The 111,707-nt window shown below is 48.0% G+C and overlaps 4 protein-coding genes across 9 annotated transcripts; all 4 read left to right on the top strand.

The window, feature by feature from the left end:
* The first annotated feature begins 8,669 nt into the window (after window positions 1-8,669).
* On the top strand, window positions 8,670-27,468 carry ZFAND1 (zinc finger AN1-type containing 1). 6 transcript variants are annotated; one of them, XM_081111644.1, is made up of 9 exons: window positions 8,670-8,757; window positions 11,296-11,338; window positions 12,623-12,662; window positions 15,167-15,294; window positions 15,382-15,473; window positions 16,477-16,598; window positions 26,187-26,342; window positions 26,439-26,656; window positions 27,002-27,468. In XM_081111644.1, exons 1-8 carry the CDS (start codon window positions 8,703-8,705, stop codon window positions 26,607-26,609), a joined length of 807 nt encoding a protein of 268 aa, XP_080967770.1. In that variant the 5' UTR covers window positions 8,670-8,702; the 3' UTR covers window positions 26,610-26,656; window positions 27,002-27,468. The 6 variants fall into 6 exon arrangements, with proteins under 6 accessions (XP_080967770.1, XP_080967768.1, XP_080967769.1 ...); XM_081111642.1 differs by having other exon boundaries at window positions 26,436-26,656; XM_081111643.1 differs by having other exon boundaries at window positions 26,439-27,468.
* A 3,556-nt stretch (window positions 27,469-31,024) lies between these two features.
* On the top strand, window positions 31,025-32,365 carry SLC10A5 (solute carrier family 10 member 5; the record flags this gene model as incomplete). Its single annotated transcript, XM_081111607.1, has 1 exon — window positions 31,025-32,365. The coding sequence occupies one exon, from the start codon at window positions 31,025-31,027 to the stop codon at window positions 32,363-32,365; it is 1,341 nt and encodes a 446-aa protein (XP_080967733.1).
* Window positions 32,366-37,642: 5,277 nt separating this feature from the next.
* Window positions 37,643-52,828, top strand: IMPA1 (inositol monophosphatase 1). Its single transcript, XM_081111440.1, has 9 exons — window positions 37,643-37,702; window positions 40,219-40,333; window positions 41,231-41,364; window positions 42,910-43,014; window positions 44,618-44,663; window positions 47,082-47,190; window positions 48,462-48,570; window positions 50,521-50,672; window positions 51,449-52,828. The coding sequence occupies exons 2-9, from the start codon at window positions 40,271-40,273 to the stop codon at window positions 51,562-51,564; spliced, it is 834 nt and encodes a 277-aa protein (XP_080967566.1). The 5' UTR covers window positions 37,643-37,702; window positions 40,219-40,270; the 3' UTR covers window positions 51,565-52,828.
* A 50,154-nt stretch (window positions 52,829-102,982) lies between these two features.
* On the top strand, window positions 102,983-108,381 carry LOC308533672 (fatty acid-binding protein, adipocyte). The gene is made up of 4 exons (XM_081111757.1): window positions 102,983-103,238; window positions 106,433-106,605; window positions 107,196-107,297; window positions 107,703-108,381. Exons 1-4 carry the CDS (start codon window positions 103,166-103,168, stop codon window positions 107,751-107,753), a joined length of 399 nt encoding a protein of 132 aa, XP_080967883.1. The 5' UTR covers window positions 102,983-103,165; the 3' UTR covers window positions 107,754-108,381.
* Window positions 108,382-111,707: the final 3,326 nt, after the last annotated feature.

Here is a 111,707-nt window from a genome sequence, read left to right as displayed (position 1 = left end):
GCAGAATATTCACCAGTTTTCGCAGGGCGTGGTCTCCACCGACTGGTCAGTGCCAGGGCTGGGGGTCTTCAGTCACTGCAGCTGGTCCTGGTGTCGCCCACCTGGTTCTGCTGCCTTTCTGGGTCTGGAACTGAAACACAACTGAGGCTGAGATGTTATGTCTAGGAGGTGACCTGTAGCTGCGGTAAATTGCCGTCAGTGTGCTCAGCTGTGGGCCTGCTGCCCTGCTCCCCTTGTCCTGGCTCACTGGCCTGTGCCAATAGCAGTAACATCCTTTCTCCTGGGTGCGTGCGATACGCCCCACACCGTCCCAGATGTGAGAGAGTCACAGAGAAAAAAGAAAGACTAAAACCCATGCATTCTTTTTTATTTTTAATCTTCACCTGAGGATATGTTTTTATTGATTGTAGAGAAAGAGGAAGGGAGAGAGAGAGAAGCATTGATTGGTTGCCTTCTGTGCTCACCTGCCACCTTTCGATGTATGGGACAAAGCTCCAACCAACTGAGCCACCCGGCCAGGGCAACCCATGCATTTTTAGGGAGTCTACTTTCTAGGTGGTGGAAGACAGACAGTGAATTAAGGAAGTAATGTATTATATGTGTCATCTGGGGGGAGGGGGAATAAAGCATGGGGTGTTAGCGAATTTAACTCCTGTGCTGGGAGCGCGCGCTCCTCCTGCAGTGTCACTATTAGATGCTAGTAGTTCACTCTTTATGCGGGGAAAAAAAATTAAAAACCTTAATTCAAAATGCCTTGGCAATTTTAGCTTAGTTCCTAGGATATTGGTTGGCACTGAAAGGGTTAAATTTTAGACAACATGTACCAAAATCTTGAGTCTGAAGTCTTATGGTTCAAAGGAAGGCCAGGCCAGCTGGGCCTGGAGGCAGAGGAGAGCAGTGTGAGACTGTCTCCAAAGGCAGACGGAGTCCAGGGTCCACACGATGTGCTGATAAGGATCTTGTATTTTATCTGTAGAGCAAATGAAAATCAATCTGAAATTGAGACAAGTGGTTTAATCATTAATTTATAATTCAACGGAAAATGGAATCCGTTTTACTGGATTTAATTTTTAATACTTTCAGAAATGTATGTGGTATGCAAAACAAGATACATTTGAATTAGAAATCATTCCCTCCATTAATACATAACTTCAGTAGGAAAAAGATAATATTTGCATGCAAGCAAACCCTCCAAATATGTATCAGTGCTTAATCCAGCAATAAGGTATAGACTAGAGAATAAATTTTTAAATCAATGATGTAGAAGCTGAAAATAACACATTAATCTTCATTCAGTACTCATCCCAGAAATGTGATTTCATAAGGAGTTCTCAGCATCTGGTATATTTTTCATTTTCTAGTCTCAATTGATCTCAGCTAATAAGGAGGCTGTTGTGCAAAAGAATGGTCTTGTTCAGGGTGATTTACCGCAGTTAAGATGGCGAAGGAAATTGGGAATTTATAGATCCATTAAAAAGACCATCGTGTCAGGCTAATTGATACATTTTGGCCACCCCTTATAATCACACCCATTTTTAGGATGCCAAATGACTCTCTAGGGCAACCGAAGAATTGCCCCTTAAACACACTGCAGAATGATCGTCAAATAGTTACTCATTAAGCAGCTCAACAAGAACGTCCACATTCTTTTCATCAGCAGTTCTGTTTCTTAGAACCAAATATTCATCGTATATAGAATTGAATCACGATAATGAGTACAAAAGTAGTTATTGAAAAATCAGACTGAGGCCTAAAACCAGGACTACAGGCTTTATTAGAGGAGAAGCACTGGCCGGGCTGCCTCACAAGGGGAGAACAGCAACACGTGCAGGGGTGGGCACGCCTTTTGAGGGGCGGAATGGGAAGGGGTGGGGGGCTTAGTGTACTCGGCGCACACTGATTGGTGGCTTACTGCATTGTCCATATAGGACAAGGGCTTAGGGTATTTGGCAGGTATGGATTGGTGGTCCAATGTATAGTCCATATAAGGTACCTGGTTAGTCACTCAGGTATTTCTGGGCTGCTAGTTACATCATACCCCGCCCACTAGTTGGAGGAAGGGAGGATCTATCAGTTATTATGAAAAATAATAATTTTTTCAAAAATAAACAATGTGTTGCCCTGATCGGTAATGAAGATATACGGTGCCTGTGACTGAGTTTTGCCTGCATAGCTCTTCGTGGTGTTTCCTATCTCTGTCTATCCCTGACCAGACAAAAAGGGACAGAATCTAATGAACACAATAAAACGATGAATAAAATAGGACCAGAGGCATGGAAACATAGAATGGACTGGTGAATCTCAGCGGGAAGGGGCAGGAAGAGGTTAACCACAGGCTTTGCATGCATATATGCATTAACCCAAGGACACAGACAATAGGGTAGTGAAGGCCTGGGGCAGGGCAGGAACTAGGGGGTGGGGTAGGGGAGCAAGGGGTAAAAAGGAGGGACATCTGTAATACTCTCAACAATAAAGACTAAAAAATAAAAGAAAATTAAACTGGTTTAAAAAAGGGGACAGAATCTAAGGATTATCAGATTTGGCTGTAAAATGTTTTCTACACCAACCACTTAAAGGATATAAAGTGAGATGCAGCTTTACCGTAATATCACCTGTATTGGGCATAACCTACCCAAAGCTGATTCTTACACCATCCTTTCCCTCTAGAGCAGCGGTTCTCAACCTGTGGGTCGCGACCCCTTTGGCGGTTGAACGACCCTTTCACAGGGGTCGCCTAAGACCATCCTGCATATCAGATATCTACATTACGATTCATAACAGTAGCAACATTACAGTTATGAAGTAGCAATGAAAATAATTTTATGGTTGGGTCACAACATGAGGAACTGTATTCAAAGGTCCAGAAGGTTGAGAACCACTGCTCTAGAGTTTCATTATACCTGAATGCAATCCCATGCGATTTTGGGCTTAATTAAGGAACACACAATTTATCTCTCAGTTAATGATTATAGCTTTCATTTTGCCAGAGACCTAGGAGCCTTCCTCTCATACTCCACATCCAACCCATCAGCAAGCCCATGGCTCTCACTACTACAAAACCTGACCCCTGGCCGCCACTGCCAGTGCTAGCATCCTGCTCCCACCCTCTCTGCTCTGCTAGATATCACAGTCGACTTCCAGCCACTTCCCAGGATCACCTTGACCTTGCTGCTGTCTCTCTGCAGAGTGAGCTAGGGTCAACCCCCCCACCCCCCGACTTTTCAAGTCCCTTCATGAAGTGCTACCGAGCCCCACCCATCCTCACATTGTTAGGGGCAGAAGTAGAATATTGGAAACTCACTATAATTAAAATAAATATTAATCATCTGTTAACCATGATGGTTCTGTTCTGATTAGAGAAAGCACATTCTAACCTCGCTGTGAGTTGTACTTCCTGGGACCTGGGAGCTCACATCAGAATGCAGTCCATCCTCTCTCAGAGAACTGACTATCATTATGGAAAGATTTACAACCTCAGGGCCAAAGCAATCTAGTCCAGGAGGCGCCTGTTCTTTACAACCCCAACCGCTATTGCCTGTAATCTGGTCCCGGGTGCAGGAGGAGGAATCAAGCGTGTTCGTATGGCACGAGAAGCACTTGCTGCCTTCTAGTCTGGGCTAAAGGCATGCATTTACTGCGTGAGCCTGATCAAGAACTGGTGGCAACAGACCTCCAGCGGTCCTTGCCTGGTCTCCTCGCCCTTGGTCTGATCCACTCTGGGATGAGAGACATTGCTCTGCTTTGGTGGTTTTTTAAACGCAGGGCATTCGGAGGTTTGTGTGGCCGGACAGACAAGGAGCATGGCGTGAAGCTCTTGTCTGTGGGTTTTGCACGGCTGTAAACATTGTATATTGGGGTGTTATTTTCCTGGTGTAACTTTGCCTGTAAGCTCGCTTAAATTGTTCAATGATGGGTGCTGGCAGCCTGGTCCCAAAAGGTACTCCATGGGGATGGATCTTGGGAATTGGGCTACTTATGCTTATCCACCAATTGGGGGAAAAATGAAAGGAAAAGGGTGTTTTACTGCAATAGTGCTTGGCCTCACTCTTAAACATCCTCTTAACTGGGAACAAGAGGTTAGTGTTTGGGAACGCATGGTGTGAAGCTCTTGTCGCTGGGTTGTGCGCGCCTATAAATATCATATATAAGAGTGTCTAATGATTGTTTTTGTGTCTCTTTGTTGTTTGGTTTAATTGTTTAAAGATGGGGCATATCCCACTCTGCGGGGGGGTGGGGGGCAGGTTGCAGGGGGCCGCAGGGGGTGCAGGGGAGAGGGGCTGCTGCTTGTAGCAGGCTGACCCCATAGCATTGACTGCAGGAACTTCCCAGCAGCTGCCAAGAGTTCCTAATCTTGGGGAATCTCCCCGTTCTCCTTCTCAAGGCATCAGATGCCTGAAATGCTTGGCTAGTGAGAGTTTGGTCTGTCTGTAATGTAACTTTGGTTAAAAATGTTCTTTGCTTGCTTTCTTATCTTTTGGGGACTTAGTTTATGAACACAGGGAATCCTCTGTCTCTGCTCTTTGGACTTTGTGCCACTCAGAAACAAAGGTCATTTGCTGGGCTGGGTTAGTGTAAAGTAAGATTCTAAGGCTAAGGTCCCAGTCCCTCCTTTTAGGAGCACTCATTGATTTACTGTAGGGGGTGTTTTGTTTCTGTTTTTAAATAGGATATTTCTTCTTATATGCAAGATTTCATGTTGTTACAGTCTATTCAGAAAGAAGAGTATGAAAAATAAACCTTCTCATTCCCGCCCCCCTCACACAAGTTTTTCTCCTAGAAGGGCCTGAGCTGCAGAAGTGCCATGAGGCAGGGGCCACTCCCAAGTTGTAAAGAAAAAAAAAATAATAAAGTCCTTGGTAACTAAAACTTTGGAGTCCTGCTGTAGAAATTACTAAATATCTACGTATTTTTAAATAAATGGATACTGAAATATTAATCTGAGTTTGCCCACTTTTGACATTCTATTACAGAAGAACTAGAAAATATACTTGAACTCAGTGAATGTTTTATAATCAAAATATGTCTCTCAAACGTGTAATGTATTTGCCAATCTTAAAGAATGATAACTGCTTAATTTTTGGTGGTCACCTAAAAATTAAGGTTTCTAAGAGTTAAGAATCTAACCAATTGGAAAGAAATTATGTAGTTTTGGTAATAGAAAGCATGAGGCACGGAGATGCATTTGGAAGGAAAAAGAAACTGAGTTCTAAAGCTGGTTAGATCTGAATGGGTAAGAAGGTTTGTGAACATTGTAAGAAGCTTTGTGAATGTTATGGAAGGGTTGTGAAGATAAATTTTAAAAGGAAATTATAGGTAATCTGAATAATAAATTTAATTAGATAAATGAATCTAAACTAAGCTAATGCAGAATTTGTTTAGTCTTTTCTAGTCTATTAAAAGGAAAAAAAGTCTTTCCAGATTTTGCGCAGGAAGTAAAAGTTCTATAAATTATTGAAATTGACATATAGTTTGTTATATTAATCAAGTACTTAATTACTTATAAAAAGTGATCTTCTTAATTGTGGGAACTGAAGTTTTGCTAGCCTATGTTTGTGTTTAATACCATTTTGTTACTTTGACTGAATAAATAGTCTAATATTGTTTCATAATAACAATGATTATATATAATCTTTTGGTCAAAAAAGTTTGACAACCTTCCCAGGATTTGAATTTAAAGAAACTTTTTTTTGACATAGAGTTGGCTTTAGGCCATTAAATAGGCCCTGGAATACCTCGAGAATTTGTTTTCTCTCTTTATGAAGAAAATTTTCTCCTTAAGGTACATGGGAAACTTTGTCATTTATTAAATAAATAAATAATAACTATATTCTACTTATATGCACATTATTAAAATAGATTCTGATATGCTCTAATTGTTATTCTGGAATATTGTGTTTTGAAGAAAGGACAAGATTCCATGTAATTTGCATTTTAATAAAATCCATAACTGGGTACTTTTAAATTTCTTCTTCTTATTTAGAGGTATTCACTGTTTTGTTATAATGCATTTGGGAAAATGTTACATCTTCTGAGGGATCCATGGAAAGGACTCTGACATTTTCAGATCATCCCCTTCGACCTGGATGAAAATTATTAGAACGCTATAGAGTTCTATAGAAGTACTGGCAGGAAAAATCAGGAGAAACAAAAAATTGATTATGGGACTGAATGAACTAATAATAATTATATAGTTTTTGTACTTTTGTTGAAAGTATTGCTGATTTTTAATTTTTGTCTTTCAGACATAAGGAAATTTGTTTATTTTCTTAAAGCAATTTGGAAAATTATCTATTTTTCTCCCTACCCTACCCCTCCAGACTTTGGCAATTCTTAGTAAGTGAATCATGGCAATACTTTCTTTGTATGAGTTCAATAAGACCAGTTTCCAATTGTGGTTTTATTAACCAAGACCATGACCGGAATGTCATGTCTGAAAGAGACATGCCCTGACTCTGGATGTTACTAGAAAGCTTTAAGGAATGAAGACTGACTCTGAGGCCAATAAGAGCACCTTGGAGAAATAGCCTGGCACCGTGCTTGGTCAATGGTTCATGGCAGTCTTTCCAGGAAAGGAATGAAGGTTGCTTTCCTAAGAGATGGCAAGGAAAGAACCCCAAGACATTTTGGGAACCTCAAGAATGTGAGGAACTGGCCTAAGTCTACAGGTATTTCAGGAAAACCTAATGGCAATTAGATGGCTCAGCTTCTTTGCCCTGGGGAGCCAATTAAAGCTCAATCATGAGATTCCAGCAAAGCTCATTAAAAAAAAAAAAAAAGCCTATATGATCAGTTGCTATTCTTATTGTGTTCATGCAAACAATCAGGCCAAATTAAAACTAGACTTAATACAGAATATAAATTGGTCTTAATTTGGCTCCTTAATAAAAATGAGGGTGATTATAAGGGGAAAACTGTGTTTCGGTAGACTCTATAACATACAGTTGTGAATATTAAACTCAAAACTTTATTTTTTTTCACCTGTGAATTGAACTGGATCCTGAATTTACCTCTAGCTTTTACCCTAATAATACTAACATTTATAACAAAGTTTTTCTCCACTTGGTTAGAAGTCCTACTCGTACTCAGAGAATACCACTTCTAGACACCATTGCCACCTCCTTCTGTGCCCAGGCCTCATCGTCCCTCTGACAGAGAGCAAGGATCTCTTGGCTCCGAGAGAGAACCTCCATCCCTCCTCAGCCTGAAGCAGTTACAGAAGTGACACTGCACCCCTTTTCTCTGAGAGAATTCAGAGCCAAGCTCCTTGAGGGGGTGTGGTGGGCAGTTAGACAGACCTGAGTAGATCAAGGATGATGGGCCAACCAGAGGAGAAATGGACGGGACCCTGAGACGTGCTTCTCACCACTCAACTGCTCTGAAGCCTGCAATGGAGGGACCTATGCAGAGCGGACCTCTACATTTTGCTGAGTAGGAGTTGGGACACTTACTGCTAACATAGAGAACTAGTGACCCGGTGCACGGATTCGTGCACATTGAAAGGAAATTAATTAGAAGAAATATCATAATATCACTATTCGTCCTTTCTCTGTAATAGAATGTCAACCAAATACATGATCGACAATGACAGATCAAAACACACGCATGCAATTGGCGCCAGTGAGAGCTTTCTATGTATCGTGCATGCGCGAGTCAACATTTATTTTTAAGTTGCCAGTGCGTGTCATATGTACCGACTGGTCGGTTGTTTGGACGGTCAGATTTACATATGGTTGGTCACTTAGGCTTTTATATGTGGGATGCCCAAGGTCATGAAGGGGGCGCTGGCTACCTTTCCAGTCCCCATCATGAGTAGTTTGATTTGTCACTTATGTGCTCTGACTGGCGCCGGGCGTCACATCACTGGGTCACTGGGAATGGCATCCATTTGTGCCTCGCCCAGCCAACGGCTCCTTCCTCTGAACCTGTGAAGTGGCTCACCAGGCACGCGGACTCCCGCACCCCAAAGGCCCAAAGGAACCCCGTCTACAGTGCGTCTGGGCTCTCTAATGAGGGCCTTTACGGTTCCCTACGCACTCGGGAGCCAGAGACTTTTTTCTACCAGGATTTTTAAAAAGGCAAGAAAAAGGAAAAAAGAAACCTTTATTTATAAAAGAGCCTAATGTCTTCCTTACAAAGGGCATTTACTTTAAACTATATAATCAAGTAGCACTGGTGTAGGGGAAATGAGGAATCGCACAAGTCACTGGACTCTGGCAAATCCCTGTGCCAGGCACCGTGCTAGTCCCGTTCACTGATCACAACACAATCCTAGTGAGACCTTCCGCGGCGCCGGCGGCAGCGCGAACCCTCCAGCGCGGAAGCTGAGCGCTTCCTTACTGACCGTCGTGACGACTCCAGTCCAGGAAAAAGAGGGCAAACCCCAAACCCTCAAGACACCCTCAACGCAGCAGCTTCGCCGCTTCCGGCCCTGGCCCCGCCCTAGCTGCAGGCTCCGCCCTGGGTTCCCCACCTCCCCAGCAGGCGCCGCGCGCGCCGTGGACCCGCCCCTCCGGCCCTGGCCCCGCCCCAGCTGCAGGCTCCGCCCCTGGGTTCCCACCTCCCCAGCAGGCGCCGCGCGCGCCGTGGCCCCGCCCCTCCGGCCCTGGTCACGCCCCACCTGCAGGCTCCGCCCATGGGTTTCCCATGTTCCCAGCAGGCGCCGCGCGCGCCGTGGCCCCGCCCCGCCCCAGCGGCGGGGAGAGATGGCGGAGCTGGACGTGGGGCAGCACTGCCAGGTGGAGCACTGCCGGCAGCGAGGTGATGGCGGAGTCGGCCCAGCTCTGCCCCACGGACAGTGGCGGCGGGAGGGGGGCCTGGGCGGAGCTTCTCTGCGGGAGGGAAACGCGTAGCCTCCGTGGCATGGAGCCCGGGAGCTGCTGGAAACACCTGGCGTGCACCTGGGTGTTCAGGGGCGCTCGCCGGGAAGTCGCGCCCGGGGAGCACTGCAGCTCCGCTCTGGCCCTGGCACTGCGCCCCCGGGGCCGCCGCTTCTCTTCCCCTAACTTCAGTTTAAGCTGCTACTGTCGGCGAAGGCAGCGGGAGATCAGTGCTAACCTGGGCTCCGGGCCCCTCCCGAGAGAGCTCTAGGCGGAGGCGCTTGGCTTTACCAGCTCCTCGGGGGGTCTGACCCCCAGGCTGCTCCGCCGGGGGTGCTCTCCCAGCTCAGTCTCGCTGGGACTCCGATTGTCGCCAGGCAACCAACACCTACCAGGCAGTCGGGAACTAGGACAGCACCCAGACTCGTTAGCGGCATTTAGAGCATTAACAACAGTGTGAGCTCTGCCCCCTGAGCCAGAGACCCTGACCGCACAGCCCGTCCGGCAGCAGCGCGGGCAGTGCGGCCGGCGTTAGGGTGTCCCGTCCCCGGCAGGCGTTCCTGAAGCGGACAGCACAGCAGGCGCTGTCCCGGTACCGGGGTTTCACCCGTGCGCCATCGCCTGGGGCTCCCACTGCGGGAGGGTGGCAAGTAGGTTGCATCGCTCGTGGCGGCTCCAGGCACTGGTGCAGGTACCCGAGTCACTGTGGAGGGCTCCGAGGGTCGGCCGATTAGTGGGAGTGCCACCCCTGATTAGTGTGCCCCGGTGGGCCGTGGGCAGAGGACAGCTCCCGCCGGGTCCTTGCTGCTGATGCGCTCTGTGTCCCTCTGCTGCGCCGCCAGCCCCTCGCAGCCCCCTCGCGCGTCTTGCATGGGAAGCCTAGCCGGGCTTTGCGGGTGAGTCTGTATCGCTGCTGTGCCCGGCTCACCCTGTAAGTCCACCTCACCTGCCATGTGTGAGATGGTCGGCTTCCTTGACCACTCCCGGTGTCTTCTAAAGTGCAAACGTCTGAAACGAGGCCGAGGTCTAGCTCTTGGACTAGAGGACAGCAGTTACATTTGGAGTGTGCGGATCCTAAAACTTGTTAGCTTCCCGGTGGGTAGAAAGATGGTGTCCGGTACCAGGAAATTACCCTGATTTCACTCTTCCCCTGAGTCCTCTTGGTTTGTATCTAATGTTTATGTGGTCACTAAAAGTCTCAAAATAGCAAACAGGTACAGTTCTTCCAAGCTGAGAAAGACATCAGAATTTTCTGTTTCTGTCGCATTGGCAAATGTATGCGCACTTTCTTGGTAGGAAACACTCTGGAATCGTGCAGCCAGAACCACAGGGACTGTTCTCAGGGGAAGGAAGAACCAACCGGGTCCTCTCGGCCCACAGCAGAATTACCCAGGGTCTCTTCGGTTATAAGATCCTTTCTTTCTGCTTCAAGTTTAGATAGCCTGCAGGATGCGATCTTTGGGGGGAAATTGTAGCTTTCTCTAAAGGGCAGTATTTCCTGTTTTCACTTTGTAAAAGTGGCGTGATTAGATATAGCCAGCCTTACGTTAGCTGTGATTTAATATGCGGTACATTGAAAACATTCTAGAGAGTAACTGATTGTGTCGGTGGTTAATAGTTGTCACATCTGGGAATGGATACTCCCATGTGCTTTGCAAAAATTCTGTTCCTAATGTAGTTATTTGTCTATTTAGTTAGTTAGTTAATTAATACTAACTTAGTTGTTCCTCAACAGCAAGGAAAAACACAATTCAGGATGACATTTTGCAGTATCAATTCACCAATCTATTGAATTTCTGGACTTTCTTTAAAAATATCTCCACCTAGTCATCACAGTATTTTTCTCAAGAGCATATTCAAGACAAATTAATTGTTGTAATTATCTTAGGAATTATAGTTGCTTTCTAACTATTCATACCTTTTATGCATATCATTTGGTTTTTATAATTACCCTGTGAAGTAGATATAGCATATGGTATAGATATATATACACACACATATATATACAGACCTATATGCATACTTAATAATAGCTCTGGTTTTGTGTATATATACTATAAAATATATTTATATATAAAATCTCCAAAGCTCCACTGTTAAGTAACTTGCTTAGCATTGCTAAATTAGTAAATAGTGGAATCAGAATTGAAACCAGGTTTTTCACTTAAAATGCAGGAAATTTGCAAAATGCAGTCTTCGAAAACAACACCTACTAACTGGGAAACAAAAACAACATTTTTTTTTATTTAACATGCTACTCTAAGTAACATTTGTCTCCTGATAACCTAGTAACTTTCTCCCAGAGGACTTGAGGTTGTGATGGCTTTTGTTTACTTGCTACATTAGGATATTGGTCAAAAAAGGAAAGTTCTTGACCAATAGGAGAGGTGGCTCAGTACTTGCAGATTCTTTATGCTTAAAAAAACTGAATCAAAATCAAATACTGACCAGTACATATAACATTTTCCTTCAATTTTAGATTTTCTTCCATTTGTATGTGATGGTTGTTCAGGAATATTTTGGTAAGTTATTTGTTTGTACAGGATTTGAAAGTAACTTTGGTGTTTGTAATATGAGGTTTACTTCTGAACAGCAAAATGATGTAAAATAGCTCTTACTTTAGCCATTGATATTTAATGTTCATTATAGTAAAATGAACACTTGAAAAAAATAGGTTAGTCATAGGCTCTGATTACTTGTGCATATATTTAGCTAATCTTTAAATTTCATAGATGGCATTATCTGTGTGATTTTTCCTTTTTTAAAATATATATTTTTATTGATTTCAGAGAGGAAGGGAGAGGGAGAGAGAGAGAAATATCAATGATGAGAGAGAATCGTTGACTGGCTGCCTCCTGCACCCCCCACCCCTACCTCCCAAGGGATTGAGCCTAAACCCTGGCATGTGCCAGGACCAGAATCAAACTGGGACCTCCTGGTTTATACATCGACACTGGGCTGTGTGTGATTTTGTATGTAAAAGTTGTATTTGTGGCTTTTAATCACAAGGAGAGAACATGTCCACAATATAAAGAATATGGGAAAAATCCAGTTAATGATTATACTCTTTATTTTAATTAATAAAATGAAAGTAATGCATATTTTAAAATCAGAGCTTGAGCACATTTTTGACCTTTTATTATTGACTAGAGGCCCGGTGCACGAAAATTCGTGCATGGGGGAGGGGGGGGAGTCCCTCAGCCCGGCCTGTTTCCTCTCACAGTCCAGGAGCCCTTGGGGATTTCCTACTGAGAGCTTAGGCCCGTTCCCCACGGGGAGCCAGCCTAAGCCGCAGTCTGGCCTCCCTCTGCAGGAGGCGACTGGCCAATCAGGAAGGCACTGCCCCCATCACCCCCTCGCTGCTGCTGCCTCTGGCCTTCCTTTGCAGGAGACAACTGGGCCAATCACGGGAAGGCGATGCAGCTGCTGCTGCCACTGCCAGCCGCTGGGGCTGCCTGAGCCTCGGGCCCAGCCCTAGCAGCGGCAGACCCCCCTTCTCCACCCCGCCCCCCCCCCCATGTTTTGGTCTTTTCACACACTGGAAAGCACTCAGAGTAAAGGAGGTAATTTAGAGTGGTGAATTTTTTTTTTTCTCATATGGAAGTTGAACAATTGTGTTTGAGGCAATAGATGCTCTATTTTTACATGATAAGGTATTTCAGCTTATCTTTATTTGTAGAGTTCTTAATGTAGCATAAATGTAATTAATCTTAAGGATGCTAACAACTGAAATATCTCAGATTATGTTATCCTTACATTATTTGATTGCATTTAAATAAACGCTATTTTTTTTTTAATTATTTAAGCCTTGAGCACAGAAGCAGAGAATCGCACAGCTGTCCTGAGGTATGTTAATAGTTCTCCTCTGTAATAACTCACATTTGTATTTATGTACTTTTCTTCCAATTTTTAAAAATGTATTTTTATTGATTTCAGAGGGGAAGGGAAAGGGAGAGAGATAGAAACATCAAAGATGAGAGAGAATCATTGATTGGCTGCCTCCTGCATGTCCCCTACTGGGGATCGAGCCCTCAACCCTGGCATGTGCCCTGACCAGGGAATTGAACTGTGATCTCCTGGTTCATAGATCAACACTCAACCACTGAGCCATGCCAGCTGGGCTTTCTTCCAATTTTGAAGAGGTTTCAAACCAGCCAGTGTACAGCAGATTAAAATTTGGCATACTAAGCTAATTATGCAAATCATTGTTTCTGCCTTATTTATATTATTTTTCTCAGTTTGTTTTTTAAAAAATTGGTCTACTTGCTATTTTTACTTTTTTAGTCTCATAATTCTTAGTTCTTTACACTCCAGTTCTGTTTGGGTGGCCGCTTGCAGCTCTAGGCTCCCTGTTTGCAGATCTGAAACGGAATTGCCGCCCTCATGCGCCCCTGCCAGTTTCCTCCACTTGTTCGTTTGCACGGTGCCTGGTGTTAGGATTTGGTGACAATATATGGTTCTAACTCAGTCAGCCTTAGACCACCCGGAACAAACCTGTGGTCGCACAAAGTCCCATTCTAATTCTGACCACATGGAGAGCTTAAAAAGCGGCTGGCAGACAGAAACCAAAATGTCGTCTGTGTTACTGATAAAGGATAAGGAGGATGGTAAGGCTCAGCGAGGAGAGCCCAGTAGGTCTGCAGAGAACGCCAGCACTGGGCACACTGCCTGCCCGTCCCAGCCGTGCTGGACCCGCCAGGCCTCCTCCTTGGCTCCCAGGTTCAGTTCCAAGAGGAAAAAGAGAAAGCTGGGCCCACTGTCTCACATTTGACAGGCAGACAAGTGGCCCTGCCTCCCTCCAGTCCGGAGAGGCGGGAAGTTAAACTGGATTCTCTCCATTTGGAAGGAAGCGTTTGCCTCACACTTTGCAGGGGACACTTATTCCTGCCCACTGTTTGCCAAGCACGAGGATTTTACATCTGTTCTGTCAGTTATAGAAAATTCAGGTTAAATGGCTTCAAAGTCTGGCCCTGCGAAGTTTAGGTGATTTACTTGAGGGAACTAAAAATTAATGAACTTACTGGTATTGCGCAGGGTTAACTGGGAGGAAAATCTCATTTAGAGTCACAGAAACATGCTGATGTTTCTTATGCACCTTGTAAATCTGCCCCGTGCTTTCCTTTTTCTTATGATACCACTTGCTTTTCTTTTAATGTCTCTCACAGAATGTCTCTCAATTGGATCTCAATTAAATAGTGAAGAAAAATCACTTACCTTGAGACTGTAGGCAAGTTTGGAAAAATAGTTAAGTCAATTCCAACAAGATGCAACTATCATTTATATGGAGGAGTGTCTTTGATTGTGTATTTCAAGCAATTATTTCTCTAAATTCATTCAACTCTAGAAACGTACTTAATACACCCCCCCCCTTTTCGAAAGTTCACTTTAAGCCCCTTCACTTTTATGAAAGACCCACATTAGTACCTGTTTGTGCTAACCTAAAGAAACCCAAAAAGGATGTTCACTTTTACAAAAAAAGGGGAGGAGGGAAAATAGCATTTAACTCTTGTTTTGCAGTGAGCCATTCTCTACACAGGCAGCGCACCCCGAGCTGTGAGGGCGGCCTAGCAAGCTCCTTCCCCCGGAATCATGCTCAGCATCTCAGCATTAGGGCTCCCTAGCTTTGGACTGTGTCTGAGCATCTGGGAGACCCATTTTGGGGTCTGGGAACAGGGAAAAATTTTCCATGTAAATTAATGATAATTGCGCCATTTCGGTTTATGAAAAGTTTCATAGGTAGGAATGCTCAGCTACTTTCGGATAGTGGGAGACACCTGTAGTCAAAAGAGCCTGGTTGATCTGGATTTTTTTTTTAATTTTATAAAATCTCATCTTTTTCTGATGTAATATTTGCTGGAAATACAATACTAAACACACGATCACAAACAGTATATCATTATGAAAACTATCTTTAACCCTCTGTATCATGGATAAACATGATTTTAAGTGTTCATTTATATATACTTAACTACTTAAAATTGGTGTAGAAAATTGGTAGACTTGCCATTGAGGACTGATGTTGAGATGACTACCTGAGCATGTTAGTATGGGGGCATCTTTGTGTTGGACCGTTTACAAAGTAGAAGACTGAAATTGTAAAGAATAACTCAATAGTCACGGTAACTTGACTTAGAAGATAAATATACCACAGTAGGAAGATTATGAAAATGTAGAACAGTCAACACAATAATCATTTCTCACACAAATATTTACTATAATCTGTTTTGTGGGAGCATCGAAGTTGCTCTTATAAGTTTAAGCAGCAGTAAAATGAATGCTGCCTTCCAAAATAGATATGTTGACTTATTCTCCATGTGAAATACACCAATTTCTCCTTTTTACATTTTCAGGTGACTGTAGTCAAGGAGAGGCTGAAGTCAGATACACATGCGTCTTACCCATGTGCGTTCAAGGGCTGTGCTGAGAAAGAGCTTGTACCAGTGACCTGTCCTCACTGTGAGAAGAACTTTTGCCTGAGGTGATCACTCAGATCCCCCACACCCTGTGTATCTGCTTAACTTGTATACAAATACTTGAACTGGCGTCACTCTTCTGTTGCTCACAGACACCGTCACCAGTCAGATCATGAATGTGAAAAACTGGAACTCCCTAAGCCTCGCATGGCTGCCACTCAGAAACTTGTTAGAGACATTATTGGCAAGTACCAAGGAAACTGGTTTCATTGCTTTCTGTGTTGCTGTCTACCTATTAGTTCCAAAACTCCTGCTGCTTATGTCTGCTTCTCAGTATGGAAGGCATTGTTAACAGCCCCAGTGGGCTGAAACTTGCAATCTATTTTGATGATACTCTTGCAACAGTATTTCTCACAAAGCCAGATGTTTTCCTGCTTGGCCACTCAGATCAGTTGGTTAACCATCACAGCTAGAAATAGTTTCACGGAGCTAAAGTAGTGGTTTGTAGTCTCTAAAGACTAAACATTAAGCCTAGTCTGCTGTCCTAAGAATGCTGTTACAATCTGAGATACCAGGAAAGAATCATAATAATAAAAGCGTAACATGCTAATTAGACCGGACGTCCTTCCGGTCGACCTTCCGGATGAAGTCGTGTCTGCAAGGGAAGCCCGGGTCCCAGGTTCCTGCCGGTGGCCGGAGGGAAGCCTGGGTCCAGGGTGCCAGAGAGAAGCTGGTGCCGGCAGCCTGGAGAAGGAAGGCCTACTCGTGCACGAAATTCGTGCTTTGGGCCTCTAGTCTATCTATAAACTAGACCAGTCTCTGCCAACATGTTAGTTCAGCAGAATTTTCGTTCTTTGTAAGGACGCTACCTTTAATAAAATCTTCTATAAACAAATCTTGAAGTTCTCTGTGGAAGTGTTAGTGATTAGCGTAAATCAGCTTAAGTTAGAAAGAAGCACCATACTAAGGGTTTTGATGTGGAGATTGTCAATATTTTAAATATACCTACACAATACGTTGTCTCTGTAGAGCTCTGTTGTGTGTCGTTTTTGATGTTTCAGAGCCATAAAAAATTAATCACGGAGGATGGGCCGAGACCATCCTCCACCCCTGTGCCCACCGCAGCCTTGCAGCCCACAGTTCCTTTCAAGGTGCACGAATTTGTGCACTGGGCCCTAGTAGTTAATAAAAGTCTAGAAAATATAATGTAAACATTATGTGTTTATATGGTTATTTTTATTTCTTAGATTCCAAGACAGGAGAGACAGCGAATAAGCGACGGAAGGGTGCAAAAAATAGCGCAACAGCTGCCAAGGTGGCACTGATGAAATTAAAGATGCATGCTGATGGGGATAAGTCACTGCCCCAGGTTGGTCTTGGAGACTTTGAAAAACGAAATGTTTACATGTGGTTGAAACCCCTCTCTACTCCTCCCTCCCACCTAGTGACAACTAACCTGAACCTGATGTGTATCTTTCCTAGTGTTACAAGTGTGTAGCTACATAAAAAATGGTACATTGTTTTATGAGATTTTCACTTTATAGAAATGGTAGGGAGTCATACGTATCTTTCCTCAGCTCTTTTTTTTTCACTTGGCATCATGTTTTTAGCGTTTATCCATGTTGACACATTTAGTCTAGTTTGTTCATTGTGATAACTGCAAATCCCATAATATGAATATACCACATTTATTCATTCTCGTGATGAACAATATTCAGCATTTTTCCAAGTTTTTTTGCTATTATAAACTGTTCAACAGTGACTATCCTCGTGTGTATGTGGGAATGTCTCACTAGAGCAATTCCTTTAAAAAGCCATAATGTCAATTGCATTTTCTACAGCAACCCAGTACATACATGCATACATAAATGCATACATACCTTAACACAGTTTCACCTAACCTTACACTGGTATTTTCTAATTCTATTTTGTTTTAAAGAGTACTGATTTTATAACCCATGAAGGATTGAGGCCCTCAGATTGGAAAATGCTCCCCCAGGGAAGATATGGAGAAGTAGAAAAGCTGGGTCCTGGGCTTTGCTTATCCTCAGGTTTCCTGGATGCTGTCAGCTTTGTGCTCAGTGGTTGTGCTAATTTTTCTTCTACCGGTCTGAGGGTCTCAGGGTTTCTTGCCAACACTGGGTGTTATTCACTGTTACCAAACTGATAGATATGAAGTTATGTCTCACTGAGGTTTAAAGTTAAATCTCCCTTTTGACAATTAAGGTTCAGTTATTTTGCATGAGTTTATTGGCTATTGACTTTCTTCTGTGAATTATTTGTTCATATCCTTTGCCTATTTTTTCTGTTGGGTTGTTGCACATTTTTTACTCTAGATCAGTGGTTCTCAACCTTCCTAATGCCGCAACCCTTTAATACAGTTCCTCATGTTGTGGTGACCCCCAATCATAAAATTATTTTCGTTGCTACTTCATAACTGTAATTTTGCTACTGTTATGAATCATAATGTAATTATATATGTGTTTTCCGATGGTGACCCCTGTGAAAGGGTCGTTCGACCCCCAAAGGGGTCGCGACCCACAGGTTGAGATCGATGCTCCAGATGTTCTGCATTTTTTTACTACATGTGTTGCACATTTCCTCTCTCAATTTGTGGTTTGTCTTCTCTTTGTTTTTTATGAGTGGTCCAGACTTTTAAAACTTTAATATGTTCAAATTTATTAGTGATTTCTCTAAGATTTGTACTTTTCAAAATAAATTTTTTAAGATATTTTCTTACATTTTCCTTTAAAAGCTTTATTTTATTTGCTTATTTTGTGTAGCTCTTTATTCCATTTAATTATAAGTAGAAGTAAAGATTTACACACATACACATATCTGAATGGATTACCTATGGTCATAACATAAGGTACTGAGAGTTCATCCTTGTAATTACACCTCAGTCACCTACCATATAGTACACATGGGACTAGTTTGGGACTGTCCATCTTTGCATCAATATCAAACTGGCTTATTATCATAGCTGTGTAAGAAGTAGGACACGTTCCTTCACCATAGGTTTTGCTTTCAGCTGTATCTATTCTTGGCTCTTTATTCTTTTGTAAAAATTGTAGGATCACTTTGTCCTGTTCTATGAAATTGTGCTTGATAGGAATTACACTGAATTTTCTATTAGAACGGTTTATCTCTTTAGAATTTTGACTCTTCTCAACCCATCCATGTTTGTGGTCTATTGTTCCAGTTTTTTTTTAGGTCTTCTTTTCTGTCTTTAAATAACATATGTAATGCTTATCATTCATATCTATATGTCTTTTCTTAATTATATTCTTAGGTTCTTCATAATTTTTGCTGCCATTGTAAATAACTTTTAAAAGCTTAACGCTTCCTTAATTGGTTATGCTGGTTGTTGTTTGTTGTCCTTCTGTCCTGCAAAGAAACCTCTCATTGTTCCCATGGTTTATAGGCTTTCTGGGATGTTTTCATGCAGTTATATTTTCTGCAAATGACAGTTTTGTGTTTTGGTATTCCTTTTCCTCACATTTTCTTTCCTCTTACTCCTGCTTTGCATTATTATTTGTCTTAATGCATGGGTTGATCTCTACAGAACAGGACTGAATAATATGGGTGACAGCAGGCATCTTCATCACAGTTCTGACTTTAATCCAAATGAGTCTGAAGTTTCAACATTAAATATTATCTTTATTGTAGGTTGTTCATAGTTGCCTTTATCAGGTTAACAATATTTCTTTCTTTTCCTAGCTTACTAGAAATTTATGTCATGAATACTTATTAAATTTTTCTGTGGGTTTTTCCCTACATCTAATAAGATGATCATGTTGATGTATTTTTTTGTTATTGTTTTTCCTTATCAGTGTGATAAATTATGTTGATTGATTTTCTGTTGTTGAATCACCCACATTTTCTGGGATAAACCACTTGACTTTGGTATATAATTCTTTTAAAATGCACTATTACATTGATTTTCTAATATGTTACTTAGTAGTATTTTGTGCCATTAGTAGCCAGATTATACTTATAAAATTAGTTGAGTAGCTTTCTCTCTTCTATTCTTTGAAATAGTTGTAGAAGGTGGGATTCTTTGTTGTTGAAGCTTTGGTAATGGCTATTATAGCCATTTTGAAAAAGCAGAGAATATCTAACATGATTTCAAAATGTTAAATAGTTCTTGGTTTATTTGGATAATCTGTTGCTTCTGAAATAAATGTTGGTAAATAATATTTTTCTTAAAATTCCTGGTGTAGATTTTCCTGTTTATTATTATAAAGTTGTTCAACTTATTCTCTTAAATAAGAGAATTCCGGAATCTCTACTGTGTCTTTAGTCATTCCATTTCATTCTTAATATTTTTTCATTTACATCTCTCTTTGTTTTCTCCTTGGCCAGTCTTCCTAGATGTTTGTGTTTATTTTATTTATTTATATTTTAGTCTTTTCAAAGAACCATATTTTGGTTTTATTGTCCTCTGTATTGTTGCTTTGCTTTCTTTTTCACCAAACTCTGGGTGTCCTTTTTTCTTTGTTCATATTTTTTCTGATGTTCTTTTTTCATCTTTTCTCATTCAATGGTGAACTTATCTGTTTTCAACCTCCTTATTTGGGTGTGTTTTTCAGGTAACTTTAATTTGATATAGTTGCAAACACAAAATAGTAGCAAGAATAGTACAAAGAAATTTTCCATATTTTTTACCCAAATATACCAGTTAATTACATTTTGCCCTTACTTGCTTTATCATTTGCAGTCTCTCTCTTTGTACATATGTCTACACATGTGTACCTGTGTTTGTATGTGTGTGCATACTCATTTTTGGTTTGCTTATGTATTAGTTTCTGAGACAGGTGTGTTAAAATCTCCTGGAGCTGTGGTTTTGTCAGGGTTTTTCTTGTAATTCTAATGGTTTTGCTGAGTTGCATATTATCAGATGTGTGGAATTCTCCATTATTATATCTCCTTTATGAATTTTGCCTTTAATGCTATTTTGAATTATAATAGTACTAGGGGCCCAGTGCACAAATTCGTGTACCTTGAAAGGAACTGTGGGATGCGAGGCTATGGCGGGCACAGGGGCGGGTCTCGGCCCATCCTCCGTGCTCCTGCCTGGTCCCTCCCACCGCGGCCAACGGTCCCCTGTCTGCCGGAAGCCTCGCTCCGGCCGCCGCCACTCCCATCCGCTGATGGCACAGAGCAATTGGGGCCAGTGCCATCAGCGGGTGCGAGCGGCGGCTGCTGCCCCGATCGCCCCTCAGAAGCAGGGGGAGGTGGAGAAGCCCTCATGGGCGATCAGGGCTAGCAGCCACTGCTTGCACCCACTGACAGCACCGAGTGATCAGGACTGGCGCTGGGTGCCGGCAGCGGGTGTGAGCGGAGGCTCTGCCGCCAGCTGCAGGTGCTAGTGGGGCGGGTGCCAGCAGCAGGTGTGAGCTCCCAGCAGGACCACAGTGCATGGGAGCAAAGAATTTTCAGTAACCACCAGAGGCTTGCCCCGATGACAGCGACTGGTGCCCCGCCTTGGTCTGGTGCCCCCGCTTACCTGCTCCACCATCCCGCCGCGACCAATGCCTGCCATATTCCGCGCTTTCCCACCTGCTGCCAATGCCCACCATGTTCCACACGTGCCCCCTAGTGGTCAGTGCACATCATAGTGACCGGTTGTTCAGTTGTGCCGCTGTTTGGTCTATTTGCATATTAGGGTTTTATCCTATCTAATAATAGACAGACATGGTAATTGACTGTACCTTTGCTACACCTCCCATTGGCTAATCAGCGTCATATGCAAATTAGCCACCAACAAAGATGGCGGCTAATTTGCATACTGTAGGCAGGGCGGGACAGCGCGAGCTGCCAGCACGCCGCCATCCAGGGCAGGCCTGCCCCAGAAGCCCCAGCAGCCGGCCTGCCTTGCTGCCGGGGACCCGATCGGCGGTTCCCCGGCGGCAAGGCAGGCCGGCCCCAGAAGACCCAGAAGCTGCCTGATATGATAGTAACTCTATCAGTAAGCACTTTGAAAGTCAGTGGCATAAATGCACCAATTAAAGGACAGATTAAGAGGGTGAATCAAAAACAAAACCCACTTTAAATATAAAGACACACATAGATTAAAAGTAAATGAATTAAGCTGCAGCCTGTTTTGCTCAGTGGCTAGAGCATTAGCCCGTGGACTGAAGGGTCCCAGGTTCGATTCCAGTCAAGGGCATGCACCTCATTGCTGGCTTGATCCCCAGTCCCTATCAGAGCATGTGCAGGAGGCAACCAATCAATGTGTCTCTCCCTTTCCCTTCACTCTCTCTAACATTCAATGGAAAAGTATCCTTGGGTGAAGATTAACAAAAACAAAGTAAATGGATTAAGTAACATTAAAGAGATTATAAGAAAATTATATTACAAATTCTGTTAGTTGTAGAATGGTTATGTTTAAATTATTAACACCTAAGAAATTGGGTGAAGGGTACATATAATATGCTGTAGTATTTTATAGTTTTTTTTTACATGTATGAGATTATTTCATATTAAAATATTAAAAAATTCAAAATTAATAAAATATTAATTGAAATGTGTCTGCATTACATGAAAAATCTCCTAATTGCTTCTAGCATAATTTATTAAATTGTGCTAAAATTTACAAGGGTTCAATTAAAAAATATCTTAATTCTAAATGATATAATAGAAAATATATAATAGTGCAGTTATAAGCACTTATCTGAAAATAAACATTTAAAGAAGTGAATTTAAAGAAGGGATTAGCCAAAGAAAATATATGCACAACCCATGGACACAGACAACAGTATGGTGATGGCCAGAGACAAGGGGGCAAGAGCTGGGTAGAGGGGACAGAAGGGAAGATATAAGGGCATCCTATATAATAATAATAATAAAAGGCTAATATGCACATTGATTGAACGGCAGAATGACCGGTTGCTATGATGTGCACTGGCCACCAGGGGGCAGATGCTCAATGCAGGAACTGCCCCCTGGTGGTCAGTGCACTTCCATATGGGGAGTGCCACTCAGCCAGAAGCTGGCTCATGGCTGGCCAGTGCAGAGGTGGTGGCAGGAGCCTCTCCCACCTCCGTGGCAGCACAAAGAATGTCCAACTAACGGTTTAGACCTGATCCTTTGGGGGCTTAAGCCTTTAGTCGGACATCCCCCGAGGGCTCCCTGACTGCCAGAAGGATGTCTGACTGCAAGCTTAGTCCTGATCCCCAGGGGAGTGGGCCTAAGTCGACAGGTGACATCCCCCAAGGGGTCCTGGACTGTGAATGGGCGCAGGCCGGGCCTAGGGACCCCTCCCCCTCGAGTGCACAAATTTTTGTGCACTGGACCACTAGTATATATAGATTGTTTCACTAGTTTTCTTTTGGTTAAGATTTAACTATTATGTCTTTTTTCATCATGTTATGTTCAACTTTTCTGTGTTGTTTTGTTTTAGGGTGTCTCTTGTAAGCAGCATATAGCTGGACTTTGTTTTTTTAATCCAGTTTGATAGTATTCCTCTTTATAGGTGAGTTGAATCCATTTATATATATTGTGATCACTGATACATTTGAATGTATTTCTTCCATCTTATGATTTTTGCTCATCATCCTTATTTCTCTTTCCTGTCTTCTTTTGTATTGATTGGATTTTCTAGTATTCTACTTTTTTAGAAACCATTGATTGTATTCTTCTTTTAGTGATTATCCTTAGTATTTTTCTTTTTAAAAATCTTTCTTTAATGTTTTTAAATTTGCAAAGGTAGTACACACTTTTAGCAAGAGTAACTATTAAGAAATGTGTAAAGGAAAAAAATCAAACTTCTTTAGGATTCATACTGGATTTGCATTACATGTTATTTACCAGTTTTGAGAGAAATAATGTTTTTATTACGTGGCCTTCCTATCCAGGAGCCTTATGTGTCCTTCCAGTTATTCAGATCATATTTCTTGTCTTGTGTAACATGCTTGTCTTCATTTAAGTCTCATTCCTTATTTATTTTCATTTCCAATTATTTTTGGGGTTTATTTCTGTTGTGAACAAAATATTTGTGTCCACCTCTATTTTCAGGTACTTACTGCTAATATAGAGAAAATAGTCTTGATTTCTGTATATTCATCTGATTCAGCCACATCATCAAACTCTTATGATTAATTTTAGAAGTTTCTTTTTTACCATTAGTGCCTTTGATTTCCTAGATATGCAGTCACACCCCATTAGCAGGATAGCTTTTATTTTATAACTAGAGGCCCAGTACACGAATTCATGCACTGGTGTGGTCCCTTGGCCTGGCCAGCGATGGGGGCCATTGGGGCCATCTCGCCCAGTCTCGATCGGGGCCGGCTGGCTGGGGGGAGGGACTATGGGAGGTTGGCTGTGGAAGCGCACTGACCACCAGGGGGCAGCTCCTGCGTTGAGCATCTGTCCCCTGGTGGTCAGTGTGCGTCACAGCGACGTGTCGTAATGGTTGCTTAGGGTTTATATATAGAGATAATTATATTAGTTATTTCATTTTCTTATTCTACATTATCTAGAACAGCAGCTTTCAACCTGTGGGTCGCGATCCCTTTGGCGGTCGAACGACCCTTTCACAGGGGTCGCCTAAGCCCATCCTGCATATCAGATATTTACATTACGATTCATAACAGTAGCAACATTACAGTTATGAAGTAGCAACGAAAATAATTTTATGGTTGGGTCACAACGTGAGGAACTGTATTTAAAGGGCCAGAAGGTTGAGAACCACTGATCTAGAATCTCCAGTATAATGTATTATAGTAATGGTGATAACAGGCTTGTGTTTATATTTTTATTTTTTATGTATAAAAGTAAAAACCAATTTTCCTCTTTAAAGTTACTTGGTATTACATCCTCTCAAATAGCACGAGGAGCTTGACATGCCTACCCACTCGAATGTCTCCCATCCATCATCTTTGTTCACACATAAAGATTATTGTCATCAATACCTATGTAAATCTACACATTTTTTTTAGTTTCTTCTTTCCTTAGGACTTACATTTATTTTTCTGAATTCCATTCTTTAGTGATTCATTCAGAGTCTGTGCAGGTAAACTCTTTTAGCCTTTCTTGTCTGAGAGTGCCCTATTTTACCTTCGCTCAAGCTGCTTGTCTATTAGACTCTCACTCACTTCCTTGGATCTACGTACAGTGGCCTCTGATCTGTTATAGGGGAAATATTTGCTGTCTCTTGATTTTCATTGCTATATGGGTAACTGTCTTTTTTAGTGGCTTTTAAGACTTTACCTGTGGTATTTTTCAATTTCAGTGCAATGTTTCTGGGCATGAATTTATTTTAATTGCCCATCTTGGCCCTTGAGATACATTTAAATTTTAACTTATGTCTTCACTTTTAGACGATTATGTCATTTTTCTCTGACTATTGCTCCTCCATCATTACTTCTCTTCTGAAACTCTTGTTAGTTTCAGACCTATTTGGGGACATATAGTTTCTATCTTGCTGTCTCCTTGTGCTACATTCTAGATGACTTCCTCAACTCCATCTCCCTATCAAGTAAACCTTTTTATGGAAGGTTAGAGAAATTTTATCCTGTTTGAACTTTTAATTTCAGAAACTGTTTTTTTTTTATGTTTATATTTCTTATTAGCTATTTATAGCTTCTTATTTTATTTCTGCCTGTTTTGGTTTCACAACTTCTTGTTCCTTTTTTATGGATATTATCCCTTAATTTGTCTCTTTTTTAAATGTCTTTTTCACACTTATTTTTATCCTTGATTTGCTATGAAATTTCAGTTTACAGATTGTGCATGTTGGTCTTGAATAGGAACTCCCTTCTGGTCTCTCTCTCTGCCCACTCACCTTTCTGCATTTCTGTTCCATTTGTGATCTTCAAGCATATTTATCTTTTTTTTAGGTGAGTCTATATTTTTTTAATATTCTCTTTTCATATTTATACTCTGATTACTTTGATTTTATAGAGTTGGCCCAGAGTTTGAACTTCCAATGATTTCTTATTTTTTCTTTTAATTATTGTTATCTGTAATAACACACTCCACTGGTCTTCAACAAATCTAAGTTCTTTGGTGCTGGGAATGGTCTTGAATCTAATGTTTCCTAAAATAATTGTAATCTTTCCTCTATGACTTAGAGATGCTCCTCTTATGCCAACAATTCCATTGTGACAGGAATTGGTCTGAAAAGCCAACTCTTTTTAAGGCAATTTTTAGGAATCAAGGAACACCTTTGCTTTTACTCTTTTTTCCCTCTGCGTTTATTAACTTAGCATGAAAATACAATATGAGGAAACATATAGGGTATAGAATCCTGGAGGGACCATTCAAATCTTCTATGAAACTTGTCTATTTTTTCTTTCTTTTTTTCTAGCTTCTTTATTCTCAAAAGCCCTGCTATCTCTAAAACATTGTCTTTCATGTAGGAAGATGTGTTTCATGTTTCAGGGATCTTTCATTTGCAAACGACAGAAACTTGATACCAACTAGCTTAATGAAAACAGTTTTCCCCTCATGCGATGGGAGTGGCGTTGATCTGGTCACCAGGATGACTGAGTTCCAGGGCCCAGATGCATTAGAAAGGGCCCATTGTGTCCTGACTTCCCTCTGTGTTGGGCCCATTCTTTCCCATCCCACGGGACTTTTTCCACTGTGGTTCAGGAATGGCTGAGGGGCCTGGGCGATAGCTGTAGGCAAGTCCAGGTCTAATTCAATAAGCCCTAAAATCTCAGGAGAAAGAGCTGCCCTTTCCACCCCAGCGTTTGAATGTAAATGTAAAATCCCGGGAAAGACCTTAATTGATTTACCTGGGGTCACATAACCTGTCTTTGCACAGGTCACCCTGGCCAGGCCCTCTACCCATGCATTCAGGTGGCTGCTGGGCGACTCTGACTGCTACTCCCACCACCAGCTTTACCATCAGAGGGCAGTCCCTCGCTGACCAGGAGAAGAGTGGAAGTGACAAAAACGGATGTCTCATTCATGTATGTAATCTGTTGTAACTGTTTTGTTCCTACAGACGGAAAGAGTCTACTTGCAGGTTTTCTTACCCCAGGGGAGCAAAGAGAAGAGCAAACCCATGTTCTTCTGCCAGCGCTGGAGCGTTGGGAAGGTCATCGACTTTGCAGCTTCTTCAGCCAGTCTCAGAAACGACAACAACAAGTCCACAGCCAAGGTACCCGCGGGCCGGAACAGCTCTGCCTGGGGGCTTAGGCTGTGCTACACACGCATGTTTGTTATGCTACCTTGTGCCTCGTTTCTCTCTCAGCAGAAGTTAAGGCTCTGTCACATGACTTCTGGAGAAGCGTTGCCCTTGGACCACACGCTGGAAGCCTGGATGGCCAGGGAGGACTGTCCCTTATACAACGGCGGGAATGTTGTCCTGGAGTATCTTAGTGAGGAAGAACAGTTTTTAAAGAATGTCGACTCTTACTTGGAATAGTCATTCAAGGATCCAATCCAGGAATCATGAGGAAAAGTCTCTGTGAAGTCAGTTTCTTTTACTACAAATACTATAAGTATTTTTTTAAGTTGCTCTTGCATTTTTTTCATTATGTCGTAATGTCCATGATCAGTTTTCTATAAATTGAATTTAAATTTTTTGTTTCAAAGTTTAACTGTGAGTTGACAGTTATTAGCACGTTAGCGTGTTTAGTTAGCTTTTGTTAGGTGTGTTGCTCGTGGGGCTGTGAGCTGTTGTTTGACTGCGATGCTCCCTGTCACCTTGACTCCAGGATCCACACTGAGTGTTTCGCTGTCCCTTTTGGGACGTTGCCGTTCTGTGGCAGAGGAAGATGCTCTGCAGGATACATGTATCTCTTTTGCTTTGAGCAGGTAACGTGCAAGCGTAGCACTCTGGTGCCGGGAGTGGAGCTGTCCGTGTGCCTGCACCATGGCGTATGCACTGATGTGTGTACGTGACTCGGGCCTGAGGGCTTGTCTCAGTCACTCTTCCGATGAGGATCCTCGGGCCTGGGGAGGAGAAGCGCTTTTCCTGCTGTCACCTGCCTGCTGTGGGGCACGGCTCTGACCAAGGCTCTGTTCCTGGGCGTCACCACCTGTGTGTGTTTGTGGGCATGGATTCAAATGAGAAGAAAGATGGCGCAGCTCAACTCGATGGCAGTCTCTTCTACCCACCAAAGCAAAATGCACGCCAAGAGTGACTGCAGTGTACCCTCAACAAAGGACTACTGTATGGAGGGAACAGAAATTATTTCTGTTTGTTCTTTGTCCCTTTTCTATTTTAATTGTCATGGACTTGCAGAGTGGCTTTAGGTTTAATTAAAGGAATGAATTCGGAATGTTCATTTCATCTCTAATTTTTCATCGTATAATTTTCATGCAAAGAATGGAGATAGCTTCTGACTTTCGTCAGCTGCTTATATACTCATTTATTAGGGTGATTATTTGAGTACCTACTAAGGATAAGGATTTGATTCTAGTTTCCATGGTAACTACAGTGCAAAGCTGTGTGACAAGTACCAAATGAACAGATGGATAGTAAGTATACCTGTGTTCCAACAGCTCTTTTTCACAAACTATGACCAGAAGTAGAAATAATCCTTAAATCTATTCCCAGACACCAGAAAGTTTTCATACACATGAATACCTTAGCATGTGCCACAATTACTCGCACGTGCCAGGGGTCAGCACACGTCTCATGACTCAGCTGAGGCTAAACATGGGAGAGAAAGTCCCAGTGGGGCTGAGCAGAGGGCAGGGAAGGCAGCAGGAACTGAGTCGCGTGGAGGCGAAGGCAGAGCTGTCAGTGATCAGACGGGAAGGGGAGCCAGGGCGCCCAGGGAAGGATTGATGTCAGTCGGCACCCGAGTCTGGTGAGGGAGGTCAGTTTCCAGATAGCGGGCCAGCTTCTGGAAGGCACAGGTACCAGCCTCCTCAGAGGCTCCAGGGACACCTCCAGCATGAGCCCCTAAAGACACGGGTTGTGGGCGAGAGAAGCCCGAGCTTCGCATTTCAAATGACTGATGAGACAGCTTTCTCGGGCGTTGTTGTGGGGCTGTCCGTGGAGTGTGCGCAATGAAATGTTAGGTTTTGACTGTTCGCACCCGACCCTAGTATCTGTCCATCTCTTGCAGATGACTAGAATTATAAATAGGAAACCCACAAACAGCTTTAAATTCCGATACTGTCGCTGTAACAACAGACGGGTACAAATGAGCTCCAGCTGAAATGTTATTAGCCGGTAAAGGCGTGTGGCGGATAGATCATTACGCTTTTCTGGGTGTGTCGGTTTTATTCCCCACAGATCTTCGGCAAGGGGAGGGCCAGAGGGCCTGGTGACGGGAGAGGGTGCAGATAGCAACCAGGAAGACAAAAGGTCCCTTCCTCACCTGTGACCTGGGCACCTAAAATTGGGAGCTAAAATACTTGCTCACATACTGTACAGATGGCTTTGGTTTTATGAAGTTTCTGTTTTACTTTTGTCTTTTTAAACTAGGAACGTTCTCTGGGAATTTAACTGAGATATCAGAAACATTAGCTCTGTTCTTTATTTTCAGCATCAGCCCATGTCTTGATGTGGTACATGCAAATACAATTTATGAACTACAAGTTCCATTGCATTTTTTAAACGTGTAAACTTTTATTTTTTAATTACAGTTGACATTCAGTATTATATTAGTTTTAGGTATAAAGTCTACTGCATTTGAAAAACTAATCTACGTAAGTAGAATTTTTAAAAACTTACAAAATGTCCAGTAAAATTGCTTTAACAGTTTTTGAGGAGCAAATGTTATGGTGCAAAAATACTTACTCCAAACTGTCCTTGCATTGAACACAGATTCTGCCTTGATTCATGAAGGATCTGCTGAAGTGGGAATAGATTCAGAGACTACCAGGTCTGTAGGTTTAATACAGGGCGTCCAAAAAAATGTATACCCACTTTGAATGATTATAAAGGCAGTGTTTATTAACAAACAGTTCATCTTCAAAATTTAAAAAGAATCTACAGAAATGCCTGGCCAGTGTGACTCAGTGGTTGAGTGTTGACCCAGGAACCAAGAGGTCATGGTTCCATTCCTGGTCAGGGCACATACCTGGGTTGCGGGCTCAATCCCCAGTAGGGGGTGTGCAGGAGGCAGCTGATCGATAATGTTTCTCTCTCATTGATGTTTCTTTTTGTTGTTAATCTCACTGGAGGATATTTTTCCGTTGATTTTTAGAGAGACTGGAAGGGAGGAGAGAGAAACATCAATGTGAGAGAGGCACATCAATTGGTTGCCTCCACATGCTCCCCAACCAGGGCGGGGGATCTGGCCTGCAACTGAGGTTTGTGCCTTTGACTGGACTTGAACCCATGACCCTTCAGTCCTAGGGCTGAGGCTCTATCCACAGAGCCATACCGGCTAGGGCTGTCATTGATGTTTCTATCTCTATACCTCTTACTTCCTCTCTCTCTAAAAATCAATACAAAAATATTTAAACGAATCTACAGAAATGAATAATTTTTTTGTCAGTGTCTGTTTTCAAACTGATGACCATTCTGGTCCAGGCACTGCTGATAACTGGAAGCAATGGAATCGCAAACATCAAGAATCATTTCGTTCGATATTTGTGCGCCCTCAATTCGTCAACTGTTGCCAGTTTTGTACCTTAAACTTTATATTTTATGTATCCCCATAAAAAAAAAGTCTAGTGGCACTTAAGGATGTTTTCTTTGTTCAAAGCTTAGCCTGGTTTCACCCATTATTTCAAATCAGTTAAACCTGAAAAGAAGTGAAAATTAAGTGAGTTATCAGCTGTTAAAGTATAGGTATGTTTTTTGGGGACACCCTATAGTAGACAGTCACGGTGGATTTTTGTTCTTTTCTTTCCTTTTTTCTGCTTAGAATCTGAGCACCCTCTTGTTTGGGAATACATCATTATGGGAGTATGTGGGGTGTAAGTCCTCACTAGAAAAACCCCAATACTTTTCCTTATTCCCGGCGGGCAAGGCACAGGCCTCTGACCTCGGGTGGGCAGTGGGATGACATGCCCTTAGCTGTGACAAGGCAGGGGTGTTACAGAGTTAGTGCCCGGGGCCTCCCAGTGCCCCATGGTGTCCAGCAGCAGGGACAGGCTGTCCCTTTGGCCATACATCTGGCCACCCACTTTCCCTCGGTTCCCAAGCTCCCCGGTCACCATCCAGGAATTGTTTTTCTACTTACGGATTCCAAAACCAGTTTCAGATTTTGCCTAACTGATGCACTCTCCAGAGTTGTAGGAAATCTATTAGCCGCCTCAGGTTATGGCAGGCTAGTTTCTGGGCTCTGCAGTTGTCTAAGTCTTGCTCAGCGGCTGCCGGGGTGAGCCGCAGGGGGAGAGGGTGGAGCCGGTGACTGGCTGGATTGCTCTGCTCCGCCTGCTCCAGGCCCAGCGCCCAGCAAACGTGGCCAATAAATACTCGTTTGATTTTGACGTGGCTCACCCACCTGCAGGCCCCCTCAATATCTATTTTATATTTTTGGGTCATGACTGTTTCTAGTGTAGATTTTCTTTAGGAAGAAAGAAAACTAAAAAAGGTGTAAGTTTTTAAATGCAAGGGAAGAGGAGGCTGTTTTTTCCTTAGCAGAAACCAGAAAATGAGGAAGAGATCGGGTTTCTGCTGTGAGCCGCTGAAGCTGTAGAATGCCGGGGCTTGGGCATTTTCGTAACTACAGGTTGGGCAGGTTGTGTCACTCACGAGGCAGCCGGGTTTTGTTTGAAAGTGCAGGCCCTCCTCCTGGACTTTGATCCAGCAAAACAGCTCTTGCCTCAGCCTCCGCCCGGCATCGGGACGCCTCTCCCAGGAATGTTCTCTCGTTGTCTTTGATGTGTTCGCATATATGATTGATTTAAGCATATATGATTGATTTCAAAATGATTAGACGACTTTTTATTGTCTTGCTTTTTGTGACGCTGGGAGAAGCAAGGAAGCCATTTCTCAGTTTTCTGAGTGCAGCGAGGCCTGAAATACTGCTCTTCACAAAGACCGAAGAAACCGTCCTCGTCGGATCCACTTACAGAGATCAGCGGCCCAACGCCAGCTTCCTCTCTGTGCGCCTCCAAGACCCTGAAATGCTGCAGGTGGTGAACGTGACCAGGGCCACCTCCGGTGCTACAACCTTCATTATAAAACTAGTGGCGGAGGAAGAAGGAGAGACCAACTTGACCATTCAACTGTGGGACTCTGAAGGTAGGCCAGAGAGACTCATTGAAGAAATAAAGAGTGTCAGAGTCAAAGTGCTCAAACAGAGGCCAGACAGCCTTTTCCAGGCATCCATGCACATGGACAGGAATATCCTTCTGCTGATTCTGCCAATGATCCTGTTAAATAAGTGCGCATTTGGCTGCAAGATTGAATTGCAGGTGTTCCGCGTAGTATGGAAGAGACCTTTGCCAATAATTTTGGTGGCAGCGACACAGTTTTTTCTGATGCCGTTTTGTGGATTTCTTTTGACTCAGGTTTTGGCATTGCCCGAGGCACTGGCTTTTGGGTTTGTAATGACCTGCACGTGCCCAGGAGGGGGTGGGGGCTATCTCTTTGCTCTGCTTCTAGAAGGAGACATCACTTTGGCCATTTTGATGACCTGCACATCAACGGTATTGGCCCTGGTAATGATGCCTGCCAATTCCTACCTGTACAGTAGGATCTTAGGGCTCTCCGGTACATTCCATGTTCCTGTTTCGAAAATTATGTCAACACTCCTCTTCATACTTGTACCTATATCAGCTGGAATAGTCATCAAGCATAGAACACCTGAAAAAGCAAGCATCCTGGAGAGAATCATTAGACCTCTGAGTTTTATTTTAATGTCTGTGGGGATTTATTTGATGTTCCGGATGGGATTGGTGTTTCTAAGAACAGATAGCCCAGAGGTGCTTCTGTTGGGTGTCTTAGTTCCTGCTCTGGGTTTGCTGTTTGGGTACTGCTCTGCTAAAAGCTGCAGGCTGCCTCCCGCTGTGTGCAAGGCTGTGGCTATCGAAAGCGGGGCACTGAACAGCTTCTTGGCGCTGGCCATCATCCAGCTCGCCCTCCCCCAGTCCCAGGCCGACGCAGCTTCCGTGGCTCCCTTCACAGTGGCGCTGTGCTCTGGGTGTGAAATGCTGCTGATTCTCCTGTTGTACCAGGCGAAGAAGAGGTGTATCCTTATCACAAGAGAGGAAAGGAAACATCCTCCCCGCTCTAGCAACCAAAGCACGGCAGCACGCCCGCTCTGAGGCCCTGTGGGGCGTCAGGGTATCTACAGCGATGCTGCCCTCAGCCCCCTTCCGATCTGATTGAAAACTTGGCACCAGGGGGAGGCGTCCGCGTTGTAATATATCCATCGTCATAGCACACGTCCTCACACGGGCTCGGGAGGAGGCCACTGCCTGTGTTGGCCTGGAAATGCTCTGTAGAGTGGGATTTCATTATGACACTTCATACCGTCTCTTAAGTGGGAAAAGCAATTTAAAAACACCTCCTGTAGTGCTGCTGAGACTATCCCACTTTTTACAGGAGGGGCACTCCCTGCAGTCTCATAGTATTAGTTACTTAGTTTGCCAGCTGATAAGATAACCAAAGTTCTTTTTTTCTTATTTTACCAAATTCAGTATACGAATACCAGGATTTATAAAAGATGGGCTTCAGCCTGGTGGTGGCTCATTATTATTCCCTTTATAAAATGACTAGAGGTCTGGTGCATGAAATTCGTGCACTGATAGGGTCCCTAGGCCTGGGCAGCGATCAGGATGGATCAGGTTCCCTCCTCCCAGCCTCCTCTTTCCCTTGCTCCCTCAGCATCCCACAGCCACTGGTTGCCCACCATGTTCCACATCGCCCCCTCGTGGTCAGCACACATCATAGCAAGCAATCGAACTCCCGTTCTCCCAGTTGAACTCCTGAGGGGACACTTAGCCTTTTATGTATATAGATAATTGCCCTCATGGAATCTTTTACTGCTGAGTCCTTTCAACAGAAACCTCCATTTAGGAGTAGAAAACATAACTGAACTTGCACCAATTTCACTCATATGCATTTCCATGAACATATTTTAGTGATCGGGTGATGAGAGACCTGCATCCTAGTTGCACTTTATCATTTACCTTGAGAGCTAGCAAGACACTCTCTGTACTTCAGTTTTCACATCTGTAAAATGAAAAGATCAACTGAGGTTTAAGATTTTGCTCAACTCCTGAGTTTGTGGTTGGGGCATGAAACTCCAGGACCTAGCAGCAAGCAGGGTGATGGGCAGAGAGAAGGTTCGGGCTGATGGAAGTAACCACACCCGACCACTGTAATGGAGGCAGCAATCAGCATTGGGCTTCTCGAGTGCAGGGACCCTGCATTCTCTGAATCCCTACAGTGTTTAGCACAATGCCTTGGATAGAGTAGATGCTCATTAAACATTTATTGGATTAATTAATCAGTAATATCTATAACGGTCAAAGTCATATGCTCCAAGCCAGACTGTGCCTGGGTCTGCCATTTCAGCTCTGTCACCCGTCAGCTGGATGACGTTGGTCAAATTACTTGATCTCTCTTTGCCTAAATTCATGTGGAATGTGGGGGTGATGATCATACCTACCTCATGCTGTTCTTGTGAGGATTGAATGAGTTAATAGGAGCAGGGTTCTCGGAGCCCAACACACAGGGAACTGTGTGTTGTACTGTTACTTTAGGCGTATCTGATTGGTCTTCCATGATGAAAATGCACTCTCTGTACTTGGACTTGGAATCTATTTTATTTCTCTTATAGATGTATTGTGGAAAACAATTTATATATTAAAATTTATCTAATTTGGATTGGGATGAAATTCCTTTTTTTAAGTTTCATCCCTTAAGAGGGATGATTCTGTGATACATTGTCAAAGCATAAATGTCTATGATATATACTAGTGGCCTGGTGCACGGATTTGTGCACATTGAAAAGAAAATAATTAGAAGAAATATTTTAATATTGCTATTTGCCCTTTCTCTGTAATGGAAGTGTCAGAGCCGCCACTGGTCACCATCTGCAGAGCGATAGGCAGGGTGATCGGGCCCCTGCCCGGCTTTCTTAGCACCTGGGAGCCGGGCAGCTGCCGCCGCTGCTGGTCACCATCTGCGAGGCAATCAGGCCCCCCTGCTCGCACCCGCCTTGGCCTGGCGCTGCCTGCTCACCTGCTCCACCAGCCACCATGATACTGCTCTCATCGGGGGCCCATTGGTGCTGGCAGCACCTCCACTGCTGCCTGCTGCCAGTGCCGCGTTGCCAACTCCGGCCATGTTCTGTGCCGCCCCCTGGTGGTCAGTGCACGTCATAGTGAGTGGTCGAACTCCGGGTCGAGGGGGCAATTTGCATATTAGGCTTTTATTATATAGGATTCTCAGATCTGGGAAAGTTGTTGGCATTACAGGGCACATCAGGCCTTAACCGATATCCGCAGCTCCAAACTATTTTATGTCAAAACAGTAAGTGCTGTCAGCTACCCAGGAGACTCCACCCCGAGAACCTGCACATTGCTGTGTACTTTTTTTTAAAAAAATATATTTTATTGATTTTTTTACAGAGAGGAAGGGAGAGGGATAGATAGTTAGAAACATCGATGAGAGAGAAACATCGATCAGCTGCCTCCTGCACACCCCGTACTGGGGATGTGCCTGCAACCAAGGTACATGCCCTTGACCAGAATCGAACCTGGGACTCTTCAGTCCCCAGGCCGACGCTCTATCTAGTGAGCCAAACAGGTGAGGGCGCCATGTACTTTTTTAAAAAAATCAGTCCCCTAAACAACTCTTACCCAAGAAAGTCTTGTGATGTGAACCTGATTTTTTTTTTTTTTTTTAGTGAGAGGAGTTGCCATTTACAAGCAGTCATCTCTTGGGAGTAAGTAGGCTTAGCAAGATACCCAAATGCAAACACAGGGCAGTTGGGCCCCTTTTGCCCTTGCGGAAGACCCGAGCTCTGGCTGACAGAGGCCATCCTCCCCAGAAGCCTCTTGGGTGGGCGTACAGTCAGGTGTCTGGGGAGGAGCCAGGGCTTCAGATCTCTCCTCTCTTCCATTTGGAGATTAGCATCATTAGCACCTCTCTCAGGGATGAAGTCCCCTGAGGGACTCCCCATTAGTGAAATGTGGGCCTTTGACCTGGGCTGCACACCGGGGGGCGTTTATTCTCACCCTGTGTGGCTCAGGCTGAGCCTGGCCCCTCCCTATCTCCCAACCACCTTGGCGTGATTGGGAGCAAGGACTGCAAATGCAGTTTAAAAATTGCCCCTTTGAGAACTCAGGAGCGATGCACCAGGCACTGAGGGCCCTGCAGCCACCTGGACTCAGACAAAAATCTTGGATTTTGTGGAACCAGTTTGCAATACATCCAAAGCGAGAGCCGCACTGGACTGCCCTGTGTGCTGGAGGACTCTTCATTTGCTTTCAGGCGGGCCTTTGGGAACAGAACAGCCTCTCTGGACTGAAAACCCGCAGTGACTTGTGAACAACTGAGAGGCAACAGCGGAGGCTCCTAGGAAAAGGGTGGACCTCCTGCTCATTTGAGGTAGGAAGTGTGAAGTGATTTTAATTTGAGAGAATAAGATATTGATCTTCTACCTATGAGCGGGACCACGTTCGCTTAAAGGAGGTTTAAAGAGGATGCTGATGACATTTCTGCAAATGCCTGGAACATTTTACTGGTTTATGAATCAACTCGTCACCATGCAGTTGACAAGTTTGTTTTAAGGTGTCTGACAACAAAGAACCAAAAAAGCTGATTTCTGAGGTTTTCTTCTCTTTTATTAAGAACATATAAGCATGTTTTGCTAGACAAATCGGGGTATCCAATGCAGATACTTAAGGCATTTTCAGAAGAATAAAAACAAAGTTCTGGCTCTGTGTGGGGTTTGAGAATTGGTCACTCATCTGAGAGCTCATGCATCTGCAGCGTGTGGTGACAACACCTTGCCTTTCGGTGAAAGCAGGCAAGCAAGCTCTTCACAAGCAAGGAGCCAGGTAACCTACTTTCTTGGTCCTGGTGTGGCTAGGATGTCTCAGATCTGTGCACTGGCACTGCTTTTCCCTCTACAACGGGAGACTGTATGTCCCACACGGCCAGACCTGTTACTTGAGGACCTCAAGGATCCCAGACTAGTCTTGTGTTTCACAGAGCGCGGCCTCGCCGTGCCAGGGAGCCCCGGAGTGCAGACTCTGGGCCCGTGTGTCCCACTCTGCCTTTGCTGTGTGACCTGAGGACAGGTGACTCCTCTGGGCCTACGTTTCCTCATCTGTAGGGAAGTCATATCTTCGTCCTGAAACTGTTGCGATGTTTGAGTAAAAGAATGCATAGAAAAACGCAATTGTCTGAAGCATGGTAAGTCCTCACTAAGTGGTAATGTTAACATAAAAACATGCAAACCTGTAAAGAATTTTTGTGAGTTTATTTGAGCCAAACTGTTGACAATTGCTAGGAAGCAGAACCTCAACGGTTTGAGATAATGCTCTGGAGAATGGCGGTTTCTCATCTATTTTTATACACTGCAATCAAAGGAGGGATGTAGGTGGGTTACATGAAATCCACTGGTGATAGATTAGAGAGGCGGGACAAAGCAAAGCAGGGGCTGGGGGGAACCCCTGGGATTGGATAAAAAGTAAAATGATAGACACATGCTTAGGTGGGTGCAGGATCAATTAACAAGATAATGAAGGAATTTTTGGTCTCTGTCCTGGCGCCCAGCACATTAGGTTGTGCCCCAAGGGGTCCTGAAAAGGGGAGGTTACAAGTTGCCCAGACATTTCAAGGGTGTGTTATCACAGATGCAAAAAGACAATAGGCTCAGTGAAGGTAAAGGTTGACCTGTCAGTGAAGATACCAGCCTAGGATATAACTACCCACCATCACTGCTTTTAGTTGAAGTTTAATTTCAGACCATCCTTTGTGGTGACTTTAGATCTGAGTTTGCAAGACCGCCCTGCAGGCCTTCCCTGAGCTGTCAGGTCAGCGTGTGGCCAAGTGAGTTATTGAGAATAGGGGCAGTTGGTGTGGCCATCACTCACCAGTCTTCCTATCTATATATATTTGTAATTTGTATGGTGTATATAATTTACATATAATTTATATGCTGTATAAATAATTCATATCATATACTGGTGTATTTATTTATATTTACTCCCTAGTATAGGTTTAACAAGTTGCAAGGTACCTGCAATTTGTGTTTTGTCAGGCGTAGTCTGGAATAAGAGAAAGGGGTAAAAAAGAGAAATGGGGAAGGGAAGGGAAGGAATGGAAGAAGGGCAGTGCAGCATAAAGAGGAAAGGAATTAAAAAACAAAAACAAAAAAAAACCAGAAGGAAGTGCTGGCAGGATGGTCTGAATCAGAACCAGAGATGAGAGCGGAGCCAGGCAGGAGGGGAAGCCTGAGGCCCCGCCCTGACATGGCGGGCGGGGCGGAGATGGGCGGGGCGGAGGTGGGCGGGGCCGAGACAGCCGCGCCCCAGTGGCCGGGCGGGGCGGGGCGGGGACTTCCGGTCCGGGACCTTCCCTTTGCCCCCGGAAGAACCTAGCGGTCCCTCCAGCAGCCAGCGAGCCGGGTGCCTGCGGCTGAGGTGAGACCGGCGCCCCTGCGGCCCCGGAGCTGGGGGCCGGGCGGGCCGGGAGGGGCGGGCGGCGGGCCTGCGGGGCTGGGGGCCGGGCCGGGCGGGCCGGGAGGGGCGGGCTGCGGGGCTGGGGGCCGGGCCGGGAGGGGCGGGCTGCGGGGCTGGGGGCCGGGCGGGCGGGCCGCGGGGCTGCGGTGAGTCGGGTGTGGCCGGTCCGTCTGGAGCTGGGCGAGAGGCTGGGGCGGCGAGGCAGGTGCCCGCGGGGCGGAGCTGCACGGAGGGCCGTCCAGGCGCGGGCCTGTCCCCTGCTCCGGGGGCCGTTTCTCCCTGCCGGCCACACCCCTCTGCGAGCTCAGGCTCCCTGCGTCCGTCCGGCCGCCCGGGGGCGCGTCCGCCGGGCCTCCGGAGGGCCTGGCTCCCCCGCCTCCCGCCCGACTCGGACTCCTTTCCGCTGCGCCCTGTTGCGGCCCAGGCACCACCCGTTCAGTTGCCGCGGGGAGACCTGCGCACCCTCAGCGCCTCCCGTCCTCCCGGACCCCGCCCAGCCTGTCGCTCGGTGCCCCGGCTTCTCCGCCCCCAGCAAGTGCCTCCTGCACCTCAGCCCCACGCCCCCACCCCCAAAGCCTGCAGCGGTTCTCAACCTGTGGGTCGCGACCCCTGAAAATACATCCTGCATATCAGATATTTACATTACGATTCATAACAGGAGCAACATTACAGTTATGAAGTAGCCACGGAAATTTGTGGTTGGGGCTCACCACAACATGAACTGTATTAAAGGGTCGCGGCAAGAGGAAGGTTGAGAACCACTGCAAGGTGTCAGCCACCACCAGGGGCCCTGGGTCTCGGGTTGAAACGTAGATCTGGAGCTGATCGGCCCCTCTCCACGCCCCCCCCCCCAACCCCCCGCAGGAGGATCGGTGGGTGCTCACATCCGTCCTCCAGGCCTGCACCGGCCCCTGCTCTCCCGCCTCCGCCCTCCCTTCCCCAGGATGCAGCTGTCCCCGGTGCCCTGCACTGTGCTAGTCACTGGTAATGCCTGTTCACTTGCCACATCCTCAGGGAAACGCCATCCGAGACGGGGAGCTGGTCAGAGCCCCCTTTTCCCTGCTTCTCATGGCTCCTCACCTTGTCTCATCCATGACGGTGCAGGTAGCCCGATGGCCATGGTTTGGTCCCTATCTGAGTCCCCTCTAGGCAGCCCGTGGGAACCGCCATGCAGGGCACAGCATACCGTATTCAGAAGTAGTTGGGGATGGTAAACAAACCATACTTCTGGGGGTCCTTTCTGGGGGAGGGCCCCCAGAAGAAATGGCGGATTTGGGGGCAGGAGGACTGACTGCATGGTCAGTGCCATTGCACGGGGAGAGGGTGGCTGGAGGACAGGAAGGGGGTAAATAGGAAAGGAAGAAAAAGGGTTTGCAAACAGCTCCTGGAGCCCCTCAGCAGTTACTGTAAAATTGTAAACTTTTAAACTGCTTTTCCGGGCAGAGAGCCCCTAGCGGAAGCAGCTGGGGTCTGCCTGCCCTTCCCTCCCCTGAGCACTGTGCAGGGTCCCCACGGCCCTGGGGGGGGGGGGGTGGGGGGCTCTGGCCGTTGTTTCCGCTGTGAAGGTGACACAGTCCGGTTGCTCTGTCAGTGATGCGTTTCTGAGTCTGAGCTTGAAGGCCTCCCCGCCCAGGGACAGACTGCGGAGCTCACCCTGCCTGGGCCTCTCTGCAGCGTCAGTGGACAGCTGGGCAGCAAATATGTTGTGTGTTTTTCCTATGAAACTCGGAGAGAAGTTTCCTTTTTGCTTTATTATCATTTTTAGTCCTGGAATTTTCGCTCCGGGCCTGCCGAGGGCCTCCTCCTGGTATAAGAGATACACCTCCGTCCAAGTTGGGACGCCATTCCTCCCGCCCTCCTGGCTGGGATCACTAGCGAGGCTCATCTGCCATCTGCTTGGAGGGCGTCATTTCTTTCTTTGGCTTGTGAAGAGCGATCGTCCCGCGTGCTCTGGGCGTGTGGCGCTCCCTCAGCGACCCTTGCGCTGGCAGAGACCAGACCTAGCAGAGACCAGACCGGTCTCTGAGCTGAACTGCACCACCGCCTCCAAGCGAAGCAGCACGGGCGGGCGAGGGGTGGTGGGAGCTCCTGGTCTGTGGCCTTGATGCCTTCAGCTCAAAGTGATCCACGTGCAGGGTGCACATTTAGGGGAGACTTGTTCTGAACCCCTATCTTTGAAAATGTCCCTGTGTCCTTTCTCCTCCATTTTCCAAGCCAGGGTTGTTTTAATGTGACAAGATATGGGCACTTTGGGAGATGCTTTTGTAGAGTATTTTTTGTTATGAAGAATGTTTCTGCAATAGAAGTGGAGTCATTTAGGTAAAAATGGTGGGGGTTTTTTTGTTTGTTTTTTTTACTGGATCTACCAGTGAGTCTTGGAAAAAAATGGAACTCTAGAGTCAGGAGGGGAGAGAATCCTGAATGAAAGGACGTTGCTAATTGAGATGCACTTGCGAACTATCTGTTCTGTGGTTCAGGCTCAGAGATTCGGCACGGCTCTGTCCTGATATGCGTTAGACCTGTTCGAAGATGGCTGACCCCTGGGAGGAGTGCATGGACTACGCCGTGACCCTGGCAAGGCGAGCTGGAGAGGTACGGCTGCCATCGCGTCCCGATGCCACCACTCACCAATGCCTCCATGTCCCCGATGCCGCCACTCACCAGTGCCGCCCTGTCCCCGATGCTGCCACTCACCAATGCCGCCCTGTCCCCGATGCCGCCCTGTCCCCGATGCCGCCACTCACCAATGCTGCCCTGTCCCCGATGCCGCCACTCACCAATGCCGCCCTGTCCCCGATGCCGCCCTGTCCCCGATGCCGCCACTCACCAATGCTGCCCTGTCCCCGATGCCGCCACTCACCAATGCCGCCCTGTCCCCGATGCCGCCCTGTCCCCGATGCCGCCATGTCCCCGATGCCGCCCTGTCCCCGATGCCGCCCTGTCCCCGATGCCACCACTCACCAATGCCGCCATGTCCCCGATGCCACCATGTGCCTGATGCCGCCCTGTCCCCGATGCCGCCATGTGCCTGATGCCGCCACTCACCAATGCCGCCATGTCCCCGATGCCGCCATGTGCCTGATGCCGCCCTGTCCCCGATGCCGCCACTCACCAATTCCGCCATGTGCCTGATGCCACCCTGTCCCCGATGCCGCCCTGTCCCCGATGCCGCCCTGTCCCCGATGCTGCGGGTTAAGCACCTGCGTTGCTTTTCATTTCACTAAACACTGTACATGGAAAGAATACTCCAGTTTTGTGTTATTAACTTTTGGAGATGACAGTTGTGGATCTAAAATAGGATGTAAGATGCTATGATTTTGTACCTAGAAGGACATAACCACTAAAGGTTTATTTTGTAAACCTTGTGATAAGAAAATTTTAAGGATATCATTTAAGACAGACTGAATGTCTTACACCGTTTCTCTGTTTCATTTTAGCTTGATTTAAATTTACTTACGCTTTTCTACTTGCTTACAAACAAATTTCCAGGTGGTTCGTGAAGCTCTGAAAAATGAAGTGAACGTGATGATTAAAAGCTCTCCAGCCGACTTGGTAACTGTGACGGACCAGAAGGTTGAAAAGATGCTTCTCTCTTTCATAAAGGAAAAGTACCCCTCACACAGGTGCGTCTCACTGCCACTCCAGGTGATAGAAAGGGACCTGCTTAGAGTCAGTACCTGAGGCAGCAGTGCCGACCTAGACAGAAGTTGTCTGTAGTTCCCTTAACCTGGAAGGGAAGGCCTCCGGAGGGTGGCGGGTGGGCAGCCCTGGGAGGGAGGTTGGGCAGGAGCCAGGGAGGAAGGGGGACCTGGCCCCCCCACAGGAGCCATGGCTGCTGAGGCACCGGTTGCCTCGCTCTTGACTCTGATTTCGCAGTCGCTTACGAGTACAGGTCCTGGGCAGGGCCACCAGCCAGGAGGGATAAGGGCGGTGTTTGGGTGCAGGGAAGCTGTTGTGAGAAAGCTCTGCCACAGGCGTGATTTAGGTCAGTTTTGTTCTCTATCGCAGACTCTTCTGCGTGGTAGCTTTGGGGACCTGAACGAAACCACCGGAGTGAGGGCTCTCGCAGGCACAGCCAGAGCAGGAACTGTCACCACTTTACGTCTTAGTGCTGTGGTTCTCTGCCTCTTGCCGGTCGTGCGTGTTAAAGCCTGTACACTTCCTCTCAAAACGCGCTGTACAGCCAAGAGACAGAAGATCACGAAGTGATGGTTAGGAGAGCTCACTGCCGAATAAGGGAAAAGATAAAACTGAAAGTAGGGAAGAGCGAAAGCAGTGAGCTCGGGCTCCACTTCCGGAATCCCCTGAGATTTGTCGCACAGCGTGTTTGGGAAGACAGGTACTTTTGGTGGGCGACTTGCCTTCTTGCTGACTTATCTCATGTTCTGTTTTATCTATTGCTGCAAAGCAAATTACCCTAAACATTAGCAGCTCTAGACAACAAACATTTATATCAGAGTTTTCTCTAGAGTTTTCTAGGTTCAAGAATATGGCAGTAGCTGAGCGCAGGGTCTCATGACACTTGGGAACCCGTGGGTTGGGGCCGCAGCCGCCTGAGGCTTGCACTGGGCCGCAGGATCCATTCACTTGGGTGGTTGCGGGTACTTCCCTGCCTCCTGAGGTCTGCGGGCAGCTCCCCTCGGTTCCTTGCCACGTGGCCCCCCCTCAGAGCAGCTGAGCACGGTGGCCTGCTTCCCCGGGCATGTCAGGGACAGGGAGTAGAGTGGGTAAGATGAACCACAGTGCGTGCTGTGAGTGGGTCCTCAGGGTGGCACATTGGCACTTCTGCTTCATTCTGTTGCTTAGAAATGAGTCACTAAGCCCACGTTCACACTCGAGGCGCGAGCGTTAAGCCTGCCTCTGGAAGAGAGGAGGATGAGAGACCTGGGGGCATCTTTTTAAAACCATCACGTGCCCTAGTAAGTCCTCACCTGTACCAGCGCCCTGTGCACGCCCGCGCCTTCGCTCACCTGGCCCCGCGTTGCAGGTTCCAGTACTGCTTGTCGGGTGACCTGGGAAGTGAAGCCGGCCCACTCCGTCCCTCTGGAGGAAGGAGGCCCAGGGTGGAAGAGTGCTGTGTAGGCTCGTGTGTTTGCTGTGACGGTAGCTAAGGGAATGTTAAACTGGAACTTGTGGAAATTGGTGTAAAGAGTCATTCTTGCTTTTAGTTTCATCGGTGAGGAATCCGTGGCCGCCGGGGAGAAAAGTGTCCTCACCGACAACCCCACGTGGATCATCGACCCTATTGACGGAACGACTAACTTTGTGCATAGGTACGAGCGGGCGTTTGCACTGAGGGGGCCTTTCGAGTGCTCTGTTCACGAACAGTCACGCTTTAGAGAATCGTGTAATTTGTAAGCTGTGTTAGGAGACTTTTCATCACGTATAGCAGCAGTGATGAAATATTGCTGGTGGGACTTGTGCAACCCAGCGGCCTGCTCACTTCTTTTCCCACTGAGGGAGCAAGTGCAATATAAGCCAGCACCGTGCTGCTCTGAGGTCAGCTAGGGGGCTCTGCAGCCCCACTGCAGTGCTGTCGGTGCCGCCTTTAGTCCAGGCGAGGAAGCTTAGAAAGAGCATGGGTTTTAGGGTCAGCACTCTTGGGCTTGAGCAGGTGCTTTTTATAGGCTTTGTGACCTGGGAAAGTTCCTTCACCTTTCTAAGCCTCAGATACTGTTTTCTTCTTATCTGCGAAATGAACATATGAACATATTATTGGTGCCTGCCTCATGGAACTGTGGGGACTCGATGAGTGGTACACAGATGTAAAGATGCTGTACAGGGCTTGGGACACAGGCCCGGGACACAGGCCTGGCACGCAGGGCAGCAAAAAAGGCCTCACACACAGGGCCTGGCACACAGGGCGTGCATGGGAGAGAGCCCATTGCCTGTGAGCGAATATGAGCAGCCTCGCTGGGTGGGATCAGGGAGTTGCCCTGTGGCTGCGCATACCTGCAGGGACACAGAATTGTTTATATTGTAAACCAAGACCTAGACTCTAGTTGATGGATAGGGATGTGGAAGGATGCCCCTGGGATGTTGTAACCGAGAGAAGATTATAATGCAGTGTGTATAGAATGGTCTCATTTTTGTTAAAATAAAAGCTATTACATATTTCTAAAAATTTTTATTTTTAACTAAAGGCCTGATGCACAAAATTCGTGCAAGGGGCTCGGCCCTCCCAGCCCTAGCTTCATCTGGAAGGTCGTCCAGTCTAATTAGCATATTATGCTTTTATTATTATAGATAATTATATTGAACCCATTGTGTTTTTTCTTTATCTTGGTTCTCTTCTGAGTCAGAAATTACCACCCCTGTCTTCAGACTGCCATGCAGCCATAGCAACCATGTGGCTACCAGTCACCTTGCAGGTGTGAGGCTCCGGGTGGGGTTCGAGGGAGACAAGTAACAGTGTATTCTGTGCAGGTCATGCCTGTGTTTATAGGTCCAGGCTGGGGGAGAAGTGACCACAGAAAAGAGACTTTTTAGCTGTGGTCAATGTAAAGTCTCTTAAAATTTTTTTTTGTTTTTATTTTTTGAAAAAATGTTGTACATCATTACTATGTTTGTGGTATTCGACATTCAAAAGATATGAAATGGCATGCAGAGCGAAGTGGCCTTCCCATTTCTGTGCCCGGTTTCTCAGGCCTGTCTCTGGAGGTGCCTCCTCTCAGAGTCCCCTGTGTGTCTGCATCTGTGTCCCCGAGCCCCAGCCCATGTACACGAGGGTTGCATACTGTACACACCGCTGCGGGGCAGCAGAATGGGACTTTATGTGAAAAATGTTATCAGCAACGATATTGTGAAAAAATGTGTTTATTGAAAATAAGTCCTATCTTGGTAAATTTGTATGTGTATGTGTGTTTTTTTTTTAAGATTTCCTTTTGTGGCTGTTTCCATCGGCTTTGTTGTCAATAAAGAGGTACGCTGTTTAATTATGGCTGGTAACATGCCTTGCTGTCCTTTCTGAGAAAGAGTAACTGCCCATAGTACGTACAGGTTTGTCTCTATCAATTTATACGGCTGCGTTGTTGTGGAATAAGCTACAGGAGGATTCACATCATCATGGTACTTTTTCCAGTGAAAGACACTTAATGTTTTTTGAGCAGCGGGAGTTTTAAGGAAGAAACACACACACTGATTTAGTCACCGCTGCGTATGTGAGAGTCAGGTGGTTACAGGGAGGGTGGGATGCCAGCTAGCACGCGTCCGTGGGTGTCGGCGGAAGGCCAGGCCCGGGTGGGAGAGCAGAGTGTCGAACCCGAAGCCGCTGTGTGCAAGCCCAGCAGAGCAGAGTGTAGCTCGGGCATTGCCACGCTGCGTGGCTGCTTACTGATAAACAGTGAGTGGTGTTCCTGTCCTCCGTGGACCTGTCTTCACGGGGCTTGTGATGGATTGATCAGCATGGACACGAGAGCTAAGAGTCGCTGGGAATGAGAACACAAGGTAGTGCACATGAAATGAGCCACGGGCTGTGAGCCATGGGAACGTGCGGAGGAGCCGAGCGAGCGAGCTCACCCTGCATGGTGTGCGTTCCCGCCCTCGACTCCAGCCAGCGCCACTTAGACGTGGGGCAGATGGGGTCCTGTGGTGGGTGCTGAAAACCGGCCGCGAGAGTGTGAGTGGGTCCAGGCATTTGCCAGGAGGGTCTGAGGAGCTTCCTAACAGAAGGGTCTTAACATTGATGGAGCGGTTTGGGCCCTGGAAAGTGAAGAAAAGGAATGCGTTTCCATCAGAAAGAACAGCTTGGAGAAGAGCCTGGTGTGGGGGAGCCGTGAGGGGCTGTGTGAAGCCCTGGGCGTGGCCGGGAAGGCCCAGGGAGAGGCTGGTCGTGGAGGTCTGTGAGGCTGCGGCCTGTCTGCACCACAGCATTGAGGTTTGGCTTGGGGGTGTGTGTGTGGGCGGGGGGGGGGGGGGTGGTCAGGAGGGGTTTCTAAGTGCAGAGTTAGAGGTGTTTGCAGCCGTGTCGGGATTCTGAACGAAGACGGTGCAGTGAGAATAGCTGAGGAAATGCCAAAACCAGGAAGTGTTCTCAAGACAGAATCTGAAGGAGGAGCCCTGGCCAGTGTTCTCAGCGGTAGAGTGTCGGCCCCAGCACCGCAGGGTCTGGGGTTCCATTCCAGGCCCAGGGCACGTACCAGGTGGGGCATGTATGGAAGAACCAATCAGCGTGTCTGTCACATCGACGCCTCTCTCTCTCCCCTTTCTCCCCCTCCCTCCCCCTCTCCCTCCCCCTCCTTTCCTCCCTCCCTTCCACTCTATAAAGAAAAAAAAATCTCAGGATTAAAAACATATTTTGAAGGAGAATGGGGAAGGATGGAGGTGTGATCAGGTGCTGAGTGTGGCCTCTTTGGTTGCGGTTCCTAGGAGAGGGTCTCACCTGTGATGGTGGAGTGGATGGAGCCACAGTGCCAGTGGTAGTTGATTTGTGGGCTGTAGGACAGGGGAGAGCTAAAAGGGACGGAGAATGGAAAACGCTGATGTACACAACTTTCAAAGGTTGAGCGAGAAGAAGGTCCTAAGAGAAGTGACACGCCCACTGGTTAGTGAGTGAGGTGGGGACTGAGTCCTGGGGAAGCGCACAGCCTCCGGGTTCCTGGCTCCGTCTCGGAGAAGGCAGGTGGCCCGTGGAGTTCATAACCGTCTCTCTGCGGGGGTTTCGGAAGAATGCGTGGTCAGGGCAGAGGCCAAACTGTAGTGTGTGACGGGAAGGGGAGAGGTGGAGTATAGACTGCTCTTCGGGAGGGAAGGGCAAAGAATGAACATTTTAAAGGTTTTGTAGGGAGGGAGAGCTTGGTGAAGAGGAAGCAGAATCGATATTCCAGAGGAGGGAGCAGCAGGGAGCAGTAGGAGGGGGAGCAGCCACACAGGAGGAGGGATTGGCCCTGGAAGATAGGCCAGCTCTGTCCTCTGGGCGAGAGGGAGGGGGCCACGTGGGGGCTGCGAGGGTTCTCGATGCTGCGACCGCTTCCCTCCCATGAAGCTAACAGTGATGGCGAACCTATGACACGCGTGTCAGAGGCGACACGCAAACTCATTTTTTGGTTGATTTTTCTTTGTTAAATGGCATTTAAATATATAAAATAAATATCAAAAATAGAAGTCTTTGTTTTACTATGGCTGCAAATATCAAAAAATTTCTGTATGTGACATGCACCAGAGTTAAGTTAGGGTGTTTCAAAATGCTGACACGCCGAGCTCAGAAGGTTCGCCATCACTGAGCTAGAACTCGGCCTTCTCAGTGTCCCCCGTGTGGCCATTTGCAAACATTACCTGTCCGTGTGCCGGACTTCCTGTTGCTGAGGGTGAGCGTCACCAACACCCAGGTTTCCGCCTGCAGATGGAGTTTGGAGTTGTGTACAGCTGCGTGGAGGACAAGATGTACACGGGCAGGAGGGGCAGGGGCGCCTTCTGTAACGGCCAGAAGCTGCAGGTCTCCCGGCAGGAAGGTAGGCTCACCGTGGGGGCGGCGCTAGCATCCGCTCCTGTTCTGTGCTTTTGAGTGTTAACTGACGCATATGGTGTGTATTTTCTCTGCTGTTTGCTCGCACTGGAGTGTGAATGTGGTGGTGGAAGCGGGAAGCTGGTGGGATTGAGCAGACCACACTTCGGGACAGCGTTCCGGGGCTGGGGACGGAGTTTCTGGCGCTTTACTGCGGCCACTGCCTCGCGGATTCTTTGTAGACTCGCTCTGAGCTGATAGCATTGGTACCATTTATTAGGCAGTAAGTCAGGGAAAGTGTGTTAAAGTTAGGAATCACTAAAACTGACGCATGCACATTTAGTAAGAGCTGGATGATTGACAGTTAAGCCTTCTCTCTGCATGACAGCTGAGAGGGTTTGAGGACCTTTCCCCCATAAGCCACGCCCAGCTTTTTTCAGTTTGCATATCAGATTTTCTTAAAAATATATTTTATTGATTTTTTTTTATAGAGAAGAAGGGAGAGGGATAGAGAGTTAGAAACATTGATGAGAGAGAAACATAGATCAGCTGCCTCCTGCACACCCCCTACTGGGATGTGCCCACAACCAAGGTACATGCCCTTGACCGGAATTGAACCTGAGACCCTTGAGTCCGGAGGCCAACGCTCTATCCACTGAGCCAAATCGCTTAGGGTATACACATCAGATTTTTAAGTGCACCAAGAACTTAAAGATACTTGCAAAACCATCTAAGTTCAGAATCCTCCCACACTGTTATAAGTTTTCTCCTTAAACACTTAATTTGAGAGCATTTATTTCTTTATCTTTTTACTGAACTCTAAGACCCGAATGTCAAGACATTAATGTGTGAAAAATGTGCATCTCAGAATTGAAGGAGTGGTCGCTTTCCTACCAGCAGCTCTTCCCCTCTCTATAATTATTCTGCTCTACAGTGTTTAGTTCAACCGTGTAATTAAATATTTAAGGTATTTGCTTATTTCCCACTAAAGCTATTATGTAAGCAGGTAAGTTGGTTATATTCTGCATTTTGGGGGGATGGTCTAAGAAGCTAGACTCTTATAAAATGACCACTGAGGGATAACAAATGTATCCGTATTTTAATATTTAAAGCCTTAGAAGTAAACAAATTTGATACAACTAGGAAGAGGGCTAAGGATGTCCTGTTTTGCTCTGAATCACAAGTGTTAATTTTTTTTATCAGAATTCTTATCATTAAATGAGTGATTTTTTTCCCCTAATTTCTAAGCGAGTGATTTTTGAAGTCCTTTCCCTTTAGATGTCACCAAGGCACTCCTGGTGACAGAGCTGGGCTCCTCCCGGACGCCGGAGACCGTGCGGACCGTCCTCGCCAACATGGAGAAGCTGCTCTGCCTCCCCATCCACGGGTAGGTAGGCTGTGCTCACAGCCGTGGGCAGCACGGCGATTTCCTTGTAGCTGTGAAATGTTCATACTGGACATGGGATCAGTACCATAATTCTGATTTTCTAATTCAACTTGAAAAACTTTTATTTGAAAATCATTTAAAACTTAACAAAATTTGCAGAAACAAAATAATGCAAAAAGACAACAGTATGTCCTTTGCCCAGCTCACCCCGTGTGTTTTACCCTTTTACGCACACCTTTCCCCCTGAACAGTCTTAAGGTAAATTACTTACAGCATAGGTCTTTATTCCTAAACTAGAGGCCTGGTGCACGAATTCGTGCACCAGTGGGTGCCCTTGGCCTGCCCTGTGGGATCAGGCCGAAACTGGCTCTCCGACATCCCCCAAGGGTTCTCAAATTGCGAGAGGGTGCAGGCCAGGCCGAGGGACCCCACCAGTGCATGATTGGGGCCAGGGAGGGATGTGGGAGGTTGGCCAGCCAGGGAGGGACCGCAGGTGGGCTCCAGGGTGTGTCCATCTCTCTCAGTCCTGATCAGTCGGACCCCAGCAGCAAGCTCACCTACCCATCAGAGCGTCTGCCCCCTGGTGGTCAGTGCACGTCATAGCGAGTGGTTGAGTGGCCTTAGCATATCATTATCATATTATGCTTTGATTGGTTGAATGACCGACTAGATGACCAGACACTTAGCATATTAGGCTTTTATTAGATAGGATACTTCAGCTTGTTACTTCCTAAGAGCAGGGATATTCTCTCCCGTAGCCACAGTGCGTTGCTGACTTTATAAACGTTCTTGTTCTCTAATCTGCCGTCCACATTTGCTGTGGTCAGGGGATCTAATGACATCCGTCCTTTGCAGTGTTCCCGTCCTCCATGGGGGATCCAGGCGCCGGCCGGGCGTGGCCTTGGGCTGTCCTGCCTCTTCAGCCACCTCTGCTTTGCATGTTGTTTTTGAGGAATTTGGTGCCAGCCTGATTTTCTTGGCATTTAAACTATTTCTTGATTTACATGGAGATGCTGAGATTCTGTTTTCCTTTTCACTTTTGAGGTCTGGTTGTTTTACAAAGATCTGTTTTGGAATTTCACATCTGGGGGAGTTTTCTCCTTCAGCATGGATTTGTGTCTTTTTTTTCAAGCTTTCTTGAGTTATAGTTTTAAATATCAGCTCAGGTCTGTTTTTATTTTCTTCTTCAGACACCAATAGGCGAGATCCGTGTCCTCTGTTTCAGCCACGTTCTCTCTGACCCTTTTACTGGTGTTTTTTCCTGCTTTTCCTTGGGGCCTTGATTCGGTTTTCACTCGCAGCGGCTTGGTTGGGGGCTCCCTGAGTTGCAGTCGTCCTCAATGTCCTGTGTCTTGTTTGCCCACCACTTCTCTGGGCTCGGTCTCATTTTATTTCCTCCTGGGCTGTGTCCCCCCTTTTCTGTGTGTAGGTTTTGTATCTGATTTAACGTCTATGTTTACAACTACTTCTTTGAGATGTTTCATTGAGATGGATTGATGTCAGTTTCAGTTTTCTTCCATTTCATTGTTGATTTTTTCGGGAGAGACTTTATCAGCCACAAAAGTCCCAACACGCTTATTAGCAGCTGAGCAGGGAGCAGAGTCAAATCTTTGTGATACAAAGGTGGTCAGTCCTTCACTGGGTTTTGACAAATGTGGTTATATACACACCTGTGCATGTAGTGGAATTTAGTATTTTCTTCAGCCTTTTCCCCTGAAGATGTCATGGCTGTAATGTTTATCTTATTAAATTACTTTGTGAGAGTGGTCATTTCTATGGTGCACCACGGTAATTAGGTTTTTATGTATTTTTATTTAACTTAAAATTAGGTATGTGTCCTCTAGACGGGTTCAGATGGTCTCAGTCGACACTGAAAATGAACTGACGTGAAGGAGGACCTCCTTTGAAAGCACTCCTTTTCCAACCTGCTTTCTCAATGCTGTCTGCTAGGATCCGAGGAGTCGGGACGGCGGCTGTCAACATGTGCCTGGTGGCCAGCGGGGCTGCGGATGCGTACTACGAGATGGGCATCCACTGCTGGGACATGGCAGGAGCGGGCGTCATCGTCACCGAGGCCGGCGGGGTGCTGATGGACGTGACAGGTAGCGGCTGCGGCGGGAAAGCATCTTCCTGCCCCACCGGTTGGACTTTGGTCTTCCAGTGTGTGCTGTGTTGATACTTGAGCTCTTAAAGACAAAACAAGCCATGTAACGGTCTGCGAGTTCCAGATAGACATTGCAGTAGAGGCGAGGACATGAGGCTAAGGGTAGTGTGGGGTTCCTCACGCTATGTGGCTAAGCCTCTTCAGACGTGAGGAGCAGGAGCTCTGGAGAGGCCGGGAAGGTCTGGCGGGTCCGCGGGCCTGAGGGTTGTGCCAGCAGCTCTTTGGGTGGTGAACGAGTGGCAGCTGTTGATGAACCTCCGCCTCCATCACTTTCTGCCTTGGGCCGGAACGGTTCACAGCTTCAAACGGTTGATGATGTTTTTAAAAGTCGGGCGAACCTGGGTTAAAACTCTCCAGTGTCTGAGAAGGGCAACGGAGAAGTCAGGAAGTGGGAGGGGATTCCCTGCCCACGGACGCCCAGGCGTTACAGAGGCAGTCAGAGTATAACAGTGACTCAGGGAGAATGGAAAAAGGTGACAGGTTCAGACTGGTATGATTGAGGACCCCCAAACTGGTATTAAAATAAGATGCCTAGAAACTCATTTGTGTATTGCCAAAGCTTAACCAGTATGGTCATGTGACAGAGTAGTTTTTTGAAAAGATGACTGGAAATATTAAAATGTTACGATTGGCCTAGTGCCTGTCACCAGACGAGTTCTGTAGGAATGGTTTTGGTATGAGACGTAACTGTCTTCCTTGTTTGATTGATTTCAGGGGGACCGTTCGATTTGATGTCGCGGAGAATCATTGCTGCGGGCAGTAAAACCTTAGCGGAGAGAATAGCCAGAGAAATCCAGGTCGTGCCCTTTCAAAGAGACGACGAAGACTGAGCCTCTCCGCCTCACTCGGCCACGGTGGCTGCTCGCCCAGATTTGCTGACACTGATGGTGTCACAAAACTTAGGACATCATTTCAGTCCTGTAATCTGATTGGCTTAAATGGTCTTGATGTCCAGATTTAAAAATTGCCACTCGTTCCATATTTTACTAGGACTAGGTAGGCACGAGTAGTTGAACTGTTGTTTCATTGTTTTAAAATTCTGTGTGTAAGAATGTACCTTTCGGCAGCTGATGAGACGAAGTAGTGAGCATTCAGTTTCCGAGTCTGTATGAGCCTCTGAAATTTTGACTTGCCACTGATGTACCTAAACATTCTTAATTACAAAGTCAACCTTTTGAAAAGAATTTATATTGAAAATAATTTTAGGTTGAAAAGCCGCATTTCATTGAGTTTGTAAGAAGCGCGGTGAGTACTGCCCGGGCCGGGCTTCTGTCTTTGCAGAGGGCCTTGCTTTGTGCACCGGTGCGCAGCTAGCACCTGGCACAGCACCTGCCAGGCACTCGGCAGCCCAAAGCAAAGCATTGCCACCACGAGGCTTCTGGAGGGAACAGGTCCTGGTTATACCAGATACGTAAGTGAAGAGCTCACCGTTCTGTGTTATCACTTCAGGTTTTGAAGTGAGAATTATCTAGCCACCCTTTACATTTCATATTACCATTCCTATTAGCATTTCATTCCACACGTTCCCATTGCCACCCCGCCAGGTGTGGGCATTTCTGCAGCGAATGTATCGCCGGGACCTGCCTTCCATGTGCCGTGGCTCCCTGTGCTCACAGAGACCGGGGTGAGCGGCGGAGACTGGACGGGGCAGATAGATGGAGTTGATAATGTTGAGCTGCTTGGTCTTTCTTAGACTCCTTGTTTCATTTCGTTTCGACCGGTTTCTATTCAGCCTTTAAATATTCCTTAAGGTCTTTGGTTTATGAAACTCAAAAAGAAAATTGCTTCAGTTCATAGATGCTTTTAAAGATTTATTTATTGTTTATTGGCATGTGAACAGACTGTTAAGTTTAGTCATAGGCTTATGCGAGCCTGGTGTTTGAGGGAACGGAAGTGTTCAGGGCAGGGCTGTTTTATTGTGCGCGTCTCACATTAAACTGTGGTACTAGACTTGAGTGTTATCATGTGCATTTGTGCTGTTGTCCACGTGCAGTAAAACATCTCATACTGTATTCTTGCAAATAAATATATTTTAAGTAAGACAATCATGAATAACATTTTAAATAAAACATAATTGAAATTTTTATTAAGGTTTATAGTTTAAGCTATCTTTTTATTTCTTTTAATAACTCATAATACATTTTAAAAATAAGAAATAGCCTTAATATTTAGCATTTGTCGAGCACTATAGCAGGCACCGTGTAGCACTTGGCACCGTGATCCTATTTAATCCCACAAGTCAGGAGAGCTGGTGTCCTCATTTTATGAGGCACCTGGGTGGTATTACTGAGCCTGCTTTCCCTGCTCAAGGTAACGAGCGGGGAAGCTCACGTAGAGAGCGAGACAGCTGGAGCCCACAGTCTGACCCTGCCCAGCGGTCCTCACCTGGCTGCCAGGAGAGCCTCCTGGGGCTCTTGAACAGGCATTGTTTGGTCCCACCTGAAGGAATCGGGTTTACTTGGTCTGCGCTGTGGCCTGGCCGGCTGTCCTTTGGTAAGGGGCCCGGGGACTCTGTGGGTGGCCAGGAGTGAGCACCGGTTGCTACACTCTCCTGCCTTCTCAGGAATGGCCGCCTCAGCGACTCGCCCTCGCCACCTCCACCGCCTTGGAGGGCTTCATGGTGAGATTGGGCGACTTAACACTGAAATGTGGTTGTGAGTCATCCCATTGCGGATGGGTGAGAGCCCGATTTGAAAGATTGTAGCGGCCTTTTTATTTCCACAAATGACCACTAGATGGCAAACTACACATAGGGATCATCTTACACATTAGCATTTTCATCCCTGAAAACATTTTATTCTTCCTTCAAATAACCTCATTGGCCAGTATTCGATTTAATAATATAGCACCAAAACCGGGGTAGTTTTCTCATGAAGTGAAATACGCTGCATTGTGGGTCAACTTACTTCCCTTCAGCAAAGCCAGAGGTACTCATGTCCTGTGGCCTAGACTTCAGCATCGTGCAGCTCTAGCTTTCAGGGTTCATTAACCACAAACATCAACCAAGTGTGGGCCTTGTAATACTTGAGGACGCCTTTCCTCCAGTGGAGTCCAGTGTCCCTGTCCAGTAACCAGCCGTTCACAAAGCCATTCCCGACGTCCTGCTCACCTTTCCGGGGGCTGGTTAAAAGGCGAGGTGCGGTGGTGAGACGTGAGGAAAGTAATAAAAGTATATGAATGCAGTCATGCAAGCACTTGTGTTTATCAGTGAATGATTTTTAAATTTTTCTATCAAAAAGCAACTACTTTCCGTGGCCCTTCATTAGACTCATGCTTGGGCACCAGCTGAGGGCTGGCCTGGGAAGCCGTGATGTGGACGTCTGAGGGCCCTGCCCTACCCACCCAAACCTTCCCTCCTCCATCTCTGCCTTGCTCCTGTTCCTCGAGCGAGGGGTCCGTAGGTTGTCTGGGAGAGTTTCAAGGAGGGAAGGTGCCCTCGCTGTCCGTCTGTCTGCCCACAGCCAACACACCTGAGAAGGGCTGAGCCCGGCGCTGCACCTGTGCGTCTGCCCGGCAACCAGACTTCCCTCTCGGATCACTGGTCACTCCCAGGAGGAAGCTCCGGGAGACCCAGGTGTGAGCCATCAGGTGACATAGCCTGGCATCGGCTCTGGCACAGGTGTGAGTGAGCTGGGCATGCTCCACACCTGCTGGGCCCTCACTAAGGAGCTAACAGGGCCAGTGCTTCGCTGTGAGGCCTGGCTGGTCCCGGGTGTAGACAGCAGACGCTGTGTGCTTAGAGCAAACAGGGCCAGCACTTCGTGGGCCTGCAGTTAACAGCTCAGTTGAACTTGAAAAAGTTGAGCCCCACTCACTTTTAGAGAACTGAGTCCAGATTGCATGAGGACTTGCCACAGCAACGTGCTCAGCGTTCGCGTTAGAATCCGAGGCTGCAGCCTTTTCCTAACCACGGCCACCCCCGTGGGCCGTGTGGCTGTGAGCAGCGGCCCGGGGAGGACAGGTCCAAGCCCAGGGAGGGCGTCCTCCTCAGGACTTGGGCTGAGTTAGGGAGAGCAGAGCAGGTCGGGAGGAGCTCACCTTGGACTTGCTGAGCTCCCAGCAGGAGGGGTTGAGGGGCCCGTGTCCAGGCAGAGGTGCCGGAGGGCACCTAGGTTTCAGGAAAGGAGGACTGGCCAGCCAGGAGGGTCCCCCCAGAGTGGCAGCGGACACTGTCGAAGGGGGCACCGCAGGGGGCGGAAGGAGCGGATGGAGATAAAGCTCCTCCGGGAAGGCCACCGGGAGGTTTCACCGGGAGCTCGGCCGGAATGAAATAAGTGGAAAATAGCGACCGGCCAAGAGCAAGTTTACTCCACCAGGAACCGGCTCTCGACCTCTCAGAGTAAGATGGGGTTATGAACCCTAAGCCACCCGACTGCGGGAGAAACAATGAGGGGGCGAGGCGAGCGGTGTGGGGTCCCCTGGAAGCTCGCCCCTGTAGAGGCAGGCACCCCGGGAGGGAGGACGCCTCCTCGCAGTTGGTGTGTTTTACCGCCGGGGCGAGCAGCAGACGCGGGCCTGCGGCTGTTCCTGGGCCTGGTGGTGCTTCCCGCTCGCCCAGCCCTGGGCCTGGCCCCGCCACGTGACCCCGTGACCCCTGGCTGCGCGGCCACTGAGCAAACAGTGCTCCAGCCGACAGCACTCCCGTGGCGGGATTGCTCCTCCAGTATTCACCGATCCTCCGGTGACTCAGGCCGAGGCGCTCACGCCGCTCACACACGTGGGCCCTTGGGTGTGAGCGGCGGCCGCCAGGCTCTGAGCCGGGCTGAGTGGCTGGTGGCACAGGGCATGCGACACCGAGGGAGCAGCTGCTATAAAGTAATTCACCAGATAACACCGCGGGACGGCCCTTTCCACAGGCATTAGGTTCCGTCTGCAGCCGCAGGGGAGGAAGGGGCCGCTCGCCGAGCCCACCGCTCTCCCCCACGTGTGACGCTCTCCCCCACGTGTGACGCTCTCCCCCACGCATGACGCTCTCCTCCACACGTGATGCTCTCCGCCACACGTGACGCTCTCCTCCACACGTGATGCTCTCCGCCACACGTGACGCTCTCCACACGTGACGCTCTCCGCCACACATGACGCTCTCCTCCACGCGTGATGCTCTCCGCCACACATGACGCTCTCCCCCACGCGTGACGCTCTCCTCCACTCATGATGCTCTCCGCCACACGTGACGCACCAGGGGAGGTGGCTTTCTCCTCCGCCTCCTCCAGCTGTATCAGCAGAGGTGGCAAGCATGAGTCTGTTAAAGATCGCGAACCCTCTGACGATTCAGATCTTGTCATTTTAGACTCGGATTCCTTCCCTCGCTCCGTAAGAAAGTGGAGAGACTTGTCGCTGGAAGAACCCGCCTGCACCGCCAGGCACGGGCCGCTTCCTGTTTTTGGAAACTCATGGAGAGCAGGACACATGGTGAGGAGGGGCTGGAGGCAGTGAGTCCTGCCTTCAGTGACCTCTCCCTGATTCCTGCTCATGGGCATTTAGGCGAGTTACTGTGGAGCGTCCCCAGGCCCGCCCCCGTGCTGGGTACGGGCACAGCAGGGACAAGCAGACACAGCCCCGCCTCACGGTGCACGCGTGTCGCCAGAGGAGACGGGCTGCCGGCTTTGGAGCTGTGGGGTCCGGCTATCCGGGCAGCCATCTGGGGCGGTGTACCCTGGGCCTCCTGTGGGATCCGGCCAGTTTCTCCGCTTCTCAGGTTGCTGGCAGGGTGGTGGGAGGATCCGGTTAAATGATAACCACAATCCCTCGCACGCAGTCCACGTGTCTGATGGTGTTTTAAGCTCCTTGTGACAAGGTTTTGAATCATTTTGTTCACGCTGTGCTGTGTCCCCAGTGCCTGGAGCCACGCCCGGCACGAGGCAGGCATTGACAAACACTTGTTGGCTCAATGGCTTTAACAATGAAGAGAGTCATGATGGGGAAAAAGAGGCCACAGAGGGGACACACGTAAACGGCCAAAAAGATTCATAGGTTGCTGGATGGAGCCTTGGCAAACGGGACGTCCCAAAGTGCAGCTTTTGGAGTGAGAATCTAAGCCAAAAACCGAGAGTTGGTGCTCAGAAATGGAAATCCTGTCATCCTCAAGGGAAGGAGTCGGATGTGTTCCCGTCTGTCCCCACTGGAGGGAGCCTGTCCCTTCGCGTGAACCAGCCGGTCCCCAGCCAGCGCACCCGCCTCACCAGGCCGCGCTCATGGGGAGGCCGCTGGGGCCACGGCCCGCTCTGTCTGGCTTTGTAGGTGTTTTTAAAAAAGGCTCAGATCAAATCACTGGTAGCCAGAATAAATCACCGAACTGTAATTCATGTAGTCTTTCCAAAGAACTATTAAAGGAAACCATTTTTATTTCATTATCTTCAAAAGAACTAAATCTGTTTCCAACAGGGAGTAGGTCTGCACGTTTTTAATCTTTGGGCACTCGAACCTCTGAAAATCACTGGAAATGTCATTCTGTGGTTGTTTTGGAAATTAAAGTTGGCCAACTTTCCTTTCTTTGCACATTTTCTTGCATGCTTGAGCCAGATAGTCTGCATCAAGCGTCTTTGTATCTGACGTGCGTGGGTGTGGTTAGTAACGTGTAAGCGGTCACGATCACACCGTGTTGGGCACACGCTGACACGATGGACGAGAGGCATGCGTGGAGCAGGGATCCTGGGCAGAGCTGCGTGCCATTGGTCATGTGTGAACATAGATGCTGCATGGAGTTCTTCATGTTCGGAATTGCAGTTCGGAGCTTGGAGCACAAGCCACTTGCTGGTATGACCTGCAGGCCAGTGGCCCCTGGGACACCAAGCGTGTGCTCAGGGCCCTGTGGCTCGGGAGACAGAGGCCGCCCCTCCTGGAAAAGGCAGTTTGCTCCCAGCGGCCGAAGCTGTGGAGGCGCAGCATAGTCTTGGGAGGGCAGGTGCTGCCGAGAGACGACGCGCCCCTTTCCCTGGGAGCCGATCGGCCTGATTCGGGCTGAGGGGTTTCACAGCTTTTGGGCACTCCTTGGCATGTGTGCGTGCGTGCATGTGTGCGTGTGTGCACATCTGTGCGCTCCTATAGATAGATCGTTTGCGATTCGGTCAGTGTTCAGCTGACTGGTCTCTCTAAGCCTCCAAATCCCCTTCACAGGGGAGAAGACGGGCCCTCAGCTGTCACGCTGTTGTCAGATGAGCATGACCCTCCGTGCCCTTCCACACCTCAGGCCTGGCCCCTCTGCCACCTGGGTGGTGACCTGGAAGTCACGGCTCACTGCTCACTCTCGGATCAGCAACCAAAGCTCTGAGTCCAGCTGTGACCCTGAGTGCCCAGGAGCCCAGAGCCCAGCCGCAAGCTCCTTACGCTGTACGTGGCTTCCTCGGGGGGCTGGGCCCTGGGCCTCGGAGCTTCTCTGGGCCAGGTCTGTAGCCACAGGATTTCAGGAGTGTCGCCCCAGAAGCTGGTCATGCCCATCAGTAAACAGTTCCCTTCTCCGAGTCGCTGGAGGGCAGCTCACCCGCAGGATAGCTGAGCACAGGGAAGCAGCTGCTCGTGGGCCCACCTGGGGCTGTCAGCACTGCATGGGGCCTGCAGATCCGCGGGCCGGGCCTGGCATGGTCACTGCACTGCGCGGGGCCTGTGGACTCACGGGCCAGGCCTGGCATGGTCACTGCACTGCGAGGGCCTGCAGATCCGTGGGCCGGGCCTGGCACGGTCACTGCACTGCATAGGGCCTGCAGATCCGTGGGCCGGGCCTGGCATGGTCACTGCACTGCGTGGGGCCTGCAGATCCGTGGGCCAGGCCTGGCATGGTCACTGCACTGCGCGGGGCCTGCAGATCCGTGGGCCAGGCCTGGCATGGTCACTGCACTGCGTGGGGCCTGCAGATCCGTGGGCCAGGCCTGGCATGGTCACTGCACTGCGTGGGGCCTGCAGATCCGTGGGCCAGGCCTGGCATGGTCACTGCACTGCGCGGGGCCTGCAGATCCGTGGGCCGGGCCTGGCATGGTCACTGCACTGCGCGGGGCCTGCAGATCCGTGGGCCAGGCCTGGCATGGTCACTGCACTGCGCGGGGCCTGCAGATCCGTGGGCCAGGCCTGGCATGGTCACTGCACTGCGCGGGGCTTCCATATCCGTGGGCCAGGCCTGGCATGGTCACTGCACTGCGCGGGGCCTGCGGACTCACGGGCCAGGCCTGGCATGGTCACTGCACTGCGCGGGGCCTGCGGATCCGTGAGCCAGGCCTGGCATGGTCACTGCACTGCGCGGGGCCTGCGGATCCGTGGGCCAGGCCTGGCATGGTCACTGCACTGCGCGAGGCCTGCGGATCCGTGGGCCAGGCCTGGCATGGTCACTGCACTGCGCGGGGCTTCCATATCCGTGGGCCGGGCCTGGCATGGTCACTGCACTGCGCGGGGCCTGCAGATCCGCGGGCCAGGCCTGGCATGGTCACTGCACTGCGCGGGGCCTGCAGATCCGTGGGCCAGGCCTGGCATGGTCACTGCACTGCGCGGGGCCTGCAGATCCGCGGGCCAGGCCTGGCATGGTCACTGCACTGCGCGGGGCCTGCAGATCCGTGGGCCAGGCCTGGCATGGTCACTGCACTGCGCGGGGCCTGCAGATCCGTGGGCCAGGCCTGGCATGGTCACTGCACTGCGCGGGGCCTGCAGATCCGCGGGCCAGGCCTGGCACGGTCACTGCACTGCGCGAGGCCTGCGGACTCGTGGGCCAGGCCTGGCATGGTCACTGCACTGCGCGGGGCCTGCCAGAGCAACAGCCCGGAGGCCTGAGGCTGGGCTGAGGGGTCACGTCGGTGACAAAGCCCGCCCACCGTGCAGGGAGTTCGGTCTCAGACAGGAGCCCGCCGGCGGAACAGGGGGACACCCTCGGCCATTCTCTGAAGCTCTGAGAGGAGCTGATCCCACGGACAGACCCTGAGGTGAGACCCAGGCTCCGCTCTGGCAGCCTGGTCCCCCTCCCGTGTCGCTCACGTTTCCGCCACGTGTCTCCGTCCTGTACCCACGACGTGACATCGTGGTGTGACACACCATTGTGACAAAGATGCAGAAATGAGCGTTTTGTAATAAAAATCCCGACAAAGTGGCTATTTGGGCAGGAATGACCTTCACACGACATTCCCTAGGGAGGACCAGGACGGGGCACGGGCTTGCTGACGTGTCCACACGGTTCCGGCTCATCCCAGCAGCAATGGGACCTCGCCTCCTCCGCTGCCTGGGGAGGTGCAGGTGCTGCGCAGACGGGGCCCCACCCTCCCGTCCACCCTCCAGTGGAGAGTGACCCACACAACTCCAGAAAGGCCTCTCCTCCCTGTTCAGGGGCCGTTAGGTACGTGACATGTGCTCAATGCCAGGGACCCCGTGGAGGCAGGAAAGAGGGCTCTGTGAGGGCTTAGCCCAGCGGTTCTCAACCTTCCTAATGCCGCGGCCCTTTAATACAGTTCCTCATGTTGTGGTGACCCCCAACCATAAAATTATTTTTGTTGCTACTTCATAACTGTAATTTTGCTACTGTTATGAATCGTAATGTAAATATCTGATATGCAGGATGTATTTTCATTGTTACAAATTGAACATAATTAAAGCATAGTGACTAATCACAAAAACAATATGTAATGATATATGTGTTTTCCGATGGTCTTAGGTGACCCCCGTGAAAGGGTCATTTGACCCCCAAAGGGGCCGCGACCCACAGGTTGAGAACCGCTGGCTTAGAGGGTGGAGAGAATCGACCAGCACAGCACGATGCTCCTCACTCCCACAGACATCGTACTCGCTGTGGACACGAAGAATGACAAATGAAACCATATTCTACACGAACACAGGGAAATCAGCATCATGCTTTCACTGCACGGAAAGGGAATGTCTATGTCTGGGGAAATGTGTGGAAAACGCTATAGTTTCCAAAATAATTAAAAAGTATTTTTTTTCTCTTGGGAGGAATCCCAAATCTAAGCTTTGGCCTATAAAAAAAAAGGGGTTTTTCTTGCCTTTGCAGGCGCCGCAGGGCGGGGAGCAGGCGGGCTGACGCTTGGGCCAGAGCAGAGCCTGCACCAGGCCAGGCTTCCCTCCCGGGGGCTCAGAAGGCAGGTCGGGGATCCCCATCCTCCATCATAGCCGTAGAAAGCCAGGCACCTGGCAAGCGCCAGCAGCGGCCTCGCAAGGCAGGTGACCAAGGACCCCTCAGCCGTCACTGTGGACCTGTTGGGACCAGACTCTGCCATCCTGACCAAGGAACAGGACGGGGGTCAGAGCCGGAAATGAAGAGAAGGAAGCACGAGGCTTCCTCTCAGCTGACCCCGTGTTCAGCCCGTGGGCCAGGAGCACCCCCAGGACACCACTCTCGAGGGGCGTAGAGCATCCTGGGATGTCACGGGATGGTGAGCACCCGTCACTGGAGTTCCTGCGGAGTGTGGAATGGAGGGTGGGTCGGGATAAGACCGCCAAGAAAAGTGCCCAGGGAGCAAGGTGTGCTAACCTGCCGTCTGCGGAGAAGGGGCCTGTTTAAGCCGCTCCTGTGCTGGCTGAGTGAAGTGCAAGTCTGGAGCCGGAGCGGAACTGTGCGGACCTGAGAGAGGCTCCCAGATGATCGCCTCTCTCCAGCCACCAGAGGCCCTCCTTCTCTGCCCCCCCCCCCCCCCAGGAGAGCTCACCCAGCCTCCACCCACTGAAATGGCCAGAGTACCTTGGCCATGTGAGTCCCAAGGGTGACAAGTCCTGGTCAGCTGTGGTCGCCTTCATGTGCACAGACTCAGGGCCGGGCAGCCTGGAGGGGAGTGTGGGTGGCCCACCCGCTCACTGTGGTGCAGAGAAGTAAAGACGGGGCTGCCCCGCTCCACGGCTCCCTCCCAGAGCCGCTACGGCTCCACATCCGAGCCCCTGAGTGGGAATGGGCAGAGTCCGTATTCGAATCACTGCAGCTCCAAGGGGTACGCAGGACAGACTCCCCTCTGACCCGCTTTCCACCCCTCCCGTGTGCGAGGAGCGCTGTGTCCCGCAGGCCTGGCGGCCTTTCTCCTCCTCTCCCTCCTCGGCTGGACGTCTCCTTGCTCCTCTGCGCAGAGCACAGGCTGCAGGAGCAGGCGCCTGCCCAGGGACCGGCTCTCCGTGGGCCGTTCATGTTGATGCAATCCTCCTGCCCGTTCGGCCCAGAGAGGCCTTGGGCAACCGTGGTCCGCTGTGTCCCAGTGGCCTCTCCCCTAACTGGCCTCTCGGACTGTCCCCAGCGAGCCCCGAGCTGACCCAGGGCCTCCCCGGCTTCCTGCCCACGGAGGCTCTAGGCCACGGGGACCAGGGCGTTGCTTTTGGGCCTCAGGACTGCGTGCAGGGGGCAATCTGTGTTCCTCTGGTTCAGCCTCTGTGAGATTTTCAAACCAAATTTAAATGAAGCTTAGAATCAACCCTTTTTGTCAAAGGACATGTCTTATTTTTCTTCTTTGGCTGAGAAAAGACTTGCTGTAGAAAACAAATGAAAAATAAAATCTTATTTTTGGGGGGGAAAAATCACCACATTTAACCCAGATGTCAGCTAGGACCTCCTTGTAGTTTGAGAAAACACTTCAAGATTTTAATTGGTTTCAGACCAAACTGGAATCATTGCTACTCTTCTGGCGCGCTTTCCCACAGCCAGTCCAATCTTACAATCACACCGCGTGAGGGTCAGCTGGACTTCCCTCTGCAGACTGTTTCATTCAGGGCACCACCTCATAAACAGATCTGAAAAGGTAGGCACATAAGAGAAAAAAGAGGAGAATGGTTAAGGGGTAGGAAACCATGTTATGTAGAGAAGGTTCAGGAATTCATTACCTTCTTCCAGGAAAAAAAATACCACATACCTAAAAGGAAAATGTTAGCTGTCTTAAAATATTTGGAAGACAGCTAGGTTTATTTTGTTTGTATCAGGGACACATAATTATATCTAATAACTAGCAGATGTAGAAAAATGAGTTTGATGCAGTATAAGGAAAATCATCCTACTGGTATCTTCTAGAAAAACAATTCAGTGCCAAAGAAAGCTTCCTTTCCCTAAAGTCGTTCAATCTGCAAATATGTGTTGTGCTAAGTTCCAGGTATTGTCCTAACACTGGAATGTAGCCAGGAAAAACTCAACAAAAGGTCTGATAGCCACATATCTGGGCTCGTGTAGGATGTCCTAGAATCTGCACAGGAACGTGAAGTTGTTATTTCTATAGGATTTTTCCTATTCGAAAAGGTGACACTTTCATTCACTTGAAGAAAATAATCACAGCAAACCTAGTTATCGTTCACCGTTATAACTACTGCTTCTGGAACAGCGACTTCCTCCGGAGCTGATGAACTGTGTTGTAGTGAAAAACTGTCCATCCGTTCTGGGCTCTGGGCTCAGCCCCCGAGGAGGCAGCCATGCTAACCATGCTAACGTTTCCTGTCGTGGTGGCCGACAGGCCGGCCCTTTCCAATGGGTCCAGTCAGTCAAGATGTCTCACTCTCACCTTTCTTCTCAGGCACATTAGCTCTCATCCGGAACTGTGCGCAGCGGCCCCTGGAGTCATGTGCCTTCCGTATCTTCATTGCGATCCGTGGAGGAAGTGTTCACAGGACAGGAGTAGATACAACGTGTTCCTGCCAACTTTCCATCACGCCACCAGGCCATGCGGGTGCCGGGAGCGGACGGGCTCGCTGCGGCATCCCACATGCGGGCTTACACGCCCAGCTCAGATGCTGTGAGAGACGTTAGAACTGGCTTACGAGCACCAAGGCACCGTGTTTGCAGCAGGCTTTGTTCTGCTCATCACAAAAGTATGATTTGTGCCCTAGCTGGTGTGGCTCACTGGGTAGAGCCTCGTCAGCCTGTGGACTGAGGGTCCCGGGTTTGATTTCGGTCAAGGGCACATGCCGGGGTTGCAGGCTTGGTCCCCAGTAGGGGGCGTACGGGAGGCAGCGGTCAATGATTCTCATCATTGATGTTTCTATCTCTCCCTTGCCCTTCCTCTCTGAAATCAATAAAAATATATTTTTAAAAAGTATGATTTGTTTATAAGATACTTTGATTTTTTAGAGAGCACCACTTCACTGCCTATATGCTCGCGAACAATATTCAAAAATTTATTGTAACAGTGTTCCACAGTCTAAATTTACTTAAAAAAATTAGCCCTGGCCCGTGTGGCTCAGTTGGTAGTGCGTCCTCCTGTGCACTGAAAAGTTGCCAGTTCGATTCCCGGTCAGGGCACGTGCCCGGGTTGTGGGCTCAATCCCCAGTAGGGGGCGGGCTGGAGGCAGCCAACTGACGTTTCACTCTCACATAGATATTTCTCTCTCTCCCTCTCCCCTTTCTTTTTCTCTAAACATCAATTTTTTAAAATCTTAAAAAATAAAGAACATCTAGAATCTTTTATCGCTCCAGCTGACTTTCTTCAGTGTCTCTAGGGGTGAAATTATTTTCCTGAGTCACTTTTCTTTTACTCCAGTTCCTCTTATTAAAAATTTCTATTAAGAATGCACTTTAACATGTATTCTAATATGGAAGTTAATAGAATTCCTTATTTTAACTATGCTATAGGACCGTGGTCGGCAAACTGCGGCTCGCAAGCTACATGAGGCCCCTTGAGTGTGGCTCTTCCTAAGCCTTAGGAGTACCCTAATTAAGTTAATAACAATGTACCTACCTATATAGTTTAAGTTTAAAAAACTTGGCTCTCAAAAGAAATTTCAATTGTTGTACTGTTGATATTTGGCTGTGTTGACTAATGAGTTTGTCGACCACTGGACTATAGGATGTTGCTTTCATTGAATTGATTTTTAAAAAACATTTTTATTGATTTCAGAGAGGAAGGTAGAGAAAGATAGAATCATCAGTGATGAGAGAGAAACATTGATTAGCTGCCTCCTGCACATGCCTTACAAACGATGCTCAACCGGCCAGACTTGAATTGATATTTTAAGTACTAAAAAATACTTATAGAAATACAAAATAAAATGATGATAAATCTCCTTAAACATATTAAAGACTTTTAAAAAAATTATTAAAAGATAGAGAATTACCCTATGCCACTAGATTCTTTCCCATGGAGGTTTTATTAGTCACTGAATAAAATTTGCAATTTAAAACTAGGTTTCCATTGTCAAGTGTTATATTGTTAACTCTCTCCATGAAGTTTCTAGAAACGAAGCACACACGTTCGCTAAGCCACGCAGTCTCCTCAGGCGTCCGGGTCAGTCAGTTATCGCTGGGACATGTCTCCTTTTCATTTTCATTTTAAAAAATAGTTTGTCAAAGGATTATAACAAGAATAAGATAGTGTCTTTGTGCTTGTTGAACACTGTATTCCAAACATGGACTGCGGTGAAGAGCTTAGGGCAGGTGCTCATCCATATTCACTTAATGAATGCTGAATGGATGAATATGCAAATTAAGTGCATCTCCGCATAGCCCAGGGTGGGTCCTGGAGAGGAGGACAGAGCTGAGAAGACTGAACTGCACAGCCACGACCAGGATATGACAACCACAGATCATTCTGACGTTTTAAAAACAAATACATGCAGCATTTCTACCCCCTGCCCGCCCCCGCCCCCTCCTTCCAATGGCCTTGGGGACACAAAACGTGTAAACGGGAGTCTTTGAAAATGAAGTTAAAATTGTAAGTTATAAAATTCTGAGTGTTCTTCCTTTGAAATCCTTCAATTTGTTTTGCTTCTTAAAATTCTGGGCTGGTTTTCAGGGTGACTACATCAAAAGAGCACAGATTGGGCATCTCCAAGGATGGCGCAGGCCAGGGGCTGACATGGTACCTGCCTGAAGGATTTGAACTCCACAGCCTGCTGTACATGCCCTTAGGCACCGCTCTCCCCTTTGATCTCCCTGACAGCTCACTGATCTCCGGGCCTCACAAGGGAACGTTCACAGTTTGGCAAGCTTCTTGAGCCTGCTCTAACAAGTTCCTTGTCTCTGAGTAGCTGCAACTCTTTCTCTGGAATCAGTTTAAAAAGAAGGGATTAACCCATGCTCTCCATTGCTGTTGGCTGTTTCGATGAATGCTACAGGGAAACTGAACTCTGAAGGCTCCCCTGGCTCCCACCCGGATACAGACCCAAACCCTGAGCTTGCCCATCCAGGCCTTCCTTCAATGTATCCTCATCTTTCCAACTGCTCTTTCCATATTGGTCAAGGTTTTCCAGAGAAACAGAGCCACCAGGGTGTATGGATGTGTGCATCTATGTATCTATCGTCTGTCTATCTACTATCTATCTATCTATCTATCTATCTATCTATCTATCTATCTATCTATCTATCATCATCTGTATATCATCTATGTATGTATGTATGTATTTATCTTCTATCTATCTATCTACTATTATCTACCTATCTACTATTATCTATCTATCTACCTACTATTATCTATCTATCTATCTATCTATCTATCTATCTATCTATCTATCATCTGTATATCATCTATGTATGTATATATGTATGTATTTATCTTCTATCTATCTATCTATCTATCTATCTATCTATCTATCTATCTGTCTGTCTGTCTATCTATCTATCTATCTATCTATCCATTTATCACCTATCATCTACCAATCTATCTATCATCTGTCTGCCTATCTCTATTTTTCTTAAATAATTGGCTCATGCAATTGTGGGAGTTCTTAAGTTCAAATCTGCAGGTTAGGCCAGCAGGCTGGGGACGCAGGGCAGAGTGGCCATCCCAAGTTTCAAAGTCCTTGCTCAAGGGAGATCAGCTTTTGTTCTACTCAGGCCTTCAGCCAGCTGGATGAGGCCCACCTACATTATCAATTTTTCTCAAAGTCCACCAACTTAAATGTTAATCCTCATCTAAAAAAATACCTTCACAGAAACACCTAGAGTAAGATTTGACCAATTATCTGGGCCTGGCTAGTTGTGTTGACATAAAATTAACCATCATTCTTTCTGTCCCAACTGTGTAGCTCTCCTTGCCACCATCACTCCCCTCCACACACAGCATACTTGCCCTGATGCCTACTTGTCCCCCAGCTGCAGCCCCTCCTCACCTGCAATCCTGTCCTCCAAGCTGCCTTGCTCTAGTCAAATGGATCTCTTCGTGGTGTGTCTGAGAGTCATCGGGAGCGGAACAGACTAAATGGCCCAAACTTGTGGGAGTAGCATAAGGTCCGGGGGGTTGAGTGGGGGGGTGGGTCTGTGTTTTGCTGCATGTTGTGGAGGATTCTGATACACAGCCAGGTCTGAGAATCATGACTCTAGTCCAAAGCCTGCCCAGTCTTTAAGTGTTTTATGCCCCCTTCATTTCGGAAATTATACTTTCCATGAATCCACCAGTTTACTAAGCCTGCCATAAAAAGTTCTTCAGACTGGGGGCGGTGAGGGGGGCTTAAACAGCAGACATGTATTTTCTCTCAGTTCTGGAGGCTGGAAGAGCAAGATCAAGGTGTCGGCAGGCCTGGTTTCTCCTGAGGCTGCTCTCTTTGGCTTGTAGACCTCAGCTCCTCACTGTGGCCTCATGTGGTCTGTCCGTCCTTCGTATGTGGGAAGCCCTGGTGTCTCTTTGTGTCCAAATTTCCTCTCCCAAGGACACCAGTCAGATTAGATTGAAGTCCACACTCAGGATCTCCTTTTAACTTAATCACCTCATTAAAGGCCCGCTCTCCGAATGCAGGCACATCTGAAGCACTGGGGGTTAGAGTTTCAACATGTGAGTTTGGGGGACACATAGTTCAGCCCAGAACACCAGCCAATTCCAGAAATAGTTTTGCTTTTGTAAAGTCCAGCCCGTTACATGGGCACGGCACTATTTCAGATTTCTTTGGGCATTGCCCTCTGTTCTCCCAGTGTGTTATGTTGTATGCATTTCCCTTCCCCTTCTGCGCAGAGCCAGTGTCATGAGGATGGAGACCTTTAATCTAAAACATGCGAAGAGCCCTGTTGGGATGGCTCAATGGTTGAGCATCAACCTAATATCCAGGAAGTCATGGTTCGATTCCCAGTCAGGGCACATGCCCGGGTAGTGGGCTTGATCCCCAATATGGGGTGTGCAGGAGGCAGCCGATCAGTGATTCTCTCTCATCATTGACATTCTCTCTCTCTCTCCCTCTCCCTTCCTCTCTGAAATAAAAATCAGTCAATCAAGCAAGCAAGAAAGCAAAGATTCTCAATCCTGTATGGACTTCCGAATCACTTGGTAAACTTTAAAAACTCTTAAGCTGGGCTTCACTTCCAGCGGTTCGGATTAGTGGCCAGGAGTGGTTGTTGGTGCTGGTGTGTCTTAAGAGCTGTTGGCATCTCAGCCAAGGTTGAGGACCACAGATGGAGGGAAAGCTGTGCCCCAGGCAGTTCCAGGCACGTGGTAAGTGGTCAATCGTATTTGGTGGAATAAATGTGTTTTCACCACATTTAGCTGTGGGCTGTGAAGGGTCTCCCACGAGTTCTCTAAACCCTTTCTCCTAGTTTTAAAGTGGAGGTGACAGGACTGTATTGAGGGGGTGGTTTGGGGATGACATCACTTGGCTCCCAGTGGAGGCTCATCAAGCACTACCTGCCTTCCCTTCAGACGTGCATGTTCTCTGTTCTCTGTTCTGGCAGGAAGGCTATTGGGCAGGAACACAGTGCATGTGACGTGTGCAGGGAGTGAGTGCCCACCACATGGACAATAAATGATGGGCATAGCACTGAGTGATTAAACGGGCCTGAGGAGGGTCCTGTCTCCTTTGCATTATTGGTGCCCGCATCCCACTGCCCCTCGAGGCAGAGCTGAGACAGTGGGTGTGAACCTCGGAGGAGCACCTGCTGTCGGAGCAGAGCATTCTCTCTTGTTAAAACAAACAGCGTTAACGAAGAAATTGGAATGTGGTCCAGTGAACTCATCTGGCCCCAGACCTTACTTGGATCACATGTTTGAGTGCCCTTGAACCCCAGAGGCCTTAAAGGTCATTGTGTGGTGCTAAGGAGGGAGGGGAGCGAGAAGACAGTGTTGAATGGTCCCTCCCGTTGGCTGGAGTGTGTGTGTGTGTGTGTGTGTGTGTGTGTGTGTGTGCACGCGCGCGCCTTGGGGACATGCTTTTCCATGTTCATGATGTTACATTACTGGCCAGGCATCCGGACTTTGTGAGCTGGCAAAGGGCGACACACTTCTATTTCAAAATCGTTGCTAATCGTTCAACTCCCACTTTTATTCTCTCTAGATGCAAAATGTAGGAATTCTGATGTTTCCCTCCTTTCTTTTAAACATGACTTTATTTTTTAGACATAAAGGGAACAAGGAGTTTTTGCGAACCACCCTGGTGAATGTGCCTGAACACGCAGAAGCGCTGGGGGGAGTGCCCTGTGCCAGGCCTGGCCCACGGGCGGTGGGGAGCAGCTGGCACCGGCTGGGCTGGGAAGCGCAGGTAGGGGGCGGGGCATCCCCTGCTGGCTCAGGGCTGCTCCGCCCTAGGCCTCCACTTTCCCTCCGGTGGGGTTGGTTCCATCCGCGGTTACTGAGAGTGCTTCCCGTGAGCAGACCTCCTCTGGGCAGTCGCGCTGTGTCTGAAATCCCGCTCTACGGAAATTCTCCTAGCTGCTGGAGTTTTTACACCGTGTCTGTGGACCTGCTCTCCACAGAGCCTGTTCCGTTTGAACCTCAATCCACTCCATCGGACCCTGGAACGGTAGCCCGAGGCACATACACGGTGTGTTATGGGGACAACACTCCACAACCAAATACAGACTTTCTTCAGCAAAATGTGCTTATTCACTTATTTGCAAAAATTGCAAAGGACCCCATTCATCGTGCATATTGCACCAGGCTGGCATTTTAATGAGTTAGGATTTGAAATCGTGGGTCAGGGGCTGTGAGCTGTGTCTCCATTTCCTTGCTCAGCCGTCTCTCCCTCCCTCCCACCCTCCTCCCCTCCCTCCCTCCCTCCCTCCCAGGTCCTGTCACTCTTCTCCCACGCTGGCACCCCCAGGGGCAATGGTCCCCTGCCCCTCCTCCAGCCCCTTCCTGGAGCCACCACACTGCCCAGGGCGACTGCTCCTGCCCCTCGCTCCCCTCAGATCTCCTCCAAGGAGCTCCGTTTCTAGTCCCTCAGCGCCCACTGTCCTTCAGACACGAGAGGGCCTGGCCCACAGTCCCGGGCTCAGCTCGGAGCCTGGTGTTCTGGTCACCGCTGTCTTCCCGCTGCCCCCACGCCAGGGAAAGGTGACATCCCCCCAGTGCTGGGCTGCAGCAGCCTGCTGTCCACCTCAGCCTTGACCCCGAGACCCCTGGGTCGCCCACTCTCCCCCTTCCCCAGGCCCCACGGCCCTGCCTGGCTCTCAGCCTCTGGTCATGAAACCTCCTCCTAGAATTGCTCCCCGACGCTCCCCATTTCAGGCAGAATTTCCATTAGTAAACTCTCCCCGATCCTGCCGCTTACTCTAACCCCCACTGGGCTCTGGGTGCTGCTGCGGCCCTGAGATGCAGCCCTGAGCAGCCCCACTGCAGGCCGAGGCTGGGAGGGTGTTCCTCTTTGTGTTGACATGAGGGCAGGGCGGAGCAACGTGTGCTGGGGAAAAGTCGCCTACACAAAACTAAAGGCCTTCTTTCCCTGTAGTGTAGGACTTCTTACTGGCTGACCCAGTCAGACAAACCCCTTCTCCCGTAATGCTCTCATATTTTACCTTCTCTCCACAGTGGGGTGAATGGTGGCCCCAAAAGACCTGTCTACCATCCTACATCATAATCCCTGGAACCTGGGAGTGTGATGTTATTTGGAGATAAGAGTTTTTGAAGACATAATTGAGGATTTTGACATGACGTCACCCTGGATTATCAAGGTGGGCTCCGGAGCCAGCAGCAAACTTCCTTCCAGGACGGAGAAGAGGAAAAGACACACCCAAAGGACAGGCATGGGAGCCGGTCGGAGAGCCAGGAGCCAAGGACGCGGAGCCCCCAGAAGCTGGAAGGAGCAGGAAGGCCTGGGAGGGCCTCTGGGGGAGCATGTGGCTGCCGGCACCCAGCTCCAGGCTTCTGGCTTCAGAGCAGGGGAGGGGAGGATGTCTCTGTGGTTATGAGCTCACACACTCCCCACTCCCCTTTCTCAGGCGCCCCGCTGGCTGCTTTCATGTGAGGTTTTTTTTTGTGTTTTTTTAAAAATATATTTTATTGATTTTTTTACAGAGAGGAAGGGAGAGGGACAGAGAGTCAGAAACATCGATGAGAGAGAAACATCGATCAGCTGCCTCCTGCACATCCCCCAATGGGGAAGTGCCCGCAACCCAGGTACATGCCCTTGACCGGAATCGAACCCAGGACCCTTCAGTCCGCAGGCAGACGCTCTATCCACTGAGCCAAACCGGTTTCGGCATCATGTGAGTTTTCATGGGACTCTGGACCAGGTCCTCTATTTCCCCACCGTGACCTAGGCTGACCCCATGCACTCCACGTCACTAAGCCATTTCCCCCTGGCCCAGGCCTCTGTCTGTTGTGCTGCACGTCTGTGTCTGTGACGTCCTGTTGCCCACTTTGCCCGGCTGCAGACACGGGTGTGCAGTTGAACTCACATCCCCTTTCTTCTGCAGAGGGGCCCAGTCCGCTCGGGGCCCAGTCCGCGCGGGCCAGCATCAGGGCAGAACTGGAAGAGTGGGGACCACTACAATTATAAGAAACATTAATCCTGCTCTGTGAACCATCATGGTTCTGATTAGGGAAAGCACATTCTAACCTGGCTGGGAGCTGTGCGCCCTGGGACCTGGGAGCTCACATTGGAATGCAGTCCGTCCTCCGTTCTGAGAAATGCCTACCATCATGGAAAGATGAACAACCTCGTGGCTGAAACAATCTAGTCCCAGAGGCACCTGCCCTCTGCAACCCTAGCCCCTATTGCCTGTAAGGAGGTGCTCAGAGGCACCTGCCCTCGGTGAACCCCCCCCCCCCCCGCAGCCCTCATTGCCTTGTGACCATTATCCCGTGCCCACTTTCCATGCCTGTAATTCCCACTTCCCCACGTAATCTTTGTCCTGCCCAGTAGAAGCAGCTGGCTGTGGGGAGGGGAGAGCAGATCTGTGCGGATGACCTGCTGCTCTCCCACGCTGCCGGCAGGACTGGAATAAACGCTCATATAGGATCGAACCCTGTCTCTGCTTAATTGGCCCAGACACATGGGCTGTCCAGTTACATCAGGACCACTTTCCACTAATTTCTGGCCTTCACTCCCGCAACCTGTCAGCCTCACAAGCCCTTATTGAACAGACTCTATTTTTAAAATTTTACCTCTTTGCTATTATTTTACATATTGCATTGTATTGTCATTTATATGTAACATGAAATGTACCACCTGAACCATGAAGTACAGCCATGTTCAGTCCTATTCACATTGTTGTGCAACAGATCTCCGCAACTTTTCATCTTGCAAAACTGAAACTCCGTTTCCACCCTCCCCTCCGGCACACTGAAACTCCTCCCTCCCACCGCCTTCCTACCTTCTGTTTCTGTGGTTTTTGACTACTTTACATACTTCATATTAGTAGATCCTATGGTATTTGTCCTTTGGTGCTTTAGTTTTCATTTTATTATTTTTTAAAAATATATTTTTATTGATTTCAGAGAGAAAGGGAGAGGGAGAGAGAGAGAGATAGAAACATCAAGGATGAGAGAGAACCATTGATTGGCTGCTCCTGCATGCACCCCACTGGGGATGGAGCCTGCAACCTGGGCAGGTGCCCTTGACTGGAATCGACCTGGGACCCTCCAGTGTGCAGGCCGACGCTCTATCATTGCGCCAAACTGGGATGGTGCTTTATTTTTAAAAGAGAAGCTGTTCTTTTAATTATGGGACAATTTTAGAGCAATTGAAACTACTGAGTAGAAAGAAAGAGAAAATTATTTTGTCCATAGCCAAACCCACAAAGATGCTCATCATTAACTTAGTATATTTACTCCCAGTCATCTTATACAATTTTAAAATAGTTCTGATCATACTGTGAATAATTTTGTAGGCCCATAGAGGAATGAATGAGCAAGTCTCCCCGTTTTTCAAAATTGTTAGTGTTTGTTTTTAGATACCCCTGAAACAGAAGTCCTCATGTTACCCACCATCCCCTAAACTCGTGGTCAGCAAACTGCAGCTCGCGAGCCACATGCGGCCTGAGGAGGACCCTAATTAAGTTAATAACAACGTACCTACCTATACAGTTTAAGTTTAAAAAATTTGGCTCTCAAAAGAAATTTCAGTCGTTTTACTGTTGATATTTGGCTCTGTTGACTAATGAGTTTGCCGATCACTGCCCTAAACTAATTTCAAAATAGTATTTGCTTTCCAGCTTCACTGTGTTTTGAATCAGAGCCCAGGTGCTAACCTCATCCCTCACCACCCTCCCACCCCCACCCCTAGGTGCTCCCTCCGGTGGAGCCGCCACTGTTAAAACAGCTGAGGTCACGTTTCCCGTTGACAGCGGCGTTGCCCAGACCTGCTGGAGGTTCACCCAGGCAGCTGTTCCTGGAGTGCCATTGTTCACTTGGGATTTCACAGTTGACACAATGTGAGAAGGAAAACTGACTCACGGATGCCTCGCCCGGGGGTAATTGGATCCATGGCACTCGCAGGGTCACACAGCCCAAGTCGAGAACGCTCCGCCTTCTAGGGCAACGTTTTTGATTACTGGATGTGTCATTGTGGTTTTTAGACTCTAAAGGGCCAAAAATTGTAACCCTGGGTGTCTTACTTGGAGATGATGTTGGATTATCCCATGAGTGTTTTGACAGGATGGTGGACTTCCTTCCTCCGGTGGACAGAAGTCAGCCCTGTTCGCCTTGGGGTGTAGTCTGTCTCCACCTCAGCCAGGGGCCAGGGTCCTCAGGTCGCCCTGCCCCTCCTCCCTTGTTTCCCAGGTTGTGCAATGGGGCCTGTCACTGATGTGGGAGATATTAGCCTCCTGCCAATCCTGATCAAAATGTGGGGAAATCTCCTTGATCATCAGCAACAAGATCCGAGGTTTTGTTTGTTTTTAAGTGGAGACCAAAAAAATAAGACACAAAAAGGTTAGAAATGGGGCCTTAGTGGAGTATTGGTGTGTTGACTGGAGCAGCCAGCACACCCTCAGAGCTGCCCACTGGCGAGCCACGACCTGCCTCCCCCCTGGAGACTGGGAGCAGCCAGCCCCACCCAGAGCCCTTCCCAGGCTCGGCGAGGTGCGGCACCCCACAGCGTGTCCCCAGGTCCCACTCAGCAGGTTGCTTCCAACGTTCAGGTCATTGTAGGGTTGCCTCAGTTGCCCTCAAATCATTTGGGTGATAGACTCTTTGAAAAATCCATGTGCTGTGGTCCAGCTCAAACAATGTTTTTAAGGAGTATTTTTATTGATTTTTATAGAGAGAGGAAGGGAGAGTGAGAGAAACATCAATGTGCGAGTGAAACATTGATCGGCTGCCTCCTGCATGCCCCCTACTGGGGATTGAGCCTGTAACCTGGCATGTGCCTTACTGGGAATCGAACCCACAACCTTTTTGGTGCCTGGGTCAATGCCCAACTAACTCAGCCACACCAGCCAGGGCCATTTCTCCTGACTTTTAACCCGCAATTCACTCAGGTCCTTTTCTCCAAGAGAAGAAGGTCCATGCCAACAGGTCCGGGGGAGCGTCCATTTTCACCATTCTCACCATTCTCTCTGGGTTTGATAACTCCCCATCCAGAAACTGCCTTTATACAATCAGTAACTTCTTGTTTCTGAGCCTTCACTGGAACTGTCCGCCTTCCTAGTTTCATGCCCACCCTCCAGTGGCTCCCGGCCGTTACCTGTGGCCACACATCCTGTTGAACCTTGTTCTGTGTGAACAGGGGGCACCTGGAAGCCCTGCCTCTCTGCTGAGCCCAGTGATGGGCAGGTGGCTTTCCACATGCCATCCTGTCTCTAGAATCCCCGGACGTGGTTGATCTGGAAACTGGAGCTCAACATCGGCGTTTATAGTGACAATGGGTGGAATCCAGCACTCGTCAGCCTGGGAGGTGCATGGACCAGTGACAGGCGGGACCAGGAGGTGCCAGTCATGTGGGCTGTCTGCAGGAGGGCGTCTGTAGCAGGGAGCAGGCCTGGATAGAGTTAGGTATCAAAGCAAGACTCCTGATTTTAAGAAAGGAAATGCCTCGCCCTGGCCGGTGTGGCTCAGTTGGTTGGGCATTGTCCTGGGCACTGAAAGGTTGCTGGTTTGATTCCAGGCCTGGGCACCTGCCTAGGTTGTGGGCTCAATCCCCTGCAGGGGGTGTAAGGAGGCAGCTGATCGATGCTTCTCTCTCCCTCTCCCTTCCTCTCTCTCTCTCTCTGAAAAAAAAAAAATCAGTACAAATATTTTTAAAAATAAAAAACTTGTCACACAGACACAAGATAGGGCCTGAGCCTTCGAGAAGGTTCCATGGAGGCTGAGCCCCAGGAGTGGCACAGAAGTTTGCATGTGAACTGGTGGAAACTGAGCCTGGGTCGTGAGAAGTGGGCAGGCCTTCCACAGTCACATGAGGGCCTGTCCAGGCCCAGACCAGGCCGAGTGGACGCTGGATTCCAGGCTCGTGCTAGAGAGCGGGTTTCCACATCTTACTGCTCAGGCGATGGCTCCCTGAGGATCTGTGCAAAAGGCAGATTCGATGCACAGGCCCAGAGCGGGTGCTGGAGTTCTGATCATCTGTGCCACACGCGCTCTCGGGTGCTGCGGGCGCTGCTGATCTGGGACCACACTTTCGGGGTCTTGTTTTTTTAATTGTTTTTATTTAAGGATTTATATTTTGGAAAATTTTTAGATTGACAGAGAATTGCCAATATAGCACACAGCATTCCCATAGCCCACCCACCCCACTTCCTGACGTTAACATTTCACATTATGGTGAACATTTATCAAAGCTGAGACGTGCCTGCCAGCACAATACTGGTGAGCTGCAGCCTTTATGCAGACGCCCCAGCTTCTCCCCGATGTCCTTCCCTGGTCAGGATCTAACTCAGGGTCCCAGCCACACTTAGTTCTCACGTCTCCTTCGCCGCCTCCGACCTGGGCACTTTCTCAGGGTTGCCTTGCTATTCGCGATGCTGACAGTTTTCACGAGTGTTTGGCAGAATGTCCTCGGTTTTGTCTTGCTGTGTCCCGTGCTGCCTCTTGGTTAGGGGCGGGCGGCGGGGCTTCGGGAGAAGGGCACAGAGGTGAGCTGCCTCTCACGGCCCCATCCCGGGGCGGGGGTGGGGGTGATGTCAGCATGACTCAGCACAGTGAGGCCGCACTCGGCCACCAGGCAAGCGCCACGCCAGGTGTCTCACAGCGCTGCTGCCTTTCCGTCCTCTGGTCTTTGGACGCGGGTCCGAGTGCACGAGGTCTCGGCGTGCGTGCACCAGCTCCGCTGCAGGGCTGGACAGGGGCCGGGCCCGGCCCAGAGCTGCTCACTCCCCGAGTTCCCAGCTGATGCTCGGCGGCCAGGCCAGACCCCACTCTGAGGACCCTGGCCTAGAGCATTTGTCCTTCATGACCGGCCTGACTTGCTTTTCCACCAAACAGAAGGAAACGAAGTGGTAGGACCCTTGGCTTATGTGACAACAGATCCATGTACTGAGCCCTGAGGGGGGCCTGCAGGAGGGCCGTGCAGGCAGCCCCACACGAGCAGGCCAGCACGATGCCGTTGGAGGTGTCAGCGACAGGCAGGACGCAGCGGGGCACAGAGATGCCACCGCCGGGACCATCTGACAGTCCTGCAGGGCTCAGGAGCAAGGCCACGCCACCTGCACAGGATCGTACGTACTTCATGGGACAGAGCTCCTCGCGTGTTGCTGGGACCTGGTGGAGGCAGAATCCTTCACAATAGGACACAAGGAACCGTGCATGTGGAGCTGTCCCTTGTGAGCTGGCTTCTGTCAGGCCCTCAGCCACCCTCAGGCAGGCCCTGCAGGGACCAGCAGAAGACGGAAATGGTGCATCTGGGGTCCAGGCACATGGGCAGTCCACGTGCCTCCCGCATGAGGCGGCACATTCAGCATTTTCTTGGAAAATCTTCGGGGCCTAATTTCCATACCATTAGCACCTTCAGTGGTGGGTCATTTCCTAGCTCAGCCTTATTCCTTCCTATCCAATGGAGTGGGCATAACCTTATAAACTGTACAGGTTAATATAAAAAAATCGCAACATTAAACTGGCTAACACAGGAAAGAGAAAGAGCCAGAAACAAACTGGGATAGCTTTGCTCACCACAGGCGGGCCCTTACACCGATGGTGGCTGCGTGTGCATAAGACGAGCTGCTCCACAAATGCCAGATGAATAATGACCAGGGAGACCACGGGCCTGGGTCAGCGTCCCCACAGCTGCTGATCGTGCTGGGAATTTAACAAGAACCAGATGCCACAGGACTCGTGCTGATAGGAAGAGACCCACGAGCAGCCAGGACATTTGACTTGGGAGCTTTCGTTAAACAAGCGCAGCAGTTGGTCTCACAGCCTGAGAGAACTTCCCTGGTGTGAGCACAGCAAGGTTGGGGCCCCGCTGAGCATTGTGTGGTGAGCACTAGGCACTGCAGTCCCAGGAGCCAGGCGGCTGTTGTGAGCCCGGGCTGCGGCCACCTGCGCAGAGAGGCACTTCCTGGTGGTGTTTTCCTCCTCGGCTCAATCCTCACATTCCCTGAACGTGGATTTTATTTGTTTTTTTTGTGTGTGTTTTTTTAAAAATATATTTTATTGATTTTTTACAGAGAGGAAGGGAGAGGGATAGAGAGTTAGAAACATCGATTAGCTGCCTCCTGCACATCTCCTACTGGGGATGTACCCGCAACCAAGATACATGCCCTTGACCGGAATCGAACCTGGGACCTTTCAGTCCGCAAGCCAATGCTCTATCCACTGAGCCAAACCGGTTTCAGTAGAATGTGGATTTTAAAATAAACTAGTTGGGACATAGCGTACCTCACAGTGTACACCTCAGTGATGTGTGACAGGGCAGCAAACAGGTTTGAAGCTGGAGAAATAACTGACAATCTCATCTAATACCAAACGAATTTTACGGAGAAGAGCGCAACCACGCCCGCTGTACCACCATCACTGAAGCCGGCAAAGGAGGACATCCCGTTTTATCGGCACAAACCTCATCGGCTCGGGCCTGCATGGGCGGGTCGCCTTCTCTTGGGGATGGGAAGCAGGCCCACGCGGGCTCACCGTGCACTTCGGGACCACCCGATGGTTTCGGGAAGGCCTGGCACCAGACCGTGTGCCCCATGTTTGCTAATGGTTAACCTTCCGAAACAACACAGGGGGTGCAATACAACATCTGTAAGTAAATGCAGACTTAAGCCATTCCCCTGAACTCGCACAGCCTGGGAACTCTGCCCTACCTAAGCTCTCATGCCCCTGGCTGATGGGCAAGACTCCCTTTTGGGGTGAAGACTTACAGTGCAGGGAACACCCAGACCGTGACTAAGCCATCACCTGTATGACAGCTTTGCGAGGAAATTCTTGCTCAACGCACTTAACAAAGGAGTAAAATCTGAGACCGGAGAATTTGGATGAAAGGAAATAGAGGTCGGGTTTTAGCTCAGCATTTGCAGGTGAGAACTCTGTTTAAGAATAAGTTTGAGAATACTGCTGCATGCTTTACATTTGGGAAATTTTCATGTTGACAGTGCAGAGATGTCATAGAGATATGCTTTTAGTTTGAGGCAGGGCTCTGAGGGTCATCAAATGGAACTTCTCCTTTAGGAGACTAGAGACCCAGATCCCTTCCCTGGGAAGGTGACAAGGCCTGCGTTGGTCGCCCCAGGGCTGTGTGTCCCGTGGAATTGCCCTTAGCAACTGCGTAGAGCCAACAAAACCAAAGCGAGACTGAAGTCACCGTTCTAGACCTATTTTGACCGGAAATATTGATGAGACATGACATTTAGTTAAACAAACACACTGAATCCCGGGAAGGACCGGATGCAAACAAGACTTGCTGACGGGAGGGTTTAATCTCCAACATTTATAGGGAACTCATGAAACGTAATAATAGGAAGATACACAATCCAATAAAAAAATGGGCAACGAACCTAGACACTTTTCAAAACAGGACATACAGAAGGCTGAAAGACATATGAAAACATGCTCAAAGTCATTAATTATACGAGAGATGCAAATCAAAAAGACAATTCGGTATCATCTCACACCTGTCAGACTGGCTATCATCAACAAATCAACAAACAACAAGTGTTGGAGAGGCTGTGGAGTAAAAGGAACCCTTCTGCACTGCTGGTGGGAATGCAGACTGGTGCAGCCACTGTGAAAAACAGTATGGAGTTTCCTCAAAAAACTACAAATGGAACTCCCATTTGACCCAGTGATCCCACTTCTAGGAATATATCCCAAGAAACCAGAAACACCAATCAGAAAGGATATATGCGCCCCTATGTTCATAACAGCACAATTCACCAGAGCTAAGATCTGGAAACAGCCTAAGTGCCCATCAGCAGATGAATGGATTAGAAAACTGTGGTAAATCTACACAATGGAACACTATGCTGCTGTAAAAAAGAAGGAACTCTTACCATTTGCAACAGCATGGATGGACCTGGAGAGCATTATGCTCAGGGAAATAAGTCAGTCAGAGAAAGGTAAGTATCACATGATCTCACTCTTTATGGAATATAGAGAACTACATAGACTAATGTATAGGGACAGATCCAAAGACAGAGAAACAGCGATCAGACTATCACTCCCCAGAGGGAAAGTAGGGGAGGGAGGGGGTAAGGGGAGAGATCAATCAAAGGACATGTATGCATGCATATAAGCCAAACCAATGGACATGGACAGCAGGGGGATGAGAGCATGAGTGGGGCGGGTGGAGGATGGGGGTTAATGGGGGGGATGAGGACACATTTGTAATTCCTTAACTAATAAAGAATTTTAAAAAAGAGGAAAAAAAAGACTTGCTGATGGGAAGAGCCTCGTGGAGGCTGGGGCGAAGCCTGTGCCCTCCCTGTTCTGGGGTACGAGCACCTCTGCATACCCTGCAAAACGTAGTCACTTAATTTTGGTTCCTCACAGCCAGTTTCCAAACACTGTTTTTCCAATCCATGGACACTTTGGCTAGATCACAGGCAGAGCCCTAACGTGTGAAAATGGTGGGTGCATAGCTCTCCTGTGCAGGTCCCGGAGCCCCACGTGTGGCTTCACCTGCCTTTCCGTGTTCCAGGGAGGCTCTGAGGACAATGTCCTTCGCTCCATCTGCCAAGCGACCAGACCCTACGGCGGGACCCAGGCTCTGAGCAGGAGGCTCTGCATGGCCCGTGCCCGTGAGGCAGGGTCGTTAGGTTTTAGAACTTTTTTGACAAGTGGGAAAAGGGAAACTGAGGCAGATGGTTTGACAAATAGGGCCAAACAAGTCAAGCAATGGGACAGCCAGCTAGCAAATCGCTAGACCTTATCTGCCCTCACCAAGGACACTGGAGAGCAAACAGCTTACACCTCTGCTCCCTGACCAGAGGGCAAGTAGCTTAAACCCTGGCCAGGCAGGCAGAGGACAGAGACCCAGTTAGCGCCATCGGTGCCAGCCAAACCCAGGACAGGAAGTTGGGGGAATAAATAACAACAAACCCAATCAGAGTCAAACAAATCCAAGGGGGAGGCAAAGCTGACCAGGACATGACCTGCCCCTCCGTGCACACATCCTGGGCCGCCAGCGTATGAAAGAGCGCACCTGGAAACTGACACGCATTCTGCTGAAACCCGGCCTCCCACCGCCCACAGGCTCCCGCCTACTAAAGAGATAAAAGCCCTCAAGACAAAGGACTCCGTGTGGGCTCTCTCTGGAGTCTAGCCACACCTTCTCTCAGGCGTGAGCCTTTTGTTTTTCTTACTCCTGAACTCCCACTGTCCCCGGCTTTAGTAAATATACCCTTCAAATCTCCTGGACTCTGTTGTGAAATCTCTCCTGCACCAAGTCAAGAACCCACACCTACCAGCTGGGCGGAGGCAGACGTGGGCCCGGTGTCTGTCGTAGACTCGGGTACCTCTGACGGCTGGGCTGTGAGCTCCATTTGAGAGGATGGAAAACCGAACTGACACCAACCACGGCTCCTGGAACCTCCGGCTGCCCACCGTCTGCAGAAATATCACCGGGGTCGTGCCGATAGGAACACAAAATGTGACATCAGAGTGAAGATCTGAACGCAGTTCGGGAATGAGCCAGGCATGAGCAGATCAGTTGGGAAGTTGTAACAACCTCGGGGCATGATGAGGGGGGCTGTCTGCGGGGTGGCGAGAGGTAGCAGGACTGGGGGTGTGTTTCTAAGTTAGGGTTCACAGACTTTACTGATGGATTGAATTGAAAAACTTGAACTAGAGTTAGGATGATTGAAAACATTTTGGTCTTAGGTCTTAGAAAGATGCATGTTATTAAGTGACATCAACAAACTATGCCACAACAACTGTCTGAGTTTATAAATTCACTGAAAAATGAAGCAGAACAAGACAGAAATAACCAAATGGGTGAAAAAAGTGGCTCCTTTATTTACTCAGGAAACATTGCGAACCTCCCTTTCTGGCCCAGGTGGAGCAGAGGGGCCAGATTTACCTCCACCTGTAATAGTGGAAAAATGGCTAAATGCTGTGAAATGATAGGTTTTAAGACACAGGCTCTCAGGGAAATACAGCAGGGACCCCAAGAAAAGGGAAGCAGGTGAGGTGAGCTCAGTGTCTCCGGGCCTCAGAGGGGCACCCGCACCTGCTAGGCATCACGCCCTCGCCTCCCTGGGGAGCCTGCCCCACTTCAGGGGAACAGGGGACGCCTCCTCCACACCTTAAAATTCTAAAACTCCACCCCTTTCCTGTGGCTCCTGCAGCCACAGGATCTAGCTGAGTCCTGCCGTCACCTCTGTGTACCTCCACGCAACTTTCCCAGTTCTCTGGCACCAGCTTCAATAGAGCCTCCTGTTCCCATCTCTCTGTGCGCTTTCCGCCTGCTCCCACTGGTATCGCATGGCTGCCGTGTCAAGCAACTCCCTAGACCCTTTACACTCAGCCTTAGGGAAGTGAAACACCCCCCCCCACCCCCCCGCAGGTTGCAGGGATGCTAACGGCACATGCAGAACCCAAGTCTGTCTTATAAAGACATGCTCTCATCACTAGCACTGCAGCTGGACAAAGGGCTTGGAAGGCAGGTTGAGACTTCTCGCCTTACTCTGGAATGATGGCTGAAGCCAGGATGACTTCTAATCATGTGCGACTTTTTACCTTAAAAATATATTGGAGGCTAGAGAAGGCTAAATGTCTTTCATCTCAGGAATCCGATAAATATTATTTCAATGTCTATGATAAGGAATTGGCACTTTCCCCCGGCCGGTGTGCTCAGTGGTTGGCGTTGTCCCGTTGGATTCCCCGTCAGAGCACACGCCCAGGTTGCGGGCTTGATCTCTGGTGGGGGCCGTGCAGGAGGCAGCTGATCGATGTTTTTCTCTCATCGATGTTTCTATCTCTCTCTCCCTCTCCCTTCTTCTCGCTCTAAAATCTATTTTAAGAAAAGGATGGGCACTTTCTGTTTGTTTTTGGCCGTGGTGTTTGCGGTGACTCTCGAACTCCATGCACACGTTTATCAAACGCGGACCCAGGCGCTCTCTCAGAGCCGGGCATCCTGTGTCTGGCTATCGCTGCTTCGTCTCTTCCCTCGAGAAGAATCTGAAACGAGTTTCAAAAGAGTCAAGTCCTTGACTGACTGAGAGCAGCTCCGGTCGGGATAATTTTGAATCTGGACTCCAGCTCCCCTCTTGCCTCGCGGCAGGGTGGGCGCGTGCTCCGGTCCTGAGCAGTCAGCTTTCGTTCGTATTTGTTTCCTAGCGAGTTACCGTTTCCTGTACAGACTTGGAGGTGGAGAGGGAGAGCACGCGTAGTGTCGGTAGGTATCGCATCTCTTCCCACTTCTCTATTCCAGCGCTGACCTGCACTCCCACCACCTCGGCACTGGCAGAGGGAAAGCCACGCCTTCCACAGTAGGACCAGCCATGTCATCAAAATGGAGGGGATGCATTACTGAAACGAGCCGTGGTCATACTAGGCAGCACGTACAGGTAAGATAAAAAGAAATCTGGGGCATTGTTTCTAGCCGGGGCAGTAACAATAAATGCCCCATAAATGGCTAGAATACTGGGCAACGTGCATGAAGCAGCACTTTTCAGATATTGGGGTACAAGAAATACAGGATCAGGGGGCCTTAAAGAAGGGGAACGCTTGAGGTGAGCTCCCACCGTCGCCCCAGTTTTCTGCTTGGGGTCACGTCCCCGAGGGGTGTGTGGGGAGGGATCCCCAGGAGAGCACAGTGGCCGTGCTGAGTTGAGACCAGTTGAAGTGTAAGGGGTTTGAGGCCCCTGGAAGATGTGGGGCAGGGCTTTGGGGAAGAAAGATCTACAGAAAAAAAGAGCTCTAGAAATCTGTGCTAAAGGGCTCCCTTATTCTTGGCAGCATCTTCAGCAGGCGCGGAGAGAATGCCCACAGGGCTGGAAACTGAACCACTCTGAGCCCATACAGGGGAGGGAACTGCTCAGCCTCCCGCCAGCTAGAGGGGCATCACTGGCACTCAACCAGGACATTCAGGCGAGACCAAGACGGGTCCTGTTCGGTACCAGAGTAAAGGTGAGGTCAGACCCACCTTGACCAGACTTAAACTCAAGCCTTGTACGGAGTAAGTGAGCTGCCAATAACTTAAATTTCCGTAAGAACAAAACCCAGTCCTCTTTAAGGAAGACGAGATGAGGCACTCAACAAAGCTCCACTTGCAAGGTCCATGCATTCCATCAAATTATTAAGCACAACAAGAAAAGGGGATGAAAAGAGGGAGAAACTCTGTCAGTAGAAACAGATCCAGGAATGACAGAATGAGCAGAACCTCTAAGATTGCTGTAAAACGTAAGTATGCGGAAATGCACAAGGATTTAATGAAAACGGAGCCTAATGGAAGATAAAACTTCTGGAAATAAAAAGCACAACATCCAAAGTGAACACTTGCTGGATGAAATTAAGAACGTATGCGAAACCGCAGAAGCACAGATTAGTGAACGTGAAGACAGCAATAGACTCTACCGGGCCTGAAGCACAGAGGAACGGAGACTGGAAACGGCTTTTGGCTACAGAGAGCTCCTGGCTCCAGTTCAGACTCCGCCCAGCAGGGGAGGCAGCCACAGCCCAGTGACAATTTGGTTGGGGTACACTCATGCCAGATGGGGCCACAGCTCTGCGTCTCCTGCAGTGGGGTGGGCGCATGCCCAGGTCCCGAACAAAGGGGTAAGCTGTACTTAACGAGAACAACCTTAGAACCGACTATGCAGTGGTACAAAAACTCTGATTCATGCAAATTCCTTCTGTGAAAACTATTTAAAAGGAAAAATTCAGTGTTCTTTTATGTTTATTTTCCATACAAAGGCTTCCTATAAATTCTTGTAATATAATATAAATTCTTATAATATAACGTTTATAAAATAAATTGATATATAAACATGTTACTGAGCAACAAACTGCTTTTGTAAAATAAGTAAACTCCAACAGGGTAGGGACTTTTGTTGTGTTTGGTCGACGGTTGATCCCGATACTTTTTCAGGACGGAGAATTCTAGTAAACTTCCTAGACAAACAATGCCGCCGGACAGAGCCTTTGGATTGTTTCCTAGTTATTTGCTAACTCGTGGCCCCTGGAATATTTCTCCTGTCGCTTTCTTCGTTTCCTGTTTGTTCTCTAGTCCCCACCCTTTCCTGCTTTCCTTTCCCACAGAGCAAACTCTAGGACAAACAAAAATATCAGGTCAAGAAAACGTACGGCATCAAATACGCATAATTTGCAGTTGCAAGTTTCATTAATATTCAGTTATTCAGCAACTAAGAAAAGATGAAATTCGTGGTGGGCCACTGCGGGGCACCGATCTTCTGGGGAGAGGATGAGGTTCCTCTCTGCCTGCGCCCCCCGTTTGTCTGGAGTGAGGAGTGGAGCTGTGTGCGGGGTGGCTCGCTGCCAGGGTTGTGCTCGCTCGGGCTGTCCGGACACCCCTGCCTCCAGCGGGCTTCTCTGTGCAAAGAAAGGCCCATTCGGGAGATTCATGCTCTCTGTCCAGCTTCCACCCTGAATGCCACAAAGCTCAGGAGCCCGAGTTTCCAATAAGAGGATAACAGATAAATTCAACAAGAGCAACCGGAGACCCTAAAGTCGACCATGAGATACTATTGCAGGAGGCTCTACCTGGAGCATGCCCACGCCTTATCTGGGGCGTGAACTTATTACTTTCTTTCTCCAAAACGCTCAGGGTCCCCCAGAGACAGGCCACCGAGGGAAGAACGGGCAGTGGCGCCCGTCCGGGGCCAACCCCCTGGCCCTGCCTCCGAGGCCCCCTTTCTCTGACTTCCCAGTGAGCTGCCAGCAGCCCAGCCAGGCTGTCCTGCCCCAGCCCTTCCTTGTGTCACTGTCCCAGCTGTGGTAAATGTACTCTCAAAATAAAAAGAAAAGAAGAGATGATATTTAAGCATCGCCTCGTCCCAGCATGAAGGCTCAGGCTGATTGCTCATTGAGGCCCTGCACTGAGAGGCTGAGACCAGGGCCTCGGCCTGTGAGGCCGCAGACAGCCCTGATTTCAAGGGAGGTGCTTTTTGGCAGGTAGTTGAGTGCTACCTGCTTCAGTGGCAAATCCACCGCTTACCGCGTTCCCTTCTCCTGGGGCACCGGAGGGCTGGCCTGCTGATTACACGCCTCTCTCCCTGACCTTTCACCACATTATTTCCTGTGTGAGCCACAGACCAGGCATTTCAACTTGGCATTTTTTGGTTGTTTAATTAAAATCTCCTGTTTTTAGGAAATACTTTATACACTTTCTGAGTTGAGAAGTCTAGAGAGCTGGGCACTGCGTTAACTACATTCAGCGACTAAAAGTCAAATTCCGGAGTTCATGCCTGTGAGAGCCTGAGCTTGAATTCTGTGCGTGGCAGGCTTTTGGGAGGATCTGTCTCACAATCACTGCACAAGCACGTTGACGGGATTTTTATAAGATGGTTTGGAAACGGTGGTTTACATAGTGTCGGTCAGCATCATTGCCAGCAACAGGCACAGTCCCTCCTCTCAGGTGGGAGTCACACACAGACTGCAGAAAGGTCCTCACCACAAAACCCATGCCACACGGGCCAGTCAGTCCTGGGACCACAGATGCTTCTCCAGGCAGAGGAGGGAGGGAGGGGGCGGGGACAGGTTCATGGAGGGAATGGGTCATAAATGAGAAGGGGTTGGAGAAGCATTTTGGCAGTGATATAACCATAGAGAAGCAGGAATGAGTCATCAATAATGATTGAGGGAAAAAGCAAATAATTAAATGACAAGTCTCCTAACCATGAGAGACAGGAAGAGATATCAGATCTAGCCTCCTGGCTTTAGGGAGGTAAGGTCTTATTATCCCATTTTGCAGATGAAACAACTGAGGCCAGAGTGTCTGGAAAGGTTAAATGAGGTGACTAAGTCTTTAGTCCAGTGATTCCCCCCAAACTTTCAGAAGAGAGTTTTAAACCTGTAGATTGCTGGGCTCAAATCCTAGGGAGTCTGACCTGGCAAGTGGGGGCGAGGCCTGGAATTTCCTTTTTTTTTTCACAGGATGCTCAGATGATCCCCAAATTTGAGAACCTCATTTGGGAGACAGTGGTTTGATATACGAGGCAATCGGGGAGCATCCTGTACCATTTCTCATCTTACCCGCTAGTCCTGATAAGTTTTCATCAGCTCTGGGTGGGTGGACAAATACTTGGTTTATCTCATCACTAGCTATTTTTATCCTTTTTTCCTACTTTTCAAAAATTCCATTACAGGCAGAAAGAGGCCCACTGTCATTGCCCAGGAATCTGGAAGGATCTGCACGGAGCGGCCCCAGGCCCTCAGTGTAAGGCCCAGAGGTGCCCCCTGGAAGAGCTGGCCCATTGCAGAGCGCAGGACCCTGACCCAGCCCAGCGGGAGTCCTGGCTGCCCTGCCGCCTCCGGGGCTGGTGCAGTGTTTTAACACCCGTCTTAGGTGAGCATCTGGGTCCCGGGCCAGTAAGACGCCCCCTGAGTGTGTTACACTCTCTAAAACTACGAAGACAACACGAAGTTAAAATATAACTACAATGAGGACTCGATTAAACCCATCAGAGGTAAGAGCAAAATGATACACATCTAAGATACGTAAGCCACTTTCCTAGTTACAGGGAAGTAGGGCCCTCAGCCCAGCTCCCCCAGAAAGGCAAACATCCTCTTTCCCAGCGTCCTTTGGTCCCTGACGTTGATCAGAGAGTGGGGACACTGAAGCAGTGCCCTGCTGTCCCCTCCCCTGAGGCTGACCTGGGACAATTAACAGGAGGGCTCAGGGGTGGGGGGACTATAATCATTTTGCTCCCTCTTGTTTCTCTTCCTCTGTAGGCAGCAGAGATTTGGGGCTGTGTGTCTTCCACTTGGGAAGACTGCACGTTGGGGAAGCTTTTAAAAGGCACAGTGGGGCCTGCGGAAGGAAACACGAAGCTGCGTGCTTGTCTCATCTGGGACCAGGCTCTCGGGGAAGGAAAGGCCCCTTGGAAGTTCCCGCCTTTCCTAGTGTAGCTCCTCGGGGCGCCAGATGGTGCTGGGCAGGGAGCATGCATGGATGATCGTACTTCATGCCCGTTGGGTCCTGGGCAGAGAGCTGGGCAGCCACATTCAGAGCTGGATTCCAGGCAGGAAGTGTCCTGTGGGAGACCGTTCACAAACCATGCTGCTCAGGGCCAGTGAGACGGCTGGTGGGGGAGCAGAGGGGAAGAGGACACCTATCTCTGAAAAACAGCCAATGGCAGTACCTGATCCAGCGGGACAGAATGAAGCAGGAAAACCCGGGGGGTACAGATCACGACGGCCCCTCTGTGTGGTCCTGTCCAATGGGGTTAACTGCTGGCGCCCCCTTGATCCATCCTAATTCACCCTCTTCAATGAGCATGACGTGCATTGGCCTTCTAATTGATCTCCTAGTCTCAGGGCCAGTCACTCCCCAAACGAAGCCGCTCGCGGCTGGCATGACCTCGGGAACCCTTGAGTCTGGTTTTGCAATCACTGCCCCTACTGGAAAGACTTGAGTTTCCTGGCAAACGCCTCTCCGACCTGCAGCTCCAGATCCACCCGCTCAGGTGCCCGCCCTGCGCACACCTTGTACACTCACCTCCACCCTCCCACACGCTTCGGGCATGAAAATGTGCTCTTTATTTTATTTTTTTAAAAAGAATCACCGCATGCCTATGCCTATCTGCACCCCCTAGAGTACCCTACCCGCCTCCTCTGTCTGACAAACCCGGGTTACCCGGCCATACTCAGTTCCAGTGGCACCTTCTCAGAAGTCTTTCTTGGCTCTGAGAACGGAATGGTCCTTCCCTAATATTTATGGACTAAATAGTTCTAGATTGCAGTTGGATTTTTCTTTTGAAGACTTTCCTGGAATTTCCAGGTCAAATGGGTGAGCAGCCCTGTTATAGGCAGGCCTGTGCTTCACAATGAATCTCCTCCTGGTCTCCCCGGACGTAGAGATGGTGCCCACGTGTCCTTGGACTGTTCTTCTCGCATGAACGTTAGGACAATAGGAATGACGAGAAGGCTCCCATTCCACCTTAGGCAGAAGTGTACCCTCTTTTGTACTTGCCAAGTTCTACTTGTTCAACCTACTTGTCAGTTAAAGCGAAACCTTGGAGCTATCGCCATTACTCACCCCTTGGAAAGTTTCCAAAAGCATCTTTTCACCATTTAGACACCAGTAAGGTCTCCCTCCAATGTCTTCAGCAGAGTTTCTTATGGAGCAACGAGCTTTATAGGCAACCCCCAGGGGAATTCATTGGACCAGGAGGAAGTTAGTGGGACCAGATCCACGGGAAGTGATGACTGATGGCAGAGGGTTCTGTGGACTGTCTCCCCCTCAATTTCCCAGTCTTGTTTATCTCACATAGACTATTTCTACTGCAGCTAATAGACCTGCGTTCTGATACGGTGGACAAGAAGGACCCAGGAATCCAGTTTTTCATTGTTTTTGAAATTTATAACAGTTGTTTATTATTTAATTCACCCACAGTTCTTCCCACCTCAATTCTTCTGCTGCCCAAGCAGGCCCATTGTTGGATTAGATCCTTTTTAGGCCCAACCAACCTCACGCACTATGGCTGATGAGCAAGTGGACACACGTGATCCTGGATTTTTGAACTGGAAACACAGGCATTGTGTGGTTGAAGGGAGTTCTGCTTGATCCTCAGGCAAATGGGAGAGGAGCTGGGAAAGGGCTCTGATGCTAGTGATTAGAGCAAAGCAATTCTTTGTCCCACGTCAGGTGTCTTCTGCCAACTGCACACCTGGCGCTGCCTCAGGTACAAGTGCTGTGGCCCTCCCTCTGCCCCAGCTTCCTCAGGGCCCCTCCTCAGCAACAAGGTGTGAGAAGGAACGTCCTCTTCTACTTTGGCCTCTTTGCTTTTCAAAATATTTCTTCAGTAATTCAGTTCAATAAAATGGCCACTCAGCCCGCCCCTTGTCCTTGCACCAGCAAAGGGTTGTACCTATTTCATTTATTTCAGCAGCAGGTAATTTACCAGGAAGCCGGATAGGCCGTAGTGCCCCAATCCGATGACGTCCAGCTGGGAAAGGGTGCACTGGGTCCAGACTTCCCGCTGGCCCAGACCTGTAGCTCTCTGGAGGGACGAGGTCTCAAAGGCTGTGTTATAAAAGGTGCCCACGCCAGTGGGTGATTGTTGAGTTTAAGACCCACCTGTCCAGTGGCCTTTGCGGGGGTTCGCACAGGCTTGATGTCTGCCTCCAGGGGACTCTGTGGCCGGGTGGGTCTGCAGGTTGGATTGTTACCCAGCCGCCCCGGTGCCTGTGAAGCAGGAGTTCCCTCCAGGAACCACTGTTCCACTCAGGGGTTAGCGAAAAGAAGCAGAGGGGCAGAGAGAGTGGCCTATTTGGGGCTCAGCAAAGCTCTTGCAGACCCACCCCCCTAAACCTGCACCTGCACAAGACCAGCGCTACAGGCAGAGATGGACGCACGCCCGTCAGGACCAGATTCCCGACCCTTGGCGCTGGATAGCGGGGAGAGTCCCAGTGAACAGAGCAGAGATGGACAGATGCGCCTGCCCCCCAGCTATTTCAGCAGTTCCGGGCTGGCCTGGCCCCAGGGGCCTCCCCGGCTCGCCTGCCTATCTTTCCCCAGCATGAGTTCGGCTCCAGCTTCTACTGAGTGCTGGAATGGCTTTCATAAAAGACAAATCGTGCTTCTCCAGGCTTTGTCATCTTCAGATCTCTACAGCAAATATGTCAAACTCTAAGGCTACCACGGGCCAAATAAACAAGGTTTAAGTTTCTGTGGGCCGCAAAAAAACAAATGCTTCAATGTTCATAGAAACGTAGGCTTATTCATAGAGACATGCTGAATACAAAGGGCTGAAGTAAATGGGTAATCATTCACATAAAATAACAGAACATTTTAATAAAAATTAATATTTTTTTCTTTAATATTAACTTACCAGACACTGAATAACTGCACAAATTAATAAGCGTAACGCAAATAAACCTATTTTTCTTGTTCTCTGAAAGCAAAATATTTCCTGTTGTGCACACCAAACAAGTCAGTCCAAGACTAATGACATGGCCATCGGCAGCTAAAATATTCGCTGCTGGTGTTAGTGGAGAGAAATGGTGCGCCTGCGGGTAAGGCGCATAAGGGAAATGAATGAATGCAACACAATTATAGTAATCAGTCATTAGCGAATGTTGCAGTTCGTTATTAATAATTATGTATAACAGGATGTTATGAAAATTAAGTTATGAAATTTTTATTAAAACGTTTCTTACATACTGTTATATTGGTTGGGCTGCAAAAATATTTGTTGTGGGCCACATGCAGCCCGTGGACCATGAGTTTGACATGCTTGTTCTACAGCTTAGAATCTCCTCTTAACCTACCCCTGCATGTCCTCGGAAGGGGTGTCCCGGGGGTTTTCACGGAGCCTTCACTCATTCCTGTTGGGCCTTCCCCCCGAGTCACGTGGTCTGCCAGCCTCATCCTTCCCACGACTGTCGCCTGGACCCTCAACATCCAACCTGGCACTGAGAGATGATGCTTCCTGTCAGGACTCTGCGACCTTCCAGGCAGAGCACGAGGCCTCTGGATCTTGCGCACACCTGCCCCGCCCCGCCCCACCCTTGGCCCCGGCAGCATTCCTGACTGTGAAGCCTGGTCTTCCTGAGGCTGTAACCACGTTTCAATGTTATTACCATTAACATTAATAAAAGCAAAATTTCTCGTAGCCGCTGTTATGTACTAGCTAACTACCACTGCTGTATGAGAATTATCTCACTGGGTCCGTTTAACTCCTATAGAAAGAGCAAGTGAGTGTGGGACTGTCTGACTTAACGTGAGGCACTTTGCATGCAGTGGGCACTGAGTAAGTACTGGCTGAATGACTAAATCATCGTGTGCTGCTATAAATGCATAAAGATGCCAGCTCTTCAGAAGGCTGCTAATTACTAAGCTGTGGCTGTTGTCAATTACCAAGTGCCCTGCAAGGCGTTTTCTGGACAGTATTTCCATTTACGGAGAGAAAAAAAGGCACGAGGAGTGGATTTTATCCTCTTAAAAAATGCTTTCTCAACAGCAAGCAAAAATATAAATTTTTTAATATATTAATTTAAAAACATCAAAGAGCCTACATACTACATGTAAAAGTACCAGAAAGTACCATTAGCTTTCTTCTAATACTTAAGATGTTTCATCTGCATTTCCAAGTCACACCATTGGGCAGGTATCCAACAGTTAACAGGAATGATGTCCTCTTAAGAAGATCCATCCGCTAAGGTTTTATGTAACATGTTTTTGCAGCTCTGAGAGGTGGGCTGCCCTCTGGACTACTGCTCTGTGGGTTTCGGAGAGAGTGCTATTTTTGAATAGAGACAATGCGTGGACCAGAATAAAAAGCATGGAAGTGGGAAGCGAGACTTTCATTGACTTGATTTAAAATAGTCCGTGTCCTGCAGCCCCGAGGAGCTCAAAGTGTGTCAGAGGACACGGGGAGCCACTTCGAGGGGAGTGAGGACAATGGCACGGGGCGTGATTTGGGAAGAAGCAAGGGTGACATTTGCAGAATTTGGCACGATAACTAGGGGAAAGGGCGAGGGCTGAAGTGGCTGCTTCCAAGTTTTAGGGCGACTGGGAATTGAGGCCCTGGAGAAACTCGGGTGAAGGGAAATGTGCGCTGGCCACGCGGGGGCTGCTCGGGCGCCTGCCCTTGCCGGCTCATACTGCTGAAAGGAGGCTGACTTCTTCCTTTGGCCAAACCAGGAAAAACACAAAAAACCCACACACACATTTTATGAAACTCACACACAGCATGGCGAGGCACAAAGGGCAAAATACGTATTTTACAATAGATGCTTTCCCCTAAGCCAGAACTCTTTTCTTTGAGAACTTAAGAAATAATTAAGAAAATTCTGCAGAACATAAGTACACGCCAAGGGCTATCCCAGGGCGAACACACATGTTAAGCTAGAAACGTCAGTGCTGGGATGAGCACTGGGTTCAAGACATAAATAAATTCGCGACCTTCACAGTTGCTGGGTTTTTGTTTGTTTGTTTGTTTTTCACCAAAGCACTCAATGATTTCTCCAGAGGGAAAGAGGGAAGAAAGGAGGTAAAGAAAATCTCTGGAAAAAAGTCAACTCCGGTCAAAGAATTCCCGATTCTTCACACACACATGTGATGGTTAGTCCGCTCAGGTGACCACGGGGAGACCATCTGTCTGAGGTGGACTGTTCCGCCCGGAGCTTCCCAAGTCCCACTCTCTGGCATGGGTAGCGATTCTGCACAGGGGCGTTCTAAGGCATTTTCAGCGTTTGTGCTCATCCATACGCCCTGATGAGTGATGGTATGATGAATGGTGTCTTTGTGTAGGAAAACAGTTCTTCTTGGTGGATGCTCGCCCTGTGAGCACGGATGCTCGCCAGGGTCCCAGGGGTGCACCTCAGGCATGGAAATCTTAACTTTAGGAAACGCACTCCAGCTTCCTGAATTTTACGTCACATTTTATGAAGCTTCTTCTCTATGTCTCTTTCCACATTAAAGAAAGTCCTATGCTAGTGAAGGTACCTCTCCTATTCTCACACACTTTGCAGGTTTACACTTCATTGGATTAGGATACATAGTTCTCTGACTGATGAACCTGTTTACAGAACATGGTCTTTAATGGAGGTAAGGCACTCTACTACTTACACACCAAAGAGAATAAGCATTCTAAGACAATTAGAGTCACAGTAAGTCTTTTTATCACAGAAGAATACAATTTAACAATTTTTTATTGATGAGAGAGAGAGAGAGAGAGAGAGAGAGAGAGAGAGAGAGAGACGTTGACTTATTGTTCCACTTATTTATGCATTCATTGGTTGATTCTGACAGGGGATTGAACCTGCAACCTTGGCGTACATAACCAACTAAGCTCTCTGTCCAGGGTGTTACAATTTTTTTTTTTTTAATGTGAGGGAGTCATCATCAATCAGCACAATATTTTACACCTGCTTCCTATACTTACTAATCAAGAAAATCATCTTGTTGGGAACTGTAAGTGCAAACTCTCAACTGCTCAGGAAGCTCAAATGAAAAAAACCGACTTTGTAAGCAGGTCTTGATCAATCTTGAGAGAGTAGTTGTGGCCGAAGTATAGTCACTGTCATTTTCCTGCCTCATTATTTGGAAGACAGACGGAAACACGTGATTTGAGGAGGACACTCCACCTCTCTCTAACTGACATTTGGAAAGGTTCAGCCACTCCCCTAAGAAAAGTTGCTGCAAGCTCTTCACTCATACATCATTTTATTTTTGCAAAGACCACGAACAGTCATATTTGTACATAATGTTACTTATTTCTTCATTGAATTAACTTGCCTTTCCTAAGCCAGGGCCTTGATGCTCTTGGTCAGACAGCCAGCCGCTGGGCCTGCCAGCGAGCGTGTGTTGAGGATGCCGACTGCCCTGACTCAGGCCCTGGGCAGTGCCTTGGCTTCGCTGCTGGAACCCCAGTTTGTGCTCTATTATCTACTCACCGTGTGCCTATGTTGACCATTTCGAATCATAACCCCCACCGAAAGCAAGCCCCATTTTAAACCCGTTCTATTGAGAGCAAATAAGTACTCTCACTGATTATTGATGGGATTTGAAGAGCAACTCAGTCTGTGTACATATTAACATTTACAGTGTGTACACCCAGGCCCTGGCAGGTCGCTCGGTTGTTAGAGCGTCCTCTGATAAGCCAAGGCTGCAGGTTCCATCCCCGGTCAGGGTATGAACTAGTACAAGAAGCAATCACTGAATGTATAAATAAGTGGTACAATAAGTTGATGTCTTTCTCTCTCTAAAAATCAATAAATAAAAATTGCTAAAAGTGTGTTCACCCATTGGGTTGTCAACACTACCGCCAAGCATTTATTCTACAGGAATATTAATGTAAATAGACCAAGATACATATGTACAAAATGCTAACTAAAAAAATTTAAATTAAAGATATTGGTTAAAACATGGCACATATATAAATAGAATACTTGACTGCAATTTTTAAGAATGAGATGTATTTATATTAATTTACATGAAAAGATGACTGGCATCTTATAATTGAAGATAAAAGCTATGGAGGAATACATACATACTAAGTCTTGGCATATTATCCAACATCTTTCATAAAAATGCATATTTATATTCTGTGCCTTAGCATATGCATAAATAAAACACTGAAAGAATATTCATTAAATCATTAAAAGTGATTATCTGGAGAGAGGAACAATTACTCTCTCATATATGTTTATATTGCTTAAATTTTTGTATCAAATGTATTAACATTTTAAAAAACATTAAAAATATTTCCATTTGGGAAGAAAACTGTCCAAAGTATGATGAGAAGGTATTAACATAGTATCATCTCTTGAGAAAAAAATTTTATTCTGATGTCATTATGTCAAAAATTTCTTATTTCATGGAGGTCAAGAAAACTCATTTTAAATTTCATGAATTTCTATGGTCTCAAGACTAAACTTTCACTCCACGTTCGTTGAGAGTTAAAAACCAAAGACCACAGAGAGAGTGAGACTGTTCTACATGAGAAAACGTTCGCCCTCCTCCCGGCCCAGGGCTCACCCCCAAGTATGTGGCTGGTCTTCGAGGAGTAGGTTGTTGTTGTTGTTGTTGTTATTATTACTACTGCTGCTACTGCTGCTACTGCTACCACAAGTTGAGTTAGTTATATGCTAGGCAACATGCACAACTACTCGGCATCGACGATTGCTAATTTAAACAATCCATCAAATGCAGCTTTCCAGCCTCACAGAGAGCTGAGCGCCATGAGAGCAGTTGGCTTGCCAAGGCCACGTGCTGGTGAGCAGTGGGAACAGAACTTCAGCGTCTCAGCTGCAGGGCACCAGCACTTTAGAAGCTCACCATGAAAATGTCACAAGCATGCCGGTGTTCACTGAATAAAAACTTTAAAATGATAACCAAACGATAAGGAGTGATGATATCTTCACAGCAAAAAACCATTTCAAGAATCTGTGACGGGGTAGTCACATCTAGACGGGAGAGTCTTGGCAGGCCCTGCGCACAGGAATGCACGTTTCACCCAGTGAGAGAGGATTTTCGTCAGGAGGGAAGTGAACACCCAGATGGCAAACAGTTCACAGATGCCTGACATTGTGCTTGTCACTGGACCAGAGTTCGTGGTGGGAGCGGGTGGGGGGAGGGAGGGGGAGGGAAAGGTAGGGGGGAGGAGGAGTTAGGGGGAGGAGGGGTGGGGTCCCACGCAGGAGTGCCTCCCAGAAAGAATACGCTGCAATTCCTTGTAATCAAAGTCCTTCTGGGATGGGCTGCCCACGCTGCCCCCTGATCAGCATCGATCAGGGCCATGTGGCGTCCACTGCTGCCTGGTGTCCTCGCGATAGCTGCAGCTCTCGTTAGTCTACAGGCCCAGCCATCCTAAGCGCTCTCCCCCCCTCCTCCCTCTTTCCTCTTCGCTGTTTCTCTGTCTTTTTCTATTCCCCTTTCTCCCTGACCCTCTTCTTCCCTCTTCTCTCTCTTAAGCATCATTTCTTAGGTGCCCACATGAATCAGGAGCCATGCCTGCTGTCTGCCCGAGACAGCCTGGCTGCACGGTGCCTGCTTGGGGGCAGCGCTGGGTCCTCATGGCCTCCCGCATGTGAAGCACAGACTGCACCCAAGAGACATTGCATGACGACAGGCCTGAAATCTTCTTTGCATTCAGTTCTTCCGAGTAATTTAAATCCCACAATCTGTGTGCAGTTTGCAAGAGCATGTCAAATGTAAGTGTGCCGGATGGGTAAAAGCGAGGTGATGAGCGACATGTGGAGGAGATGGGGGTGCCCTTTCCTTGCGGATTGAAAAGAGGTCTCATGGCCCAAGGGGCAGATTCCAGAGACCACAGCCTGGGCCAGACAGGTTTGCACAATGGTAGGCCCCACCCCTGAAGTCTTTCCTGGGTTCTGTCACAAATTTTGTGGAGGTTAATCAGGATCTGCTAATAAAATGCAAATACTTCCAGTAATAGAATGACATTAGCTGTCTTTTATACCTGAATATGCTCTAAACCAATCTGGTTGATCTCCTCCTAATTCAGCACTGAACTCTACAGAACTACCATGTCGAACAGAATGCTACGTTTGGGCTCTCCAAGCAATGGTGCCGACCCCCAAAGGGCTCATAGTGGGTGCTCGGGGAGGAATAACATCACGTTAAATGAACACAAAGCAGAGAACAAACTTGGAGCGTGTATGTGTGTGCGCATGTGTGTGTGTGCATGCATGTGTATGTGCACATGTGCATGTACTAGTATTTGTGTGTATGTGTGCATGCATGCATGTGTATGTGTGCATGTGTGTGTGTGTGCACGTGCGCACCTGTGCTTCTGCCTGTCCCTGGACATGTCTTGGTGATGTCTTCTGCTCTCACACCTGGCTCGGTGTTGCATTCCTTCTGGTTTCTCTAGTTAATTATTGCCTCAGTCGGTTCTTTATAAGGAGGCTCCTCTCACCTAGAGGCGAAGGAGGGCGCGCTGCGTGCGGGAAGTGGTCCGCCAGCTCCTTTGCTGGTTCCCACTTGCACGGGCCATGCTGAGGACGCAGACTCATTCCCTGGGCAAGAGGGCACGTGAAGAAGTCACACGTGTGGAGCCGCGGCCAGGCCTGTCATCAGCCACCACTTCTCACCTGGGCACAGCCTGCCGGCTCCTCACTCTTTCTACAACCATCACCATTCTGAGGTCAGAGTCAATGCTCTGTGGACATGTGTCCAACGAATGGGACACAACGCACAGGCACCTTTCCTTTGCCTCTTGAAGGGGGGATACGAGATGGAAAACGATCCTCACAGTCAGTGTCCCCAGGGCGCTGTGGGCGAGAGAACCAAATAAAGCGACCAAACTTCCCAGCAGCATTTCATCTTAGACTCTGACAAACCCCAAACATGGGTCACAATAATGCATGATGGCTAGAAGCTTTGTTTCAAGAAAAGGAGAGCCTGGCCTGAGCCGCGACGTACCCACCACACATACTGTGAAAACACTTCCTCTCGTCAGCTTTGCCCTTATTATCCAGCGATTGGGTACGTTTCCTCTTCGATTTAAAAATTGTTAGAAAAATACCCTCATTTCCTCCAAAAGAAATAAACACAGGCAAAGGTCAGGGGGACGCATTCCATGGACGCTGTCCACAGTGGAGCAAAGTGCAGGCAGGCGGCTGGCCCAGGGCGTTCCTGGCCTCGGTCAGCATGGAGGGGTTGGGGCCGTGTCCCCAGGCTCCACGTTCCTGAAGGGAAGCGAGGCCGTCACTGAAGACCCCCGGCCCACAGCTCTGGGGAAGAGGCTGCATGTTCATGCTGCGCGGGAGTGTTCGTGAACAAAGGCCTGGGCACCCCTGTGGGAGGTGCGCGGAGATGTTTATGGGCCAGGCTCCCCCAAAGAAAGGCACTCTCTATATTATCCTATAGTTCCTTTGTCCTATATAATTTCTTTTCTTGTTCTTTTAAAATCCTCACCCAAGGAAAAAGGAAATGAGAGAGAGAGAAACATTAATGTGAGAGCAAAACATCGATCGGTTGCCTATGCAATTCAACAGGGGATTGAACCCACAACCCAGGTATGTAGCCTGACCGAGAACTGAACCTGAAACCTTATTTATTTTTTGGTGCATGGGACAACATTCCAACCAATCACTCTACCCAGCCAGGGCCCTACATTATTTTTTAAAAATAGATTTTTATTGATTTCAGAGAAGAAGGGAGAAGGAGCGATAGAAACACCAATGATGAGAACAAATCATTGATTGGCTGCCTCCTGTTTGCCCCATACTGGGGATAGAGCCCCCAACCCAAGCATGTGCCCTGACCGGGAATTGAACCAGGTTCTACATCATTTCTTAATTTCTTCCCCTGCTTACCCATCACTCTCTGCCTTTCCCTTTGCTCAGCCCCTCGCTGTCTCTTAAACCTTGCCTTGTAAGAGAATCTGTATGCTCTATAACCCCCTTTTCTAGTGCCTATCTATCTTTGCTCAACACAGATTTCTGCCACACTTGTTGGTCTAAAACTCTCCAATGCCTACCTTCCCTCTGAGGTTTGGCAGTTTATTTGATTTTTCTATATCTCTGGATCTATTTTGTTCATTGGTTTATGTTGCTCATTATATTCCATAAAATGAGTGAAATTATGTGATATTTATCTTTCTCTGACTGGCTTATTTCACTTAGCACAATGCTTTCCATGTCCATTCATGCTATTGTGAATGGTAAGAGTTCTTTCTTTTTTATAGCAGAGTAGTATTCCATTGTGTAGATGTACCACAGGTTTTTAATCCACTCATCTGCTGATGGGCACACAGGCTGTTTCCAAATCTTAGTTATGGTAAATTGTGCTGCTAGAACATATGGGTGCATATATCTTTCCTGATTGGTGTTTCTAGTTTCTTGGGATATATTCCTAGAAGTGGGATCACTGGGTCAAATGGGAGTTCAATTTTAATTTTTTTGAGGAAACTACATACTGTTTTCCATAATGGCTACACCAGTCTGCATTCCCACCAGCAGTGTACTAGGGTTCCCTTTTCTCCACATCCTCGCCAGCACTTGTCATTTTGATGGTAGCAATTCTCACAGGTGTGAGGTGATACCTCATTGCCATTTTAATTTGCATCTCTCTGATGATTAGCAACTTTGAGCATTTTTTCATATGCCTCTTGGCCTTCTGTATGTCCACTTTTGAGGAGTGTCTATTTAGGTCCTTTGTCCATTTTTTGATTGGATTGTGTATCTTCCTTTTGTTAAGTTGTATGACTTCCCTATAAATTTTGGAGATTAAACCCTTATCAGATGTAACATTGGCAAATATGTTCTTCCATGCAGTGGGCTCTTTTGCAAAAAAAAAATTTTGTAAAAATTATTTGCCAGGGTGAGCTTTATACGATGAAATCAGGTTTGAAAATGTAAACTGTATAATTTCTAGTAGTTTTCAAGAAAGGATGAGCACCATCATTTGGGTTAATTATGACCCTGCATTCATACATAGTGAGGGTATTCTTTAAGGATATCCTCCCTAAGTATCTTACCGCAGTTTCTAAGACTTACTCTTGGCTGCGTGGATAAGAGAGAATGTTCCCTAATCAAGTAACCATCTATCCCCAGAGTGTCAGTGGACAGCTGTGGGAATAAGGTGGCATCTGAGGAGAATCCTACAAAAATAATTCAATGTTATACGACCTTGGGGTCCCCCACCCTTATGGGGTCCATAGGATGGCCCATGCATTTGGAACATAAACGGAGTTGCCTTTAACTATGTAACTCTGACAGCCCATTCGGTGACTCTACCCAACCGATAACGTGGAGTTTCTTCATGTAGACTCAACTCCCTCTCACATCTTGATTCTCCCATTGTTGTTTAAGTCCCGGGGCCCTTTCCTACAGGTTACTACTGCTCCCATTGCCCTGTGGAAGCAAGCAGGTGCCAGTGGTTAGCAAATTGCTGACACACCTGCTGAATAATCAGAGCAACCTGATGTCATCATGGTCCCTAAAACAGTGCTGCCCACAGATGCACAGAGTGAGCCACACATGTTCTCAAAACTTTTCTAGTTTCCATGTTAAGAAAGTAAAAGGGATATAGGTCAAATTAATTTTAGTAATATATTCTATTTAACCCAACACAGCTAAGATTTGCCATTCCCACATATAATCGTGTAAAATCTTTAGACATTTCACTGTTACTTCCTCTTGTCCTCAAAACACAGCATGCATTTTATAGTAACAATACACCTCGATTCAGACTCTAAGTTTTCTTTTGAAGTAGTTGACAGGCATCCAGACTTCATAACATTACAGTTGAAAAGTTGATTCACATACCCAAGTTCTTCCAGAGATATTTAAAAGTTTTCAAACAAGAGAATTAAGGACACAGACAGTAGTGTGGTGAAGGCTTGGGGAGGGGGTGGGAGTGGGGAGGAGGGGTGAATGGGGAAAAGAGGACATCTGAAATACTATCAACAATGAAGATACATTTTAAAAATTAAAAAAGAAGAAAATTTAAAAAGGATTGTTTTTTAAATTTTAATTAAAATGAAGGAAAGTTAAATAGTTTCTCAGTCACATTAGCCACATTTCAAGTCTCCAGTGCTGACCAGCAATGATAATATTGAACAGCCCCTCTCTAAACACTGCAACATTTACATTGCAGTGTTACAGTACATGTGACATTTTTCATATCTGACAATCATTTGAAGATCTGATTGAAGTGATTTGTTACTAAAAGTAAAGCATCAACATATATTTTGAAAAGTAAACCATTATTCTTAGACTAAGATAAAATATTTGCAAAAGACATACCAACCTGATAAAGGACTATTATCTGAAATATACAATCAAGAAGCCCAACAATAAGAGTAGCAAACAAGTCCCAGACATCCAGTGCACAGCGTGGTGAACACAGACAGCAACAATATTGTGCTGTAATCATCAATTTGCTGAGAGACTAAGAACCTAATGGTTCTAATCACTAACAAGGAAGGATAATTAGATAACGTGATAGAGGTGCTACTTATCACTACACAGGCAATCATGTTATAAGACATAACTGCATCAAGTTAACATGTTGTATACCTTAAAGTTGTACAATGTTATATGTCAAATACATTTTAATTTTAAAAACCTCAACTATGATAAAGCAAACAACCCAATTAAAAAATGGGCCAAAGACCTAACAGACACCTCACCAAAGAAGACACACAGAAAGCAAGCACACAGGTGAAACGATGTCCACATCCTACGTCATCGGGGAAATGCAGGGACAAACAACAACGAGACACCTCTGCACACCTGTCAGGTGGTTAAAATCCAGAACACGACGGCACCCAGTGCTGGCGAGGATGTGGGGCACCCGGAATTCCCGCTCGGTGCCGGTGGGAGCGCACATGGCGCAGCCACGCTGGGAGACAGTCTGGTGGTTTCTTTCAAACCTAAGCGTACTCTGACCTACTGCCCAGCCTCCGTGCTCCTTGGTGCTCATTCAGAGGAGCTCGAAACTCACTCCCACATGCAGACCTGCACAGGGGTGCCTCCCGCAGCCCGTTCCTCGCTGCCAAGCCTTGGAAGCAACCGGGTGTCCTTCGGAGGTGAATGGGTGAACACACGGGCCCAACCGGCAATGGCATATTATTCAACGCTGAAAAGGAGCGAGCTATCCAGGCCCGGAAAGACATGGAGGAACCCTACATGCATATTAGTAAGTGAAAGAAGCCAATTTGAAAAGACTGCACACAGTATGATTCCAACTCTATGACATTCTGGAAAAGGTACACCTACGGAGACATAAAGATAGCAACGGTGGTGGGGTGAGTGCTGAGAGGCAGAGCACAGAGGGTGTTTAGGGCAGTGACACGACTCTGTATGACACTACAGTGGTGACATTTGTCCAAGCCCATGAGATGTACACCAAAAGTGGACCCGAGGGTGAACTCTGGGCGTTGTGTGATTACAATGTATCAATGTAGGCTCATCCTTGGTAAAAAAAAAAAAAAAAAAGAAAGAAAGAAAGAGTGCTATTCTGAGTGATGCTGATGATGGGGGAGGGTGTACACGGGAGTGTAGGGATGGTAGGTATATGGGAAATCTCTGTACCTTCCTCTCAATTTTATTGTAAACCTCAGACATCTCTAAAAATAGTTTTAAAAGCAAAACAACACAAAAACAAAACAAAGCAATTATTAATTTAGAGCATCACACAGTTATCTCTGTATTCAGATTGGTTATTTGCATTTACTTGTTCCATGGGAACAGAGGGATTGATCATAGTAAGCCAGTCCCTGGAGTGTACATCACTCACAGTCTTTGAATCTATGCAGCTCTCCACAGCGGGCGGACATGATCTCTGTACTGCCTACAAATGCAACCATCAAACATTACTCTTGTGCTCTCCGCCCCAAACATTGTGGGGAAGCCCTCGGGGTGCTGACATGGGTCCGGGGACCGTGCGAAGGGCTGCCATGGTTCTGGGGAGGCGGGCAGACTCCAGAAGAGCTACCGCCCAGGTGATTCTCTGTTAAAAGAAGGAACGGAGATTTTGATGGTTTCTGACCAGACCACTCTGATCATTTTTAAGGGACACTTTTTAGATCTGGATAAATTTAGAGTTTATAATGTAATTTAGGAAATGAATAAATTTTCTCAGTGTGATGAGTATGTTTTGGATGGGGGCCTATTTTTTAAGGAGTGTGTAAAAATTAATCAAATATATATGGGATAAAAGAGGGAGGCTAATTTATTAGGGGATAAAGGAGGGAGGCTAAATTACTATTTATCAGTTAATCCTACAGTCTAGATTCCCAGTGGATTAATTGAAGTTACTTTTTCCTTTTTTATTCATGCAAAACGTTTTAAATGAGAAACCTGGGGAACTTTAAAGTGCCATTACTTACTTTGCTTTAATTGCAGCCGATTCCTGAGAGCACTGTTCCAAAGAGTCTTTCTGATGACTTAAAAATCCCCAAGGTAATTTTTATGTTCCTCAATTCAAAATAGCCACTTAATTGTAATTTTAATAGAAACTCCAGAAAAAGGGGTCAGAGTTCATCCTGAGATAATTACCTGGCTGTGCTCTCCACTGGGATAAATGTGTCTGAAAATAATAGGGGGAAACACAATGCATCAAGGATTAAAACCTTCTAAACAGGCGTGTTTAACAGATTCCATGAGCAGTTAAAAATAATCTGTACTCTCAGCCAGCGACCGTTTGCCAGGGAGAACCAAAGTTGAGAAATTTCTGTGAGAAGCATGACTCAGAGGGAAAATGTAGAGTCCGGCAGAGAAGGAAATGGTCTGACATCATTCCCAATTGGTCCTTCCTCCGATCACGTGTTCCGGGCATCTTTAAAAGGACGTTCCGGGACTCAGACAGACACAGCACCGTCCCGAGGGCAGCAGCTTCTTCCCACCTGGCAGATAGTCCCGGACAGCTCGCAAAATGTGTGACGCCTTTGTAGGTACCTGGAAAATGGTCTCCAGTGAGAACTTCGATGATTACATGAAAGAAGTGGGTAAGCAAGACGTGGGGGGTGGGCTGGATGCATACCCTGTTCTCTGGGCAATAGTGGCTATGGCTGTTCCACTCTGGAAGCACTGGCCAGATATGGAATGCTGCTTTTGCATTGAGGCTGCAGAAATAGCAAGTGAGACCATTTGTTTGTAGAGACATTGTAGACCAAAGTCACAATGACAGGTGAACCAAGATGAAAAAGGGTCTAAAAGGAATTTTTATGGGCTACAGAACTGAAAAGACTTCATTTGATTGCTCACCTGGGTATCTTTGGCTTACTTGGCTCTTTGCCTGCTTTTCTTTCATTCCTTCTTGCATAGAGAAAGGAGCAATAGCCCGGCTGGGGTGGCTCAATGGTTGATCATCTGCCCATGCACCAGGGGGTTGCCGGTTTGATTCCCAGTCAGGGCACATGCCTGGTTTTGGGCTTGATCCCCAATGTGGGGTGTGCAGGAGGCAGCCAATCAATGATTCCCTCTCATCATTGATGTTTCTAACTCTCTCTCCCACTCCCTTCCTCTCTCTGAAATCAATAAAAACATTAAAAAGGAGCAATAACTTAGAAATACAAGCATATTTATTTCCTAGCATGCAATAATGTCCTTTGACAGTGTATTTCTCATCTTCCTGTAATTTTTAAAGTAGACTTATGTTAGCCAATTACTTTATTGTCTTAATGTCAATCCATTAAAATGTGTGGGGTTTTTGTGGGGGGCAAACTCTTTTTTCTTTTTTCTTGAATCTATTGAGGTGACATTGGTTAATAAAATTATATAGGTTTCAGGTGTACAATTCTATACACCTCATCTGTATATTGTCTTGTGTGTTCACCACCCCGAGTCAAGTCTCCTTCCATCATTATTTATTCCCCCTTTACCCTCTCCTACCTGCCTCCACCCCCCTTTCCCTCCAGTAGTCCCCATACTGTGTCTGTGAGGCTGTGGATTTTTGTTTGTTTGTTTTGCTTAATCCCTTCACCTTTTCCACCCAGCCCCCAGCCCCTTTCCCCTAAAAGTCTTAATTTTAGAGAGTGTGTTCCTTAAAGGACTTAAAAATTTCTGCGACTAGCAAGCCCATGGGATGCCATAGAATTATTGCATCATTTAAAAGGAGACTGTTACACACATAATATCCCTCCTCCCCGATAATGAAGGCTCCTGGGTCTTCAGATTCCGTTAGCGTTGTCAGCGTGCCACGAGAGGGTCCCCAGGCAATGAGGGAGCAGAGCAGGGTTGTAGAGACACAGGGCTCAGTCCCCAGTAGGGGGTGTGCAGGAGGCAGCCGATCAACGCCTCTCTCACCCTGAGAGCCCCCCACCCACTGCCCAGCATGACCAAATCCTACCCAGGGATGAATCGGGAAGGACTTGCACACAGTGTCTTTATTAGGGGTTAGAATTTATTCCCTAAATCTCAGATTTAACCTCCCCCAAGGCACACAGCATTTTTTTTGCTTGTCTATAACCACTATTTTCCTTGTTTATAGTGAGAGATGGAAATCAGGGACTTCAGCATGAGTGAGACCTAACTTTCCAGAATATCAATTAATTTTGATTCCATAAACTAATAGGTGCTGATGTGGAAATGCCAGGATTTGAGGCTACTTAGCTATTGATTTTTAGAAACATTTCACACTTTTACTGTTTACATTTAAATCGATAAAATTCTGATGATAAGACAATCAGATGCCTTCTTACATTAGCTGCTCTGGCTGACGGCCAGTAAGCAGGTGTCGCCTTCGCTGGTCAACAGGGAGGAAGCAGCGAGTGGAGAAGACGCTAGCCGAGGCCGGCCTCTCGGAACCACGGTGGACTGAGCCGCTGCTGTGCTGACTCCCTCCCTGTATGTGACGTTCTGTTTTGTAACAGAGCCGGGACTTGAAGAAGCAGCCTAGCGGGTCCCGCCTGCGGCCACGTCTCAGGCAGGGACTAGATCAGAGCCTCAGCCCCCGCTGTTTCGTTCGATATTTCTCTCCCTGGTCCCCATTTCTAACCTTTGGCGTCTGTAAGTGACCTCTAGTCACAGCAGGAGCTGCGATCTCTGTACACGGGTTTTAGGGAACCCAACACACACGGGGAGACCGTTACTGCTGTGTCTGCTCGGCAGTAAATTGTCATACCATTCCCTTAGCAAGAAAAGTAGATTCCTCTTAAGAAAAAAGAGAAATTTGTAACGTAGGTGATTGGCAAGCAAAGCATTGATTACTAAACCTACTGAAACAGTGGCTTCTTGAATGTTGAGGTTTTACAGTCTCTGCAATGCCCTCTTTAACCCTGCCTGCATGGGTGGGGCCACCTCGCCGCTCTGACATGACACGAACGGAGGGAATGGTTTGCCTTTGGGGGATCCATCCGATCTCCTCTCCTGGTGGAGTGAGGTGAGAGCCTGGGCAGCAAATGCTACGAGATGTTATCTGTGGGCACCCAAGGGGATAGCACTTTTTTTAAAAAAATATATATTTTATTGATTTTTTACAGAGAGGAAGGGAGAGGGATAGAGAGTTAGAAACATCGATGAGAGAGAAATATCGATCAGCTGCCTCCTGCACACCTCCTACTGGGGATGTGCCCGCAACCAAGGTACATGCCCTTGACCAGAATCGAACCCGGGACCCTTCAGTCCGCAGGCTGATGCTCTATCCACTGAGCCAAACAGGTTACGGCAGGGATGGCACTTTTTAACTGAGTAGCTCTCTAATGGCCCCAGTCTCCTGGTGAGGATTCTGTCTTTGACTGCACAGGAGATCGTTTTTATTTAAGCAAACCAGGCCGCAGTGCCCAGTGTTTCTTGAACTGAGTGAACGCCAGAGGCTGGCTGAGGGCTGAGGCGGCCATTACCGTGAGAGCAGTGACTGAAAGACACACACATTCCCGAAGGCGCATCCTGGTTGACAAGGGACAGCGGTCTCCCGGGGGCTGCATCTGAACGCAGAGGGAGATTGAAAGGACAAACCCACAGCCAGCTGTGCTTCATGCGTTTCTGTAAAGATTAGCTGTGCTTCATGCGTTTCTGTAAAGATTCGCCTCTTTACGTCTCTGCGGCAGCTGCTTGAACGAGGCGGCCCAGAAACTCGCCGTTTCCCTTCATGCACACGTGCCCCCTACACTCATGTGTGTGCACAGCCCCGTACCACACCGCAGCTCTTTCTTAAAGATGCGGGAGGACGCTGTAAGCCGCTTCTCCTCTCCCCCCGCAGGAGTGGGCTTCGCCACCAGGAAGGTGGCCGGCATGGCCAAGCCCAACATGACCATCAGCGTCAATGGGGATGTGATCACCATTAAGTCAGAAAGTACCTTTAAAAACACGGAGATCTCCTTCAAACTGGGCCAGGAATTTGACGAGGTCACTGCAGACGACAGAAAAGTCAAGGTGAGGAGTGAGGGTTTGGGGCGGAGGGAAAGCCTGGTTTCCAAGACCAGGTACTGCCCCCAGCAGCCGAGTGGCCGCCCTGAGAGGGAAGACCGTCCCCCACAGGCCGGAGGTCCCTGACCCCCACCCTCTGAACTTTGTTGCCTTCGATATTTAATTGGTGACTTCTACTCCTTCTTATAAAGTTGTCCTTATTATTTTAAGAAACGATGAACATAATTGTCCTTATTATTTTAAGAAACAATTAACATAATTTTTGTCATATATGTAGTATTTGAAGTGGGTTAAGTAACATAATGTTAGGGAAGTTTACAAAGAGTGTGCAAATTTTTAAAAATTACTGATGGTACTACCATCTCAACGTAGATTTATGATCTATACTCTTTCACAGCATTTTTGAATGCATGTTTGTATGACGTTCTGATCATAGCGTATGTTTTTGTTTTGACTTTCATTTAATTTCTCGTGGCAATATGTTCTCATCACGTAGAATTTCGAATGACCCAAGGACGCCCCCCACAGGGCGGCGCAGGTGTTATGTGATTTCCCTGCGCCACGTAAACTCGCACCTGCTTTCTCTCGCACCGCAGAGCACCATCACCTTGGACGGAGGCGCCCTCGTGCAGGTGCAGAAATGGGATGGAAAGTCAACCACCATCAAGAGGAAGCGAGTGGATGACAAACTCGTGGTGGTGAGTATGTTCTCGCCGCCCGATCCTCCTGCGGGGCCATCTCTGACCACCATTCTGCCCAAACACATGGCTAACGCCGCTGCCGCTGTGGCACAAGCAGCGATTCCGTTGGGATTATGGGGCTCATCCTGTTGCCTTTGTGCCTGCGGCTCAGCCTGGGCATGCTCCCCGCCGGGCAGCACTGCCTGACCTGGGCACGCCCCACACTGCAGCACGCACTCTGCTTGTACCCTCACCCCCATCTAGATTGTGAGGCTCCTTAAGGGGGAAACGTCCATCTTCCTGGTCTTCATGGCTCCCTGATTTATCACATCAGGTATATATAGGAACAAATGTCTGTCCTAAGCCTGAAGGAGACAATAAGCGAAGGGACGAGATTGACCAAGAATGTTTTTGTGTGTCTAGGAGTGTGTCATGAAAGGCGTCACTTCCACCAGAGTTTACGAGCGAGCGTGAGCCGAGGGACAGTGACCTGGACGGACGTTTGCGTCGAACTCTGTGACATTCTGCTGGAAATAGAGTCCAAACGTATATTGTTGTTGTCCACTAATTAGCAAGCAACTAACTTCCCCCAATCAGAATTTACTCAGTGTGGTTGCATTGGTTAAATAAAACATTTTAGAGTTAGAAGGTGATGTCGTGATTCCTTCATTGTGCCAGAGAATTCTTCTAACTCAGAGCAAGAAATAGAAAATCGTACCATTGCTTTGTTTCTGGTGTGGGCAATATGGTTTTTCACAATAATCCAAGGTAAGACATATAATATTCATGAATTTTCCATGTCTTGGTAGAAATTGATAAACATGCTATTATGAAATGTGAGGTTCTCCTTTAGTATGTCTTCAGTCAAGTAACTCTCGCAGAGACCGAAGGCAGTTTAGAAAGTGCAGTAGCTGCCCCTTCTCCACGGGATAGGTTCCAAGACCCTCCCCCCCCCCCCCGTGGCTGCCTGAAACCACAGAGTACCAAGCCCCACAAATGCTGTGATTTATCTATACACCTGTAACTATGGTAAAGTTTAATTTATAAGTCAGGCACAGTAAGATACTAACACAAGTAATAATAAATATGGTAGAACAATTATAATAATATACTTACTAAGTTTTGTGACTGTGGCATCACTATGTAAATAAGTCTTACTTGAACGCAAGCACCACCATACTGGGATCCTTGATCTGACATCCAGGATGCTACCAAGTGACTAGCGGGTGGGGAGATGCTGGACAAAGGGTTGCGTCACATCCCAGGTGGGACAGAGAAAGACAGGGTGAGTGTCACTGCGCTCCTCAGAACGGTGTGCAGCTTAGCATTGATGAGTTGCTTATTTCTGGAATTTGCCATTTATGCTCTCCTACCTCGGTTGGCCTTGGATAACTGAAACCGGAAAGTGGAACCGTGGTTCGTGAGGATGACATGCACCCCTAGGGGATTTTGTGGGTTCAGTTCCAGACCACCTTCAAGACAAAGCGAGTCACATGGAATTTTGGGTTTCCCAGGGCAAGCAAAAGTTATGTTTCCACTATGAAGTGTGCAATGGCATTATGTCTAAAGCAATGCACATACCTTAACTAAAAAGTTCTTTAGTGCTAAAAAATGCTGACCATGATCTGGGCCTTCAGCAAGTCGTCATCTTATTGCTGGTGCAGGGTCTTGTCCTAGTAACATCAGAGATCGCTGATCACAGGTCTTAAGAAATCCTATATAATAAAAGCCTAATATGCAAATCAGCTGAAGGGCAGAATGACTGGTCACTATGACGTGCACTGACCACCAGGGGCAGATGCTCAACACAGGAGCTGCCCCCAGCCCACAGGCCCCAGGCCAGCCAAGATGGGTGCCAACGGGGACCCCCCAGTTGCCCCGCTGGTCATCCCACAGATCAGCCCTGATCACCAGGCAGGCCTAGGGACCCTACCTGTGTAAGAATTTTGTGTAAGAATTTTGTTCACCAGACCTCTAGTACAGCAGTTCTCAACCTGTGGGTTGCGGCCCCTTTGGGGGTCGAATGACCCTTTCACAGGGGTCGCCAAAGACCATCGGAAAACACATATATAATTACATATTGTTTTTGTGATTAATCACTATGCTTTAATTATGTTCAATTTGTAACAATGAAATTGGGGGTCACCACAACATGAGGAACTGTATTAAAGGGTCGCGGCATTAGGAAGGTTGAGAACCACTGCTCTAGAGAATAATAATAATGAAGTTTGAATAATAAAATAATAATAAAAGTTTGAAATATTGTGAGAATTGCCAAAGTGTGACCCAGAGACATGGCATGAGCAAATGCTGTTGGAAAAATGGTGTTGATAGATTTGGCCAACACAAGGTTACCACAAACTTTCCATTCATAAAAAAAACACAGTATCTGTGAAGTGCAACACAACCAGGGAAGTCTGGTTCATAGCCTGCTGGCTAGGGTGCGGTCGCTCACACTGCCTGTCCTGGAGCAAAGAAAGAGAGAAGTAGAGTCACAATGCAGGTCATGGGAAAAGGTTCTAGGCTACCATTTCTAACCTGAAAAGTTATTGGTAAACCAAGCTATCTCTGGGGTCTCTCAAGAATGAGTGTCTGGGTTGAGGCCGCAGACTCTGCGTGATCCTGAGACGCTGAGTGAGGCGGAGGGAGGCTGTGATGCCCTCTCCTGGCCAAGGACCGTAATGAAGGGCCCGACACACAGGCGGGCCCTTCACACAGGCAGGCCCCGCGAGAGCAAATAATCCCACAATATTCATTCTGGAAAGGAGGCGACAGCCTGTAATGAGTAATGATGCCAATGTCCTCACAGTGGTTTCCAGGCTCCTCACCTGTGGAACTTTTTATTCAAATAAAATATTAAATATATTCTGGAATTTTTTATTCAAAGAAAATCTGCATAGAATTCCAACATATAACACAGGCAAAAATGCTCATGAGGCTTTTCAGGCAGGGGTGTGTGAGCTACTTCTCTGCCCTGTGGGAGCTTCGAGGCACCTCTCCCGACCACTGGAGGACCATGCACGTAGAATGAAGTTTCCAAACCATATACTTACATTTCACAGTAAGCCAGCATCTGCTAAAATGCGTGCTGTAGTTGATAGAATCGTGTTTATGATACTTCCTTTAAAAACATGCTCATTATTTTCTGAACACCTATCTTATATAGAGCACCAGCATATGAGGAGGCCAGGAGATCAGTTGCTGATCAGAAGAATTTAGCTGACATGCAGCAGCAGTCCAAGGGTCTGTGGACAGATGAATGGATAAGCACAATATGGCCTATTCATTCAAGTCACTCACGCAGGCCCGGCGAGAGCAGTGCATTCAAACCTCATCCCTGGTCACTGTTGGGGAGAACCTCAGTGAAAAAGAAGTAAACGCTGCTGATGGTCTTTGTTCACTCACCAAGCACTTACTGAGCACCTGCAATATGCCAGGCACCGTCCTAGGGATGCAGAGGCGACTAAGAAATAGCTTCTTTGCTTGATGCACTCATAAAGTGGCTCAGGGGCCGCGGATGTTAACTCGTTGCAATACTATGCGAAAGGGTAGCTGTGTCACATAAAAGGGATCCGCCAGCTCTGAGCCAGTGTCGCAGGGACGCTGGCGTTGGGTCGGGAGAGACAGTGGTGCCGAGAGGCTGTGCGCACGGCCACTGCCCAGGCTGCACGTAACCGTTGCTTTGAGAGTCCAAATTCATGATTCCAGGGAAGCGATTTACAAAGGCATACCAATGACGAAGGCTTGAGGTGCAAGTCGCAAAAACTCCAACACAAAACTCGTGAAAGACTAATGGAACTTATTAGTCAGATGGCCAGAATTTCAGAAAGGCAGTGGCCCGCTCCTCCCGCTTTGCTCCCTGCCCTCCTGTCTCCCGTTACCTTGGAGTCGGTGACATAAGACCATCCCTCGGCCTCTCTCAGGGGGTAAGGTCATCCTCTAGAACAGGGGTGGGCAAACTTTTTGACTCGAGGGCCAGAATGGCTTCTTAAACTGGACCGGAGGGCCGGAACAAAAGCATGGATGGAGTGTTTGTGTGAACTCATATAAATTCAAAGTAAACATCATTACATAAAAGGGTACGGTCTTTTTGTTTTTTAGTTTTATTCATTTCAAGCGGGCCGGATCCGGCCCGCGGGCCGTAGTTTGCCCACGGCTGCTCTAGAAGCCAGAATCTGACTTTCCCATTGGTCTCATGGGCCTTACGAGTTCTACAGGGGGCCACCACATTGATTGCTGGATCCATCCATGGCAAGGGGATTGGAGAAAGGGTGGCTCCACTAACGGGAGACCTTGTCCCACTAGTGCACTGGCAAACAGGAGTGGCCATGTAGGTCTGCCGTCTTCCAGAGAGATGCGAGCACACCTTGACCGGTTAGGCAAGGTCTCCTCATTGGTCCTCACCTCTGAGGACCGTGTTAACTGGGA

Source organism: Myotis nattereri, assembly GCF_964212035.1.
Source record: "Myotis nattereri genome assembly, chromosome: 17".
In the NCBI taxonomy this organism is placed as follows: domain Eukaryota; kingdom Metazoa; phylum Chordata; class Mammalia; order Chiroptera; family Vespertilionidae; genus Myotis; species Myotis nattereri.
This window is presented reverse-complemented; position numbering and strand designations above follow the sequence as displayed.

Coding starts and splice junctions, on each gene's coding strand:
- IMPA1 (XM_081111440.1), top strand. CDS start 40,271: ATGGCTGACCCCTGGGAGGAGTGCATGGACTACGCCGTGACCCTGGCA. Junction 43,015..44,617: donor ACGACTAACTTTGTGCATAG/GTACGAGCGGGC, acceptor TTTTTTTTTAAG/ATTTCCTTTTGTGGCTGTTT. Junction 47,191..48,461: donor GCAGGTCTCCCGGCAGGAAG/GTAGGCTCACCG, acceptor CTTTCCCTTTAG/ATGTCACCAAGGCACTCCTG.
- LOC308533672 (XM_081111757.1), top strand. CDS start 103,166: ATGTGTGACGCCTTTGTAGGTACCTGGAAAATGGTCTCCAGTGAGAAC. Junction 103,239..106,432: donor TGATTACATGAAAGAAGTGG/GTAAGCAAGACG, acceptor CTCCCCCCGCAG/GAGTGGGCTTCGCCACCAGG. Junction 107,298..107,702: donor TGGATGACAAACTCGTGGTG/GTGAGTATGTTC, acceptor TTGTGTGTCTAG/GAGTGTGTCATGAAAGGCGT.
- ZFAND1 (XM_081111640.1), top strand. CDS start 8,703: ATGGCGGAGCTGGACGTGGGGCAGCACTGCCAGGTGGAGCACTGCCGG. Junction 12,663..15,166: donor AATCGCACAGCTGTCCTGAG/GTATGTTAATAG, acceptor TTACATTTTCAG/GTGACTGTAGTCAAGGAGAG. Junction 15,295..15,381: donor GAGAAGAACTTTTGCCTGAG/GTGATCACTCAG, acceptor TGTTGCTCACAG/ACACCGTCACCAGTCAGATC.